This window comes from Scyliorhinus torazame, chromosome 13 (assembly GCF_047496885.1).
Source record: "Scyliorhinus torazame isolate Kashiwa2021f chromosome 13, sScyTor2.1, whole genome shotgun sequence".
Lineage (NCBI taxonomy): Eukaryota > Metazoa > Chordata > Chondrichthyes > Carcharhiniformes > Scyliorhinidae > Scyliorhinus > Scyliorhinus torazame.
This window is the reverse complement of record NC_092719.1, coordinates 195,107,621-195,236,701: the sequence shown is the minus strand read 5'-3', so window position 1 is coordinate 195,236,701 and position 129,081 is coordinate 195,107,621. Positions and strand designations below refer to the sequence as shown.

General features: G+C 47.4%; 2 protein-coding genes across 6 annotated transcripts; both read left to right on the top strand.

Annotated features, from left to right (window-relative positions):
• The first annotated feature begins 8,992 nt into the window (after positions 1-8,992).
• Positions 8,993-29,527, top strand: surf6 (surfeit 6). Its single transcript, XM_072472755.1, has 5 exons — positions 8,993-9,073; positions 9,255-9,400; positions 25,343-25,510; positions 26,459-26,544; positions 28,093-29,527. The coding sequence occupies exons 2-5, from the start codon at positions 9,301-9,303 to the stop codon at positions 28,777-28,779; spliced, it is 1,041 nt and encodes a 346-aa protein (XP_072328856.1). The 5' UTR covers positions 8,993-9,073; positions 9,255-9,300; the 3' UTR covers positions 28,780-29,527.
• A 33,189-nt stretch (positions 29,528-62,716) lies between these two features.
• On the top strand, positions 62,717-128,717 carry LOC140388482 (inter-alpha-trypsin inhibitor heavy chain H3-like). Of its 5 annotated transcripts, none has more exons than XM_072472751.1 (22): positions 62,717-62,854; positions 68,992-69,021; positions 72,557-72,723; positions 81,435-81,539; positions 81,814-81,976; positions 82,081-82,191; positions 82,277-82,405; positions 82,488-82,604; positions 90,529-90,697; positions 92,716-92,841; positions 93,382-93,563; positions 98,281-98,466; positions 106,423-106,562; positions 109,152-109,306; positions 112,450-112,602; positions 112,969-113,121; positions 118,278-118,298; positions 119,718-119,831; positions 123,244-123,445; positions 124,791-124,963; positions 128,327-128,438; positions 128,535-128,717. In XM_072472751.1, exons 1-22 carry the CDS (start codon positions 62,765-62,767, stop codon positions 128,671-128,673), a joined length of 2,937 nt encoding a protein of 978 aa, XP_072328852.1. In that variant the 5' UTR covers positions 62,717-62,764; the 3' UTR covers positions 128,674-128,717. The 5 variants fall into 5 exon arrangements, with proteins under 5 accessions (XP_072328852.1, XP_072328851.1, XP_072328855.1 ...); XM_072472750.1 differs by having other exon boundaries at positions 118,275-118,298; XM_072472754.1 differs by lacking the exon at positions 112,969-113,121.
• Positions 128,718-129,081: the final 364 nt, after the last annotated feature.

Below are 129,081 nucleotides of genomic sequence, written 5' to 3'. Positions count from 1 at the left end.
TTATCCAGGTCTCCACCCCCGGGTGCTTGGCTTCTTTCCACATTAGCAATATCCTGCCCCGGGCTACTAGGGACGCAAAGGCCAAAACATCGGCCTCTCTCGCCTCCTGCACTCCCGGCTCTTGTGCAACCCCGAATATAGCCAACCCCCAGCTTGGTTCGACCCGGACCCCCACTACTTTTGAAAGCACCTTTGTCACCCCCATCCCAAACCCCTGTAGTGCCGGGCACGACCAAAACATATGGGTATGATTCGCTGGGCTTCTCGAGCACCTCGCACACCTATCCTCCACCCCAACAAATTTACTGAGCCGTGCTCCAGTCATATGCGCCCTGTGTAATACCTTAAACTGAATCAGGCTTAGCCTGGCACACGAGGACGACGAGTTTACCCTGCTTAGGGCATCTGCCCACAGCCCCTCCTCGATCTCCTCCCCCAGCTCTTCTTGCCATTTCCCTTTTAGTTCATCTACCATAGTCTCCCCTTTGTCCCTCATTTCCCTATATATATCTGACACCTTACCATCCCCCACCCATGTCTTTGAGATCACTCTGTCCTGCACCTCTTGTGTCGGGAGCTGCGGGAATTCCCTCACCTGTTGCCTCGCAAAAGCCCTCAGTTGCATATACCTGAATGCATTCCCTTGGGGCAACCCATATTTCTCGGTCAGCGCTCCCAGACCCGCGAACTTCCCATCCACAAACAGATCTTTCAGTTGCGTTATTCCTGCTCTTTGTCACATTCCATATCCCCCATCCATTCCCCCCGGGGCAAACCTATGGTTGTTTCTTATCGGGGACCCCCCCAAGGCTCCAGTCTTTCCCCTATGCCGCCTCCACTGTCCCCAAATCTTCAGTGTAGCCACCACCACCGGGCTTGTGGTGTAGTTCCTTGGTGAGAACGGCAATGGGGCTGTCACCATAGCCTGTAGGCCAGTCCCCCTACAGGAAGCCCTCTCTAATCTCTTCCACGCCGCTCCCTCCTCCTCTCCCATCCACTTACTCACCATTGAAATATTAGCGGCCCAATAATACTCACTTAGGCTCGGTAGTGCCAGCCCCCCCCTATCCCTGCTACGCTGTAAGAATCCCTTCCTCACTCTCGGGGTCTTCCCGGCCCACACAAAACCCATGATGCTCTTTTCAATCCTTTTTAAAAAAGCCTTCGTGATCACCACCGGGAGGCACTGAAACACAAAGAGGAATCTCGGGAGGACCACCATCTTAACCGCCTGCACCCTCCCTGCCAGTGACAGGGATACCGTATCCCATCTCTTGAAATCCTCCTCCATTTGTTCCACCAACCGCGTTAAATTTAACCTATGCAATGTGCCCCAATTCTTGGCTATCTGGATCCCCAGGTAACGAAAGTCCCTTGTTACCTTCCTCAATGGTAGGTCCTCTATCTCTCTGCTCTGCTCCCCTGGATGCACCACAAACAACTCACTTTTCCCCATGTTCAATTTATACCCTGAAAAATCCCCAAACTCCCCAAGTATCCGCATTATTTCTGGCATCCCCTCCGCCGGGTCTGCCACATATAGTAACAAATCGTCCGCACACAAAGATACCCGGTATTCTTCTCCTCCTTTAAGTACTCCCCTCCACTTCTTGGAACCCCTCAACGCTATCGCCAGGGGCTCAATCGCCAGTGCAAACAATAATGGGGACAGAGGGCATCCCTGCCTTGTCCCTCTATGGAGCCGAAAATATGCAGATCCCCGTCCATTCGTGACCACGCTCACCATCGGGGCCCTATACAACAGCTGCACCCATCTAACATACCCCTCTCCAAAACCAAATCTCCTCAACACCTCCCACAAATAATCCCACTCCACTCTTTTTTTTAAAAATATTTTATTGAAAATTTTTGGTCAACCATCACAGTACATTGTGTATCCTTCACACAATAATATAACAGTATAAATAACAATGACCTGTTTTATAAACAAAGAATAAATAATATATAACAAAAACTAAAACTAAAACTAAATGGCAACTGCCTTGTCTCAGATAAACACTCTCCAAAAATATGATTTAACAGTCCAATATACAATTATTTATAGCAACGACCTATACATATTATGCATATATATTAATAACCCTGAGACTCCTTCTGGTTCCTCCCCCCCCCCCCCCCCCCCCCGACGTGGGCTGCTGCTGCTGCCTTCTTCTTTTCCATTCCCTCTATCTTTCTGTGAGGTATTCGACGAACGGTTGCCACCGCCTGGTGAACCCTTGAGCCGATCCCCTTAGGACGAACTTAATCCGTTCCAGCTTTATAAACCCTGCCATGTCATTTATCCAGGTCTCCACCCCCGGGGGCTTGGCTTCCTTCCACATCAACAGTATCCTGCGCCGGGCTACTAGGGACGCAAAGGCCAAAACATCGGCCTCTCTCGCCTCCTGCACCCCCGGCTCTTGTGCAACCCCAAATATAGCCAACCCCCCAGCTTGGTTCGACCTGGACCCCCACTACTTTTAAAAGCACCTTTGTCACCCCCACCCAGAACCCCTGTAGTGCCGGACATGACCAGAACATGTGGGTGTGATTCGCTGGGCTTCTCGAGCATCTCGCACACCTATCCTCTACCCCAAAGAATTTACTGAGCCGTGCTCCAGTCATATGCGCCCTGTGTAACACCTTAAATTGAATCAGGCTTAGCCTGGCACACGAGGACGATGAGTTTACCCGACTTAGGGCATCCGCCCACAGCCCCTCCTCAATCTCCTCCCCCAGCTCTTCTTCCCATTTCCCTTTCAGCTCATCTACCATAATCTCCCCCTCGTCCCTCATTTCCCTGTATATATCTGACACCTTACCGTCCCCCACCCATGTCTTTGAGATTACTCTGTCCTGCACTTCATGCGTCGGGAGCTGCGGGAATTCCCTCACCAGCTGCCTCGCAAAAGCCCTCAGTTGCATATATCGGAATGCATTCCCTTGGGGCAACCCATATTTCTCGGTCAGCGCTCCCAGACTTGCGAACTTCCCATCTACAAACAGATCTTGCAGTTGCGTTACTCCTGCTCTTTGCCATATTCCAAATCCCCCATCCATTCTCCCTGGGGCAAACCTGTGGTTATTTCTTATCGGGGACCCCACCAAGGCTCCCGTCTTTCCCCTATGCCATCTCCACTGTCCCCAAATTTTCAAAGTCGCCACCAACACCGGGCTTGTGGTGTATTTCTTCGGTGAGAACGGCAATGGGGCCGTCCACCATAGCTTGTAGGCTAGTCCCCTACAGGACGCCCTCTCCAATCTCTTCCACGCCGCTCCCTCCTCTTCTCCCATCCACTTACTCACCATTGAGATATTGGCGGCCCAGTAGTACTCACTTAGGCTCGGTAGTGCCAGCCCCCTCCTATCCCTACTACGCTGTAAGAATCCCTTCCTCACTCTCGGGGTCTTCCCGGCCCACACAAAACTCATGATACTCTTTTCGATCCTTTTGAAAAAAGCCTTCGTAATCACCACCGGGAGGCACTGAAACACAAAGAGGAAGCTCGGGAGGACTACCATTTTAACCGCCTGCACCCTCCCTGCCAGTGACAGGGATACCATGTCCCATCTCTTGAAGTCCTCCTCCATTTGTTCCACCAATCGCGTTAAATTTAACCTATGCAATGTACCCCAATTCTTAGCTATCTGGATCCCCAAGTAACGAAAGTCCCTTGTTACCTTCCTCAGCAGAAAGTCCTCTATTTCTCTGCTCTGCTTCCCTGGATGCACCACAAACAACTCACTTTTCCCCATGTTCAGTTTATATCCTGAGAATTCTCCAAACTCCCGAAGTGTCCGCATTATCTCTGGCATCCCCTCCGCCGGGTCCGCTACATATAACAACAAATCATCCGCATACAGAGATACCTGGTGTTCTTCTCCTCCTCTAAGTATTCCCCTCCACTTCTTGGAACCCCTCAATGCTATTGCCAGGGGCTCAATCGCCAGTGCAAACAGTAATGGGGACAGAGGACATCCCTGCCTTGTCCCTCTATGGAGCCGAAAGTATGCAGATCCCCGTCCATTCGTGACCACACTCGCCACTGGGGCCCTATACAACAGCTGCACCCATCCAACATACTCATCTCCAAAACCAAATCTCCTCAGCACCTCCCACAAATAATCCCACTCCACTCTATCAAATGCTTTCTCGGCATCCATCGCCACCACTATCTCCGCTTCCCCCTCTGGTGGGGGCATCATCATTACCCCTAGCAGCCTCCGTATATTCGTATTCAGCTGTCTCCCCTTCACAAACCCGGTTTGGTCCGCATGGACCACCCTCAGGACACAATCCTCTATCCTCATTGCCATTACCTTGGCCAGAATCTTAGCGTCTACATTTAGGAGGGAAATAGGTCTATAGGACCCGCATTGCAGCGGGTCCTTTTCCTTCTTTAGGAGAAGTGATATCGTTGCCTCAGAGATAGTCGGGGGCAGCTGTCCCCTTTCCTTTGCCTCATTAAAGGTCCTCATCAGTAGCGGGGCGAGCAAGTCCACATATTTCCTGTAAAATTCAACTGGGAATCCATCCGGTCCCGGAGCCTTCCCCGCCTGCATGCTCCTAATTCCTTTCACTACTTCCTCTATTTCAATCTGTGCTCCCAGTCCCACCCTTTCCTGCTCCTCCACCTTGGGAAATTCCAGCCGGTCCAGAAAGCCCATCATTCTCACTCCACTCTATCAAATGCTTTCTCGGCATCCATCGCCACTACTATCTCCGTTTCCCCCTTTGGTGGGGGTATCATCATTACCCCTAACAGCCTCCGTATATTCGTGTTCAGCTGTCTCCCCTTCACAAACCCAGTTTGGTCCTCGTGGACCACCCCCGGGACACATTCCTCTATTCTCATTGCCATTACCTTGGCCAGGATCTTGGCATCTACATTTAGGAGGGAAATAGGTCTATAGGACCCGCATTGCAGCGGGTCCTTTTCCTTCTTTAAGAGAAGCGATATCGTTGCTTCAGACATAGTCGGGGGCAGTTGTCCCCTTTCCTTTGCCTCATTAAAGGTCCTCGTCAATACCGGGGCGAGCAAGCCCACATATTTTCTATAGAATTCGACTGGGAATCCATCTGGTCCCGGGGCCTTTCCCGCCTGCATGCTCCTAATTCCTTTCACCACTTCTTCTACCTCGATCTGTGCTCCCAGTCCCACCCTTTCCTGCTCTTCCACCTTGGGAAATTCCAGCCGATCCAAAAAGCCCATCATTCTCTCCCTCCCATCCGGGGGTTGAGCTTCATATAATTTTTTATAAAATGTCTTGAACACTCCATTCACTCTCTCCGCTCCCCGCTCCATCTCTCCTTCCTCATCCCTCACTCCCCCTATTTCCCTCGCTGCTCCCCTTTTCCTCAATTGGTGTGCCAGCAACCTGCTCGCCTTCTCCCCATATTCGTACTGTACACCCTGTGCCTTCCTCCATTGTGCCTCTGCAGTGCCCGTAGTCAGCAAGTCAAATTCTACATGTAGCCTTTGCCTTTCCCTGTACAGTCCCTCCTCCGGTGCTTCCGCATATTGTCTGTCCACCCTCAAAAGTTCTTGCAGCAACTGCTCCCGTTCCTTACTCTCCTGCTTCCCTTTATGTGCCCTTATTGATATCAGCTCCCCTCTAACCACCGCCTTCAGCGCCTCTCAGACCACTCCCACCTGGACCTCCCCATTATCATTGAGTTCCAAGTACTTTTCAATGCACCCCCTCACCCTTAGACACACCCCCTCATCTGCCATTAGTCCCATGTCCATTCTCCAGGGTGAGCGCCCTCCTGTTTCCTCCCCTATCTCCAAGTCTACCCAGTGTGGAGCGTGATCCGAAATGGCTATAGCCGTATACTCCGTTCCCCTCACCTTCGGGATCAACGCCCTTCCCAGCACAAAAAAGTCTATTCGCGAGTAGACTTTATGGACATAGGAGAAAAACGAGAACTCCTTACTCCTAGGTCTGCTAAATCTCCACGGGTCTACACCTCCCATCTGCTCCATAAAATCTTTAAGTACCTTGGCTGCTGCCGGCCTCCTTCCAGTCCTGGACTTCGACCTATCCAGCCCTGGTTCCAACACCGTATTAAAATCTCCCCCCATTATCAGCTTTCCCATCTCTAGGTCCGGAATGCGTCCTAGCATCCGCCTCATAAAATTGGCATCATCCCAGTTCGGGGCATATACGTTTACCAAAACCACCGTCTCCCCCTGTAGTTTGCCACTCACCATCACGTATCTGCCCCCGTTATCCGCCACTATAGTCTTTGCCTCGAACATTACCCGCTTCCCCACGAATATAGCCACCCCCCTGTTTTTCGCATCTAGCCCCGAATGGAACACCTGCCCCACCCATCCTTTGCGTAGCCTAACCTGGTCTATCAGTTTCAGGTGCGTTTCCTGTAACATAACCACATCTGCCTTAAGTTTCTTAAGGTGTGCGAGTACCCGTGCCCTCTTTATCGGCCCGTTCAGCCCTCTCACGTTCCACGTGATCAGCCGGGTTGGGGGGCTTCCTACCCCCCCCCCCCCTTGTCGATTAGCCATCCCCTTTTTCCAGCTCCTCACCCGGTTCCCACGCAGCTGTAACTCCCCCAGGCGGTGCCCCCCCGCCCATCCCCTCCCATACCAGCTCCCCCCTCTCCCCAGCAGCAGCAATCCAGTAATTCCCCCCCCCCCCGCTAGATCCCCCGCGAGCGTAATTACTCCCCCCATGTTGCTCCCAGAAGTCAGCAAACTCTGGCCGACCTCGGCTTCACCCGTGACCTCGGCTCGCACCGTGCGACGCCCCCTCCTTCCTGCTTCTCTATTCCCGCCATGATTATCATAGCGCGGGAACCAAGCCCGCGCTTCTCCCTTGGCCCCGCCCCCAATGGCCAACGCCCCATCTCCTCCACCTCCCCTCCTCCCCCCATCACCACCTGTGGAAGAGAGAAAAGTTACCACATCGCAGGATTAGTGCATAAAACTCCTCTTTCCCCCCTTTTTAACCCCCCTGTTCGCCCCCCACATTCGCCCCACCACTTTGTTCAAACATTCTTTTTAATAACCCGCTCATTCCAGTTTTTCTTCCACAATAAAAGTCCACGCTTCATCCGCCGTCTCAAAGTAGTGGTGCCTCCCTCGATATGTGACCCACAGTCTTGCCGGTTGCAGCATTCCAAATTTTATCTTCTTTTTATGAAGCACCGCCTTGGCCCGATTAAAGCTCGCCCTCCTTCTCGCCACCTCCACACTCCAGTCTTGATAAACGCGGATCACCGCGTTCTCCCATTTACTGCTCCGGGTTTTCTTTGCCCATCTAAGGACCATTTCTCTATCCTTAAAACGGAGGAATCTCACCACTATGGCTCTGGGAATTTCTCCTGCTCTCGGTCCTCGCGCCATCACTCGGTATGCTCCCTCCACCTCTAACGGACCCGCCGGGGCCTCCGCTCCCATTAACGAGTGCAGCATCGTGCTCACATATGCCCCGACGTCCACTCCCTCCGCACCTTCAGGAAGACCAAGAATCCTCAGGTTGTTCCTTCTTGCGTTGTTCTCCAGTGCCTCCAACCTTTCCACACATCGTTTCTGATGTGCCTCATGCATCTCTGTCTTCACCACCAGGCCCTGTATGTCGTCCTCATTCTCGGCTGCCTTTGCCTTCACGACCCGAAGCTCCCGCTCCTGGGTCTTTTGTTCCTCCTTTAGCCCTTCGATCGCCTGAAGTATCGGGGCCAACAGCTCTTTCTTCATTTCCTTTTTGAGCTCTTCCACACAGCATTTCAAGAACTCTTGTTGTTCAGGGCCCCATGTTAAACTGCCACCTTCCGACGCCATCTTGGTTTTTGCTTGCCTTCCTTGCCGCTGTTCTAAAGGATCCACTGCAATCCGGCCACTTTCTCCTCCTTTTTTCATCCGTATCCAGGGGGGATTCCCTTCTGGTTTACCGCACAGTGTTTTTAGCCGTCAAAATTGCCGTTGGGGCTCCTATCAAGAGCCCAAAAGTCCGTTTCACCGGAAGCTGCCGAAACGTGCGACTCAGCTGGTCATCGCCGCACCCGGAAGTCCACGAAATCTTATTTTTAATAAGAAGGGACTACTTATTAAAAGAAACCATATTGTTAACTAAGCAGAAACAAAATGTACTGGAAACGCTCAGCATGTCCGTGGAGAGAATCAGAGTTAATGTGCCAGGTTGAGATGACTTGCTTTTTATTTCAGATTTCCAGTGTTGCAGCATATTTTGAACTATATGTTCTCCCTAATATGTGACATGCTTGTCTGTGTTGTAGGGTTAACAACTGTGATTAAATGTATTCCTGGAAGTTTCATCACATGACTTGCATGCTCCATTAGTCAGCCAACGCATCGATCCTTGTGACATAAGACATAGGAGCAAAATTAGGGCATTCAGCCCACCGAGTCTGCTCCACCATTCAATCATGGCTTTCTCATCCTCATTCTCCTGCCTTCTCCCCATAACCCCTGATCCCCTTGTTAATCAAGAACCTATCTCTGTCTTAAAGACAACCACACTGTCTTCCTACACCAATTGGGAAGCAAAAAGACTCATTATCCAATTGGGCAATATTTGACTGTCAGCCAACCAATTGCCGTTTTTGATAATTTTATAACTATTAAGGAGAAATTATCAAAAAATACAATTGCTTTTAATGTCACGAAGACTTTTCTTCAGGATTGCACACAGCAGTGTCCTGGAATCTTCATTCTTGGCGACGGGCCAATCGGGAGGGTTGACAACCCTACTGTGCTATGTATTTCAGGGCCAATCAACTTAATAGAACATAAATGAACTGAGGGGCAAATTAAAAGGCTGCCGCTCCGAGTAGGAGCACAGCCCAAAAATAACAAAGAGGAACGGAAACTTAAAAACAACTGATAATCAGTGGGCAACTTGTCGCTTGGAAGGAGAAGTGAAGAAAGCTTTTAATGAACAGTTGGCCCTGGCACCCTGCAGTACCTCAACTCGGCCACTTGGAAAAGGTTCTATTTGAGTTTGTGACGTCGTCTTAATGCGCCCGAGGAGAGAAGTTGGCAGCAGGGTGATGAGATCACGGCCGCTACACTGGGCGGGCGGCGTGGAGGTGAATATTCGTTCAGTGTGGAATTGAGTTAAATTTCAGTTTTAACCGCTTGGCTAATCCCGTCAAACACACTTTAAAAAAAAACACTGACCCCCCCCTCTAAAAGACTCGAGTTTCTCCAGCGCGGGATTTGCGGGCAGTTCTGTTAGCCGCGTGGTGACTGGTGTCCTCCCTCCCTTAGGAAACAGACCCACACTTGGATCGAATACAGTTGGTGTGAAATCAGAATGGCTGATCCCAGCCTAGCTGCAAAAGACAAGTATTTTCAGAGTCTGGGGAACAAAATCTGTGCGTCCCAGAATCAGGAGCAGCGCAAAAGAAAACTTGGTGAGGCATGTGTTGAGAAATTCACAACAAAATGCTGGAACTCAGCAGGTCTGGCAGCACATGTGTGGAGAGAGAGAGAAACACACAGAGTAAGATGAATTTTCTCTCTCCACAGATGCTGCCAGACCTGCTGAGTTTATCCAGCATTTTCTATTTTTGTTTCAGGTTCCTGGCATTTGCAGTATTTTGCTTTTATTTGCTGTGTTAGAAATTGTTCTGTTGAGAGGATCACCCCGGTCTCTTGGTATCCAACGATTAAGGGCATGGCAGCGTTGTTTAAATTAAACAAAACTAATATCCTGGACACTTAGGCTAAATCAAATTGATTTTGCTCACCTTCCTCTCCGACCTCCAATGTGCTGAACGTCAGGTTTGTAGCTTCTTGTGCCCCCCCCCCCAAAAGAAAAGTTGGGAACCATGCCTTCAGCCTTCTCTGCCCTAAGTCTTGAAATTTTCTCCTAAAATAACTTTCTTCTCCATTTCTGTCTCCTATAAAATGCTCCTTAAAACCTTTCTCTCTGATCAAGCTTTATCACCTGTCCTAAAGAGCAGATAGAAAAGAACAAAAAAAAACTGAACACGGGGATGAAAATTTTAAATTGGCGACATTAAAGGACTGGATGAAAGTAATCAAAGACAGAAATAAGTTGAACTTGATAATGGATAAGGACAACAACATTTTGTATGAGTTCAAATTTTGCAGGGTTTGGATGCTACCCTATTGGAATCATGGAGTCTGGAGGTAACAATGGCTTGGATAAAGATTTCAGCAACAGATGAATTGAAGCAAGGGGTGTTGGATTTTTGTAGGTGATTTTTGTGACGGAGAAGGTGTGGGGTTGAAATCTCCACTCTTGAATAAATTGAGAAGATTGTTTCAGCCTGTAACATGGTGCGCAAAATAGGATGGAATTGTTGGAAAGGTCCAATGTGTGTGAAGATAGCTGATGTGCTGATTGCTGTCTTCAAAACGTCTCTGGAATAAATTGCAGGTCATCGACGACTGAATGTTGGACAAATTGTTTGACAACACAGGAGGTAGAGAGGTACAGTTCGATGTGGTCAGTTTTCATGTAGAAACTGATTCAATGTCTGGAGAATCCTGCAAAGGGATAGTGTGCAAATGAGGAAAGTAGGGGGACCAAGAATAGACATTTGAGGGACATCAGAGGTAACGGGATGTGAAAGCTCATTGTTGGGTCTTTTGGTTAAAATTTGATACGTACCAGTGAATGTGAGGGCATTTGAACAGTAGAGGAGATGGCTAGTGTGGTAGGAATAATGAGCTTGCATAAAATGCAATGAAGTGTTAAATAAAAACACAATGTTGGAAATACTCAGCAGGTCAGGCTGCATCTGTGGAGAGAAACAAAGTTGAGAATGAAAATTGCGGAGGTGCTGGCCTTAATCCTCTGTCTTCTCTAGACTCTGGGGAAGTGCCGGAGGCCTGTGGAATTGCAAATGTTACACCTTTGTTCCAAAAAGGTCGTAAGGATAGCCCCAGCAATTATAGACCAGTCAATTTAACACGAGTGGTTGTCAAGCTTCTGGAAACAATTATTGCCGATAGAATTAGTAGTTACATTGAAAACTGTAGGTTGATTAGGAAGATCTTTCTAAAGGGGAAGTCATGTTTAACTTGCTGAAGTTTTCTGAAGAGGCAACAGAGAGTCAATGAGGTAATGCTGTTGATGTGGTGTACATGGACTTTCAAAAGGCATTCGATGCAGTGCCACACAGCAGACTTGATTAAAATTATTATAGCTCATGGAATAAAAGGGTAGTAACAACCTGGAAAAAAAAAATTGGCTGAACAATAAGAAACAGAAGAATGGTCAATGGATATTTCTCGGGCTTGAGGAAGGTTTGTAGTGGTGTTCTCAGGGGCCCATGCTTTTCCTGATCTATAATAATTATCTAGATCTTGATGTACAGAGAACAATTTCAAAGTTTGAGAATGATACAAAACTTGGAAGTATTGTAAATTGTGAGGAGGACAGTAGAAGCTCAAAAGGACATAGACAAGTTGGTGGAGTAGACAGGTAGGTAACAGATGAAGTTAAATGCAGAGAAGTGAGGTAATGCATTCTGTGAGGAGGAACATGGAGAGACAATATAAAATTCGTAAGGGGTTGCAGGAGCAGAGGGATGTGTGTATATCCAAAGAATCTACAGTGCAGGAGGAGACCATTCGACCTATCGGGTTTGCACCGACCCTCCGAAAGAGCAACCTACTTAGGCTCACTTCCCCATAATCCCACCTAACCACACCTGTGCATATATCATTGAAGGTGGCAGGATAGGTGAAGAGAGCCGTTATACTGGGCTTTACTAATGGCTAGTGTGGTAAGAATACCAAGATCGAGTCCATATTCACAACTTGCGCTCAGGACGCAGCTGCGGAACATCGCCAAACAGATGAGACAACGATACTATGCCACCTATAGCACACCAAGAACAGGAAGCTTGAGAAACTCTGCATCACCACCAGCTGAAACCAAGCCTCCCCGGTACCACCGTAGAAAACAATACAGGGAAATCTATTGTCAACTTGTCGGACTACACCCTTCAACCAGACAAAATCGAATTCCTCCGCAGAGGGCTCAATTTCTGCACCACCGCCAAAATGGACCCCATCACTCTCGTGGCAGACACTGGGGAATTCATCAGGCGAATGAGGCTCTGGGAGTTCTTCCACAGATCACAAGAGGCCGACAGCGAACCCAATGAGAGAACCAATGAACCGGAACAGCAGACTGAGAGATCTACGGTGCGGCAATCGAAGAGGAAAGAGTCGAATTGGACCCCTCCAGAAGGCCGCTGCCCTAGACTCGACATGTATGCTCAAGCTGTCAGGAGTCGCGCCAATGCCAGATTCATCAGTCGCATTCACAAGACAGCCCCGAACGTCACCCAAGCACAAGGTAACGCCATCCGCGCTCTCATGACCAACTGCAACATTGTCATCAAACCAGCAGACAAAGGAGGGGCCACCGTCATACTGAACAGAACTGACTACTACAAAGAAGTGTACCAACAACTCGGGAACACTACAGACAGTTACCTGCAGATCCAACCAAGGAACACACCCGTCAACTCAACAGACTGATCAAGACCTTGGATCCAGACCTTCAGAGCACCCTACGTGCTCTCATCCCAAGTAATCCCCGCGTTGGAGATCTCGACTGCCTCCCGAAAATACACAAGGCCAACGCCGTCCTATCGTATCAGGCAATGGGACCCTGTGTGAGAACCTCTCTGGCTACATCGAGGGCATCTTGAAACCCATCGTACAAGGAACGCCCAGCTTCTGTTGTGATACGACGGACTTCTTACAGAAACTCAGCACCCATGGACCAGTTGAACCAGGAACATTCCTCGTCACAATGGACGTCTCGGCACTCTACACCAGCATCCCCCATGACGTCATTGTTGCAACAGCCTCAGTACTCAACACCGACAACTGCCAATCTCCAGGCGCAATTCTACAACTTATCCGCATCATTCTGGATCACAACGTCTTCACCTTCGACAACAAGTTCTTCATCTAGACACACCGAACAGCCATAGGGACCAAATACGCACCTCAATATGCCAAGATCTTCTTACACAAGTTTGAACAAGACCTCCTCATCGCAAGGACCTTCAACCGACGTTATACACCAGATACATCAATGACATTTTTTCCTTTGGACCCACAGCGAAGAATCACTGAAACGACTACACAATGACATCAATAAGTTCCATCCCACCATCAGACTCACCATGGACTACTCTCCAAAATTGGTTGCTTCCTTGGACACCCTCCTCTCCATCAAGGACGCGCACTTCGCTTTACCGCAACCCCACGGATAACCTCACAATGCTCCACTTCAGGGGCTGGTTTGGCACAGGGCTAAATCGCTGGCTTTGAAAGCAGACCAAGACAGGCCAGAAGCACAGTTCAATTCCCGTACCAGCCTCCCCGAACAGGCGCCGGAATGTGGCGACTAGGGAGTTTTCACAATAACTTCATTTGAAGCCTACTTGTGATAATAAGCAATTTCTTCTCCTTCTCCTCTTCCTATTCTTTCAGTTATGAGGACAGATTGGAGATGTTGGGACTATTCTTCTTGGAGAGAAGAAGGCTATCAGAAGATTTGGTAGATAGGTTCAAAATGATGACAGGGCTGTACACTGTTCCCTATCATAAAGGATTGAGAATGAGAAGGCACAGATTTAAAGTGAATTGTAAAAAGAAAAATGTGATGTGAGAAAAGCTTTTTCACACGAGTGGTTCAGGTCTGGAATGCATTGTCTGGAGTGTGGTGGATATAGGTTCAATCGATACGTTCAAGAGGGCAATTGATGATTATTTGAATAGAAATGATGTTGAGAACCGCAAAGGCTGAAGGGAAATTCAGCCAACACAGGCGAAAACTAGCCGGCGCAAGCTACTGTGTATTAGGCTCTGCAAAAACCCCAGACAGCATCGATACAAGCAGCCATCTGCATAGTAATGTAGCAGCCATCTACATAGTAATGAGCAATCCCCGGGAACAATCAAAACATTTAAGGTAAACCAAGCCAAGCCAGACTCCTCGGCGCCAGCTGGAGCCAACACAAAAGAGGTTAACGGACACCTCAAGACCGCCCATCGATCAGAGAACCGCTCCAGTATTGGAGAAATCTAACCAAGCGATTGGAACGAAGTCCAATCACTTGAAACCAGGTACGGGGTCCGCCCCGAAGGGCAGGAAGCCCCTGGGGACTAGTAAAGCCCCCAAGTTCAAATCGTTCTTCTTGACAGGGTCACTCAGCAACGCGAAGCAACCCTTGACAGTGACCTGTCCAGCTGCCTCCAAAGAAGTAAGTCTCAAGTCAACAATCGCTACGAGATAGGCGCTCCTAGCTACCAGTCCTTACCAGCTTTTAAATCCCGCAGTTTCAGAACCCGAACAAAAGGCTATTTGTTCCCCTGACCTGGTGGGCCAGTCCAAAGCTAAGTAAAGGCCTGTTAGTTATAGAAATAGCCGAGAAAGTAGAATTTATGCATGAGTAGCGAATTTACTGTGTATAATAAATGTGTATTGATTTGAATCTTACTGATTGGTGTGTTGAGTTATTGATCATTACTTGAACTTGAACCTCGTGGCGGTATCATAAAGATACCTGGCGAATCTAGAGCAAAGGTTATAAAACAGCCAATTGAACCAACCAAAAGTTAGCAACAGGGGAATGTCACAAAGTCATAATGCTCATTCGGAGAACCAGTGCAGACACAATAAGCTGAAGGGCTCCATTCCGCGCCATAACATTTCTGTGAAGTTAATGTTTCAGATCAATGACTATGAAAGCTGGTAGACCTGAAAAGTTAACTATTTCTCTTTCCATGATCCTACCTGACCATACATCCAGAATCCAAGTATTTTGGATATTCATATTTTACAAATAACTAAAGGAAATTCAGGTTGCATAAATATGGCAGTAGTTAGAAGAATCATCTGTGTGTAACATCCACAAGATTCACTGCAGTAACCCTCCACGCTTCATTTGGCAGCTCCCTCCAGACCATGACCTCGCCAATCGTGGGGCAAGGGCAACAGATGCTTCGGATCATTGCCATCTGCACGTTTCCCACCAAGCCATACTCCATTGACTTATTCAAAAACTTGGAATTCCCTTCCTAACCGCACTGTGGGTGTACCTTGTTGCTGATTTTCTCCTTGGTTCAATTGCTCTCGAGTCGCCAGGTATCTTTATGATACCGCCATGAGGTTCAAGTCCGAGTAATGATCAATAACCCAATATACCGATTAGTAAGATTCAAAGCACATTTATGAGACACAGTAATCGCTACTCATGCACAAATTCTACGTCTCAGCTACTTCTACAACTAACAGGCCTATACTTAACTTAGGACTAGCCCACCAGGTCAGGGGAACAAATGGCCTTTCGTTCGGGTTCTGAGTCTGCGGGATTCGAAGTTGGTATGGATTGGTAGCTAGGAGCGCCTATCTCGTTGCGAGCGTTGAATTAAGACTTGCATTGTTCGGGGGTCACTGCACCTGTCACGGTCAATGTTGGTTTGTGTTGCTGGGTGACCCGGGCAGGACGCAGAGGTGAAGAGAGCGATTTTAACTTGGGGGCTCAACTCTTATAGTCCCCAGGGGCTTCCCGCCTTTTGGAGCGGACCCTGTACCTGGTCCCAAGTGATTGGACTTTGTCCCAATCGCTTGGTTTGATTTTCTCCAATGCTGGAGCGGTTCCCTGATCGATGGGCGGTCTTGAGGTGCTCGTTCACCTCCTTTGTGTTGGCTCCTGCTGGCGCCGAGGAGTCTGGCTTTGCTTTGTGTGTCCAAAATGTTACTTATTGTTCCTGGGGATTGCTCATCAGTATGCAGATGGCTGCTACTTTGTTATGCTGATGGTCGCTGGTATCGATGTTGGTTGGCCTTTTCAGAGGTAAATACACAGCAAACCTGCAGCTGCTGGTTTCTGTCTATGTTGGCTGACTTTCCCATCAGCCTTTGCCGTTCGCCATTTTAAATCGGGAGTTGGCCAATTTAGGTGGCTACACTCACTCCTTGTGATCCTAACGCGAAGCGTGAAGGATCACATAACTACGTTGCTTTCCATTCCCTGACCTGGGGAGCACTTCTTTCATGGCCTCTACATTGACCATAACTATGCAAAAACATTTTACCTGACAATTCTAAGGGGCACTATGTCAAACAGGGACATGCATTACAAAACAAAAAAATTGGCAACCTCTAACTATCCTTAATACCCTACTCTCACTTAAACATTTCATCACTCTAACTTCCTCAACCATACAAACAAAAGCATAGCAGTTTATACACCTGTTTCCTGGCTTGGCAGTCAAGCTCAGGATCGTACAATTGCTCATGAACATTTCTTTATTCACAATAAAACCGCAAATGAATGCTCTTTATTATAGATCGCGGGGGTCTGGTCGTATCCGAAAATAGGGGATCTGATCCTATATACCTGGGTGCGAGCGTGGTAGGCTCTCCTTCTCCATTTTCTTAGATGCATAGTCTGCACGATGCAGCAGAGTATCGCCAATACCGACAAGGATTCTATTACATAGGACAGGGAGTACCAGGTTATAACCTGTCACACCAAGATGGTGTGGTGTCGCTGGTGACTGGGCTCTAGGTACTGTGGGGAAGTGAAACATTAACGGCTGGGGGGGCTTGAGGTCATGTGGTTCGCGTTCACGCGCAACCAAATGTCCATTGTGGTGATGAACCATCCGAAGGAAGTCCTCCTGGTGCTTCTTCTTTCCCTTCTCTTCTCCGGTCCTGGAGCTTCTGGAGTTCTGTGGAATCAAGCATAGTGTCTGTTACTATATTGGTTTAACATCTCGTACGATAGTCTGTCTGTCCTTTAGTGCCAATTACTCCCTTTATAATTGGTCACTATGTGTGACTCCCTCAATTTTTTTTTCAAAAACGAATTTTAGGACAAGACACACTTACAAATAATGAACCAGTGCGAGCTGTCTCGCAGACTGTCCGGTTTACCATCCAAATGTTTCAGGATGTAAATAACATGTGGTTGACAACCTAAGGGTTACCTGAAACAAAACAGAACATTTTGAACTAAAATTTCCAAAATGAGGTGCGTATGGGCCCCGACAAGTAAGAGTTGGATGACGTCCCCGGGTAGGACGGCTACCAATGCCATGTCTTTCCTACCCGAGCGTAGTGACCAGAGGGGGGTTCCCAGGCAGGGCGGTTCCCAAGCCGTTTCTCCACTGCCTGAGCAACCGACAAGAACGGGCAAGAAATGTAGTCATCGTGGTGGGGCTGCCGTATTGGTTCCTTCCTTGAACCAGAAGAGCAGTTATGAACGGGGGTCTGTGGTATCTGTCGACAGACTAGTTCCGCTGAACTGGCGTCTGGGACCTTTACAAGTCTCTGTGGGCAAGTCCTCCGGTTTCGGCTGAAAAGGCATGGGGCTGTGAGAAAAAAATGTTGCAGTCTGACAAACAACATTTAACAAACTTACAAACAACATAAAACATGCGGCAGGTTCCATCGGAAAGGACACCACTTCTCCCAAGCGGTTCCTTTTAAAACATCATCTGGGCACCTCAGTTATCGGTTGCGAACAGGGTCGCAAAGGGGTTCTCGTTTTGGGAGTCAGAATCAAGGTCGTCATCTTCTCCCGGATGCCAAACTCTTGAATGTATTATGGTTGATAGGGTTGCATGGTGTGATTTGGGGTCGCTCTCGTCGTTTCGGACGAGTCTGTATGAGTTGTCTCTGTGCCAATAGGTGGTGTCTAGTTGTGTGGGAACGGAATCGGGGCCGTCATTGTGGGTTGGTGGTGGGGTTTGTTTAGGAAAGTAATCATGAAGGGATCTCTCGAATCGTAGTCGGATTCGCTGGGTGTTGGTCCTGTTGCATGGGGATAGTAGAGAGGCGTGCTGTGACTATCGTCTGAGTCACAGTCGCTGTCTCTGCTGCTGCAGTCGGTGGGCGTTCCGAGGCGGAGTGTATATTTCGGGGGTGGAGTCAAGGTCGAGTCTGTGGCTGGGCTGGACGTGTTGGGGGATGGTAGGGTTACGTTGGCTGTGGGCGGGGTGTGGTGTGCTGCGTCGAGCATGACGTGGTGTGAGTGGTTAGACTGTGTTCCATATGCCTTCAGCTGGTTGATATGGAACCACGCAGTCTTTCCGTTGAGATACTTTATCTTGTATACAGAAGGGCTTACTTTGTCCGCAATGGAGTACGGACCCGAGTACTTTGGTGACAGGAATGTGCTGGGGTTGTATACGGAGAGCATGACTTGCTGTCCTACACTGCACTCAGTCGCATGCACTGTCTTGTCGAAACAAGTCTTGCTCTGTTTCTTTCTGGTGCCCAATTTCACTGCGGCTGCTAGCTGAGCCGTTTTAACATTATTCACTAATTGCTCTACTGCTTTCTCGTGTGTGAGGGCCGTCACTTCGGGGCTGGTCAAGTCTAAACCTAATAAAAATTCTGTGCCTTTTCATGGGGCATCCGGTCATGAGAGTGTGTGGGGTGTAACCTGTGGAAGTTGAAATTGTATTACACAAAAACATCAGCGCAAAAGGGAGGACTGAGTCCCAAGTGGTGTTGTTTTGCTGGACCATTTTTCTGAGGGTGGATTTTAGGGTCCGATTCATGCGCTCCACAATACCACTCGACTGGGTGGTATGCTATGTGGAATTTTTAGGTGATGCCAAATATCGTGAGGACGTTCTGCATGACTCGTTCCGTAAAATGGGAACCTTGGTCGGATTCAATGCTGCGGGGGAGTCCCCATCTTGTAAAGATGTGGTGGGTCAAAATCTTGGCTGTGGTTTTTGCAGTGTTTGTTCTGGCTGGGAATGCTTCTACCCATTTCATAAACGTGTCTATCACCACGAGTACATATTTATAACCATTCCTGCAAGGGGGCAATGGTCCTATAAAATCAATCTGGAGGTTAGTCCAGGGGCCATTAACGGGTCGGGTGTGGCTAAGCTCAGCCTTTTTGGCATATCTGTCCGGATTATTCTGGGCGCAGATAAGACAATTCTTGATGTAGTGATTAACATTATCCTTTAAATTCGGCCACCAACAAAGCTGCTTGAGGTGGGCTGTAGTGGGATCGATTCTCTGATGTCCATGACCGTCATGGAACAAACAAATCAGTTGATTCCTGTCCTGTTCAGGAACCACATAAAGGGTGTCTTTTAACACCACACCGTCATGTGTGGTCAGTGCATTTTTAAACCTCTCGTAGGGAGCTGGATATTTTCCTTTTACAATCTCCCTGAGATTGCTGTCCTGCTTCTGGGCCTCCACTAGATCCTTGATCTTTGTCTGCGGCACCTGAACTGCATTCACTGGTGCGCTTTCGGGGGGTGTCCAAAAATATCCATGTCTGGAACCTGCTTTAGCCAGTGCGTCGGCTTTCACATTTCCAGGGGGGGAGGAACGATGGTGACTTCGAAATTTGACTATCCCAAAAGTCCTGTTCTGTGCTCTCTCTAAAATGTGACGGAGCAATGGGGAGGGGTTTCCCGTCTGCGGAAACAAATCCTCTTGCTTTCCACAGGGGCAGGAATTCCGTGAGGCTGTTGCAGACATAGAGGCTGTCCGAGTATATGTCTGCTGGGCTGGGGAAGGAATCTGGGTGTTCCACTAGATATGCGATGGCCGCAAGCTCTGCTGCCTGCGCGCCTAAGTGGCCTGGCAGTTTTATTGCTATTTCTTCTAGGGCGCGTCCCTGCGCGTCCTCGACATATATACCGCAACCTGTTATGCGCGTCCCATCCAAGACTGGAAGATCCATCCACATAGATCTTTATGGGCTCACACGTGTCTGTGTGCTGGGGGCTCTGGGTTGAACTACCTATCTTTCTGGGGGGTGTTTTTGCAATAAAGGGGCCTGTGTTGTGGTGTGGAGAGATAATTTCACATTCGTGGGGGGTTCCGGGGTACTGTAAGTTGTCGGCTAAAAAGGTGTGCGACATCTTTGTCCGTTTAACAGTGTTGGACCCTTCTTTTGCAGGGACGGGACATCTAGCTGCTCTAATCTGGCTTACTGTACCGTCCTTGAGTCGTCCGTCCAGTAAAAGTTGGGTGGGGGTGTGTTCGGTGAGAATTGTGATGGGGTTCAGTCCGGTCATGAACGAAAAATACTGAACTGCCCAAAATACTGCGAGCAGGTGCCTCTCACAGGCTGAAAATCCCTGCTCCACAGCATCTAAAGTTCTGGAGACGTAAGCTACGGGCCTTAACTGGTCGTGCCGTTCCTGGAGGAGCACGGCCGAAAGGGTGCAGTCTGTGGTTGCTACCTCCCTATAGCGTAAGGGGACAGCGGGTCTGGAACTTGTAGTGTGGGGGCTGCTAGGAGTGCCTGTTTTAAAGAGTCCACAGCATCCGTATGCTGCGGAAGCTATTCCCAGGGGGCTCCCTTCTTTAGCAGGTCTGAGAGGGGTGCTGCCTTGCTGGCGAAACCGTCAATGTGGTTTCGGCAGTAGCCAACCAGTCCTAAAAACGACCGGAGGGCTGAAACGTTCTGGGGAAGCGGCAATTTAGCAATCGTGTCAATCCTTTTATGCTCGATCTCGCGTTTACCGTGCGTGATAATTGTTCCCAAATATATCACCTTATCTTCCGAAATCTGGGCCTTTTTGGGGTTTACTTTACAGCCAATGGAATGTAACCATTCCAGGAGTTCGGACAGAAGCTCAATGTGCTCTTCCTTGGTGTCTGTCTGCAGTAGTAGGTCGTCTACATACTGAACCAGACATTCGGGGTGAGAGAATTTGGCTAAACCATTTGCCAGCTGTCGGTGGAAAATGGAGGGGGAGTTGTGGAATCCTTGTGGCAGGCAGGTCCACGTGTACTGCTGATTTTTGAAAGTGAAGGCAAATTTGTACTGGCACGCCTTTGCCAATGGAATGGGCCAGAATCCATTACTGACATCCAAAACCGTGAAGTATCGGGAATTGAGTCCCTGCTTGAGCATGGTCTCAGGACTTGTTGCTACTGTGGGGGCTGCTGCGGAGGTGATTTTGTTGAGTTCCTGGTAATCGATGGTCAGTCGCCATAATCAATCGTGCTTTCTCACTGGCCAAAACGGGGTATTATTAGTGGAGGCTACTGATCCAAGTACGCCCTGCTCTAATAAGCTTTCTATTACCGTTGAGATTTCTCCCTCTGCCTCTTGGGGAAATCCATATTGTTTTGGGGGTCTAGGGTCAGGTCCTGTTATTTGTATGGAGCCAGTCATCCGTCCACAGTCGTGCTTATGGGTCGCGAATGCTGCCCTGTTCTTTTGCAGAACTGCCCTAACCTGCTTGTCCGTACTAAGCGTGGTCGGGTTGAACCAAAATTTGCCTACGCCGCTAATTTTGTTCGCATGTTCTCCTATGTTGAGCGTTGCGGAGGCTCTTGCAGACTTTGCCATTTTCCAGACACACTGGTTGACTGGATCAAATGAAAGATTGTGGGAATTCATGAAATCGATTCTCAGAATGTTCTGCTGTGTTGGGCAGGTGAACTAAAACTACGGGGTGCTTGGTGGTAATGTTACCGATTTGAATGGGTACAGGGACTGTGATGTATCCCTGCTGTGAATGGCCTGTAAAACCGCTGAGGGTGATGGTGGCTGTAGTGGGCCACGTGTCCTTTAGGAACATGGTGGAGGAATTTATTGTGGTGCAGGACCCTCCTGTGTCCCAGAGAAATTCGATGGGCTGTCCCCAAATTTTTGCTGCAACTACCGGTCATCCGGACCTATCCCAAAGGGTGTCGCAGACCCAACTGGGGGAGCCCGAACACCGTCAGTCCGTTCCGGTCAGGTCCATCTGATTTGAACGGGCGCTAACACTATGAATGGGCTCTGTCTTCTTCTTACTCAGTGCCTGTCTGCTGGGCTCCGTGTGGCTTTCTAGGGGCATTGCACTCTCTTGCAAAATGTCCCAATTGTCCACAGTTGTAACACTCCTGTGACTTGGGTGGGAGGCTGTTCTTTCCTTCATTCACCCATGCGGGGTTCTGGTGTGTTGTAACTGCCTGTATATCTGCGTCGGCCTGCTTTTCCTCGGGATTCTTGGCTGTGGGTTTGCTTTGTATAGATTGCTCCCAAGCGCGGGACAATCTTTTCACTACCCACTTCTCGTTATGGGCCTCCCCTGAGGGATCATAATTCACGCAAGCTTTCTGTCCTGTTTCTGTGGCAGGGGAGATAAGGGTGCGGGTCCATTTGACCATGTTGTCTGGGGACAAATGGGTCTAAGTCTCCAAAGACTGCTGCAAAGTGGATCCACAGGCGTCCAGCAAACGCTGTGGGGTGCTCGCATTTCTTTTGCCTGCATTTGTTGAGGCCATCTACGGGGTCACCCCGGTTATACCCGATCGCATCCAGGATCGTGGTATGCATTTCTGCAAGGGTGCCTCCTCCTACATTCTGTGGGTCAGGAAGGGCTGCTGCTACTGAAGGGTCTAAACTTAAAACTGTGAGCTTTACATGCTCTCGCTCATCCAGGCCGTACATGGTCGCCTGATGCTTTACTGTGGCAAAGAAATGGTGGGGTCTGAGGTGGGGAGGAACGGTGTGATCTTATCGCACGCGTCCCGTAATTGGGTCACTGTTAAGGGGGTGTAGTATAGAAATTCCATATCGTCCACTATGGCTATGCGGCGGGTGGTGACTGGGTTCATTGGAGCCTGAACTATCTGCTCTGTGGGGGGTTGGGGCGCTTTCCTCTTTTGTGGCTTTCCCTGCGCACATGATCCCTGAACATATCTCTGCGCTGTTTCATTCAATTCTTCCCAATCAGGGCCGTCTTCCTGATCTAATTTCGCTCCAAAGGTTTCGTGGAAGCCTTTCTGAACTGAAAGCAGCGATTGCAGCTCTGCAATCTGCTTCCAGCACTTTGTGTGATCTCGCGTGCTTTGTCTTTGTTCTGTGGTGTCAGCATGGAGTGCTCTTAATGCTGCCTTTAGGTCGCTGCACTGTTTCTGCAATGCTTCTACCTGCTTTTCTGTTTCTTCACGTACCAGGAAGGCACGTTGCGTGTCCTGATAGGCCTTTTCATATTGAGACTGGAAGCTGCTTAAGTGCGCCAGACAAGACTCGTGTGCCCTTTTGGCATCCTCCACCTCTCCATCTTTTGCTGCCAATTTCCTTCTCAATTCTAAATGCTCCTTTTCTACCTTGCTTATATCGACCTTACTCATTCGATGTATGCCCTCTACTTCTTTCAGGAGCGTCCTAACGACCTCCTCTGTGCCTCGCAGGACACGATTGCCATCGGCTTGCGAGCTTTCCCTAAGCTCTTTTTGTGGATCTCGCTCAGGTTCTCCCACCAAGTATATCCTATACTCCCGGGGCCTGATTCCTCATTGTCACAGAATTCATTCCAAAGGGGCCATCCTTTCCCTTTGAGATATTTCCTGATCTCTTCCTCCCAAATGGGACATTGTCCCACTCTATTGCTGCTGGTAGCTGGGTTCATGAGGCGTTGCATTGCCTGCATTGCCATCTTTCCTATCCGAATGTGCTCTTCAATTTTGGGACAGGGGTATTAAGGCGGTGCTGTAAATACGGGTACGGCTTTCGCTACTTTCCGAAATACAAACTCCCGACAGTTTTGTCGCAACAAAAAATCTATCAGTTTTACCTTATCGCCCTGTTAGTTACGCATGCATACACACACCTCCGAATTATGAGTATTGATCAGAACTGCTTGAACGCTTGTGGTTTTCTGTTTCCAATTGGATCTCTAATTCAAATTCTTGGGTTCTCCCGGAGTGGTTTTACCACTTCTAGATCGGGTCCCGTCAGATGTCGCCAAATAATGTTGCTGATTTTCTCCTTGGTTCAATTGCTCTGTTTTATTACCTTTGCTCTCGAGTCTAGAGGCATCTTTATGATACCGCCACGAGGTTCAAGTCCGAGTAATGATCAATAACCCAATATACCGATTAGTAAGATTCAAATCGAAGCAAATTTATTATACACAGTAATCGCTACTCATGCACAAATTCTACGTCTCAGCTACTTCTACAACTAACAGGCCTATACTTAACTTCGGACTGGCCCACCAGGTCAGGGGAACAAATGGCCTTTCGTTCTGGTTCTGAGTCTGCGGGATTCGAAGTTGGTACGGATTGGTAGCTAGGAGCGCCTATCTCGTAGCGAGCGTTGAATTAAGACTTGCGTTGTTCGGGGGTCACTGCACCGGTCACGGTCAATGTTGGTTTGTGTTGCTGGGTGACCCGGGCAGGACGCAGAGGTGAAGAGAGCGATTTTAACTTGGGGCTCAACTCTTATAATCCCCAGGGGCTTCCCACCTTTTGGAGCGGACCCTGTACCTGGTCCCAAGTGATTGGACTTTGTCCCAATCGCTTGGTTCGATTTTCTCCAATACTGGGGCGGTTCCCTGATCGATGGGCGGTCTTGAGGTGCTCGTTCACCTCCTTTGTGTTGGCTCCTGCTGGCGGCGAGGAGACTGGCTTTGCTTTGTGTGTCCAAAATGTTACTTATTGTTCCCGGGGATTGCTCATCAGTATGCAGATGGCTGCTACTTTGTTATGCTGATGGTCGCTGGTATCGATGTTGTCTGGCCTTTTCAGAGGTAAATACACAGCAAACCTGCAGCTGCTGGTTTCTGTCTATGTTGGCTGACTTTCCCATCAGCCTTTGCCGTTCGTCATTTTAAATCGGGAGTTGGCCAATTTAGGTGGCTACAACCTACACCACATGGACTGCAGTGGTTCAAGGAGGTAGCTAACCACCACCTTTTCAAAGGCAATTAGGGATGGGAAACAAATGCTGGCCTATCCAGCGATGCTAAAATCCCATGAAAAAATAAAATCATCCATCGTGATTATAACCAGGATGAGAGGTTACAGTATGAGTATGGTATGAGGAAAGTTAAGTTGTGAGCTATCGTGCTGGGAGCAAGTTGACTTGTAGAGTCAGCTTGTAGTATTCACAAACCGAACATTAGTTTGAGATGGTTGTGTGGAGGAAGTGAATTCAGAAGCTGTTTGAAGGACAGAGTATTGGTGGGTGCAGTGCTGGAGGCTATCCAATGAAAACAGTCAAGGTGAGAAGAGCAGTCACCAATTTTGTGGGTTTATTACTCACATTGATCAGTATTGACCATTTAGGAATTCCGAAATAAAAACTCAGATGCGGAAATATAAAGCTGGAAAAACAAATCTAAATTAGCGTTTTCTGTTGAGACCCAGATGCATTGTCTTCCTGAAACAGCAGTTCCTTTATTCGGATACTGATGCGAATGCTGTTTGTTTAATGTAAACCACATTATTCATAAATAAAGTTACTGCTTGGGGACTAACTTGTAGGAATGCTCAGATGATGTGGTTAATGACAAAATGTTTTGAATTCAATAAAGTTTTCATCCTGTTTGGGTTATGTCTGGTTATGTTTGTTCTTCAGTTTCTCGAAGTGAAGGCTCAGAAGACACAGCCCTACCTAAAAAGAAGAGGAAGAAAAGAAAAAAGAAAACTAATAAGCAGCTGAAAAATGTTCAAGCAGTGAATGGGGATCGGCCTAAAACTGTTCAAGGTGGAATGAAAGAGAACCATGTCCAGCAATGTCCCACAGGTGTGTAAACCACGTCTTATAATGAGTAATAGTTCCCTAATCTTCATTGGGATAGTGAAATTTATCTTGTTTCACAAATGAGGTACTTGGGTTCAACACTTTACATCTTTTATTATTATTCATTTAGCTCTAGACTCAACTATTCCAATGCATTCCTCGCTGGTCTCCCACATTCTCCTCTTCCTCCACGTACCATGCCCTAAGAGGGTGTTGGTGATCATGAACTACCATAGGATTGATCCATGAGTATGCTTGGCAAAGTACTGCAGTGGTTTGCCGTGGCCTTCTGCAGTATGGCTGGTCAAGAGACGCTCCTACTCTTACTGACTGCCATCATACTTATTGAAAAGATTTAAATGTTGATAATCATCCTATTTTACCATATTATGAATGCATCTTCCATGATCATCAAGTATTGAAGTAGGACTTGAATCCAGAGTTTCTAGCCCAGACTATGCCACAAAATCTCCAGCTCCCACATTCTATCTTGTGTAAGCTCAAGGTCATCCAAAATCTGCCTTCAGTTGCCGAGGCACCAAGTCTGGAATTCCCTCCCTACACCTCTCGGCCTCTGTACCTCGCTTTCCTCCTTCAAGACTATAACTCTTTGACCAAGTTTGTGTTTGTTTGACCGTTATCTCCTCGAGTGTCTCAGTGTCATAATTTATGACTCACCTGTGAAGCTCTTAGGGACGTTTCGTAATATGAATTAAATTTTTTCTTTATTTCCTTTCTTCACTCCGAACTCCGAGCCTACTCACGTTTTCACTACGACATTAAATAAAATCGTGAAGAAGCATCTCAAAATTATGAAGATTCTCAAAATTATATTTTGTAAAAAAAAAAGTATTTTGAAATGATATTGTTTAAAGCTCTATCTTTCACATAGGTAATGTAAACTCAGGGTGCAGATGATTAGAAATAATAACTCCTGATTTGCTTTCCCAGTCAGCAAAGTGGGACCAAGCTCATTTTCAACAGTAAATATTCTGCGTCAGAGACTGCATGAGAAAATTCAAGAAAGTCGTGAGCAGGTAGGATATTTTGAAATGCCGTGAATATTAACGTGTGGGGCATCCTTGGAATTGAGTTTAAAGACAGCTGGTTAGTCGGTCAATTCTGGAGTGCAACTCGAGAAGCTCACCTCGGGCAGGAAAAAGGAATGGAAATCGTAGAATCATAGAATTTACAGTGCAGAAGGAGGCCATTCAGCCCATCGAGTCTGCACTGGATCTTGGAAAGAGCACCCTACTTAAGCTCACACCTCCACCCTATCCCAGTAACCCCACCTAACCTTTTTGGACACCAAGGGCAATTTAGCATGGCCAGTCCACCTAACCTACACATCTTTGGACTGTGGGAGGAACCGGGAGAACATGCAGACTCCGCACAGACAGTGACCCAAGCCGGGAATCTAATCTGGGACCCTGGCGCTGGGAAGCAACAATGCTAACCACTGTGCTACTGTGCCGCCCAAAAAAAACAGTATTCCGATGCAATGAAAGATCTACATGGCTTGGAATAAGATATTGATGATTAGAGTATAACATTTTGCCCGTTTTTGAAGTTTAATGATTACATTAGTGATTTAATAACCAAGCCTTTTAAATTTCAAAGTATATAGACAAAACATTTAATTTTCTATGCTACCTCGTATAACACAAGGGATTGGGTGGGGTGGCATGCCATTATAGAGTAAAACCGCTGCTGCACTTACATTGTGAGTAATTGTCGGCTTTTGTGCACTGCTGTCTGAGCAAATTTATATGGAATTTCTCTGTGCCGGTGTAGTGAGTACTCTGATGCTCACAGAGGAGCACTCACAAAATAAACCATTGATCTCGACCAACCTTTGAGGCAAGGCTGCTCACCGAAGATAGGCTGACCTCTTTTTCATTCGCCTCGGGTCAGCCATGTAAAAATCCACTAGATGGGAATAGTCTTTGCACAAATCATTTGCTGGTAGACCTCTAACAGTTTGGTCGATCATAGAATTTACAGTGCAGAAGGGGGCCATTCGGCCCACAGAGTCTGCACCTGCCCTTGGAAAGAGTACCCCACCCAAGCCCACACCTCCACCCTATCCCCATAACCCAACCTAACTTTTTTGAACACTTCAGGGCAATTTAGCATGGCCAATCCACCTAACCTGCACATCTATGTACTGTGGGAGGAAACCGGAGCACCCGGAGGAAACCCATGCAGACACAGGGAGAACGTGCAGACTCCGCACAGACAGTGACCCAAACCGGGAATCAAACCTGGGACCCTGGAGCTGTGAAGCAACTGTGATAACCACTGTGCCAACCACGGCACCCTGCTTATGGTAATTCTCTACTCGAGGAAAGTACTTGTGTAGGAATAATTTGGTGGCAAGGAAATTGAAACTTTGCTGATTGAAAACCTTTGTTTCTACATTGAGCCATACCCATCCTGTATAATTTAAGGATCAAAAAGATAAATGTATTCAAATTTTAAGGTCAAGTTTATACAATTTGCCAGTTTGTCACTACAAAGATTTCCATTTACTGCCTTTTCATTGCTCGATCATTAATTGTGCTCTTTCTTGCACCTTTTATCAGGGCAATCCAAAAGGCTTGCTGCCTGAAGAATTGGAGAAGAAACGCCTGCGCAGAAAGCAGGAACGGGCAAGGAAAAAACAAAAACGAAAAGCGATACGAATGAAGAAAGAACAGAAGACTGTCCAAGAGGATAGCGCTGCTTCAAAGACTGAAGATACAGAGAAAAAGGACACGACGAAGAAAATGGAAGAGCAATTACTTTTCAATATAGTGGACATGCCATCCGAAGTAGTTAAAGACAAAAAGCTGAAGAAAAAGGAGAAACGGCAGAGCGTTAAAGGTGGCATCACACCCCTGATTGGCAAAAACTACAAGCAGCTCTTATCTAGGTTGGAAGCGCAAAAGAATAAGATTGAAGAGTTGAAAAGCAAAGATGAAAGTAAGGCAAAGAAAGTCGCAGCAAAGGTGAAGTGGACCAACCTTCTTTACAAAGCTGAAGGCCTGAAAATCAAAGACAACGAGGAAATGCTGAAAGCATCATTAAAGAGAAAGGAAAAGCACAAATCTCAGCGGCAGAAGAAGTGGGAAAAGCGAACGGAGCATGTTGTCGAAAGGATGGAACGCCGTCAAAATAAGAGGACAAGAAATATACTGAAAAAGAAACAAGCCGTGGTCGAACGGAAGAAAGACAAAGCAAGAAAGAAGGGACGTATTCTACCTGAAGATTTGAAAAAAGCAAAACTTTGAGGAAAGGGTTAAATTTTTCATGTGCCCATAGAAGACACGCTGTGTTATGTCCAATCCCATGGTGCATCCAATTTTGTGTAATGCCTTCAGTGATGCTGTGTTGCTCATATTAATGGTTTTCTTAACTGTACTATGTTGAGCAAAGGACCCTGGAGATGTTGATATCTGAACTGATTTTCTGATGACATTGAAAAATGTGCGTTTTAACCCTTTGTCTTATCAGATTTATAGTCCCAGCAATATTTTCAGCAAGCGGATTTGGTTCCTCTAGCAAATTCAAATTCTGCACCGGCCACTCGCTGTTAAAAGGATAAAAGTAATGGCCTCTGGGTGACTGACATTGGATTGGATTTGTTTATTGTCACGTGTACCGAGGTACAGTGAAAAGTATTCTTCTGCGAGCAGCTCAAGAGATCATTAAATACATGGGAAGACATCAATACAATGGTCCTCCAAAAAAAGGCAACCCATCTGCATGCTGAGAGTGCAGATTATAAATAATGTCCACTCTCCAAAATGAGAAACTGACATTCTTCCAAATCGTTCATCAAACAACCAATGAACCCATGGGCACTTTGGAAAGTACATCTGATGATAGGCAAACTCGAACTTGTCAAAACACACAATAATCCTAAATTGCATTATTGTGAATTCCTTCTGCATTTTAACGTGCAATACCATGTAACCTATAACCATGAGGCATTGCGAACATCAATACAAAATAAAACATTTGTACTATTACTACTAATCTGACTCTTCACAGTTTCTAATTCAGTGGATATTCACATTCAAGTGTATCAAAGCTTTGAGATTTTTCCTTTTGTGTTTTTTCAGATTAGATGTTAATATGTTTTGACAAAAAACAACTTTACCTCACAAAATAAATCTTCATTTATGTCCCATGGCATGTAACTTTCAGACCTGCCTGTGTACTGAGACATACAAAGCAAAATCACCTGATAGACTGAGGTGAGCTGATGTAGAAAATCCATTTTCAGATTGCAGTGGTGACTAGAAGAGTGCTCTTGTGAATATCAAATAATAGGTACACGTAATGCAACCCCACTCGTGCTCTCAGTTGATGAAAAGAACACAACTCTTTGGATTATTTTCAGCTGTCATCCTCTGATATTCCTCATCTTTTATTACTCTTGTCTGAAGCAGTCATATTCAAGTGCAGGTTTTGCCTATGTAAGGTGGGTATTGTGATCCTTTCAGCCTTGAAGCATCTAGTCAATTAAAAGCCAAATCTTCAAAATTTGGGGTTTAAAAATCCATTGCATTTGGTCTGACTTGAACTGGAATTCTCATAACTCTATGTATTATTTCACTGTATATTATTTCACTGTACGGTATTGCTTCTGTAAGTACTGGCAGGGTTAGTTCAACTGAGAAACTAGTTACCTGTGTGAACGTACTGGCAGCGGGAGGTGATTCCAATTGAATGTTATGAAGGTGTTACTTGTATTTGAATCACCAGTTTTGTAAAATCTCAAGAAGGATTTATCTTTTGGAGGGAGTGCATCATAAATTTACCTGATCGATACTTGGACTCCCAAGAGGAGAGGTTATATAAACTGGGGTTGTATTCCTTGGAACTTAGAAGGTTGAGGAGTGACTTAATTGACATTTTCAAGGTATTAATAGGAACAGATGGGTAAATAGAAAGTATTTTGTTTTGTGGGGAGGATTTTTTAAAAAGAAATATTTTTATTCAAATTTTTACATATTTTCAAACCCCCCCCCCCCCCCACACAACACAGAAAAAAGAAAAACAATAACACATAAATAAATATCTTACAACTACATCACGAATTCCCCCAATATACAAACCCCCCATTAAGCAATAATAAACACAGTAGAAAACACAAAGAACCCCTTCTGGGTTGCTGCTGCTGACCACCTCCTAACGCTCCACTAGAAAGTCTAGGAACGGTTGCCACCGCCTGAAGAACCCTTGCACAGACACTCTCAAGGCAAATTTTACCCCCTCCAATTTAATGAACCCGTACCAGCTTCCCCGAACAGGCACCGGAATGTGGCGACTAGGAGCTTTTCAGAGTAACTTCATTGAAGCCTACTTGTGACAATAAGCAATTTTAATTCATGTCGCTGATCCAGGCTTCCACACTTGGGGGCCTCGCATCTTTCCACTGTAGTAGAATCCTCCGCCGGGCTACCAGGGACGCGAAGGCCAGAATACCGGCCTCTTTCGCCTCCTGCACTCCCAGCTCGTCCGATATCCCAAATAGTGCTAACCCCCAGCTCGGCTTAACCCGGGTGTTCACCACCTTAGACACCGTCCTCGCAATACCCCTTCAGAACCTATCCAGCGCCGGGCACGCCCAGAACATGTGGGTGTGATTTGCTGGGCTCCCCGAGCACCTCCCACACCTGTCTTCCACCCCAAAGAACGTGCTCAGTCTTGCCCCTGTCATATGCTCTCTGTGAAGAACCTTAAATTGTATCAGGCTAAGCCTGGCGCAAGAGGAAGAATTAACCCTACCCAGGGCGTCCGCCAACGCACCCTCGTCTATCTCCTCCCCAAGCTCCTCCTCCCATTTACCCTTTAGCTACTCCACTGAGGTCGTCTCCTCCTGCATCTGGTAGATCGCCGAGACCCTGCCCTCTCTGAGAGCACCCTATCCTTGATCCTGAGTGCTGGAAGCAGCGGGAACTCCCTCACCTGTCGTTTTACAAAAGCCCTTATCTGAAGGCATCTCTGGGGGGAAGCCCAAAGTTTTCCTCCAGCGCCCCAAGGCTCGCAACCGTCCCATCGAAAAACAGGTCTCCTATCCTAATTCCTGCCCTGTGCCAGCTCAGCAACCATCCATTCTCCCCGGGACGAACCGATGGTTCTCCCGGATCGGGGACCAAACCGAAGCTTCTACCTGACCCCTGTGGCGTCTCCACTGCCCCCAAATTTTCAAAGTCGCCTCCACCACCGGACTTGTGGTGTACCTAGTCGGTGGCAGCGGTGCTGTCACCAGCACTCCCAGACTCGTGCCCACACAGGATGCCATCTCTAGCCTCTTCCATGCCTCCCCCTCTCCCTCCATTACACGCTTGCGTATCATCGCCACATTGGCAGCCCAGTAATACCCACACAGATTAGGTAACGCTAACCCTCCTCTGTCCCTACTCTGCTCCAGAAACACCCTTGGGGTCTTTTTCGTCCACACGAATCCCATGATGCTCCTACTGACCTGCTTAAAAAAGGCCTTGGGGATCAGGATGGGGAGGCACTGGAATATAAAAAGGAACCTCGGGAGCACCGTCATCTTCACCGACTATACCCTACCCGCCGGGGAGAGTGGCAGCATATCCCACCTTTTAAACCCCTCCATCTGCTCCACCAGCCTCGTCAAGTTGAGCTTGTGTAGGGCCCCCCAGCTCCTGGCCACCTGGATCCCTAGGTACCGAAAACTCCTTTCCGCTCTCTTCAGTGGAAGCTCGTCTATCCCCCTTCCCTGGTCCCCTGGCTGTAGCACGAAGAGCTCACTCTTCCCCACGTTGAGCTTATACCCAGAAAAGTCCCAAAACTCACTGAGGATCCGCATCACCTCCGGCATCCCCCCACGGGTCCGCCACATACAGTAACAGGTCATCGGCATATAACGATACCCGGTGTTTCTCTTCCCCCCCCCCCCCCCCCCCCGCCCCCCCGGACCAGCCCCCTCCAGTTCTTGGACTCCCTTAGAGCCATAGCCAAAGGCTCAATTGCCAATGCAAATGGCAAGGGGGATAGGGGGCACCCCTGCCTCGCCCCCCGGTACAGCCGAAAATTTTCCGACCTCCTCCGATTCGTGGCCACACTCGCCACCGGGGCTTCGTAAAGTAGCCTAACCCAACTAATGAACCCCTCCCCGAACCCAAACCTCCTCAACACTTCCCAAAGGTACCCCCACTCCACCCTATCGAAGGCCTCCGCGTCCATCGCCGCCACTATCTCCGCTTCCCCCTCCACTGCAGGCATCATGATTACGTTAAGGAGCCTCCGCACATTGGTATTCATCTGCCTTCCCTTAACAAAACCCGTCTGGTCCTTGTGAATCACCCCCGGGACACAGTCCTCAATTCTGGTAGCCAACACCTTCGCTAACAGCTTTGCGTCCACGTTGAGGAGAGAGATTGGCCTATACGACCCACACTGTAATGGGTCCTTGTCCTGCTTCAAGATCAGCGAGATCAGCGCTCTGGACATCGTCGGGGGTATGGCCCCCCCTCCCTTGCCTCATTGAAAGTCCTCACTAATAGAGGGCCCAGCAGGTCCACGTACTTCCAGTAAAATTCCACCGGGAACCCACCTGGCCCCGGTGCCTTCCCCACCTGCATACTCCCCAGCCCCTTAGCTCCTCCAGCCCTACCGGTGCCCCAAGCCCCGCCACCTGCTCCTCCTCCACCCTCGGGAACCTCAGCCCATCCAAAAATCGACGCATCCCTCCCTCCTCTGTCGGGGGCTCAGACCTATACAGCCCCTCATAAAAGTCTCTAAATACACCATTTATTCCCACCGCACTCCGCACCGTGTTCCCCCCCTTTATCCCCCAATCTCTCTCGCTGCCTCCCGCTTCTGAAGCTGGTGTGCCAGCATCCGGCTAGCCTTCTCCCCGTACTCATACACCGCCCCTTGTGCCTTCCTCCACTGCACCTCCGCCTTCTTGGTGGTCAACAGGTCGAACTCTGCCTGGACGCTTCGTCGCTCCTTGAGTAGTCCCTCCTCGGGGACCTCTGCATACCTCCTATCCACCCTTAAAATCTCCCCCACCAATCTCTCCCTCTCTCTCCTCTCCTTCTCCTTGTGGGCCCTAGTGGAGATTAGCTCTCCCCTAATCACCACCTTCAGCGCCTCCGAGACCACCCCCACCTGCACCTCCCCATTATCGTTAGCCTCTAGATAGCTTTCAATGCACCCCCGGATCCGCCTGATCACCTCCTCATCTGCCAGCAAGCCCACATCCAGGCGCCACAGCGGGCGCTGGTCCCTCTCCTTCCCTAGCTCCAGCTCCACCCAATGCGGGGCATGGTCTGAGATGGCTATGGCTGAATACTCCGTGTCCTCCACCCTCGGGATTAGTGCCCTGCTCATAACGAAGAAGTCTATCTGGGAGTAGGCTTGATGGACGTGGGAAAAAAAAGAAAATTCCCTGGCCCCCGGCCTGACAAACCTCCATGGGTCCACTCCTCCCATTTGGTCCATAAACCCCCTCAGCACCTTGGCCGCCGCTGGCCTCTTACCCGTCCTGGACCTGGAGCGGACCAATGCTGGATCCGGTACCATGTTGAAGTCCTTCCCCACCCCCCCCCGCAATCATCAAGCTGCCCCCACCCCCCCCACCCACCCATTATCAAGCTCCCTGACTCCAGGTCCGGAATCCGGCCCAATGTTCGCCGCATAAATCCGGCATCGTCCCAATTCGGGGCATATACATTCACTAATACCACCCGCACCCCCTGCAGCTTACCACTCACCATCACATACCCACCTCCATTGTCTGCCACGATGTTCAGCGCCTCAAACAACACCCGCTTCCCCACCAAAATCGTCACCCCTCGATTCTTTGCGTCCAACCCCGAGTGGAAAATCTGCCCTACCCACCCATTACTCAGCCGAACCTGATCTGCCACCCTCAAATGCGTCTCCTGGAGCATAACCACATCTGCCTTCAGTCCCTTCAGGTGCACCAACACACGGGCCCTCTTGACCGGCCCGTTCAGGCCTCTCACATTCCAAGTTATCAGCTGGATCAGGGGGCTTCCCGCCCGCCCCCCCCCCCCCCCCCCCCTGCCGATTAGCCATCCCCTTTTCTAGGCCAGCCACATGCCCGCGCCTCCCACACTCTCCATTCCCCCCAGCGGCAGACTCCCGCCCCGACTCTCTCCGAGCTCCAGCTCCCCTTTGGCCAATGCAGCAGCAACCCAGTCCCCCCCCCCCCAAGCTAGGTACCCCCCTAGCTGCATTGAAATGAAATGAAAATCGCTTATTGTCACAAGTAGGCTTCAATTAAGTTACTGTGAAAAGCCCCTAGTCGCCACATTCCGGTGCCTGTTCGGGGAGGCTGGTACGGGAATTGTTCCCCCCATAGCACTCCCGTAAGTCAGCTGACTCCTGCTGACCCCGGCCACTCCCGCCACTCCATCGAACCCCCCCAGTGTGGTAGTCTCCCCCCCCTCCTGTCCATCAGCAGGCACTCCTCTCCAAAACCGCCCTTCCCCCAGCCCCGCCCCCTTCCTTCCCTAGCGCGGGAAAAAGCCCGCGCTTTCCATCAAACCGGCCCTGCTCTCTCTGGCGCAGCTCCCTTTTGCGGCCTAATCCCAGCTCTCCCACCTCAGGCCTCCCCCAACGGAGCCCGTCCTTCCAATCACCGACGCCCACACTCTCACAAAACCCCCACTTCGAACCATTTCACGCTATCCCACCAAGCACCCAAGGAAACAATACAGAACAGAACAGAACATCCCCCAACATACCCCAAAGTACAGTAACCACAGTAGCCCCCCGCGACCTCCCCTCACAACCGACCCTCAGTCCGTGTTCAACTTTTCGGCCTGAATAAAGGTATAGGCGTCTCAAAGTAATGGTGCCGGTCCTTAAACGTGACCCACAGTCGCGCCGGCTGCAGCATCCCGAATTTCACCCCCTTCCGATGCAAAACTGCCTTAGCCCGATTGTACCTGGCCCTCTTCTTGGCCACCTCCGCACTCCAGTCCTGGCATATACGGACCTCTGCATTTTCCCACCTGCTGCTCTGCTCCTTTTTTGCCCATCTTAGGACACACTCCCTGTCCACCAAGTGGTGGAACCACACCAATACCGCCCGCGGCGGCTCGTTAGACTTGGGCCTCCTCGCCAGGACTCGGTGGGCCCCATCCAGCTCCAGGGTCCTCGGGAAGGCACCCGTGCCCATCAACGTGTTCAACATCGTGACTCCTCCACTCCCTCTGGGAGACCCAGAATTTACAGGTTCTTCCTCCTCGACCGATTCTCCATGTCCTCGAACTTCTCCTGCCATTTCTTATGCAGCGCCTCATGCGCCTCCACCGCCAGGCCCAATATCTCATCCTCATTCTCTGAGGCCTTCTGCCGCACCTCCCGGATCGCCGCCCCTTGGGCCTTCTGGGTCTCGACCAGCTTGTCGATCGAAGCCTTCATCGGCTCCAGCAGCTCTGCTTTCAGTTCCGTGAAGCAACGCTTGAGAAACTCCTGCTGCTCTTGTGACCACTGCGCCCACGCTGCCTGGTCTCCACCTGCCGCCATCTTGGCTTTCCTCGCTCGCACTTTTCGCTGCACCAGAATTACTTTTTTCACCGCTCCACTCCTGGTCCAATCCATACAGTGCTGGGGAAATTGTACTGTCACCTTCCCACACTGGGAACCGTCGAACAAATGCCACTGGGGCCCTTAAAAAGAGCCCAAAAGTCAGTTTCTGGTGGGAGCTGCCGAACGTGCAACTTAGCTCAGCATAGCCGCAATGGGAAGTCCGGTTATATGAGGAGTTGAGGACTAGGGTATGTAGCCTAAAAATTATAACCTGGGCTGAATTTTACATGCACCCATTGGGCATGTTTTCAGCGGGGGCATGGAAAATAGGTTGGGAAGCTTGCCCACCCCAGAGCTCACCTCCATAATATGCTAGGTGGGTAGATGCTGAAATCAGCAACATGTAAGTAAATAATTAATGGTCATTTAAGCTTGTTAGCGCCCATTGATCTGAATAAAGAAATTGCTCATGCCATAACATTTGCCATGGGCAATCATGCTGGAGTGGGCAGGCCATCTTTAAATGCCTGAATAAGAAATGACAGAAAGGAAGCGGGTCAGAACATTTCACGGGGGTGCCTTGCATGCATCGGGGTAGGGGGGCACTGAAATGTCACCATCTCCTTCCGCAGTCCAACTTCCTCATAAGGGAGCCTCCTTAAAATACAACCTCCAAACTTTTCAAGAATGAGGTGAGGAAATACTTTTCCATGCAATGGGTGGTAGAATTTTGGAACTCCTTTGTTACATCTGGCAATTGATGCTAGATAATTAGTTAATTTTAAATCAGATAGCAGTAAATGGAGGTATTAAGGAACATGAGGCAAAGCTGAGTAAATGCGGTTAAGTCGCATATCAGCCATTATTGGCAGTTGCATTAATGGCAGAACAGGCTTGAGAAACTTAATAGCTTTCTGTTTCTATGTTCCTGTCATTTGTTGGGCTGCAGTATGTTCATGTAAATAAGCTGTGTGTTAGAAATAAAGCTGGGCAATCCTGGCATGAATTATAATGGAGCAATGTAACGTTTGGCAATAACTCGCTAACGAGTATGATTGTCCACCGAAGAAACTCCATGCTACTGGCCATGGGTTCTGTCGGTTCTTGCATAGCTGATGAGCCCGATCCTGGAGCTGAATCCTTGACTGCACACCTGGCAGGTGTTTCCAGGAGGAGGATTGGCCCTTGGACTAGATCACTGTTATTCCTTTCTCCGGCTCCTTTTCCGAGCCTCCTCTTGCTGACGAGTGTTTTTGCTAATGTTTGGTTGGCTCTTAATTTGGCTCTGTTTAATTATGTTTGCTCAAGAGTCGCCAGGTATCTTTCGACACCGCCACAAGGTTCAGAACCGAATACTGATCAATGACTCGATACACCAGTTAGTAAGTTCAAAAGCAATGCTCATTTACTTACACACAGTCAAATCTACTCATGCATAAACTCTACAAACTAAACTACCACTATTACTAAAGCCTATACTTAGCTTCGGGTGCCCACTCAGTCAGAGGAACAATGGCCGTTGCTCGGTTCTGAGGCTGCTGGGTTGAGCTATTTACAGGGTAGCAACTAGGAGCGTCTATCTCGTAGCGTGCGTTGACTTGGAACTTACTTGGTCTGCTGTAACTGCTAGGCTGGTCTCTCACTTCGATGAGAGCCAAAGCCAAAGGAGGAAGATTCTCCCTTGGGGAATATCTTTTATACTAGAAAGGGCTTCGCGTGCTTTTGGGCGGGCCTTGAACTTGGCCTCAACTAATTGGGTCTTTCTCAATCAGTCTTATCGATTTTCCTCCAATAGAGGGGTGGTTCCCTGATCGCTGGGCGTGTCCTGGTCACTGTTAGTCTGCTTTGTCTTAGCCTCTACTGGCGCCGGGGAGTCTGCCTTAACATTGTGTTTCCCTTTTGTTCCCGGAGATGGCTCATTAGTATGTAGATTGCTTGGTAGTTTCTGTCCTGTCTGAGAGTTTAAGGTTCTAATCAACAGACAGAGCTTGCACCTGCTTGTTTCTTAGCATTGTCCAATTTTCCCTGCATTCTTTGCAAGTGTCCATTTTGTAATCGGGACGTGGCCATCCCAGATGGCTATACTCCCTCCTTGTGATCCTCAACGCGAAGCGTGAAGGATTACATTACTATATCGTCTTCATCCTCTGACCTCCGGGGCACCCACACTTAGGCTCTACACTGTCCTATCCTATGCAACACAATTTTACATAAACCATTTTAAATACATTCATTATCATAAAAACTCTTCGGGGCGCTATGACATTAGTAAATGCAATACAGAAAAATTAAAAAACTGGAACCTCTAACTATTCTCAATAAGCTATCCTCATTCAAACAATCCAAAAATACAAACAATATAAAAATAATCTATACATCTTAAACTGTACAAAATAGCAGCACACAAATTTCTCTGGCCTGGCAGTCAGACACAGAGATTTGCATCTCTTTATTCCACAGAATACATTAAACAAAATGGATGCTCTTTAATCCGTTCCAATGGGTTTGGGGTTCTGGTGAAATCCAAAAATGGGGGACCTAAACCTGTACACCGGGGTGCGAGAGTGATCTGCTCTCTTTCGCCATTTCCTAACTCTAAACGTTTGCACGACACTGCAAAGTATCGCCAGCACTAAGAGTGCTTCGACTACATATGAGAGTGAGTACCAGGTGATAAACCTATCACACCAGGTCGGGGTATTGCTAGCTGTCTCTGGGCTAGTTATCTCGGGGTTCCGTGTACTGCAGGGGTGAGAATCATTTGCGGTTTGTGTGGTAGGGGTCAGTGGGGTAGCGTCCCCGTGCAACTGAAGGGATCCCGCTAAGCTCCATCTGAAGTCATCTTTGTCGGACTTCTTCTTTGTCTTCCTCTGGGGTTCCTGGGTTTTCGAGTTGTGTGAACACAAGCATAATTTCTGTTATTATCTTGATTAAGATCTCGTATGTCTGTCTGTCTGTCCTTTATTGCCAATTTCCCTTTATAATTGGTCACCATCTGTGACTCCCTCATTTTAATTTTTTTAAACCGAATATTTGGACTAGACATCTAAGAAAAGAAATACTGCCATACTGCGAGCCGTCTCGCAGCCTGTGTGATTTACCACCCCAGTGGTTGAATATGTAGATAGCAGAGGGAAGCAACCTAAGGGCTGCCAAAACCAAACAAAAGAATTTCGAACTTAACGAGCCAAAATGGGGTGCGTATGGGCCGCGGCGGGTAAGAAATGGGTGGAATCCCCGGGTAGGACGGTGATCAATGCCGTATGTGTCTACCCGAACGTAGCTGACCAGAGGGGGGGTCCTCAGGCAGGGCGGGGACCAATGCCGTTTCTCAGAACGGGTCAGAATGAGGTCGTCGTGGGGGGCTGCCTCTCGAATTAGGAGAGCAACTATGAGTCATGTTCTGTCGACAAACTAGTTCCTCTGAACTATTGTTTGGGGACAAACTTGTACCTTTAACAAGTTTCTGGGGACAAACTAGTTCCTCTGAACCATTGCTGGGGACAAACTTGTTCCAATAACAGCCGGGGGGCGTTAAAGGAGTGGTGACGTGGGGCCGTGAAAAAGTTTCGAGTTTACAAACACCACTTAACGTTAACACCAACGAACAAACATTCAACAAACATGGTGCAGGTTCCATCATAAAGGACACCGTACCTCTCCATCGGTTCCTTTTATCTCCATCATCTGGACACCTCACTGCTCAATAGCGAACAGCGTCGTAAAGGGATTCATTTGGAGGGAGTCAGACGCTAAGTCATCATCTTCTCCCGGCTGCCAAACTCTTGTCTGTAGTAACCGTGCTAAAGCTGCTTGGGGCGAATTGGGGGCCCTCTCATCATTCCGGAAGAGCCTGAACTAATTGTCTCAGTGCCAGAATTGTGTGTCGAGGTTGGAGCTACTATGCTTCAATCCGTAATTGTCGGGCGGTGGGTCTGGGTCAGGGGCTCTGATATAAGTGATCTCAAATGGGTCAGTAGAATCATGCTCGGATTCGCTGGGAGTGGGGCCTGGTGCAGGGGTGTAGTCGTAACGTGGTGTGCTCTGGCTGTCGTCATTGTGATCGCTATCACTGTCGCTGTCGCTGCTGGTTGAGGGAAGGGAGAGGCGGAGTTGTGCCTCTGGGGGCGGAGTTGAAGTCGTGTCTGAGGGCGGGCTGGAGTGGTTGGGGGAGGGTAGGAATACGTCATCTGTGGGCGGGGCGCGATCGTCTGCTGCTGCGAGCAGGATGTGGTGTGTATGGTTATTCTGCGAGCCGTAAGCCTTGAGCTGGTTTATATGAAACCACGCAGACTTACCATTGGGATAGGTTATTTTGTATACTGAGGGGCTGACGTTGTCCGAAATGGAGTACGGTCCTGAAAATTTTGGGGATAGGAATGAACTGTGGTTGTAAAGGGAAACCATAACTTGTTCCCCTACTGTAAACTCAGTGGCGTGTACTGTTTTGTCGAAACAAGCCTTGCTCTGTTTCTTCCTGGTTCCAAGTCTCACTGCTGCTGCGAGTTGGGCTGCCTTTATGTTCTGTACCAGTTGTTTAACTGTGTTTTCATGCGTGAGGGCTGTGACTGCGTGGCTGGCCAAATCCAGTCCTAATAAATACTCAGTGCCTTTCATGGGGTGTCCGGTCATGAGGGTATGGGGGGGTGTATCCTATGGACGTGGATACCGTGTTTCTTAAAACCATTAAAGCAAATGGGAGTACTGAATCCCAGGCGCTGTTATTCTGCTGTACCATTTTCCTGAGGGTGGCTTTCAATGTCCTATTCATTCGTGCTACAATACCACTTGACTGGGGGTGGTATGCGATATAGAACTTTTGGCTAATGCCAAAAATTGTGAGGACGTTTTTCATTACATGGCCGGTGAAATGGGAGCCTTGATCGGACTCTATACTGCGTGGGAGGCCCCATCTTGTAAAGTTGTGGTGTGTTAATAATTTAGCTGCTGTCTTGGCCGTATTAGTTTGTGATGGAAATGCTGCCACCCATTTTGTGAAGGTGTCTATGACCACCAACACATACTTGTAACCATTTCTGCACGGGGGTAGGGGTCCTATATAGTCTATCTGGAGATTTGTCCAGGGTCCATTAACGGGGCGGGTATGACTAAGTTGAGCCTTTTTAGCATATCTGTCCGGATTGTTCTGGGCACAGATTAAGCAATTCTCAATGTAGCGTGTTACATCGATTTTTAAATCAGGCCATCAGCAGAGCGGTCTGAGGTGGGCTAGGGTGGGTTCAATTCCTTGGTGTCCATGATTGTCATGGAACTGTCCTGGCTGGGAACTATATAAATGTCATCCTTTAAAATCACACCGTCATGTGTGGTGATTGTGTTTCTGTATTTATCATACGGGGCTGGGAAATTTCCCTGAGTTTCTCGTCCTCTTTCTGGGCCTTTGCTAAATCCTGAATGTTGGTCTGTGAGACCTGAACTGCGTGTACTGGGGTGCTTTCGGGGGGGGGGGGGGGGGGGGGGGGGGTTCCAAAAATAACCATGCCTGGAGCCTGCCTTCGCTCGGGCGTCTGCTTTAACGGTACCAGGGGGGGGGGAAGAATGGTGATGACTGCGAACCTTAATTATGCCGTATTTCCTATCCTTCGCTGTCTCTAAGATATGGCGGAGTAATGGGGCTGAGGGTAGGGGTTTACCGTCTGCGGAAACAAATCCTCTTGTTTCCCAGAGTGGTAGGAATTCTGTCAAACTATTACAGACATACAAGCTGTCTGAGTAGATGTCTGCTGGGGTCAGGAACGAGTCTGGGTGGTCTACAATATATGCAGTCGCTGCCAGCTCTGCTGCCTGCGAGCCTAAGTGTCATGGCAACTTTAAGGAAATTTCATTTAGGGCGCGTCCATGCGCGTCCTCTACATATATACCGCAACTGGTAATTCTCTCTCCGTTTAACACTGTAGATGAGCCATCCACATAAAGCCTCAGGGGTGCGCACGTGTCTGTGGGCTGGGGTCTCTGGGGTGTACTATCTGTGTTCCTGGGGGGTGTTTTGGGAATGAATGGGCCTGTGTTCTGTTTCGTGGTGATGATCTCACATTCATGAGGGGTGCCTGCATACTGCAAATTATCGGCAAGGAATGTGTGGGTTTTGGTTCTCTTAACCGTGATGTCCTGTCCCTGCAAAAGAAGGGTCCAACGGGCTGCGCGGATTTGGCTGACTGTGCCATCTTTAAGTCGGCCGTCTAACAATAGCTGTGTCGGGGTGTGTTCGGTGAGGATGGTGATGGGGTTGAGTCCTGTAATGTAGGCGAAGTATTGGACTGCCCAAAAAACTGCGAGCAGGTGCCTTTCACAGGCAGAAAATCCTTGCTCTATGGGGTCTAACATGCGTGAGATGTATGCTACGGGGCGTAATTGGTCATGGCGTTCCTGGAGGAGCACGGGCGAAAGGGTTCGGTCGGTGCTTGTTACTTCGATAGCGTATGGGGAATGAGGATCTGGGACCTGTAGTGCAGGGGTTGTGCTGAGTGCTCTTTTTAAAGCGTCCACGGCATCTGTATGCTGTGGAAGCCATTCCCAAGGTGCCTGCTTCTTGAGAAGGTTGGAAAGGGGCGCTGCTTTAGTGGCGAAACCGTCAATATGGTTTCGGCAGTAACCAACAGTCCTAAAAATGACCAGAGGGCTGAGACATTGTGGGGAAGGGGCAATTTGACGATCGAGTCAATTCTCCTGTGCTCGATCTCACGTTTACCATGAGTGATCACTGTTCCTAAGTAAATCACTTTTTCTTTCAGAATCTGGGCCTTCTTGGGGTTGACTTTACAACCAATTTCTTTAAGGAGTGCTAGGAGCTCGGCGAGAAGCGAAATGTGCTCTCCCTTTGTGTCTGTCTGTAGTAACAAGTCGTCTACATACTGGACCAGACAATCGGGGCGGGGAAATTTTGCTAAACCATTTGCCGGCTGTCGGTGGAAAATGGAGGAAGAGATGTGGAAGCCTTGTGGAAGGCACGTCCACGTGTATTGTTGCCCTTGGAATGTAAAGGCAAATTTGTACTGGCACGTTTTAGCCAAAGGAATGTACCAAAAGCCATTGCTAATGTCCAAAACCGAACCTTTTTTTGACTGGAGTCCCTGTTTGAGCATGGTCTCGGGACTCGTGGCTATGGTGGGGTCTGCTGCTGGGGTTACTTTGTTCAGTTCCCAGTAATCAATGGTCAGTCGCCATGATCCATCCGGTTTCCTGACAGGCCAAATTGGTGCGTTGTTTGTGGAGGCTACTGATCTGAGTACGCCTTGATCCAACAAACTCTCTATGACTTTGGAGATTTCTCCCTCTGCTTCCTGGGGAAATCCGTACTGCTTCTGGAGTTTAGGGTCGGGATCTGTATTGTTCACAAAGCCAGCCAAATTGCCACAGTCGTGCTTGTGCTGTGCAAATGCTGCTTTATGTTCCTGCATAGAACATAGAACATTACAGCGCAGTACAGGCCCTTCGGCCCTCGATGTTGCGCCGACCTGTGAAACCACTCTAAAGCCTATCTACACTATTCCCTTATCGTCCATATGTCTATCCAATGACCATTTGAATGCCCTTAGTGTTGGCAAGTCCACTACTGTTGCAGGCAGGACATTCCACGCCCTTACTACTCTCTGAATAAAGAACCTACCTCTGACATCTGTCCTATATCTATCTCCCCTCAATTTAAAGCTATGTCCCCTCGTGCTAGACATCACCATCCGAAGAAAAAGGCTCTCACTGTCCACCCTATCCAATCCTCTGATCATCTTGTATGCCTCAATTAAGTCACCTCTTAACCTTCTTCTCTCTAACAAAAACAGCCTCAAGTCCCTCAGCCTTCCCTCATAAGATCTTCCCCCCATACCAGGCAACATTCTGGTAAATCTCCTCTGCACCCTTTCCAATGCTTCCACATCCTTCCTATAATGCGGCGACCAGAATTGCATGCAATACTCCAAATGCAGCCGCACCAGAGTTTTGTACAGCTGCAACATGACCTCATGACTCCAAAACGCAATCCCTCTACAGGACTGCCCTAACTTGTTTGTCTGCACTAATGGCTCGAGGGTCGAACCAGAAGTCTCCTACTGAGCTAATCCTATTTACGTATTCTCCTACTGTGAGCGTGGCGGGGGCTCGTGCTGCCTTTGCCATTTTCCAGACACACTTGTTAACTGGATCAAAAGAAAGGTTATGGGAGCTCATGAAATCGATCCCAAGGATATGTTCTGCTGTCTGGGGCAGATCAACTAAAACTACGGGGTGCTTAGTTGTGATGTTCCCTATCTGTATTGCTATAGGGGCTGTGATGTGTCCCTGTTGTAAATGGTCTGTAAAACCGCTGAATGTGATGGTGTCTGTTGTGGGCCACGTGTCTCGCTGGAACATCGTGGAGGAATTAAGTGTGGTGCGGGACCCTCCTGTGTCTCAAAAAAATTCTACGGGTTGTCCCCGGACTTTGCCTGCTACTACCGGTCTACCGGACTTGACCCAAAGGGTGTCGCAGACCCAAATTGGGGAGCCCAACACTGTCATTCGGTGCCGTTCATGTCTGAATTCTCTGAACGGGCGCTAACGCTATGGATCGGCTTTGCCCTATTCCTGTTTAGGGTGCCTGTCTGTTGGTTTCTCTGCTGCTTCTGGGGTGCATTGCACTCTCGTGCAAAGTGTCCTAGCTGTCCACAATTATTACATTCTTGAGGTTTTGGCTGGGGTTGGCTTTTCCTGCCCTCATTTACCCATGCGGGGTGCAGGTGTGCTTTAACTGTGTTAATTTCTGCCTGCTCTTCATCAGGTGTTATAAATGCGGTTTTGGCTGCAATTGATTGCTCCCAAGCGCGGGACAATCCCTTCAAAACCAATTTTTCATTGTGGCCTCATCTGAGGGGTCATAATTTGTGCAAGCTTTTCGTCCTGCGTCTGTGGCATGGGAGATTCGAATTCGGGTCCATTTGGCCATATTATCTGGGGACAAATGGGCGCGGGCTAACTCTCCAAAAACTGCGGTGAAGTGAATCCACAAACGTCCAGAAAACGCTGTGGGGTGCTCTGTCTTCTTTTGTCAACATTTATTTAGGCCTTCTACGGGGTCTCCTCTGTTAATGCCGATCGCATCAAGGATCGCTGTGTGCATCTCAAGGATCGCTGTGTGCATCTCTTGGAGTGTGCCTCCTCTTACATTCTGTGGGCCGGGAAGGGCTGCTACGACTGAAGGGTCAAGGCTTAAAACTGTGAGCTTCACTTGCTCCTTTTCGTCCAGGCCGTACATGGTTGCCTGTTGTTTGACTTTCGCGAATAATTGGTGGGGGTCTGTTTTTGAAAACTCACCACTATTCTTAGAAGTCCCTCCTATACCAAAAAGGACCGACATTCTAAATGATGAGCAGGGATTCTCACTCCCTGACTCCGATGCAGGCTTCGGTGGGTGCTATTCAGGTCAAATTATATTTTCAAGTTATCCCCCCGGTATAACCCATACCTTCACCGAAGATTTCATCTACTTACCACTTAGTAGCATCGATCCTGGGTCCCGCACTGCTAAGTAAGTAAAGTAGACTTTGGAATAACCACTATTTCAGGTTAAATTAAGTTATTTTATTATTATATTATTATTATATTTTTTCTTTTAAAAGCTGCAGTTACTGTCTTTACAGAAAAGTAAAAAGATCTTGCTTCTGGATCCTTCTGGTTGGTTGAAGGGACCTTCAGGCCCAACTTGACAATCTTCTTTTTAAAAATCTGGTCTTCTTTAGATGTATTTGCTGGTTAGCTCGGTTGCTATGTCCTATCTTTCCCATATACTGAGCTGTGATAGCTGGCTCTGCTGGCTGTCTCTGAGCTGACTCTGAGCTGACTCTGCCTACTCTTTAAATTGTAGTCTTCCTTAGATGTATTAGCTGTTTTAGCTCGGCTGCTTTGCCCTGTCTCTTTCCCATGGCCAAGCTGACTGTAATCTGACTCTGAGCTGCTTGTTTCTTCTCTGCTTCTCTCTCGCTCTCTCTGAGTTCTGGTTCTGGTTCTGCCTGTGTCCCCTTTCTTCGGGTTTATATATTTTTCTAACAGTTATCTAGTTTTTATGACTTTATTGTAAAGTAACTCTTATTTAACTTTGATTGTAAAAAGTATCTTTGATCTAAACTTTCCAATCCAACTAAGTATTCATTTTGACATAACCTCATCTCATAGATCTGATTACATTGTTTTCTTTGTGATGTTCAAAATACTTTGACTTCAAGAGGTGTTACTTTTAATTCCTATCATTTCTATAGTTTTATTTTCCAATTGTATCCCCAGCTCATAATTTTGACTTTGATTTTGGCTTTGAATTATGTTTCTCGTAGTCTGATAGTCTCCAGTTTTCTTTAATTTACCTGGTATTAGCAAAATTTCGCACCTAGAATTGTCATCAAATTCAACTGGGCCTCATCCTTTCTTTTCCAGATGCTTACTAAGATAGTGGGCGCGATTCTCCACTCCCACGCCGGTTGGGAGAATCGCCTGGGGCTGCCAACATTTCCGGGGATGCCGGTCCGACGCCCTCCCGCGATTCTCCCAAGTGGCGGGGAGCAGCCCGGTCGAGTTCCGCGGGCCGCAGGCCGGAGAATCGCTGGAGACACCGAAAATGGCGATTCTCCGGCACCCCCGCTATTCTGAAGCCCGGATGGGCCGAGCGGCCAGGCCAAAACGGCGGGTTCCCCCCCGGCGCCGTCCACACCTGGTCGCTACAGTCGTGGGCGGTGCGTGAACGCTGGGGGGGGGGCGGCCTGTGGGTGGGCGAGGGGGGATCCTGCACCGGGGGGTACCTTAAATGTGGGATGGCCCGCGATCGGTGCCCACCGATCGTCCGGCCGTCCACTCTGAAGGAGGACCTCCTTCCTTCCGCCGCGCCCCGCAAGATCCGTCCCCCATCTTCTTGCGGGGCGGATTTGGACAGGACGGCAACCACGCATGCGCGGGTTGGTGCCGGCCAACCTGCGCATGCGCGGATGACGTCCGTTATGCGGCCGCCGGCCGCGTCATCTAATCGGCGCCGCTTTTACGCGGGCGACAAGGCCTGGCGCGGGTAGATGACGCGGCCCCCGATACTGGGCCCATTGTCAGGGCCTGAATCAGTCGCAACCGGGGCCGTTCCGCACCGTTGTGAACGTCGATGGCGTTCACGACGGCGCGGCCACTTCGGCGTGGGAGTGGAGAATCGCGCCCAGTTACTTTCAATTAAGGTATGAGCCATTGTTTTTGGCTTCAAACAAAAATCCTGTTTGTCTTATTTGCTGAGCCTGCTTGACCAAGGATATCTGCATTTTACAATCCTGCTCTTTGCAGCTGCAGTTAACCCTTTGTGGGATCTTTCCCTGTATCCTCTCATGTTTCTCTCAGACCAGATATTGCCAGACTTCCATGTTTCAAATGACAAATCTTTCCATATTTTCAATAACTGGTCGGATGTGGGAAGGAACGGTGTAATTTTTCCACACGCGTCCCGTAATTAGGTCACGGTTAACGGGGTTGTATAAAGGAAGTCTGCTTCTCTTTCTCCTGCGGCCCTGCGGTGTGTGGTTACATGATTCATGGGGGTGTGTTCTGCCTGTTCGGTTGGGGGTTGGGGCGCTTTCCTTTTCTGGGGTTTTTTCCTGCGTACATGTCCCATGTACATATCCATGGGCAGTCTCGTTCAATTCCTGCCAATCGGGGCCGTTTTCTTGATCTAATTGGGGTCCGAATGTACTTTGAAATCCATTTTGAATAGACAGCAGAGATGGCAATTCTGCAATTTGCTTCCGGCACTTTGCGTGGTCTATGGAACTCTGCCTTTGTTCCGTTGTGGAAGTATGGAGTGCTCGTAGGGCTGCTTTTAAATCATTGCATTGTTTCTTCAATTTCTCGACTTACTGTTCTGTCTCTTGTCTTACCAAGACTGCACGTTGCGTGTCCTGGTAGGCCTTATCATATTGCGTCTGAAAACTGTTCAAATGCACGAGACAAGACTGATGTGCCCACTTGGCATCATCCACCTCTCTGTCCATTGCTGCTAACTGCTCTTTTAAATCTCGATTCTCCTTCTCTACCTCACTCACGTCCACCTCACTGGTTCTGTCTCTCTCCTCTATCTCTCTACGGAGCATCCTAACAACCTCCTCTGTGCCTCGCAATTGTGCCAAACAGGACACAATTGCCATCGGCTTGTGAGCTTCCCTAAGTTCTTCTTGTGGATCTCTGACAGGTTCTCCCACCAAGTATGTCCTATACTCCCGGGTCCTGTTTCCTCATTATTGCAATATTCACTCCAAAGGGGCCATCCTTTCCCTTTGAGATATTTCCTGATCTCATCTTCCCAAACGGGACACTGTCCTACTCTACTGCTGGTCGCTGCGACCTCGAATTCCTGGGGGTTCATAAGGCGTTCCATTGCCTTCATTGCCATTTTCTCTATCTAGGTTCTCTACTGAATTTGGAACAGGGGGTGATAAAGTGATGATGTAAACATGGGTATGGCTTACGCTAATTTCCGGCCCACAAAACTCCTGACAGTTTTTCACAACAAAATCTCTCAGGTTTACCTCATATCCCTGTTAGTACGCATGCAATAACACACTTCCGAATCTCAGAGGCTTGATCAGTACTGTTCTTACGCTTGTGGTTTTTCTTTCTGTTCCCAATTGCATTCTCAATTCAAATTTTGGGTTCTCTCGGAGTGGTTAGCCCACTTCTAAGTCGAGTCCCACCAGAGTCGCCAGTAAATGTTGCTAATGTTTGGTTGGCTCTTAATTTGGCTCTGTTTAATTATGTTTGCTCAAGAGTCGCCAGGTATCTTTGGACACCGCCACAAGGTTCAGAACCGAATACTGATCAATGACTCGATTCACCAGTTAGTAAGTTCAAAAGCAATGCTCATTTAGTTACACACAGTCAAATCTACTCATGCATAAACTCTACAAACTAAATTACCACTATTACTAAAGCCTATACTTAGCTTTGGGTGCCCACTCAGTCAGAGGAACAATGGCCGTTGCTCGGTTCTGAGGCTGCTGGGTTGAGCTGTTTACAGGGTAGCAACTAGGAGCGCCTATCTCGTAGCGTGCGTTGACTTGGAACTTACTTGGTCTGCTGTAGCTGCTAGGCTGGTCTCTCACTTCGATGAGAGCCAAAGCCAAAGGAGGAAGATTCTCCCTTGGGGAATATCTTTTATACTAGAAAGGGCTTCGCGTGCTTTTGGGCGGGCCTTGAACTTGGGCTCAACTAATTGGGTCGTTCTCAATCAGTCTTATCGATTTTCCTCCAATAGAGGGGTGGTTCCCTGATCACTGGGCGTGTCCTGGTGACTGTTAGTCTGCTTTGTCTTAGCCTCTTCTGGCGCCGGGGAGTCTGCCTTAACATTGTAGATCTAAATGTTTCCCTTTTGTCCCCGGAGATGGCTCATTAGTATGTAGATTTCTTGGTAGTTTCTGTCCTGTCTGAGAGTTTAAGGTTCTAATCAACAGACAGACCTTGCACCTGCTTGTTTCTTAGCATTGTCCAATTTTCCCTGCATTCTTTGCACGTGTCCATTTTGTAATCGGGACGTGGCCATCCCAGATGGTTACAGTGTCCTCGAAGAATTGTGTCCCTTCAATCAGGGGTTCCTCCAAGTAGGCCTCTTATGAGCAAAGGTCTCCCAGGTGTTGGCTTCTGTGTTGCATTTTTTGAGGTAAGCCTTCAGGGTGTCTTTGAAGTGCTGAATTTGACCTCTTATTCAGAAGCCTTGCTTGAGTTGAGCAAAGAAGATTGATTTGGCAGTGGGGACTCTGGCATCCTAAGCACATGGCTGGTCCAGCGGAGTTGGTTTTGGATGATTATGGCCTCAATGCTGGTGCTCTTGGCTCCTTCAAGGACACTGACACCTCCCAGCTGATGCGGAGAATCCATTTCGGACAGCAATGATAGAACATCTTCAGAAAAATGGAGAGTACATAGTCCACGTTTCTGAGCCATAGATGCGTTGGGAGGATGACCCCCTTGTACTCTAGAATCTTGGTGTCAGTATGCATGTCAAGGTCATCAAAGACTCGTCTGAAGGAGGCGCTCACAGATTGGATACGATGTTGAATCTCCACACTCACAATGCTGAATCTCCACATTGATGGCAGCCTTAGAGGAGCGATGGTACGGGAAAGGTTCCAGTTTCTCCATTGATCCTGATGGAGGGAGAAACCGAATCTTGCCCTGGGGTGGGTTAGTAAAGGACGAGTTTTCTTGAGGCTGAGACTGATTCTTTGGCATGCTTCCACAAAGATGTCAAACATGACTTGGAAATGCTCTTCTGAGAGATGGAGATGGCAATGTCACCCGCAGGCTGGAAGTTCCATGATGATGTCAGTGCTATTTTCTTGGATTTTAACCGGTTGGGGTTGAAAGGTTTTCCGTTCATCCTGTGGATGATGCCCACTCCACTGGGAAGCTTGCTTTTGACAAGGTGAAGGATGATGGCAATGAAAATGGAGAAAAGGTGCAGGTGATGACACGTCCCTGCTTAATCCCAGCCTTGACTTTGAAGGGTTCTGTCATATTTCCATCGATACGACTTGCCGACATCTTGTGGAGGAGTTGGAGGATGTTGATGGATTTTCTCTGGAAACCAGCCTTTGACAAGACCTTCCCTTGATCAGGTCAATGGAAGGTCATGTAGAGTGGTTGCTGTTGCTCCTGACATTTCTCTTGTAGTTCCGAGCAGTGAAAATCATGTCCCTTGTTTCACGATTTGGTTGGAAGCCACGCTGACTTTCTGGAAGGATTTCTTGGGCGAAGATGACTAGCGAAGATTTGGGGGATGATGTTCCTGACGCTGGAGAGTAGGGAGATTCCTCGGTTGTTCCCACAGTCTGCTTTATTTCCTTTCTTGAGGATGATGGTGATGACGGCATCCCTGAGATCGGAAGGAATTTCTTCCCTGTCCCAGATTTTCAGCAACAGTTGATGGTGCTCTCTGCTCCATGTTTGAAAAATCTTCCCTGGGATCCTGTCCACTCCTGCGGATTTTCCATTCTTCATGGCGGCTTTGACTTCGTACACACTTGGTGGGAGTCCAAGATAATCTTTGATGGGGAATTGGATGCTTCCTCAAACACGTCCTTATCTCTGGTTGTATCATGGCTTTTGTTCTCTCCATCGAAGGACAATGTTTTCTCTGTCTCTCAAATTCTGCCCTTGCTCTGCACTGGTTTGAGGTTTAGGGTATTGGATCCACATATTATCTTGTGGCACTGAAGAAGCCCGAGGAGTTATGCTTGGCAGCCGTTTCGTTTTCTCAGCACACCAGTGATTCTTGATTTCCCTAGTTCTTCTTTGTACCTCTGCTTTGTCTAATTGATGAGCTCTCCTCTTTGCCTTGCTGGTTCTGTTATTTTGCCTGGAACGGAAAGCTTTCCTCTTCTTGCCTATGAGGTCTTGGATGGTATGGTCATTCTCATTGAACCAATCTTGGTGTTTCCTGGTATTGCAGCCGATGGTTTCCTCACAGCTTGAGATAATAGCTGTCTACAGCTCTTTCCAGTTTTCCTCCACTCCATTAGAATGGAGATTTTGGAGAAGATATCGGTGAAAGTTCATCATCATGCTTGGCTTTTCACTCAACGTTGATATATTTTTCTGAGCGGTTTCTTCATTTTCTGCTACTTCTGATGGAGTTTGATGGACATAGAGGAGCAGATGAACTGGTGGTCTATCCAACAGTCATCTGCACTAGTTATTGGTTTCGTAATGAGGTTTGTTTGGATTGGACTGTAATGGATTGGATGATGACAAATCGATCATGTGCCAGTGCTTTGATTTTGGATGTCTCCAGGAAGTCTTGAAGTTGTCTTTTTGGTGGAACACCATGATAAGCTGGTGGGCCATGCGTTTGGTGAATAGGGGAATCCCATTGGAGTTCCCAACACCTTTTCAATGGTTCCTTTCCAGATTTGGGAGTCCTTTGCAACCCTCACATTGACGACCCCACGGAGGATGATCTTATCTTTCTTGGGAGTATTGGAGAGTATGGTGTCCAGGGTGAAGAAGCCATCATTGGACTCCTCATTGTCATCAAGGATTGGAGCGTAGGCACTCACGACCGTTGCCTGCTGGTTCTTGGCAAGTTGTCAATGGAGTGTCATGAGGCGCTTGTTGATGCAGACAGGGAGATCTGAGTCGGTTGACGAGTTTGTTCTTGATGGTGAAACCAATTCCATGCATCCTGAGCTGATCCTCAGGTTTTGCTCTCCAGTAGAAGGTGTAACCACTGCCATCTTCCATCAACTTCACTTCACCTGCTCTTCCGTGTCTCTTGCAGGGCAGCAATGTCATTGTTGAAGTGCCTGAGTTTAGCAGCAACAAGGGCTGTTCTCCGTTCCGCTCAATTGTTTTGCTCGTTATCCATACATTCCATGTTCTGAAATTCAGTTGAACTTTGATTTGTTGACCACAGGTAGACGATCCTGCTGGATCCGGTTTTCCATCCATGTTGGGGATGGAACAGACTATTTTTAGGACACCTTTTCTAACCCTTTCTCCATGCGGGGTGAGCAAAGTGGATCCTGACTAGGGCTGCTCAGTCATGAAGAAAGCTCTGGAACATTCTCCAGTTCCTATTCCAAGAGCTAAACTACTGAATCAAATTCGTAGAATCATAAAATCCCTAGAGTGCAGAAGGAGGCCATGTCGGCCCATCGAGTCTGCACCAGCTCTCTGAAACAGCATCCTACCTAGGCACAAACCCCCCTCCAGCCTCGTAACATAGTCAATGTAGCATAGTCAATCCACCTGACCTGCATATCTTTAGACTGGGAGGAAACTGGAGCATCCAGAGGAAACCCACGCAGACAAGGGGAGAAAGCGAAAAATCCACACACAGTCACCCGAGGTCGGAATCAAACCCAGGTCCTGGGCGCTGTGAGGCAGCAGTGCTAACCACTGATCCAGCGTATTGCTCACGTGCTGGTCCGAAGCGACGGACTTCCACATCTCACAGTCTTGTCACCGCCACCTCTCACTGAATGCCGCAGGGCTGGTCTGTGTGGGGGTTATGCTGGTTTCTTCTAGAGGCACCTGGTGGAGGTCATAACGTGGGTATGCCGTTTTGCACACCTGCAGACACACAGTCCTTGTCAGAGGGTAGGTCCAGTTCCAATGGAAAGGGAACCTTGACAACTGAGGATCTCCTCATTCTGCAGTCTTCATCCGCCATTGCAGCAGTTGATACCCATACGAGTATCTTTCGCTTGATCCACTGTTGAGGACTTGTTTTGGATTGCGCTTTATCAAGTTCCTCCCCTCCGACCTTACCATCATGGGCGATTCTGACAGAATCTTAAGACTCCCAAAAGCATTGCTCTCGTGATCAATGGAACGTTCAAGCCTCTCCACTACGGCAAGGTGGCAGTCCAAAGGAGAAATATAATATAGCATAGATGAAAATTATTTAAAGGATTTATAGATGGAGTCTGCATTGAAGTCTGCAAAAGAAAGAATCTGGGGGGTGGAGTACATTAGGCTAGTACATAATGGAAAAGAAATTGAGGCACAATCTAGAGATTTGCAGTGATAACCAATTTGCAACTGTGGGGAATTGCAGCTGAGCTAGGGTAGAATGGTTAAAGCAAAATGGGGTGGCATTCTGAGAAAGTATCCAGGATAGTTTCTGGAATTTCATATGAGCAGACATTAAGCATTTTTCTGCCAATTGTTAACACAGTTAATGAATTTATTAAAATAGTGCACAGTGGCAAATGCCCAAATGTGGTGACTCCTTTCATCCACTAGATGGCAGTATCATGTAGCTACTTAATGCATCTTAAGGAAGAGGGGTATTTATAATAATAATCTTTATTATTGTCACAAGTAGGCTTACATTAATACTGTAATGAAGTTACTGTGAAAATCCCCAAGCCGCCACACTCCGGCGCCTGTTTGGGTTCAGAATTCAGAATGTCCAATTCGTATAACGTAGAGTCACAGAATCATTTATGGTCCAGCAGGAGGCCATTCAGCCAATTAAACCCATGCCGGCTCCCTGCAAAATAATCCAGGCAGCCCCAAACCCCACTCAATCCCCATAGCTCTGAAAGTTATTTTCTTCATGTCTGCATTGGTCAACCTGTCTGAGCCGTTGGTTTTGTTGAACAGCAAGAATCCAGTTTTGGAACTAGCTTTTCAGAGGCAAGAGATAAGTTACTTGGAGGCAAGCAGAAAAATGAGTGGAGCTTTTAAAATGGTTGTAAAGCTTTTATCGAGTCCAAGGTTGGAAAGAAACATTGCATGAGCTCTCAAATTCTCTTATTAAAACAATTATCTGTATTTTTTTAAAAAAAATTACATTTGTTTAAAGCAGCGGTGGGCAACCTGCGGTCCGGGGGCCCAGCTGGGTTCTGAGCATGGTCCACGAGACAGTTCATTGACCGTTGCCTAATTCATGGGGTCATGATTTGTGAACAAGTCCAATTTCAATCTTGTGGCCCACTGAGATGAAGGATGGTCACTCATGTGGCCCAGTCACTCACCTGGGTTTGCCCATCACTGGTTTAAAGTCTATTGCTGCAATTTACCCCAATCTGAATTTTTTTCCTCTGTGCCAGTGACCCTTTCCCCAGCTGTCAAATGAAAATTCTGGCAGGAAGCCAGGTCCAGCAAGCCGCTACATTTTCCCATTTCTCTGCTGACCCAAAGAAGTTTCCGGGAGAAGGGTGTTAGTAATCACTGGTAGCATCCAGTAATCATTGGATGAAGAGAGCGAGGGACATGTTGTGCATACCCCTTCCTCTATATAGATCTAACAATAAAATCGTGAAGGCCTTGGAGTCAGCTCTCATCTAGACTTCCTCCCCTAAATCTCTTCCCACTCTTCAGGTGCTGTAGTAAAATTCCAGTTGCAATACGACTATTATCAGATCATTCTATTGCGATGGAGGTGGGATGTGGGATAGATGTCTCTTGTTTAATTTATCGAGGTGTTTTCTGACAAAAGCAGCTTTTCTGCATCTCGAGTGGTGGAGAGCACCCAGAAGAAATAGTCCATTGGGCCTTTCTGCACTACAGGAACAGAAAGTACAAACTCCATTGATCACCACTCAGAATGTAGGTGGAGCTCAATCTCAGTTTTGATTTCATGGAGGAAAAGCAGTTGGAAGATTCACTCCATCTTGCAGCTCGTGGATGAAATCTGCAATGGTTTTCACAGAACGTTGTGGCAGAAATCAACCAAGGGAGTTAGCTTGGAAAGCTGTGGGACGACATTTGTTTTTTTAAATGCATTTTATTCAAACTTGTATCAAAGTAGGTTACAGCAAATAAACACCCCGGGAAACATTCTTCCTTTTGATTTGATTTCTTATTGTCACATGTATTAGTATACAGTGAAAAGTATTGTTTCTTGCTTGCTGTGCAAACAATGCATACCTGATGCGACCATCAATTCACTCGAAGACACGTGGAGAAGTAAACCGTGGTTTTAATCAGCTTAGAACTGAGCCTGCCTGTGACCGGTTCACCACTGAAGGCGGCCCCGCAGGTCAGCAGCTCTTATACTTCCTGTAAAGGGGGTGGAGCCATGGGCAGAGCCCATACATGCCCCAACATATCCCCTGCGGGTGAAGCCACACAATGGCCCATAGGTAGAGCCCACAGGGTTAATAACATAACACAGTGCACTGGTGAATTATCAGTAATTATACATTCACCCCTGTTTAAAAATGAAGTCCGGCGGGGGTGACGGGCTCATAGATTCTGTCGGTCCGGTGCCAGGATCGTACGTTGCGACCACCAAAGCACTGGTGTTGCAGCCACTTCGGGTGGCTGTGGAAGTGGGTCCGGAGCAGGCACAGGCGTGGACTCCGGGAGCGACTCTTCCGGAGCTTTATTCCTGTGGACCGGTGCGGCGGGTGGGAGGGAGTGCGGGAACCATATAGGGGTGGGGGCGCTGAACATGGGAGGTTGGACGGGACATAGTGTGGGGGATGCAGTAGTGGGAGTGGTGTTGGAGCCTGAGGGCGTCAGGTCCCGGAGGGAGACGGTATCTTGCCGGCCATCGGGGTGTTCGACGTACGCATAGTGTGGGTTGGAGTGCAGGAGCTGGACCCTCTCTACCAGGGGGTCAGTCATATGGCTCCGAACATGTTTTCGGAGGAGGACTGGACCCGGTGTCATCAGCCAGGGCGGAAGTGAGGCCCCTGAGGTAACTCCCCTAGGGAAAACAAACAAGCGGTCATGAGGAGTCTGGTTTGTGGCCGTGCAAAGGAGGGACCTAATAGAGTGGAGCGCATCGGGGAGGACCTCCTGCCAGTGAGAAACTGGGAGATTCCTGGACCGCAGGGTCAGTAGGACTCGGGGCTTTTCACAGTAATTTCATTCTTGTGACAATAAAAGATTATTATTATTATTACACATCAGTTTGTACAGATTTTTCTCCTTCTTCACCCCCCCCCCCCCACTTCACCCACAAACAGCTCCTCAAAACGGTCACAAACATCCCCCACCTTTTCTCAAACTCCCCTGATGAGCCCCTTAACTCATACTTTATCTTCTCTAACCGCAGGAAGTCATACAGGTCACCCAACCATGCTGCTACCCGGTGGCGATGCCTCCAGCAAAATTCGTCACAATGTAATCAGAGAGGTGGAGGCCAAGACATCGGCCTTCCTCCCCTCCATGAGCTCCGGCTTCTCTGAAACCCCAAATATCGCCACCAAAGGGTCCGGGTCCACTCCCTCCTCCACTATCCTGGCCACGAACACTCCCGCCCAGAACCTTCCCAATTTTTCACAACCCCAAAACATGTGCGCGTGATTCGCTGGCCCCCGCCCACACCTCTCACACTCATCTGCTACCCCCTGAAAGAACCCATCCATTCTCGCCCGAGTCATATGCACCCTGTGCACCACCTTGAACTGTATCATGCCTCACTCCATACTCACCAATTGATCTCCATTCCCAACTCCGCTTCCCATTTCTTCTTGATCTTCATCACCTGCTCGCCTCCCTGCTCCCCCAGCCACTTATATATATCCCCAATTCTTCCCTCCCCTTCCACATCCGGAAGCAGCAGTCGCTCCAGCAGGGTTTATCCTGGCAATCTAGGGAACCCCTTCCAGACCTTTCGTGCAAAGTCCCTAACCTGTAGATACCTGAACTCACTGCCTCGGCAGCTCTACCCTCTCCCTTAGCTCCTCCAGACTGGTGAACACTTCCTCCAAATACAAATCCCTCACCTTGATCAGCCCCACTTCCCTCCACCTCCTGTATACACTATCCATCCCCCCCCCGGGGCTCAAACCCATGATTCTCGCACAGCGGCGTTAGCACCGACATCCGTTCCACCCTAAAATGCCTCCTCAGCTGATTCCATATCTTCACCGTGGACTGCACTACTGGGCTCCGTGAATACCTACTCGGAGCCATTGGCAATGCTGCCGTCACCATAGCCCTCAAGCTAGACCCCTTACAAGATTCCTCCTCCATCCTAACCCATTCTACCCCTTCTCCTTCCCATCATCTCCTCATCTTGTCCACATTCGCCACCCAATAATAATGAAGCAAGTTTGGCAACGCCAACCCCCCCCTGCTGCCTCTGCCTCTGTAGCAGGGTCCTCCCCCCCCTTGGCACCTTCCCCGCCCATACAAAGTCAGAGATGATTGTGTCCACTTTCGGAAAAAAGGCCTTTGGTATAAAGATCGGGACAGCCTGAAAGATAAACAAGAACCTCAGCAGAATATTCATTTTCACCACTTAGTCCCTCCCCGCCAATGTAAAGTGCAGTGTATCCCACCTCTTAAGATCCTCCCTGGCCTCCTCCACCAGCTTCGTTAAGTTCCACTTATGGAGCCACGTCCATTTCCTCGCAACCTGAATCCCCAAGTACCTAAACCTTTCCCTCGCTACCGTAAATGGCATCCCCCCTAAATTAGCCCGCTGTGCCAGCTCATTCACCAGGAATACCTCACTTTTCCCGACATTCAGCTTGTATCTCGAGAACCCTCCAAATCTCCCCAGCAGGCCCATAATCCTTCCCCTACTCTTCAATGGATCCGAAACATACAGCAAGAGGTCATCGGCATAGAGCGACACCCGATGCTCCCTCTGTCCCCTCATTATCCCCAGCCACTCTGCCGACCCCCTGAGAGCCATCACCAATGGCTCTATGGCCAGCGCAAACAGCAGCGGCGGCAGCGACAGCGGCGACAGCTCGTACCCCAGTGTAAGTCAAAGCTTCGTGAGCCCATATCATTCATCCTCACCCTTGCTCTTGGCGCCACATACAGCAACCGCAGCCATGCCACAAATCTCGGCCCAAACCCAAACCTTCCCAAAACTTCGAACAAGTACCGCCACTCCACCCGATCAAATGCTTTCTCCGCGTCCATGGACACCACCACCTCCGGTACCAGAACTCTCGATGGATTCATCACCACATTCAACAGCCGACTTATATTACTCGCGAGCTGCCTGCCCTTCACGAAGCCTGTTTGATCTTCTGCAACCCAACCCTGGGACACAATCTTCTATCCTCCCCGCTAACAACTTAGCCAATACTTTCACATCCGTGTTCAATAGTGATATGGGACAATACGACCCACATTCCACCGGATCCTTCCCTTTTTTGGGGATTAGTGTGATTACTGACAGCTTCATCGCCTCCGGCAACTCCCCCTTCTCCAGTGCTTCATTAAACGCCCCCAACAGATGTGGTGTCAGGTCCGCCGCAAATTCCTTATAAAATTCTGCCGGGTACCCATCCGGCCCAGGGGCCTTCCCCGACTTCATACTCCTGATACTATCCAGCATCTCCCTCAGCCCCAGGGACTCCTCCAACGCCTTTCTCTTTGCTTCCTCCACCTGGGGAAATTCCAGCTCGTTCAAAAACCACCCCATGCCCCCCCGCCTCTCCTCCTGGGTCTGCCTCATATAGTCCCTGGTAATACTCTCTAAATGCCTCATTTATCTTTCCTGGCTCTGACACCCCAGCCCCAGATCGGATCTTTGATATTTCCCTGGACGCAACCTGTCTCCGCAGCTGGTGCGCCAGCATGCGGCTCTCCTTCTCCCCATACTCGTATTGCACCCCTCTTGCCCTATGCAATTGCCCTACCGCCCTCCCCGTTGTCAGCCTGTCAAATTGCCCCTGCAACGGTGGGCACCCTCGAATATACCCTGTCCACCTCCACTATCTCGCTTACTAGATGGTCATGTTCCGCCCTCCTTGGATTCGCACGAACCGTAAATGAGATAATTTCTCCCTGGACCACTGCCTTCAGTGCTTCCCAAAAAATGCCCACTGACACCTCCCCATTCTGATTGAACTCCACATAATCCCTAATCGCCAACCGCGCCTTATCACAAAAACCTCCATCCGCCAACAACCCCGAGTCAACCCTCCACCCCGGCCTCTGCTCTCGTCACGTACTGAACCGAATATCCAGCCAGTGGCGTGCATGGTCCGAGATAACTATCCCCGCATACTCTGCCCCCTCCACCCCAACCAAAACCTCCTGACTCACTACAAAGTAATCAATCCTCGAATACACCTTACAGACGTGTGAAAAGAAGGAATACTCCCTTCCCCCTGGGTTCTGAAAGCGCCATGGATCCACCATACCCATCCTCTCCATAACCCCCCCCCAGCCCCAGCTCCCTTGCCATTTGTACCCTACCCATCGACCTGGGGCTCGATCTATCCACCCTCGGCTCCAGGACACAGTTAAAATCTCCTCCCATGATCAACTGGTACGTGGCCAAATCCGGGATTGCTGTCAGCAACCCCCTCATAAAACCCACATCATCCCAATTTGGGGCACACACATTTACCAACACTACTGGTGCCCCTTCCAATACCCCATTCAATCACATATCTCCCACCTGGATCCCTCACCTCCTTCGCATTCACGAATCCCATTTTTTTCCTCATTAAAATCACCACACCCCTCGATTTCAAATCAAACCCCGAGTGAAAAACCTGCCCGACCCACCCCTTCCTTAACCTAACCTCGTCCTTCACACGGAGGTGTGTCTCCTGCAACAAGACCACCCTCGCTTTCAAGCTCCTGAGGTGCGCGAACACCCGCGACCTTTTAACCGGCCCATTCAATCCCCGGACGTTCCACGTTCCCAACCTTACCGGACGCTTGCGCCTCCAAACCAATCTACTGTCCGTCATCTTCCCCACTTAACTCCTGCCCCTTTAATTCCACTCTGTACCTAGCCCATCCCAGATGGCCCCTTTCTTCGCCCTTGACCATGTCATCTCTCACCCCCTGCCGCGTCGCAGAAACCACCCACCCCGCTTTTCCCCTTCCCCTTCTTCCCCCCCCACTTCCCCTTTCCCCCCTCCCCCCCCCCCCCCCCCCCCCGGCCACTCCTCTTGGCCTTCTCCCCCTCTTGCTGGCCTTACCCTCCCCCACCCAAACAAGGACTTCTCCTGAACTCCAGGTAGCCTTCTCCAAAAGCAAACAAACAGATGTTAAACACAAACAGTCCCATAAAACAGGAGGGGGGATGGGAACATCCATCCCCACATAAACTTTTCACCCCTACAACTCCTTACAATCTCAACATTGAACAGAAACTCCCCTCCCACAAAAAAAGGCGAAAATCCCCCAATCCCTACACCCACTTCAAACATGCTCCCGACCGTTACATAGTGCCAGCACCCTGGTTCCCAAGCATTGTCCACTCAGTTCTATCCCCAATTTATGCTCCTTAATGAAGTCTTCGGCCGCTTCTGGGGTCTCGAAATAATACTCCCGGCCTCCGAACATCACCCATAATTTCGCCGGGTACAGCACCCCAGACCTGATCTGATGCCGGTACAGCACCACCTTGGCCTTGTTGAAACCTGCCCGCTGTTTTGCCAACTCAGCTCCAATGTCCTGATAAATCTGGACATTATTTCCCTCCCAGTCACAGCTACACTTCTCCCTGGCCCACCGTAGAATTTTCTCTTTCTCCACAAATTTATGGAGTCTCACGATCAGCTCCCGCGTCGGCTCCCTAGCTCTAGGCTTTTGCCTCAGAGACCTATGCACTCGGTCCACTTCAGGTGCCTTATCCAGCACCCCTTCTGCCACCAGTCCCGCCAGCATCCTCAAGACGTACCTCGTGGCACTCACACCTTCCACTCCTTCAGGCAGGCCCACTATTCACAGGTTCTGTCTTCTCGAGTATTCTCCTGCTCCTCAACCTTTGTCCTCAGCATTTTACAAAGGTCTCCTTGGAGCCCCACCTCCGCCTCCAGAACCATTCCAGGGGTAAACTACTCCTCTAACATTCACCTACGCCTTTTCATAAAAGTTCCACCTGGATCTGGGTAAAAAGAGCCCTTTTCTGTGACTTTGAACAGGAACAGCCCTTTATGTGACCAATCACTCCATGGTCACAAGCGGAAGTCGTGGGATGACATTTGTGTGTCTGATGGTAACTCAAACTTGGAGCTAAGGCATCTACAATTCTGAAGTTGCTAAGGAAAAGGTGCAGGATCACATGACCTAAAAACTAATGGAAGGATCCCCATCGAATTTTACCTCAGAGGATAGTTGAGTGAATTAAAATTAATTCTGGAGAGCTGTGGCATATTTTTGGATGGAATCAAGGAAGAATGAATGAATGTTCAAGATTTTGTAAGAAAACATGTGGGTGGTTAAAAAGTAGAACTGAGTTTATAGCATAAGTCTTTATAAGCTATAATGTTAGGTTAGTGGTGTGTGCTCTGTTTAATTTCTCTTTATATAATTGCTTCATTCAAAAATGTGAAATCTTATGGGGAGTTCTGTTGGTAATTGCTAGGTGTTCATATTTATTCTTTAAATGTTAAGGGTCCTGAAAAGGATTGTAATAGTCCATGTCCGCAACAAAAAATTGCAGATTTCATGCTGTTAGATGTGGGGTTGTACACTCCAGTTGGATGTATTTCTGTAGGATTTATTACAAGGCTTCCCACTTTCAACAGGCTTATATTGCCAAAATGCCAATTTTCCTACTTCCAATATTTTGATAATTAATAAACAAATATATTCAAAGGATGTGATCAACACAATTCATTTTCCCTTGGGCTGCTTATAAGTGTGTCCAAGAAATTAATCCTCAGTTGCTGTTGACTCCAGACGAATCTAGGCAGTCCTAGTTAATTGAAGAAGCAAATGTCTTTGCCTATTGCAATGTTTGTGACAAATCTCTCCACAACACCACAACGTGTAGCTTAAAGCACTTGCCATTATATTTTATTTGTTTCATATATTTATTCTCCCCTCTCCATATTCTGTGCTTACAGAATTATTTTCTTGCTTTAGAAAATATTCAAATATTTTCCTACACAAGTCCTACTATATAAATAAAAGTTATTGTTGTCAATTATTAGGAAACTTCTTTGGAGTTACTTTGATCACTGTGTATTAACAGTTAAACAAACTTTTCAACCCACCGCCGCACATTGCTAACTCACACAGTTCTCTTTGATAAGTGAAGTTTCATATTGCATCATAATTATTTTTAGTATGCATGAACATGTACGCATAGATTTTTCAAAAGAGCCTCTGTGCTACTTTTTAAATACATTCTCCAGTTAGCCTAATGAACCACAAAAATGAATATGAACGAAAAAAACAAGGATCGTCAATCGCTGGGTCAATATGAAAAACATGTTGTTTGTCTTTAAATCTGTGGAGTTTGTTTTGATGGTCAATATGTACCATTATTAACAGAGGTTTAAATAAAGCAATTCGCCTGTGGGGACAGATCAACTCTTTTTCAAAATGAGACCAATGTTAGTCCACCTTTTGCTACTTTCTCTGCCGACATTGATATCAGCTGATTTCATAATCGCAGAATCAGAGGACCATGGGGTAATGTACAACACATGTTCAAAATATAGTTATTTTGGATATATTTTTAAAATTATGATTAACGTTTTTTTTGTTTATTAATTAACATGGTAAGTTGCATTTGAAAGCCATTCATTAAACTGTCAACCATTAAAAATGGTATGTTTAAATCATTGAAAACAAATCCCCTCTGGATTTCTTTGAATTTAGTAATTTAATCCTACAAATCCTTAAATGTTGTCTGATTCATAAAACATGCTATGGGCGTGATTCTCCGTTTCTGAGACTAAGTGTTGACGTCAACACAGAATTTGTGGACTTTCACGCAGGAAAACAGGCGCCACACCTGGACCGATTGTGCTCCTGTTGAGGGGCTAGCACTGGCGCCACGTGGAACACAATCAATTCTAATGAGAAAGGGTGCCGGATTTGCCGCTTTTGCGATTCACACTCAAAGGCTGTCAAGCTGCAGCCACATATACACACTTAACTCCCCACACACGCCATCCCAGCCAACAAGATGGCAGCAGGGAGAGCAGCCCCGAGGTTTACCGATGCCGAACACAAGACCCTCTTGTACACAGTGAAGAAGTGGCAGATGACCTTGTACCCCGGCCCAGGAAATGGCTGCCAATTGCCGCCGTTCACTGTGCCTGGGCGCAGGTGGCAGAGGCCGTGAGCACCGTGGGCAACGTCGTCCGGACTGGCCAACGTTGCCGGAACAAACTGCACAACCTCCTCAAGGCGACCAGGGTGAGTAGGCAGCACTGTGCCCCTAGCAGTAACCATCATCCCACACAGCTGTAAACCTACCCCCTACCTGGAGGATGGCCAAACCCCCACCCTGCCACACGGACCGGTACCCTACCCTGGCCACTACGGCCACCAGCTACCCAACCCCTGAGCTGCATGCGACAGACTGTCTGGTGGTTTTCTGATCCCCCCCCACCCCCCACCCCGGAGAAGGCCGCGCACAACTGCCGGGAGAAGGAGGAGACAGGAAGGGGACCGCCGAACCTGCGGCCCCTCACCATGGCCGAGCAGAAGGCCCTGGACATGGTCGGTGGCCCGGAGGAACGAGAGGGCGCTGAGGTGGAGCTCGTCCACGGGCGAGGAAGTGAGACTCGGCTTAGTTATCGTTCTCCGTGACACGTGCGCAAACCCTCCACCACCCACATCTGCATACCACCCTCACCCCCATACCACTCTCACGCCAACACCACTACCCCTCACCTCCATCCACATACCCACCCTCACTCCCACCAGCCTGCAGTCTAATCATGCGTCTTGTCTTGTGTCTTGCAAGACCTGCTGGTGATGGGGCAGGTCCATCCGGCATTCCCCGCCCCAGCCAGTGCCACAGCTGGGGCCTCCTCATGAGCCGAGCACTGACACTGATAGCAACTTGGATATCAGCTCTCCATCCAGTTTCAGAAGACCCCGGAGCTCGGCTGGGTGGATGACACAGATTTCCCATCCAACACCCTCCACCATCCCAGAGACACTCACTTCAGATGAGCATGTTAGTGAAGAGGCTCCTGGGACACTATCTGCTGCAGACCGCACAGTTGACATGGCACAGCAGTGGAGGGAGGAGCACCCGACGGAGCAGACGGTCGGAGGGCAGGCTGACCCCAGGGATTAGCTGCCGTCTAGATTGTCTCTCGAGCTTCTGCAACAAACAGTCCCATCCATAGTGGCGATGCAGTCGCAGAGCCAGGGACGACGTGAGGGGTTGTTGACGAGCATCCAGTCCCTGCAGATGTAGTTTGGAGGAATCCATCCGCTTGCAGGAGCAGGAAGTAGTGCTGACAATGCGTGCCATTCCGGCCAACACCGCACGGCGGAGGTTTTGGGGGCGACGGTTTCGGCTATGGATCAGCATATCCAAGGCCTGGGGAATCCTGTGCGGGTGCTGGCCGAGGCCCAGGACAGGGTTGCCCCATCACAGGCGACCATGCCCCAGAGCCACATGGAAATTGCAGCGGCGCTCCTGAGCGTGTCCCAGTCAGCAGGCCATGGCCGGGAATGTCGGCGGCATTGCCCAGGCGCTGGACACCATGGCACAGACACAGAGGGATGTGGCCCAGTCCCAGGGGGAGATGGCGCTGTCCCTGGCTGATGTGACACAAACCCCGAAGGTGGTGGCACAGTCACAGGAGATATGACACAATCCCAGGCGGAGATGGTCCACTCGCTGTGCTCCATGACCGCGAGCATGCGGATCCTGGTCAAGATCAGAGCGGGCCTCCAGGATTGGCAGCGCCAGGTGGCGAGGGAGCCTCAGGGGAAATCTCCCCTCACACCCCTGATCCATGGAGTAGCCCAGGGTCATCTGGTATCCCGAGGGAGGAAGAGGTGATGGGGCCCGTGCCGGTGACTCCCGCAGGGGAGGTGCTGGAACACTGCAGCACCTTGGACTCACCCCCCCCCCCCCACCCCCCCCACCCGCCCTCCTATCCCTGGCACATCTGGTGGGCAGCGGGTAGAACGGGGCAGCACCACACCACCCGGGACACCCGAGCAGCAGTCGGGTCCGGTCGCCCCAGAAGACACCCGCCAACGGGGACCCGGGTCGCATGGCGGGAATCACAGCAGGCCACCTCCACTCCTGCTGTGCCATCTGGAGAGCCACCTAGGCGTAGCATTATGGCCCGTAAGGCCAGGAAGTTAGACACCAGTTAAGTTGACACGGATGCAGGGCACAGTCTAGTAATCGGGGCTCGGGCCCAAATCAAAAATCTGTATATATTCATTCACATTAAACACCTGTTGCCATCGTTACAACCTGCTTTGTCAGATGGGTATGAGGGATGGGCTGGTCTGGGCTGGCCGGGAGGGGAAGGGGCGGTGGAGGGGGGGGGGGGGAGGTGACGTTGGGGGGAGGGGGGGAATGGGTGGACCCTGTGGGTGGCCCGGGCTCCCCCGCCCCCCACAACCCCACTGACCGTCCCTACCACTGCCACCCCAGGGATCCGATTGGACTGTGTGATGGAATGGCCAGCTCGCATGCAGGGGTCACCCAGGTGGACGGTGGTCAGTGTTACCGTGGGCAGGAGTCAGATGTTGTCAAGCGATGTGGAGCATCAGAGCTCTTTGCAAAGCGGGTTGTCATCGTCCTCCATCCCATGGACCACAACCGCTGTTACTGCCAACCCAGGGCTCCCACTCCGTACTGCGGCAGGTATGTACAGTGGTTAGCATTGTCGCTTCACAGCTCCAGGGTCCCAGGTCCGAATCCCGGCTTGGGTCACTGTCTGTGCGGAGTCTGCACGTTCTCTCCGTGTGTGCGTGGGTTTCCTCCGGGTGCTCCGGTTTTATCCCACAGTCCAAAGATGTGCAGGTTAGGTGGATTGGCCATGATAAATTGTCCTTAGTGTCCAAAGGGGTTGGGTGGGGTTGCTGGGTTACGGGTATGGGGCAGAGTTGTGGGCTTAAGTGGGGTGCTCTTTCCAAGGGCCGGTGCAGGCTCGATGGGCCGAATGGCCTCCTTCTGCACTGTAAATTCTATGTTCTATCACGGAGGGAGTTGCAGGAGTTGGGTGGCCGGGGGGGTGGAGTGAGTGTGGGCTTGGGATGCGGTGTCCGTGCCCTTGGCTAGTTCCCACCCCCCCACCCCTGGAGGAGGTGATCAGAGCGTCCTGTGCACGTTGGCCCTGGTGCACACGTTGTCCGGCCTCTCATGCCTGCTTGGGCCCAATGTCCTGCCCATCTTTGCCCTCCCCCACATCCTCCTCGTCGGACGAGGCCTGGCGTTCCTCCTCCTCCAGCACACCGCCCCTCTGCTGTGCAATGTTGTGGAGGATGCAACAGGCAGCCACGATACGTGTGACCGTTTCATCATACTGGAGGGCCCCTCCAGAGCAGTCCAGGCACCTGAAGCGCATCTTCAGGACACTGAAGCATCGCTCGATCCTGCCCCTGGTCGCTGCATGGGCTTTGTTGTAGTGGGTCTCCACGTCAGTCTGTGGCCTCCTGATAGGCGTCCTCAGCCACAACCGCAGTGGATAACCCCTGTCACCCAAGAACCAACTCCCCAGCCACGGGGTGGGGGGGGGGGGGATGGGGGGCATCTCGAATATGTCAGGAATCGTCGAGTGTGCCAGGATGAAGGCGTTGTGCACACTGCCTGGGTATCGGGCGCAGACGTGCAAGATGCGCAGCTGATGGTCACATATCAGCTGCACGTTCATTGAGTGGTTCCCCCTTTCGGTTTGTATAGAGCGGCCTGTCATCCGCAGATGCTCGTAGGGGGACATGCATCCCTTCGATCACCCCCTGGACCCCGGGCATCCCGTCGATGCCGGCGAATCCCTCTGCCTGGGCATTCTGGTGGGCTCAGTCTACAATGAAATGGATGTATTGAGGCGCCTCAGCATATAGGGCCGCCGTGATGGCGTGGATGCACCCGTGCACCGAGGTCTGTGAGATCCCGGACAGGTCCACATTCATCGCCTGGAAAGACCCCGTCACGCAAAAGTTCAGGGCGACCATCACCTTGACAGGAGCGGATGTCCTCCCCCTTAGTCCCACAGTGCCAGGTGTGCCATCACCTGGCAGATATGTCACACTGTCTCTCTGCTCAGCCGGAGTCTTCGACGGCATGCCTGGTCCAACAGGTCATCGAATGACAGCCGCTGCCGGTGCACACCAGGCCTCAAGTGGCGCCTCCTTTGCACCTCTGCCTCCTCGGCCTGTTGAGCAGCCGGCTCTCCAAACTGGGCGACTGCCACCTGCCCCTCTGGTGCCTGCTCCGCTGCTACCCGCTCTGCTGCTGCAGCTTCCTCCTCCTCGAGCAGCTCCAGCTCGTACAGCCGCAGTGCTTCCCCCTGGGCTGTAGCGACTAGCAGGAAGGCCACCATTGCTGGTTGAATTCCAATATCCATTGTCTGCAGGGGGTGAAAGGCCAACATGTTAGCATGGTGCATACCCTTGTGCCCAACCAGGTCAATCAGGCTAAATGGTGGCTCTGGTTGGCACTGTGGGCTCTGCCCCGCATGTCCCTCCCCATCCCTGCTCTCCTGGCCCCATCGGTGGCAGGCACAGTGGGGGCCTCTGATGCCAGGGGTACCGTTGGCTGGCACTGCCCCTGCAGTGGGGCAGCACTGGGTGGGCTGCCGGCGGGTGTGGTGGTTGTGGTGGTGGTGGTGTTTTCGGGGGGGGGGGGGGGCTGGCGGGCGCACATACGGTCGGTGTCACTCTGCAGAACCAGGGGCCAGGGTGGGTGGTTAGTGGGGTGCGCAGCAAGATGACTGCATTGCAGGCCGAGTAATGGCGGTCCGTGCCTGGACACCGACCCAGTCCAATGGGGGGGTCACCCCGGCCACTCGGCCTGTTCCTCTCATCCCCCCCCCTCCCCAGGCCCTGACTGCCCCCCTAGCCCAGCCAGCCCGGCCAGTGTCCGGCCTAGCAGCCCGCAGTCATTCCTCTCTGTGCCCTACCTCCTCTCTCCCTCAGCAGCCATGTAGCTGGTTTCACGATTGTTAAAAGCACACGTGAACCGCATCGTCAGGAACTCGACCCATCGGAGATGGAGAATCACAGAGAATAAAGTGTTGGGCCCGCTAATGGTATGCAAACGGTGTCTCCTGTATGTGCGTTCAGGGACGCATTGATGCCGCTGTCGAAGTGACGGAGAATTGCGATTTGGCATCAAATCTGCACCCTCCGCAACTTCTGGCATCGAACCTGTTCTCCGCCTAATCGCCTTTCCCAATTTCGCCGTTGGCCGACAGAGAATCCCGCCCATGGTATCTAGCTATTACAATCTCAGTGTCACAAACACCTCATCGTTAGAAACCCTTTTCTCCATTGACTGGTGAAGCCCCATTCCTGGAACACCAATACTTAAATATTGATGAAAACAAACTGCCTTGTTGATCCCATTGTGTTTGTTGTAATCAGGGTTGACCATGTTCATTCCTTTTATTATTTGGGAGTAACTTCAGATGTTGTTTATTGAGGCTGATCACAGAATCATATCTGAATCATTAATTCGCTATGTCTTTAGCTGAGTTACTAAATGGCTTTTCTCATGTTTTACATTCAACTGCTATCTCCTTGTTAGGTGACACACTTACCAAAAATGTTTTTCCTCTCAAAAGCCAATGTACTTATACATTCACTAAAAATCATGTTCTTTTTATTTTTGATAATAGAAAAGAATCACAAGGGGGCTGAAATACAAAGTAGGTATTGTTTACCAGGTCTTTTAAACTGGCAATATAATTTGTGCTACAAGAAGTTAGTTTGGTTTGGCCCTGGAATACCTAGGAACCTCCAGCTTCTTTTTTCTGCAAAATGTCTTATTAAATCCTTTTTCCCTGTCTCTTCCAGCCTCACCTCCAACAGCAAGTGTGAAGAGCTCATGAACTTTGATATCACTAACATAAACACCATGCGATCATCTACCCCTCTCCCCCCTTCCCTCACACACCCCTCTACCACTGGGTCAAACTTCCTCTCTAAGGTTCCCCTCGGCCCTATTCCTGAACTCAAATTTCCTTTCTTTGTCCTCTCATGCCCTCACCAAGATTATCTTGTCCATGAGACCCACCTCCTGCTCGATCAACTCTTTTGCCAATAAAACGCTGACCACCCAATTTCCCATTCTTGCTCCCATGTTCGCGAATATTTTTATGGGTTCTTTCCCTTCATGTTCTGTCCCTGCCTCCTCCAAGTCCAATCATCCCTCTCAAAAAACCTTGAACTCTACATCCCTGAAAACTATTGCCCCCTATCTCATCTCCCTTTCCTCTCCACAGCCCTCCCAAATCTTTACCCATCTTTCCCACAACTCCAAGTTTGAATCTCTCCATCAGTTTCTGTCTCTACCACAATACCAAAATGGCACTCAAAGTCAGCAATTATATCTTAAGTTACTGTGAGAAAGGTAAGCTATCCCTCCTCTTTGACAACCTGTCTGCAATCTTTGACATGGTTGACTACACCGTCCTCCAACGCCTCTCCACCCTTATTTATCCCTCCATTCACATCATCTGGACCTGTAAAGACTTAATTACCTGCAAAGACTCACATTCAATCTATCATCTTGCATTATTGCCTTTGTCTATATATTCTGTTTGTGTAACCTACCTATTCACTCATCTGATGAAGGAGCTACGCTCAGAAAGCTCGTGATTCCAAATAAACCTGTTGGATTTTAACCTGGTTTTGTAAGACTTCTTACTTATCCAGCTGGATGGTGCTGCTCTCTCTTGGTGCTGTTCTTATCTGTCAAATTGTAGACAGAGAATCAAGTGCAATGGTTTCTCTTCCTCCTTCCTACTCCCTCACTGTTACTCTTCTTACTCTCAAGTATCTATGCTTGCCATGTTCTATTTCTACATGCAGCCTCTCAAAAACATCATCTAAAGCACAGTGTCTATTTCTACATATATGCTGACGGCATGTAGCTCTACCTCACTGCCTCTCCTCATGATTCCTCCACTGTCCCTAAATTGTCAGGTTGCTTCTCCACCATTAAGTTATGGAGGAACAGAAATCTCTTCCAACTACATACCGGGAACGGAAAAGCCAATATCATTGGTCCGCACCAGACATTCTGTTCCCCATCCACTGATGTTATCCTTCTCCCTGGCTATGGCCTGAGGCTGAACTGGACTTTTCACAATCTTGGTGTCACATTTGACCCAGAAATAAGCTTTCCAATGTATAGTTGCGTCAACACTAAGATCACCTTTTACCACCTCTGTAACATCACCTGACCCTGCCACTATCTCAGATTATCTTCCAATGGAACCCTCATCCAGTGCTTTGTTATTTCTAGATTTGACCATTCCAATGCTCTTCTGGCTGGCTTCCCGTGTTCTCCCCTCCATAAACTTGAGGTCACCTGAAACTGCTGTCTGCATCCTTACATCAAGTCCTGTTCACCCATTACCCCTGTGCTTGCTTGCATAGCTTCCTGGTTAAGCAGGTCTCAATTTTGAAATGATAATTTCATAGAATGTACAGTGCAGAAGGAGGCTATTCGTCCCACCGGCCCTTACAAAGAGCACCCTACTCAAGCCCACGTATCTACCCTATCCCCAAAACCCAGTAACCCCCACTTAACCTTTTGGGACACTAAGGGCAATTTAGCATGGCCAATCCACCTAACCCGCACATATTTGGACTGGGGGAGGAAACCGGAGCACCCGGAGGAAACCCACGCAGACACGGGGAGAACGTGCAGACTCCGCACAGTGACCCAAGCTGGGAATCGAACTTGGGACCCTGGAGGTGTGAAGCAACTGTGCTAACCACTATGCTACTGTGCTGCCCATTGTTGTTATCATCCTTGTTAATAAATCCCTTCATGGCCTCGCCCTCCCCAGCTCTGTAATTCCTCCCACCCCACAATTTACTGAGATATCTGCGCTCTATAAATTCAGGCCTTTTGAGTACCGTGATTTTAATCTCTCTGTCACTTAACTTCAGCTGTCAAGGCTCTTAACTTTGGAATGCTCTCCCTGAACCTCTCCACTTCTCTATCTTTCTTTTCTCCTTTAAGACGCTCCTTAAAACCATCTACTTTGATCAAGCTTTTGGTCATCTGCCTTAATATCGTCCTGTGTAGCTATGTACTAAACGCTTGCTTTATAACATTCTTGCAGTGAAGCACATTTCATTGTGTTAAAGATATTTTACTGTGTTAAATACAAGTTGCTCTTGTTTGTTTCTAAAAAAGCTCCATTCTTCCAAAGAAAAGCACATAGATGTGCAAAGGGCCAATTTCGTGTTTGTATCTTTTTGATAATGTCAATGCTATCTCTTCACAGTAAACACTTGTGGACTGGTACTGGTAACTGATAGAGAGCAGCAGGGCAGACTGGAAGGGGGTGGGGGTGTCATTTCTGTAATTCTTTGAGTTACACCATGATCGTGATTGTTGCGAATTGTTCAGTTTTCGTAGTGGGTGTGAGACAGTGTTGATTGTAAGGCAGCTGGTAATTTCATCAGGAAGGGAAATCTGCCAGATAGTGACGGAGATGTCAGTATTTCTGACATTTGTTGGATTTTCAGTTCATTTCAATTAGACCTTGGATGATCTGAAGCCAAGTATAAATTTTAATTAATTGTGAAATGAGGAAATTGTGTACAGTATGAAATTTTCAACATCAGGGGATTTTAAACAATTTTCATTAAATTATGAGATTGCAAAATTGGCAGTGTGTCTTGGATCTTCTACTTATTGAGGCCCAGTAGCAAATCCAGCCTAAATTGATCAGACAAAATTATCTGTGGGGTCCTAAGCAAAATGGATTTGCATAATCTGCATCCAAATACTACTTGGCATATAAACCTTGATCTTAATTTGTTACCATTGGTAACAAATTAATCTATTTTTATTATTCTGGGACTTCCTCGTCCAAGGATTTTCTGTCAAGTTATTAGTCATAATAGTTTGTGGTACTGTAGCATCTGAAACAAACTGATGCAATGTTAGGTGAGTGGGTTTGATTGGGTAGGGCAGGGCTCTTTATGCGGTCATTGTTCCGCGAAGGGAAACCTTTCAGACATTTTCTTTAAGGCAGGTGGCTAGAAAGAGCCCTCTGCCTCCCATAGTTCCGTTGGTTATCCTTGGACTGGTAAGCATGTTTTTCTAACAAGACACACGCTGTGACAGCCAGCCCAATATCAAAGCAGCTTTACTTTGTTCACAATACAGTGATTCATTATAATTCTTCACCAGTTAAAACAATTTTCTAATTTCTTCAGGATCGGGAAAAGATTGAAGTCTACAGCTTGAAGATCGATTCCAAAATTACATCTCGATTCGCTCACAATGTGATAACAAGTCGAGTGGTAAACAGGGCAACTCAGTCCAGGGAAGCCCTCTTTGAAATTGAACTGCCCAAAACAGCATTCATTACCAATTTTACCATGTATGTATCTGCCACAATTACCTGACAAACTACTAAATTAGGGATAAATGTGGACGCATCCCCATACCTCATTTTTGTATTATATTATTAGTGGTTTATATTAATTCTCTTTCTTCTAGTTACTTATTGATCCCTGACCATTTTTTAATAACGTATGATGGCAGACTCTTGCCATCTCTCACAAATCTTAATGACTTTGTTAAATACCATATACTTTTGGCTGTAGTCTCCACCACGCATCATCACGCGTTTTTGCTCACACATATTGCCTGTTATTTGTGATCCAAGGTAAAACCACCAGAATGAATCAGTTTGAATTCCCCACTTTCTGATTGCATTGTGTAGCTATTAACAAGGTAAACAACTGATTGAAGCTGTCTGGAATTTCCATCAGCGGTTCACACTATTAATAATTACAAGAGTCGGTCAGAAAGTGGAGACTTGAAGCATCTTGAAGACCTAACTTTACCTGAAATCAGGGAGCTGAATACTTTTGAATACAGAAGTAGGGAGGTTCAGTTATCCATGGCATAGGTGGGACCACATCTGGAATACTGGGCACAACAGTGGTCCCCTTATTTCAGGAAGGATGTAAGTGCGTTGGAAGCAGGTCAGAGAAGCTTTATAGACGAATACCTGGAATGGGTGGGTTGTCTTATGAGGAAAGCTTGGACAAGCTGGGCTTGTATCTGCTGGAGTTTAGAGGAGTAAGAGGTAACTTGATTGAAACATTTAAAATCCTGAGGGGACTTGACAGGGTGAATGTGGAAAGGATGTTTCCTCTTGTGGAAGAACCTAGTTCCAGGGACCACTGTTTAAAAATAAGGGATCGTAGATCATAGAATTTACAGTGTAGAAAGAGGCCAATCGGCCCATCGAGTCTGCACCAGCCCTTCCACAGACTTAACCCCAGACTTCCACCCTATCCCTGTAACCCAGTAATCCCACCTAACGCTTTTGTACACTGAGGGCAATTTAGCATGGCCAATCCAGCTAACCTGCACATCTTTGGACTGTGGGAGGAAACCGGAGCACCCGGAGGAAACCCACGCAGACACGGGGAGAACGTGCAGACTCCGCACAGACAGTAACCCAGCCGGGAATCGAACCTGGGACCCTGGAGCTGTGAAGCAACTGTGCTAACCACTGTGCTACCATGCTGTCCACTGTGCTACCGGGTCACCCATTTCCAAGAGAGATGAGGAGAATTTCTTTCTCTCAGAGGATTGTCAGCCTTTGGAACTCTCTTCCGCAAAAGGCAGAGGAAGCAGAGTCCTTGAATATGTTTAAGGCAGTGGTAGATGCATCCGTAACAAGCAAAGGGGTGAAAGGTTATTAGGGGTAGGCAAGACTGAGGAGGTAAGGTTATAATCAGGTTAGCCATGGTCGTACTGAATGGTGGAGCAGGCTTGAAGGGTCGCGTGCTCCTAATTCATATGTTCTTTTAAATTGCTAAGTACTGAACTACACAAAATAATAGCGAGACTGGACAGTGCATAGGCTGGGAAGCATGTGCACTTTTGCGATTTCTAATTTTGTTTTTTGGAATTGTAGAAGAATGCAACCAGCTTTTGCAATTAGTAGTATGATGCACTCTGTTTGTTTTCAGTTGGCAGTTTTAGAAACAAGATACAACCCAAACTGATGATTAATGTGATCTTAAACAAGAGCTGTTTCACTTTCAGCTTGTAAATTGAAAATTAAAGTAGAGATTTCTTTATTAATTTTTAAGCTTGCAAGGCGATTTGTGCTTGAATTTAGAGTTAGACTGGAGGCAGAGGCAGATTGTGCTTAACGGTTATAACTAATCTTTATATGTAAGCAATACAATCTTACGAATTGTGAAGCTAATATTTTTCTCTCTGTGACTACCTTGATATGCTCAAGTGACCCCTGCCACATATCTGTGAATCATTTGGTAGGCTATTTACATATTGGGCTGGATTCTCCGGTCCCCCAGCCGCGGATTTCCCAGCGCAAGCCATTCTTTGGCGGTGGGATTCTCTCTCATCCCACCGCTTGTTAACGGAATTTCCCATTGAAACCACACATGCCACTGGGAAACCCGTGGGCTGGGGTGTACTGCCGGCGGGAAAAGTGAATCGCAACTGTCCATCTGTGCATGATCTGACCTCTATTTTGCATTCTTGGATGATCGCACTGAGGATGTAGGTGAGAACATCTGGAGATGTGAGTTCAAATCCAACTCAGAAATTGGGGAATTTATTTTCCATTGTTAATTAAATAAATCTGGAATAAAAAGTGAGGGCTGGATTTTTGATCCATCTGGGGCCAGGGTTGGAGTTGAACAGGGCCATAAATTAGCCCTAACAGCTGGCATGCTGGTTCCATGGCTCCATCCTGCTTCTGGGTCATGGGAGGGGGGAGAGCAGATTCGGCTCATTGGTCTAATTGAGGCCGATTAAAGGAAGCCAACCAGTATTTTCCAGTCGTCCTTGTAGTTTAAGGCTTTGACACACAAAGGGTGAATGTGGTACTGAGTATAATACCACCCACAGCATCATGGAAAAGAAGAAGGGCAGCACGGTGGCATAGTGGTTAGCACAGTTGCTTCACACCTCCAGGGTCCCAGGTTCGATTCTCGACTGGGTCACTGTCTGTGCGGAGTCTGCACGTTCTCCCCGTGCCTGCGTGGGTTTCCCCTGGGTGCTGCGCTCTCCTCCCACAGTCCAAAGATGTGCGGGTTAGGTGGATTGGCCATGCTAAATTGCCCTTAGTGTCCAAAAAGGTTAAGTGGTGTTTGCTGGGTTACGGGAAGAGTAGATACATGGGCTTGAGTAGGGTGCTATTTGTAAGGGGCAGTGCAGACTCGCTGGGCCAAATGGCCTCCTTCTGCACTGTAAATTCTATGGACGGGATTCTCCGACCCCCCCCCGCCGGTCGGAGAATCGCCGGGGGGCGGCGCGAATCCCGCCCCCGCTGGCCACCAAATTCTCCGGCACTGAAAATTTGTCAGGGGCGGGAATCGCGCCGTGCCGGTCAGCGGGCCCCCCCCCCCAGCGATTCTCCGGCCCGCGATGGGCCGAAGTCCTGCTGCTGTCATGCCAGTCCCACTGGCGTGAATCAAACCACCTACCTTACCGGCGGGACTGGCGGCACGGGCGGGCTCCGGGGTCCTGGGGGGGTGATCTGGCCCCGGGGGGTGCCCCCACGGTGGGCTGGCCCGCGATCGGGGCCCACCGATCCGCGGGCGGGCCTGTGCTGTGGGGGCACTCTTTTCCTTCCGCTTCGGCCACAGCCTCCGCGATGGCTGATGCGGAAGTGACACCCCCCCTGCACATGCGGTTCCCGCCACTCCATCCCGCCGGGACCCCCCGCCCTGCCGGGTAGGGGAGAATCCCGGCCTATGATTCTGTGAACACAAGATCCACTCCTTTGGGTCAGTGTGGTTTTGGACCACGTACATACCTAAGTATGGAGACAGCTCCTAGCTTGTACCCTTCACTGTATATTTTTAACAAGTTTGGATAAACCATAAAAACTTTCAATTAGTCTCTGTATGAATACGAAGATTTCCTCAGGCCAACCAAACTAACCAACACCCCACAACAGTCCTCCAGCTTCCCGCAGCCCATGAGGGCCAGTTTAAGTTCTTGCAGAAGGCCCAAAGGCCCTTTTTGCCGGAATGGGTGCAGGACCGTCCTGTAGGTCCCCTCTCCCCTCCAACAGTGGTTACCTGGCTACTGAATCTTTTTTTAATTAAATATTTTTAAAATGCTGGCGAAAGGAGCCTCTTACTTCCCTTCCATTGAAACCTGCTTTTCCTCTCAAGCTACAAAGCCTCTGATTGGCCCTTCAGCTTCAAGAGTCCACCTACCATCGCAGGGAAAATCACAGGTGAATGACTATTTGCTCTGAGAATGAGTTTGGGTCTCGAAACAATCCCAACCTCTGTTTCACACCCCCAGAGGGAAATTCCACCCGCTAGCCTCAGCAATGGTGGCTATGAAACCACCAAATTGACATAAAAACCCATCTACTTCACCGATTTTCTTTAAGGAAGGAAATCTGCTGCCCTTCTCTGGTCTGGCCTTCTTGTGACCCCAAGCCCATGGCAAGGGTGTCTCTGAACTGCTCTCTGAAATGGATTAACCAATCAGTTGCACCAACTGCTACAGAAAATAAAATTTAAATAAAACTGAATGGACATTCTGACACTGGTAAATGCGCACCCTGCCCAGTCAACTCCTCACTAACATCTGAGGACTTGTGCCAAAATTGGGAGAGCTGTCCCACAGACCAGTCACACTCTCAGAATCATGCCTTTCAGTGCCCCAGACTCCTCCTGAGCTGCCCCACCAGATCCAGACAGCACAGATTCACCAGAGGTGGCAGCTTAGCACAATGGTCTTCAATCAGGAGAAAGTGACCCTGAGAGTCCTCAGCATTGACTCCAGACCCCATAATGTCTCATAGCACCAGGTCAAACATGAAAAAGAAATTGATTCAGAACAGATTTCTCAGCTCAAACCAGACATTTACGAGGCAATGTGTGGTTTAATGCAAATCTGTTTCTGCTAATTGCCGCATCTGTAATCGCATGACCCTTACTCTACCCTTATCACTAAGCCAAGGGACCACCCTGAGTTCAATGGGGAATAAAGGAAAACATGCCTGGTGCTACATTATTCATACCTGTGAAAGAAATGCCAACCTGGTAAAGCTACAATGCAGGATTTCATGCATGCTATACAGCAGAAGTTTGCTTAGAGAAGTTAGCAATCCCTCAACATATGGATCAGATCAGAGTGCTGCAGACTTGCCACATCGAGTCATGGATGGAGATGGACAATAAAACAAATAATGAAAGTATCATACCGAGCACAAAGGAAGATAGTTGTGGTTGTTGGCGGCCAATCATCTCAGCCCTAGGACATCACAGGAGGTGTTCCTCAGGACAATAGCCTAGGCTGAACCATCTTCAGCTGCTTCATCAATTACTTTTCCTCCACCATAAGGGCAGAATTGGGAATGTTTGCTCATCGTTGCACACTGTTCAGTTCCATTTGCAACTCCGCAGATACTGAAGAATCTCTGCCCACATGCAGGGAGACCTGAAGAACATTCAAACTTGCGCTAAGTGATAAGTAACATTTGCGCCTGGCAATGATCATCCCCACCAAGAAAGAATCTCATTATCGTCCCAGACATTCCACTGCATTACCACCCTGAATAATGCAACATCCTGGGGATCACCATTGACCAGAAACCTAACTAGATCAGCTGCATAAATACTGTGGCTACAAGAGCAGATTGGCAGCTGGGAATTCTGCAGCGAGTAACTCACCTCCTGACCCTCCAAAAGCTGTCCACTATCTACAATGTACAAGTCAGGAGTGTGATGCAGTACACTTGCCTGGTTGAGTGCAGCTCAAACAACACTCAAGAAGCTCAACACTATTCAAGACAAAGAATTGCTGCCCCATCTACCACCTTTAACATTTACTCCATCCATCACCAATGCACTGTGGTTAGCAGTGTGTCCCATCTCTACGATTCACTACAGTAGCTCGCCAAGGTTCCTTTGACATTCCCTTCCAAACCTGCAACCAGCAGCAGGTACATGGGAACACCAGTTCTTGCATGCTGTCCTCCAAGACGCACACCATCAAATATATTCTCCATCGGCGGGATCCTCTGCTTTGCCAGCAGCGCACTCACATCCGCGGGTTTCCCGACGGTGTGGGGTGGCAATGGGAAATCCCATTGGCTGGCTGCGGGAACAGAGAATCCTGCTGCCGGTGGGAGCGGCCACGCCGGAAAACGGGACTGGTGGGACGGAGAATCCCGACCATTGTCATTCCTTTATTGTTGCTGGGTCAAAATCCTGGAGCTCCCTTGTACCTGTATAACATGGACATCAGCAGTTCAAGTAGACCACTCACCACCACCTTCTCAAGGGCATTTCGGGATGAGCAATAAATACTCTCTTGCCAGCTATACTGACATGCCATGAACAATGATAAGAAACAGGGGGCCAAGGATAGGGGGCCAGAGGTAAGACGGGGGGAGTGGGAGAAGAAGCCATTGAAGACAATTCTCTGGCTATGATTTGATAAATAAGAATGGAACCAATCTAGGATAGTTCCACCATGTTGAGAAAGAGCATGAACCCAAGACGTTCCAAGTTTGGTTGTTATACTGGACTAATAATTTGGAGATGTGAGTTCAGATACCCCGATGGAAGTTTTTGAATTTGAATGAAGCTAGGTCCATTGATGGTGACCATGAATCTACTGGGGCAGCACGGTAACATAGTGGTTAGCACAGTTGCTTCATAGCTCCAGGGTCCCAGGTTCGATTCCCGGCTTGGGTCACTGTCTGTGCGGAGTCTGCACGTTCTCCCCGTGTCTGCGCAGGGTTTCCTCCGGGTGCTCCGGTTTCCTCCCACAGTCCAGAGATGTGCGGGGTTATGTGGATTGGCCATGATAAATTGCCCTTCGGTTCGGTGGGGTTACTGGGTTACGGGGATAGGGTGGAGGTGTGGGCTTAAGTGGGGTGCTCTTTCCAAGAGCTGGTGCAGACTTGATAGGCCGAATGGCCTCCTTTTGCACTGTAAATTCATTGATCTACTGGGTTGTTGCAAAAATCCATCTGCTTCACTAATGTCTTTTAGGGAAGGCAATCTGCCATTGTTCCGGCATGCTTGCGTTACCAATAATGCACAAATATTATGAATGAATAAAGAAAAATAGAGCTGGAAATTAATGAGGTACCTCAGACATTCAGCTTCAGAGGCTGTTATGCGATTTGTTTTCCTCCCCCAAGTACATCCTGAGACTGCATCCTGCAACTTGTGCTGCTGCTGAGAGCAGGACAAGAGACAGTTTTAAATACCGATAACTAGCCCTCTTTCTGCTGCTGCCTCTCTTAGTTCTGTGCATCATCAGAATATGCATTGGACGATGCATAATCAGAATATATGAAGCCAGCAATTTTAAATAATAAATTTCTAACACATCTGACTATTTGCCAACTTTCCACTAAATTGATAATGCAAAATTCATGGACATATTGGGAAGCCAGGTAATGCATTGCTACTTAGAGAGTTGAATGAAACATTGTATAAGATTGTGCTTCTGCACCACTTTGGTTCGCCTATTAAGTGAAGGCACTTTGGTACAATTATTGTTGTACCACACAAATTCGTTTTTAAAGAGATTAAAATGACTGCACAAATTAATTTCTGAGCTATTTATCCATAATTATTAACATTTTTCAGTGTATTTGTAATCTAAGTGAATGTTTTGACCCCTCTTAGCTTGGATTACTGAAGAAACGATTTGGTTAATAATTCTAGCGCACACATTCCCAAACTAACTTTACATATCGGCCTCACATGAATATGATTATGGATTAAGTCCTCCGAAGGCTATTTAATGCTGACAACCATTCTAGAGAAACATAACTGAACATCATGGTATTTGTGATAACCCTCACAGGAATCACTCATTGATCTCCCTGTAGAATCTTTATTCCACGAGCCCCACAGGGAGGTCAGTGAGTGATCTCTTGTGGCCCTCGTGAGGATTAAGACCATAAAACATAGGAGCAGAATTAGGCCACTCGGCCCATCGAGTCTGCCTCTCATTCAATCATGGCTGATATTTCTCTCATCCCCATTCTCCTGCCTTCTTCCCATAACCCCTGATCCCCTTATTAATCAAGAACCTATCTATCTCTGTCTTAAAGACACTCAGTGACTTGGCCTCCATAGTCTTCTGCGGCAAAGTGTTCCACAGATTCACCACCCTCTGGCTGAGGAAATTCCTCCTCATCTCTGTTTTAAAAGATGGTCCCTTTAGTCTATGTCCTCTAGTTCCAGTTTTTCCTACGAGTGGAAACATCCTCTCCACGTCCACTCTATCCAGACCTCACAGTGTCCTATAAGTTTCAATAAGATTTCCCACACCCTTCTAAACTCCAACGTGTACAGACCCAGAGTCCTCAACGGTTCCTCATACGACAAGCTCTTCATTCCAGGGATCATTCTTGTGAACCTCCACTGAACCCTTTCAAGGCCAGCACATCTTTCCTTAGATTATCACAGTATTTTTAAAAAAAGATTTGATTCTAATTACTGTAAATTATTGAGATTGAATTTTCAGTTCTTTGTATTGTGTCACTTCAAGCATTGTGGTTAAGTATGCAGAAAATACCCAGCCTGAAAACATGATTTGTTCTTGTAATGGCCCAGTTTATTCACAGAAAAACAATTATGGAAAATTAACTTTAATCCCACTTGCCCAAGCAATGAGTGTAGCTAATCATGGTTTAAACGTTTATTTGTCTGTGGGATGTGTGGGCATTGATGGCTGGGCCAGCATTTATTGCATTTCCCTGAGGGCATTTAAGAGTCAACCACTTTGCTGGTGGGTCTGGAGTCACATGATGGCCAGACCAGATAAGGGTGACAGATTTCCTTCCCAAAAGGGTATTAGTGAACCAGATAGGTTTTTACAACAATTGACAATGGTTTCATGGTCACCATTAGATTTTTAATTCCAGATTTTTATTGAATTCAAATTCCACCATTTGCCCTGGTGGGATTCAAACCCAGGTCTCCAGAGCAATATCCTGGGGTCGCTGAATTCCTAGTCCAGTGACAATACCACTACGCCATTGCCTCCCCTAATAGTGAGTGTCTTTCTAAATTTGCTAATTCATTCTTCTGTTTCCATCCTCTGTAGGACTATAGATGGAGTAAAGTACTCGGGAGATGTGAAGGAAAAGGAAGCTGCTCGGCAACAGTACAATGCAGCAGTTTCCAGGGGACAGACTGCCGGTTTGGTAAAGTAAGTTATACTCATATTATTGCAGAATAATTGGCAGAGAATGGTGAGAGATATGGAGGTGGTGGTTGGGGGGGGGGGGGGGGGGGGGGGGGTGCAGGGTGGCTTAGTAGTTGGCAGGTGCTGTGGAAACTTGATTCACAACCCTACCCCGGAGAGTTCAGGAGTTACAAACTTTCCAGGTTGAATTATTTTCATGCTCTGCTCTCAAAGTGAAGGCAACCACTTTGTGATGACTCACATTGTTTAACTTTTACTTGTTTCCTGGTGTACAAAGAGCATCTGGAAGAAAAATGGAGATGTTTAAAGTGTCAGTAAATGTTGCACCAGCCAAAAAAGTTACTTTTGAAGTAACTTATGAAGAATTATTAAAACGCAAATTGGGGAAATATGAGATGATCCTCAGAGTAAAACCTATGCAGCTTGTCAGTCACTTCCAGGTAAAGTGGTTAATTGACATTCCATAACTAAAACATTTTAAGCATCGTTTGACATGCAATGAAATTATAAGTAAATTTCTTAATATTGGCGTTAATGTTTTCAGATTGATGTCCATATTTTTGAACCGGAGGGCATTGCCTTTCTCAATGTTCATGGAACGTTTTTAACGGATGACCTGGAACAAGCTCTGGTGAAGAATAGAACTGGAACAAAGGTATGCATTTCCGAACTTGATGGAGGCATCTTTAACCTTTCCTTCAGAATGGAATAATTGAAATCTAAAATCAAACTCAATTCAGGCTCATATTTCCTTTAAACCAACCCTGGAGCAACAGCGGAAATGTCAAGATTGCAGCGAAACACTGTTGGATGGAGACTTTGTCATACGGTATGATGTCAATAGAGCTCTGTCTAGTGGCGGCATACAGGTGATTAGATGACAATTCAAAATAGTTTCTATTTGTTCACGTGTGTAACATTTCACCAATTGCCTCACAAATGTTATTTCAGATTGTGAATGGCTACTTTGTCCACCATTTTGCACCTGCAAATCTGCCCAAAGTGCCTAAGAATGTCATCTTTGTGATAGACCGGAGCTTTTCTATGCGTGGCCTCAAATTCAAACAGGTAATATAATTCATCCAACCCATCTAGTGATGAAAGAATAAAAGTTCCATTGATTTTAAAGATTTTACTGAAAAATATTTGGCAAACCCTTCATGAGAATGTTGGCCTCATAGCGCAGCTTCAGTCCGGGGCATGGTTGTTTTAAAAGTTAAATAGGGAAATCTTTCTCCAGTTTAAAGTATAAATTGACCATGTTGATTAGCCATTTGTTTATTGTTAAACTTTCTTTACTGTTATGTTTGTCTGTAAGGGGTAAAAATTTTGATCGAAAAAATTTCAATAAAACATTTAAAAAAAAAAGTATAAATTGCCTTTTGAGATAATGGCCTGAAGCTTGAGCTAACGGGTGCACCTGCTCGACACAAAATGCACTTGTTTTAATTCCACGATCGGTCCCTGAGCACGATTTCAAGCTGGCTGGTCAATTAACGGACCGTCAGCGTGACACACGCAGTGAGAGCAGCTTGGCGTTGCCAGAGTGGTGGGAAAGAGATCGTACACACAGAAAAGTGAGAGTATGGGCTGGAGCTTCTTTTTAAAACAAAATATTTTTATTCGGTTTTTTCAATTTTTATAATAATAACAATGACCGAAACATGGCACAATAAACATTTTCACCCCCATTACAATCTTCACACCCCCAACAATAAAACAACCGTCTGGCCCTCCCCCCCCCCCCCCCCCCACTTTTTGAATTCTGCTTCTGCAAGCATTTTAATTTTCGCCGAGAAAGTCGACGAACGGCTGCCACCTCTGGGAGAACCCTAGCATTGACCCTCTTAAGGCGAACTTTATTTTCTCAAGACTGAGAAACCCAGCCATGTCACTAACCCCGGTCTCTACACTCAAGGGCTTCGAGTCCCTCCACATTGATAAGATTTGTCTCCGGGCTACTAGGGAGGCAAAGGCCAAGGCGTCAGCCTCTTTCGCCCCCTGAACTCCCGGCTCTTCCGATACTCCAAAGATCGCCACCTCTGGACTCGGCACCACCCGTGTTTTGAGTACCATGGACATTACCTTAGCGAAACCCTGCCAAAACACTCTAAGCTTCGGGCATGCCCAAAACATGTGGACATTCATTTCATTTTCATTTCACATGATTTGTTGGACTTCCCGTGCACCTCGCACACCTGTCCTCAACCCCGGAAAACTTGCTCATCCAGGCCACCGTCATGTGAGCCCGGTGGACTACCTTGAATTGTATCAGGCTAAGCCTGGCACATGATGAGGATGTATTAATCCTGCTTAGGGCATCGCCCCAGACCCACCTCTATCTCTCCCCCCAGCTCGTCTTCTCACTTGCCCTTTAGCTCCTCCACCAGAGTTTCCTCCGATTCCATTAGTTCTTGGTTGATGTCCGATACCTTCCCCTCTCCCACCCAAGTACTGGAGACTACTCTGTCCTGTATCCCCCTGGCAGCAGTAGCAGGAAGGCCAGAACCTGCTTTCTCAAAAAGTCTCATATCTGCAGATACCTAAACCCATTCCCGACTGGCAATTCAAATTTATCCTCCAAGGCTTTCAAACTGGGGAAGCTCCCATCTATAAATAGATCCCCCGTACTCCTAATTCCTGCCCTCTGCCATCTCGGGAACCCACCATCCAGCCTACCCGGTACAAACCCATGGTTATTATAAATCGGGGTCCAAACCGATGCTCCCTCTTCTCTCTTATATCTCCTCCACTGCCCCCAGATTCTCAGAGCCGCCACTACCACCGGAATTGTGGAGTATCGGGCCGGCGAGAATGGGAGAAGTGCCATTGTCAGTGCTCCCAGACTTGTGTCTTTACATGACGCCGCCTCCATTCGCTCCCAAACCGCCCCACCCCCACCCCCCCACTACCCACTTCCTAATCATGGCTATATTTGCCGCCCAGTAGTAATTACAAAAGTTCGGCAGCGCCAACCCACCCTCCCCCCCGACTGTGCTCCAGCAACACTTTATTCACTCGCGGGGTTTTACCCGCCCACACAAAGCCCGAAATAACCTTATTCACCCGTTGAAAAAAGGTCCTCGGGATGAAGATGGAGAGGCATTGAAAGACAAACAGAAATCTGGGCAGGACCGTCATTTTCACGGTCTGTACCCTCCGTGCCAGTGATAGCGGGAGCATGTCCCATCTCTTAAAGTCCTCTTTCATTTGTTCTACGAGCCAGGATAGGTTTAACTTGTGCAGTGCCTCCCATTCCTGAGCCACCTGGATCCCCAAATTTCAAAAGCTCCTTCCTACCATTATTTTATTTCCTCTAAAATTTAGAGTACCCAATTATTATTATTTTTCCAATTAAGGGGCAATTTAGATGGCCAATCCACCTAACCTGCACATCTTTGGGTTGTGGGGGCAAAACCCATGCAGACATGGGGAGAATGTGCAAACTCCACAGGAACAGTGACCCAGGGCCAGGATTCGAACCCAGCTCCTGAGCGCCGCAGTCCCAGTGTTATCCACTACGCCACCGTGCTGCCCTCTTCCTGCCATTCTAAACGGCAGCTCTCCCAGTCTCTTCTCCTGCCCTCCCGCCTGGATCACGAACATCTCGGCTTTCCCCATGTTCAATTTATACCCCAAAAGATTGCCAAATTCCCCTAAGATCCGCATAACTTCTCCCATCCCATCCAACGGGTCTGAGATGTACAAGAGCAAGTCATCTGCGTAAGGCAAAACCCAGTGCTCCACCCCCCCTCACCGCACCCCCCCACCCCCCCCCCCCCACCCCGAACCAGCCCTTTCCAGTACCTAAAGGTTCATAACGGCATGGCCAGTGGCTCTATAGCCAGAGCAAACAGTAACGGGGAGACGGGGCACCCTTGCCTCGTCCCTTGGTGTAGTTTAAAATGTCCCGACCTCAACCAGTTCGTACGCATACTATCTACTGATGCCTGATAAAGCAACTGCACCCAGTCTATGAAGCCCTCACCAAACCCAAACCTTCCCAGCATCTCCCACAGGTAATCCCATTCCACCCAATCAAAAGCCTTCTCCGCATCCATCGCGACCACCACCTCCATCTCTCCTCCTTCTGAGGGCATCAGAATAACATTTAAGAGCCTTCGAGCATTGGCCATGAGTTGCCTGCCCTTTACAAATCCTGTCTGGTCTTCCCCTATCACCTCCGGGACACAGTCCGCTATCCTTGTGGCCAATATCTTAGCCAGCAGTTTGGCGTCCACATTCAGTCAAGAAATTGGCCTGTATGACCACCATTGCTCCGAATCCGACTCCTGTTTCAGAATCAATGAAATCGAGGCCTGCAACATTGTTGGGGGGGTGGACTCCCTTCTCTCTTGCTTCATTAAATGCGCTCACCAGCAGTGGGCTCCATGGGCGCGATTCTCCACCCCCACGCCGAAGTGGCCGCGCCGCCGTGAACGCCGTCGAGGTTCACGACAGCGCAGAACGGCCCCGGTCCCGACCGATTCAGGCCCTGACAATGGGCCAGTATCGGGGCTGCGTCATCTACCCGCGCCAGGCCTTGCCGCCTGCGTAAAAGCGGCGCCGCATAGATGACGTGGCCGGCGCCGCATAACGCACGTCATCCGCGCATGCGCGAGTTGGCCGGCGCCAACCCGCGCATGCGTGGTTGCCGTCCTCTCTAAGTCCACCCCGCAAGAAGATGGCGGACGGATCTTGCGGGGCCGCGGAAGGAAGGAGGTCCTCCTTCAGAGAGGACGGCCCGACGACCAGTGGGCACCGATCGCGGGCCACCCCACATCTGAGGTATGCCCCGGTGCAGGATCCCCCCTCGCCCCCCCCACAGGCCGCCCCCCCCAGCGTTCACGCACCGCCCATGACTGCAGCGACCAGGTGTGGACGGCGCCGGGGGGAACCTGCAGTTTTGGCCTGGCCGCTCGGCCATCCGGGCTTCAGAATAGCGGGGGTGCCGGAGAATCGCCATTTTGGGTGTCTACGGCGATTCTCCGGCCTGCGGCCCGCGAAACCCGACCGGGCCGTTCCCGCCTCTTGGGAGAATTGCGGGAGGGCGTCGGACCGGCGTCCCCAGAAATTTTGGCGGCCCAGGCGATTCTCCCAACCAGCGTGGGAGTGGAGAATCACGCCCAGGATCTCTGAAAACTTCTTATAGAATTCCACCGGGTAGCTGTCCGGTCCCGGGGCCTTACCAGATTGCATGCCCTCCAAACCCTCCATTATTTCTTCAATTTCAATTGGGGCTCCCAGCTCTTCCACCAGATCCTCATCCACTCTCGGGAACCTCAACTGACCCAAGAACTGCCTCGTCCCCTCCACCCCAGCCGGGGGTTCTGACTCATATCATTTGCTGTAAATGTCCTTAAACACCTCATTCACCCCCACTGGGTCCAGGACCATAATCCCACCTCTACTCTTTACTCTCCCTATCTCCCTGGCCGCCTCCCTTTTTCTGAGCTGGTGCGCTAACATTCTGCTTGCCTTTTCCCCATACTCATAGATCGCCCCCCCTTGCCTTCCTCAGCTGTTCCACCACCTTCCCTGTAGTCAACAACCCAAATTCCACCTGTATCCTCCGCCTCTCCTTCAGTAACCCCTCGCCTGAGGCTTCCGAGTATCTCCTGTCTACCTGGGGTATCCCTCTCAGCTCGTTCCACCTTTTCTCTGTGGGCCCGTATCGAGATGAATTCCCCTCTGACCACTGCCTTCAAAGCCTCCCAACCCGTTGCTGCAGAGACCTCCCCCGTATCATTTGTTTCCAGGTAGTTCTGGATGGTCTTGTTCACCTGCCCACAGATCGCTTCATCTGCTAACAACCCAACATCCAGCCTCCATAGCGGGCATTATCCACTCTCCAAACTAACCCGTAGATCCACCCAATGTGGGGCATGATCCGATACTGCAATTACTAAGTACTCAGTGTCCGCCACCCCCAGTAGTAGGGCCCTGCTCAGAAGAAAAAAAGTTGATCCACGAGTATACCTTGTGGACAGGGGAGAAAAAAGAAAATGCCCTTGCTCTTGGCCGTCCAAACCTCCATGGGTCTAATCCCCCCATCTGTTCCATAAACCCCTTCAATTCCTTTGCCGCAGCTGGCACCCTCCCTGTCCTGGATTTTGACCGGTCCAATTCCAGATCAATGACTGTGTTAAAATCTCCCCCCATGATCAAGTTATGTGACTCTAAGTCTGGGATCTTACCTAACACCCACCTCATAAATTCCACATCGTCCCAGTTCAGAGCATTCACGATTCTCCCTCCCTCAAATGCCACCCGTTTATTAATCAGAATCGCTAACCCCCTGGTCTTTGAGTCCAGCCCTGAGTGAAATACCTGGCCAACCCACCCCTTCCTCAATCTAGTCTGCTCTGTAACCTTTAGGTGTGTCTCTTGTAACATTGCCACGTCTGCCTTCAGCACCCTCAGATGCGGAACACGCGAGCCCTCTTGACTGGCTCATTCAGCCCTCTAACATTCCATGTAATCAGCTTGGTCAGGGTACTCGACGCCCTCCCCCCCTACCAACTAGCCATCACCCTTTTTAGGCCAGCCTCCAGCTCGTGTCCCCGGCCTCCTCGGGCCCGCCCTCGGGCATCAGCCGTCCCCGACCTCCCATTTGTCCCCTAGTAGCAGTTCCTCCCCTGTCAGCAAAGCAGCTCTTCCCCCCCTCCCTCCCCCTGGTAACAGCACCAGAAACCCAAACTCCCATATCAAGCTCAAACTTGTCACCTGCTTGCCCCCCCACTGTGCTTCCATGAGCCCACTGACCTAGCTGACCTGATAGCTCCCACCCATGGCAGCAAACTGACTGTCTTCCCATTGTTCTCTCTCCTCCCCCCACCCTTGAACATACATATTCAAAGCATCACATTCCCCAATAAACAAACAGTAGAAAAAACAGTGGAAAAACAACCACAGAAATGCCCCCCCCCTCCCTTCACACAGCTCCTAGTAAAACAAAGTTAACTTTAGACCTCAAAACAGCCCCATATTGCACATAACACTACTTATTCAAACCAGCACAAAAGTGATTATCAACAAATTGCCATTGTAATACTTCCCCCAAGGTTCCAGTGCCTTTAGTTCACATCCAGTCTTTTTTCCTTGACGAAAGTCAATGCATTGTCTGGTGTTTCAAAGTAGAATTCCCGGTTCTCATATGTGACCCACAGACCCGCTGGGTACAGCATCCCGAACTTCACCCCCTTCTTAAAGAGGGACGATTTTGCCCGATTAAACCCGACTCGCCTCTTGGCCAAATCCGCGTCCAGGTCTTGATAAATGCGCAGCTCACAATTCTCCCACCTGTTGTTCCGTTCTTTCTTGGCCCACCGCAGAATATGTTCCGTGTCTAGGAACCGGTGCATACATACCACCATTGCTCTCGGCGCCTAATTCACTCGGGGCTTCTTCGTGAGGGCTCTATGCGCTCTATCCACTTCCAGATGCCGAGGGAATGCCTCAGCCCCCATCAAATTCTCCAACATGTTGGTCACATAGGCCCTGGCATCCGATTCCTCACTGCCCTCAGGGAAGCTGACGATACTCAGGTTCTGCCTCCTGGACATATTCTCCAAGTCTTCCAGCTTCTCCTGCATTCTTTTCTGGCGGTCATTCATCATCTCCACCTTGGTCTCCAACACGGTTATGTATTCCTCGTGCTCGGACACCTTTTTCTCCACCTCCTGGATCGCACATCCATGGATCTCTTGATTTTGCACCACCTGACCAATCGAAGCCTTGATCGGGTCCAGTGCGTCCTACTTAAGCTTGGCGAAGCATTTCTCAAAAAACTTCACCAGCTGCTCTGTCGATCACTGTGCCATCTCCCCGCGGCCCTGCTTCTCCGCTATGTCTTCCCACATTGCCGGCTCTGCTCCCGTCTTTCTTGTAAAACTTTGTCTTCTCACACGGCCAATTCTGGTCCAATTCTTCATGCACTGGAGGGGGACTTCTCCTCACCGTCTCACGCTCCACCAATTCATCCAATAAAATCCAGAAAAAACCTGGAGAAAAAGGTCCAAAAGTCCGTCACAGGCGGGAGCTATCAAATGTGCGACCTACACCTCCATGGCCGCCACCGGAAGTCCCATGGGCGGGCGTTTCTAACGAGCACCCTGGAGGCAGACAGCTGCAGCAAATTGCCTATGCAGCATATTCAAGCACCGGATAGCAAAACTTAAAAAGCATCAGCCCCCAAACATCTTTCTTTAAATTATATTTCACCTCAGATATTTAATCCCTCCCTGGATCGAGGCTGTGCAAAAAATGAAGGTTGCCTGGCCGATTTACCTGCCCATCAACTGTAAGAGTAGACGGGCCACATAAAATCGCTTTCAAGCAATTCCTTAATGGGCTTATTTGCCGGCTTCATTGTTGGTGGGTGCACTTCCGACTGCTGGGTACGACTGCTGAGCAAAATATTGCACGAGTGCACAATGCCAGGTTTGGAGTGTGCCTGCACAAACAATGTAAAACGCTGGCCAGTAAATGTTGTTTTTAACTTGTTTGTTACAGTAAAAGTCTTAAAGGTTATAGTAAAAATCTTGTGGCATTATCCTTCTCTAGTCAGAAATTGAAAATTCAAAAATCTTCTAAAATGTTTTCAATCTCTATGGGTATCATAATGCACACAGTAATAGTGAATGCTGAATATGTTATCATTATTGACATGGCAAAATCCAGGCCCAAATTTAAATTGAGCCATATAAATTTCTGATACCGGGTCACGCAGCTGAGAACTGAAGTTGCCTAGCTTCAGCGCAAATATTGATCTTCAGCAGTGTGGCTTTCAAATTCTTCTCTCCTACTCCTAGCCTCTTTGCAACAGAACAGAGGGAGGAAAGTTGGATGATGAAACCTCTTGAGCTGCATTGGTCAGGTTTGCCTCTGCCGCTTCACATGTGGAATGTTGTCCGACATTGGGTAACACAAGTGGAGAGAGGAGCATCCTTAACCTGAGGCAGTAACAAAAGTATTATTTTCTCATTTACAGACAAAGTTAGCTATTCTTAGAATCTTAGGCGATATGAACGTAAAGGATCATTTTACAATTATCAGTTTTGATTCCACCGTTGAAAAGTGGAGGGATTCATTAGTTCAGGCAACTCCAGAAAATGTATTGCAATCAAAAAGATATATCATCTACTTACAACTGGGAGCAGGTAAGGAGATCCTTTGTACTCATAGCAATCAGCAAATAGAGATGTAAGTAAGAATAAGCCACGGTTAGTGCAGGTAAAATGAGTTCCTAATGTTGTCATAAATTTCAAATGGAAGTACTTTCCAATGTAGGGCGTAATTCAGCGGCCTCATGGTGCCAGGCTTGGTGTCGGGACGAGGCCGCTGAATCTCGCGACAGGCCTCTTGCGAGGTTTGCTACGCTCGAAATGTCTCGCGAGATTCAACAGAATCTCTCAAGTCATCACGATCTTGACCTCGCCCATGCTGGGTGAGATCCAGATCTGAATATTTAAATAAGAATAATTGTTTGCTTAAATACCTGGACGCGGATTCACCAGGCGCCTGGTACTCAACGGCCACGCCTGGGAGGCCTCGCCAGGGCGCCATTTAGTACTGGTCCACACAAACGTGGACCAGTTCGTAACACACCTGCGTCCCTCAGCCAGGCCATCAGAGACCCCCAGGTGGTTGGGGACAGGGCAGGGTGGCACTCCCACTGGGGAGACCTGAAAGAAAGGGTGAGGGGAAAAATCCGGGCAGCCTTCCAAAATGGCACCCCGATCTGCGAAGAGCCTTTCCAGCTGGCAAGCCCTCTTAATTGTGGCCTTGGAGGAGAGAATCTCCTGGAGGCCAAACAAAACGGCGTTGAATAGCGGGCTGTTTCTCAGCGCTGCAGGCTTCAACTCAAGTCCATTGAATCGTGCCAGTAATGTTTTTGACAGATTAATGAGATTTTAAACAGTGATGCGTTCTGACTGCTTGGGTGAATGTAAAAGACTTCATGATACTATTAACAAAATAGCAGGGATTTGCACAAGTGTCCAGACCAAGAAATTGACCTTAAAAACACTAGAAACAGATTAGTTGACCATTCATTTGCTGTTTGCCACACTCTGATGTACAATAAGCTACATTTACCAGCATAACAACAATGACGGCACTGCAAAAGTAATCCAATGTCTGTAAAGTGCTTTGGATTAATGCAGGACATGTTGAGGTGTTAAATAAATGTGGGTTTTTTCTTTATCAAGTCCTGTGCAGCTAAACCTTAAAGATTATCTTCCCAAAAATGCTTGACTTTCTGCAGACTGATTGTGGATGGGATCAGGATGGTGAAGGGAATGCTATCAGTTTTATTTTATTAGTACCACACTTAATCACCGATGAATATAATTGAAAACAATTTACAAAAAGCAGAGTTATTACTGTGAATGGGTTGACTCAGAGCTCAGACTGATTATACTTCACATGCTAAGTGAGAAAAGCATGAATAATTGAAAATGACATTGTGTTTGGGTCAATGTTATGCATTTTCATGTTATGTTTCCTCAATTAGATATAATGTTAACAAATGCAGGGCAGTTTTGTGTATTTGAAATTTTGTGCAGGAATCAGAATTCATCGACCTTCTCAAGGGCAATTAAAGGTACACAATAATTGCTGGCCCACATCCTGTTAATGAATGAATGAATACATTCTAATGAGTTCAGTTCTCTGTTGTTAAGTCGTATTTACATTTTGAGTCAGTTATTCTCAAATATTGATCAGAATGAAATTAGAAAAAGGCTAAGACATTTCCTCTCTCACTCTTGCAATAGTAGGACTGAAAACATAGCGAACAAAGACAGTCATTTCAGCCAGGAAGAAGTATCAGTAATGTTTAAGTTATCTTGCCAGAAAAAATGTAAAAGTAAGTCAGGGTAATGACCTGGTGTTTAAATGGCAATTAATTGCTGACCTTATCCAATGTTTACTTAAGAACAGTCAGGCTTTCTGGCCTTGAAGAGATGTAAATCACTTTAGCAGTAGAATAATACATGCTACATTTTGCATTACAATGCATGGCCCTCATAAATGTCTTAGAATTCCACTCACAAACAGTAATTCTGTGGAGGATCATGAGAATATATATATATCACAGAGGAAAATATACCTTGTATAAGGTATGCATTTCTAAATGCATAAAAGCTTATAACACTAATCCTTCCTTTCATTCCAGAAACCAATATAAATGATTCTCTGCTGCTAGCTGTAAGTCTTCTGGACACAGCTCACAAACAAAAGCAACTGCCTGAGAGAAGTGCCTCCATGATAATCCTCTTAACCGATGGTGATCCAAACGTGGGTTAGTTAAAAAAAATTCTCATTAGAAAACTGTTCAAATAACTAAAATTGTCAAATATTATAAAGTCTTTACGCTTATAACGTGCATTTTTAAAATAGGAAAATGGAACTATATACTGACCATAAATTTGGAATTTATCTTATAAAAGATGAATAACATTTTTATTTGAGGAAAGGTGAATGTGAACCAGTAGTTGCCTAATTATAATAATTAGAACTATATCAGTATTGATTTGGTGATAATCACATTCAGTATTAGGATGGAGCGTTGCACCAGGTGATATGAGTTTCTGTTCTTGGACATTGGTTGCTTCCCCAAAAATAGTGAAGGAAATGTGGAAGATGACTTACATTAACCCACAGTATTATCCTCTTGCAAATGGTAACATAATGGAGTTAATAAAAGAGAGTTGACAAAAGAAAGTTATCTAACCTTTCTCCCTGAATGAAACGGTACATTGCTAATGAAGAGCTAAAACCTGGAAGAAAACTCATTATAAGGGGTTGCCAAATAGAATAAGTTTATTCATTTATGTCACAGGAGAGAAAGACCCAGCAAAAATCCAGATCAACGTTAAAAGTGCCATCCGGGCAAGGTACAACTTGTACTGCCTTGGTTTTGGTTTTGATGTTGATTACAGTTTCCTGGAAAAAATGGCACTTGATAATGGTGGTGTGGCTCGACTTATTTATGATGATTCTGATGCAGCCTTGCAGCTCCAGGTAAGCAGATAATTCATTAAATAATAATCAATAAAGATTAATTCATTAATTCAGAACCGGGGCCGGGATTTTCCCCTACCCGGCGGGGCGGGGGATCCCGGCGGGATGGAGTGGCGGAAACCATTCCGGTGTCTGGCTGCCCGAAAGGTACGGATTTCTCCGCACCTTTAGGGGCCAAGCCCTCACCTTGAGGGGCTAGGACCGCGTCGGAATGGTTGGCGCGCCGCCAGCCGGCGGGAAAGGCATTTGGCGCCATGCCAGTCGGAGCCGAAAGGACTTCGCCAGCCGGTGGAAGTCCACACATGTGTGGGTGCGTCAGCGGCTGCTGATGTCATCCCCGCGCATGCGCAGGGGGGAGTCTCTTACGCGTCGGCCATGGTGAAGGCTGTGGCCGAGGCGGAGGGAAAAGAGTGCCCCCACGGCACAGTCCCGTCCGCGGATCAGTGGGCCCCGAATGCGGGCCAGGCCACCGTGGGGGCACACCTCTGGGCCAGATCATCCCGCGCCCCCCCAGGACCCCGGAGCCCGCCCGCGCCGCCTAGTCCCGGCAGTAAGACAGGTGGTTTGATTCTCGCCGGCAGGGCTGGCATGACAGCAGCGGGACTTCGGCCCATCGCGGGCTGGAGAATCGCCGGGGGGGGGGGGGGTGACCGGCACTGCGCGATTCCCACCCCCGCCGAATATCCGGTGCCAGAGAATTCGGCAACCGGCGGGGGCGGGATTCACGCCAGACCCCGGCGATTCTCCGACCTGGCGGGGGGTCGGAGAATCACACGCCAGATTCCAGTACAACCACAGAATGACAGAATTGTTACGGTGCAGAAGGAGGCCGTTCGGCCCATCCTATCTGCACCGCCTCTCCAAACGACTATCATGACTTAATGTCATTCTCCTGCCTTATCCCCCTATCCTCGCACATTGTGTCTATTCACTAATCACCTAATGCCCTCATAAATGCTTCAATTAAATCTGCATCCACCACATCCTGGGCAATGCATTCCAGACCCGAACCACTCGCTATGTGAAAACGTTTTTTCTCACATCGCATTTGCAAATCACATAAAATCTGTGCCCTCTCGTTTGTGATCCTTTTACGAACGGAGTTTCTCCCCATCTACTTTTTCCAGCCACGTCATGAGTTGTAACATCTCTAATCAAATCTTCTCTTAGCTTGCATTTCTCTAAGGAGAACAGTCCTAACCTCTCCAATCTATCTTCATAACTGTAGTTTCTCATCCCTGGAACCCTCACTCATGGGGGAATAGCAAACGTTGGTGCCATTTGTGTCGTTTGCCTTTGCTATATTAGACTATAAGGAGGAGAGGTAGAATAAATGCTTGTTGGAAATAGAATATTGTGGAGAATTGGCAACATTTTGCCTGCTGTAGAGATTCACACTGAAAAAAATGAAAACACTGAAGTGATCAGAACCTACAAATATTTAATTGACCACATTAACTTCTGCAGAGTGGCAATCTCCCTGGGATTGCCACTCTCTCCAGACTTACCTGCGCTGTAATTCTCAAACCCCTGGCTCGACTAACATTCGACTAACAGGAGGAATGTGAGACAGAAGCAGTGAAGCGCTCCTCCGGCAGATCGCCGTGGACTAACTGGAAGCAGAGAGATGAGTCACTCCCCCTTTTTATGGCAGTAACTGCTGTAATGGAGAGGTTTGAATGGACAATTTACAGTGAGCAGCTAAGTTATAAAGTTTAGGGAATGAGTTGGGGGGGAGGTCAAACACAGGTCTGGGAGGGCGGTCTGTAGGGAGAGAGGGAGGGGGTTTAGTCTGGGAGGGAAGGGGGCCAATTGGGTGGGAGCGGGGTCAGTTCAGGAGGAAGGTCTGTTCGAGAGGGGGTTAGCTCGGGAGGTAGATCAGTCCAGGAGGGGGGGTCAGTCAGGGCGGAAGTGTTGACACCGGGTTGCACTGGGAGGGGGGGTCGGGATGGTGTGGTGTGGAGGGGTGATGAGCTGGGGAAGGGGGCGGTGTTAGGTCATGTTGGGGTGTGGTCAGGTCATGTTGCGGCAGGGGGTGGGGGTCAGGCCAGGGAGGTGTGGGGAGGGGTGTCAGGGGGTTGGGGGTGCGGGTCGGGCTGGGTGGGGTAGGATCAAGTTGGGAGAGGAGGGGTCAGGTTGGGGCGGTGGCTGGGGCTGGGGGGCGTTGTTGGGTGCAGGGGTGGTGGTGGGGCCCCTGGGTGTTGTGTTTATGCGGGATGTCCCGTGCGAGGCTGGGTTTGGGTTTTTAAATTGCTACTCTGGATTTAGAAGTCATTTTTTCCCCCTCTAACGTTCCCAGAGTAACTATCAGAGTGAAACTGGCAGAACCATTTGAAGTTAGCGATTTAAATCGCTTCGGTGTGATAGTTCCCAGCCCAGCGCAATTGTCCAAACAAAGTTAGCTCTTCTGGGCAATTGCCGGCTAAACCCTTCAATGGGAACTTCCTGGAGGGATTCCTAATGCATCATAGGGATACTCCCCAAAATGCGACACTGGGGAACCAAGAAGTTATGGGCCAGTGTTGTGTTGTCCAGCATCACTTCATTTAACTCCATTCCAGTTTATTACTGAAAGAGGATAGCATTGGGTTAGACTATAATTGCACCCGTGGTGTATAGACTGCTGCTACCTGTGGTCAAGGTTCACTTGCGACTAATGTGAAGTACCAAGCCGATAAATATCCATGACCTCAATTACCTACATAATGGCCTCAGGAAAGCAGAATTTAGAGATATCAGAAATAAAATTATCCTAGCATTCAATCTACGAGGCGTATTCTATCTTTTTAACTTTCAGTTGGCTATGGATTCTACATAGACCAAAAATGGTTGATTTTTACATACCATATATATGTACATTTAAGTGCAGAAATGTATGGCTTTCTTTGTGGTTAACAGAAGAAAGCCAACTTGTCTATGGACTCTCACCTTGGATAATTTCTGTCAGAATAAAGAATTTTTCCAAAGGTGCAGACGAACCAGTCTGAAATATAGTATGGCACATCGCCATCAGCATTTGCTTCAATCTTCCATGATATTTAAATAATATTTCAATACCAACTTTCACTCCTGAATCCAGGCTCCGACTGATCATTTAAAACTAGAGAGATCACAGGAGGCGGCGGATAGATGGAGGGAAACTAGACTGATGATGAGAAGAAGAATTTTGACACATAACAATGGATGGGTGGAGCAACATTCAATAGGAATTATACATATTTGCACCAGCTGAATATGAAGATGAGAATTTTGATAACTAGAAGTTCTGGAATGATCACCCTTGTCCAATATAAAGCCGATAGATTATTGAGTGAAAATGTGAGGGGGGTGGTTCAAATTTTGGGAAACCAACAAAGATTGTTTACTGCTAGATTGAATTCTTGACACAATTAATATTCTGTTGAAGTGCTCAATTATGTAAAGGAATGTTTGTGGGTTGGGAGGTGCATAACATAATAGACAACTTCAAATCACTATATGAATCCCATCCACTTTATCCATTTCAAAGCCTCTAAACCCCATCTGTGGCAAAGTCATTATCTTACAGTGGAGTCCTCTGGTTTGATTGCAAGGCAGATGCATAGCAAAATATTTTCTCAATTTTACATAACTCTTAAGGATCGCTGACAAAAGAGACACATCAAAGTTTTTTGTCGCACTCATTGCACTTTGCAAGAATACCGATATAAGGGGATAACAACACTTCATATTGTATGAGAAGAGAATGTTGATTGGTTGGCAACTGGACTCTGATTAGTTGAGGCATTACCCCTATAGATGCAAAGTTGAAAAGGTCTCAATGTGATAGTGGCCACCACCCCAAATTACCATCATGTTTCATACAAATTAAGATCAGGGCATCCGGCTCCTCTGTCATTCAATACTATCATGGCTGATTTGATTGTGGCCTCAACTCCATATTCTGCCTACTCCTGATAACCTTTGGAATCTCTTGTTCGTCGAGAATCCGTCTACCTCTGCTTTAAAAATATTCAATGACCTTGCCTCCAGTGCTCTCTGATGAAGAGAATTCCAAAGATTCATGACCAGCTGGGAGAAAAAAATTCTTCTCTTCTCGTCTTAAATGGAAGACCCCTTATTTTTAAACAGTGTCATCTAGGTCTAGTCTCTCCCACAAGGGAAAACATACTCTCAGCATCCATTCTGTCAAGTCCCCTCAGTATCTTATGTTTCAATAAGATCACCTCTCATTCTTCTAGGGGTACAGGCCCAGTCTCCCAATCTTTCCTTGTAAGATAACTCCTCTATTTAAGGTATCAGTCGAGCGACCCTTCTCTGAACTGCATCTATCGTATTGATATTATTTCTTAAATAAGAAGACCAATACTCTACCCAATACTCTTTTTGAGGCCTCACCAAGGCCTTGTACAAGAGTATCAAAGTATCCTTACTGTTATGTTCCATTCTCCTTTCAGTAAACGGCAACATTCCATTTGCCATATCGCTAGCATATAATAACCAATTAGAAACATATGAAATTTTTACATCTGTTTGCACATCAAGATTAATTGTGTAAGCAGACACTTTGCATGTAAGAGGGAAAAGTAACATTTGGCCAATGTATCTAATCGGCTGATCAGCATTGCCTGTTGGTATGTTAATGATTCATTTAATTAGCTTTTAATGAAATGGCTTTAAAAAAATGCTTGAAACCTTCAGTTTGTGTAAATGTCTGTAATTATTTGTTTTCCCACAGGGCTTTTATAATGAAGTGGCAAATCCCTTGCTTTTGGATGTTGAGCTGCAATATCAGAAAAATGCCATTTCAGAATTAACAGAGGTCAATTTTAGACAGTATTACGATGGATCTGAAATTGTGGTAGCTGGCAAGATATCGAACAACAGTCTAGATGTATTCATGGTAGAAATTAGAGCTCGCACTGTAAGTACCTAAATTCCTCACACGTGCTCTTTAACTCTGTAGCATAGCATCTGCACTTGGGGAAAAAAAGACAGCTTTAGAGCATACAGATCGAAATTGCTCCAGAATATTAGTTCCACTTAGAAAACACTTGTTTATACTTTACACAAGAGCTGCGCCAAGCTGGCCGGGAGCAAAGCTCAAACTTCATATGACAATTTATCAGTCTCTCAGAGCATCTCAAAGCATAATACAGTGACAATTACTCTCTTTGGGACTGCAGGAACCCATCTTACGTGGTAAATGTGGCAGCCCTCTTAGGCACAAGATTTAATGAACATAAATGTGAGGCATTATTCATGTCTGCTGTGGTTTTGGTTGGGTTGGGTTGAGGGTTGGTGGGGTGGTGTAGGACATACAGTTCCCAGCTCCTTCTTAAATAGTGCCATTAATAACAAAGTGCTTCCATCTCTGTAATACTTTTAACATAGAAAATGACTCACGGATTTCATTGAGGAGTCAAAATTAATATGATGCTTAAGCGGGCGGATTGGAAAAGGTGACGAAAAGCAGGTGAAGGGAATCAACTATTTTTAGATAGGTAAAAAGGCTATTTTAATGTAAATATTAAAGCCCAGTTTTAATACCCATTTTAAATAAGGATTTCAGTTAGACCATGACAAAACACATAACTTTAACAGAAGCACAAAAGCCTGACACATGCATAAACTAATTGGAGATAAAAACGTTTTCACTATGCAAGATGGAAAAGCTATTGTTCTGATGAACATACTTTCAAAGTCAGTTTGACTTTAAGAAATACGCTGTACCAGTAATCGAGATCAAGGCCAAGTAAGCACCATAGCAATATGAAGGCATTATTGTCCAGAATGTGGATAAAGCAAAGTCAGCAGAAAACCAGTAGAAACCAGTCTTGATAAAAGCACAGAATCATATTCCATAACATACACAAATATTCAAACATGAAACATTCAGAACTTATGTTGCACATTAGGGATTGAGAGTTAACCATCGAATCAAATGTATTTGATTCTCACCCAAACCAATTAGGACGACATAGAGGTGTAGACAGATGGCTTCAGACTGATAAAATTCTCTTTAAACGTGATGGTCCGCACGGCCATCTTTATTCCGGGATCATCCTATACTTTGACCTAACTATTCGCTATCTCTATTTTCATATTTTCACTTTTCCACTCCAACTCTTGAAGTAAATGCAAGCTGTTTTGCCGTAAGCAAGAAACCATTTCTGTATTATTTTGAAATTTAAATTGTTTATAAGTTACTTCTCTTTAAGTAATTTTGCTAGCCGGACTTTATTGAGAATAGACTTAAGTTTCTCCTAATTGTAATCAAATAGAGGCAATAAAAGATTTTTGCTTACATCCGAGAAGTTTAACTCAAATTTCTACTGAGTTTTAGTGTTGCAAGACTTCACTAAATCTGCATGGTAGATCTCTTCAGCAGGGTTGGATTTGGAAGCGTGTTTCATAGAATTTACAGTGCAGAAGGAGGCCATTCAGCCCATCGAGTCTGCACCTGCCATTAGAAAGCCCCACTTAAGCCCCACGGCCTCCACCCTATCCCCTTTATCCCCGTAACCCAGTCACCCCACCTAAGCTTTTTTGGACACTAAGGACAATTTAGAATGGCCAATCCACCTAACCTGCACATCTTTGGACTGTGGGAGGAAACCGGAGCACCCAGAGGAAACCCACGCACACAAGGGGAGAATGTGCAGACTCCACACAGACATTGACCCAAGCTGGGAATCGAACCTGGTACCCTGGAGCTGTGAAGCAACTGTCCTAACCACTGTGCTACCATGCTGGAAGTGACACAGAAGATTACAAAGAGGGTATCCTATGAATTAGAGCCTAGGCACCTGGCAGCTCTGCCCCAGATGATGGAAGGGAAAGAGGACGGAGCGTACATGCACAGAATTAAGTAAGTGTCGAGCCCAAGATAGGGTATAGCAATGGAGAATATCTTGGAGTCCCACTATCATCTTGAACCACTATCATCTAATTTACAGTCAAGTCTGCTGCCAACAAAGGAAAGGTGGGGCAGCACGGTGGCGTAGTGGGTTAGCCCCAGGTCCCAGGTTCGATCCCGGCTGTGGGTCACTGTCTGTGTGGAGTTTACACATTCTCCCCGTGTTTGCGTGGGTCTCGCCCCCACAGCCCAAAGATGTGCAGGTTAGGTAGACTGGCCACGCTAAATTGCCCCTTAATTGGAAAAAATTAATTGGGTACTCTAAATTGAAAAAAAAAACAAAGGCAAGGTGACAAACTTAAATGGGTTGAAATCTAGCGGGTGAACTTCATCACATCCTCTGCCATTCCTTCTTTATTCAGGCCCCTTTAATCACCAATGGCCATCTTTCCTACCCCTTCTTACCAAGTTCACATTGGGATCTAATCTTCATGTGCTGCGCCTTGGAGTGTCTTTCCACCTTGGCTTGCCATATAAATGTAAGTTCTTGTGACTTTTTCAGTTTTTATGACTTTTTCAGATTGAAAGAAAGCATTTTTATAGCAGCTTTTCAAGTTCTCGGAAGTGCTTTAGATAGAATGAAGAACTTTGAAAAGCAATGTCAGAACAAAAAGTGTTGAAATAAACTCGACAGGTCCGGTAGCATCTGCGGAGAGAAACAGAGGGCGGATTTAAAAGCCTTGTTGCGCCCAACTTGGTGTTGGGACGAGGCCATTGAATCCCGTGAGAGGCCTCGCGAGATTTGACAAAATTTCACGAGACGTTGTGAACTCAATGCCGCCCTCACTGGGCATGATCCAGAACTGCATATTTTTAAATATGCCAGGGTGGCAAGTGTCAGGGTGGCCAGATTGGCAGGTCCAGTGATTGCACCCAGGGGACCTTACCAGGTAGGTGGAGGACGAGAGGGTGTCCCTGGAGGCCTATCTGAAGTTGGATGAGGACGGAGGGGGGTCGAAAATTGGGGGATGAAAGCTCGGGGCAGCCTTCCAAATGGCGCCCTGTTCTGCGAGGAGCCTTTCCTCGGAAATTGCTCTAAGTGCGGCCTCGGCCAAGAGAATCTACCTAAGGCCATAAAAACGGCAAAGTGGCGTAGAATAGTGGGGTGCTTCTCGGTGCTGCAGCTGCTGAGATACACCCCACTAAACACACCCAGAGTTAACAGCACAGAAGAGTAATATTGGACTCAATACATTAGCTTTGCTCCTCTCTCCACAGATACTGCAGGACAAGCTGAGATTTCCCAGCACTTCCTGTTTTTATTTCAGATCTCAGCATCTCCAGTATTCTGCTTTTATTTGCGGCCGGGATTCTCCGAGCCCGCGCTGGCTCGAAGAAGCGGAGTTGACGCCGAGAAGGCCCACGACGCCGGTCCGATGCCAGGACATGATTCTCCGGTGACTGGAGAATCTCCTCCAGCTGCGCGCGTGGTCGACGCGTCACCGGTCGGGGGCCGTTGAAAGAGGACCCGCTGGCGATTCTCCGTAGTCGACCAGCTGAGTTCCCACTGGTATGGTTCTAACATGGTTCCACCCGGCGGAGCTTGGACCCGCGGCTGCGGTGGCCATCCTGGTGAGATCAGACTCCTGGTGGGCGTCCTGTAGGGATCAGACCTGTGGGGGATCAGAAACTCGGGGGGGGGGGGGGCGGGCGGCTCCACGACGGCCAGGAAACACTCCGGTGTTTACGCCGGCGCCAACGCTTAGCCGCGATTTTAGAGAATCCCGGCCGTAGTGTCTGTGTTTTGGGCTAGATAAATGCACCGATATCTTGCACACGTGACGTCATTTCCTTGTGTCTATTTGAATATGTATTTGGTCCCTGCTCCAGTCCTATTGTTTATTTTTTACCTCAATTTCTTTAACTTCTGTTCTCTTTACCCCTCCAAACCCATATCTCCTTTTGTCAAACCTCTTTATTTCTCTCCCCTCATATAGCCTGCCCTCACACATCCCAATTCCAACCTTTCAGTGACACTTCATCTTCCTGCTTTCCTGCCACATCCTCAAGCTTGACTCTTTCTTAGATCAATTTACATTTCTTTCTCTGCTTATGTTGGTATCCTTTTGAAAGGCCCACTGAGGTACTCAGTGCTGCTTCATTACGAGCAGCAATGCCAACTGCTCCATCCTACTTTCTCATCAATTTTCCCACCCAATGCGCGCACTGGGGGATAATCTTTCCAAATGCTACTTTCCCAATTCACCCCTTCTTTGCTGACCCCATGGGCTTTTCCAGCAAATTAGCTATTACTGTGGCACACTGTATCTCCCTCCAGATTGCCCATTCACTTGTGAACAAGGCACTTGCCATCAATGGAGCTTGTCATGAATAATTGCATTGGCACTGTGGCCTTAATGGAAACCTGGATGTGGGGTGATGATACTTCCCCTTAAATAAAGCCCCCTGCCTGGCTATACCGTCCATGACTTGTCTTAACAAGACCATGTCTGTCGTCATCAAATCACATCTTGGCCTGTCCCTTACTCCTCTAACACTATTCCACCTTTGAGCATCTTGCCTTGTTCCGCTGCTTTGCTTTGGCACTGAGCAACTTTGTATCCTTGGTGACAACCTCCATTACAGCTCACCATGCTGCCTCTCCTCTCAGTTCGCTGCCCTCCTTTCCTCCCTTGATCTCTCCCGCCATTTAAACTCTACAGCTTATCTTCACAGCCATCCCTTGACATCTCATGGGGTCTCAGTATTTCCAGTTAAGCCAAGGGGCGGGCTTCTCCCCTACCCATGCGCGAACCACTCTGGCGTCGGGCCGTCCCAAAGGTGCAGATTTCTCCGCACCTTTAGGGGCCAAGCCCTCACCGTGAGGGGCTAGGCCCGCCAGAGTGGTTGGCGTGCCATCGACCGGCGGGAAAGGCCTTTGGTGCCACGCCAGCCGGGGCCGAAAGGACTTCGCCAGGCGGCGGAAGTCCACGCATTCGCGGGGGCATCAGCGGCTGCTGACGTCATCCCCGCGCACGCGCAGGGGGGGGTCTCTTCCGCGTCGGCCATGGTGAAGACTGTGGCCGAGGCGGAGGGAAAAGAGTGCCCCCACGGCACAGGCCCACCCGTGGATCGGTGGGCCCCGATCGCGGGCCAGGCCATCGTGGGGGCACCCTCTGGGGCCAGATCGCCCCGCACCCCCCCCCCCCCCCAGGACCCCGGAGCCCGCCCGCGCCGCCTAGTCCCGCCAGGAAGAGAGGTGGTTTGATTCTCGCCGGCGGGACAGGCATTCCAGCAGCGGGACTTCAGCGCATCGCGGGCCGGAGAATCGCCGGGGGGGGGGAGGCTCGCCGACCAGCGCGGCGCGAATCCCGCCCCCGCAGAATATCCGGTGCCAGAGAATTCGGCAACCGGCGGGGGCAGGATTCATGCCAGCCCCCGCCTTTGCCCCTCCTGTCATCATAACATTTCAACAACGTCTCATTTTCTCAACCACGTTCTCACCTCCACCTTTAATGTCCTAGATCCCATGAAAGCCATTCTTCTCTCGCATTCCTACCATTCCCCTTGATAAAGTCTTCATCTCCGATCCCTAAAGTTCACGAGACTCAGACTTGAAAAAGCAGTGAACTGCTTTAGTCATTCACCACCAGGCCTGGCTGCAGCCACAAAGCACTGTCAGGTCCTGCTGTCATCTCCAAAAACTGTTCACACTTCCAGGAGTAAAAAATTAAACTCCTCTTTTCTCAGACTTTTTAAAACCCTCTCTCCTGTCTCCTCCATTCTTATCTCCAACAATTAGGGCACAGAGCCTATGGACTTCTTAACAAAGATTGAGACCATTTGATCAGCAATCTCTGCTACTTCCTTTCTTTCTCCTAGCCATTGACCAAACGTTCTTTAAAACAGACCCCGACTTATCCCAGCACTTGTATTATTCTCTATTTTTTCTCGTCTCTCCCTTGATGCCATTTCTGAACTCATCTTGTCCATCATACCCATCTCCTGCTCCCCTATCCCTATTCCCATAAAACCAGAAGACGTCAGAGCAGAAGTAGGCAACTCGGCCCATCGAGCCTGCTCCACCATTCAATGAGATCTGATCTGATATAATCCTCAACTCCACTTTCCTCCTTATCCCCATAACCCTAAATTTCCTGACTGATTAAAAATCTGTCTACCTCAGTCTTGAACATACTTAAAGACCCAGACTCTACAGGATTGCGGATGCTGGCAACACCGCCGCTACCATTCACCCAAGGGAAGTATTCGGGGAGTCCTGGTGGTAGCCACATTGAAGATTTGGAGGCAATAGCGGCAGCACTTTAAGTTGAGGGTAGGCTCAAGGGTGATGCCAATCAGAGGGAACCATGGGCATGGAGCAAGGGATGATGGATGCAAGGTTCCGGGGATGGGAGGAGAGAGGGGTGAAGGAGATGAAGGATTTGATTTTGGAGGAGCGGTTCGCAAGCTTGGAAGAGTTGGGGGTGAAGTTTGGGCTCCAGCGTGAGGAGGGCTATAGATACGTGTAGCTGCAGAACTTCGTAAGAAAGTCTTCTTTAAATTTCCGGTGGCACCGTCATCTTTGTTGCTGCAGGAGGTGTTGTCGGTGATGGAGCTGGAGGTTGGGGTCATTTTGGCGATTCACGGTTTGATCATGGAGGAGGGTACTGTGTCCATGGAAGGGATTAATGCCAATTGGGAGGAGAAGCTGGGGATGGTATTGGAGGAGGGATTATGGTGTGAATGTTGCACAGGGTTAATGCCTCAACCTCATGCGCGAGGCTGGGATTGATTCAACTAAAAGTGGTGCACAGGGCGCACTTAACGAAGGTGAGGATGAGCTGGCTGTTTGAGGGGGTGGAGGATAGCTGCGAGTGGTGTGGGAGGGCCCAGCCAATCATGTCCATATGCTCTGGTCCTACCTGAAGTTGGAGAAATTTTGGGGGTTGTCTTCTGTGTTGGCGATCCTGCACGTGGATTTGGAGTCTGGTCCTCTGGAGGCCATATTTGGTGTATCAGACCTGCCGGGGTTGCAGGCAGGTGTGGATGTCTTAGCCTTTACCTCGTTGAACTTTCACAGGCGGGTCCTGTTGGGGTGGAGGTCAGCTTCAACCCCCTGTACCTAGGCATGGCTGGGGTATCTAATGGAGTTCCTGCATTTGGAGAAGGTGAAATTAGCTCTAAGAGAGGCAAATGAGGAGGTTCCACAAGAGATCTTACACTTTGGGAATCTGGTTGCTGTCAAGGGGTGGGAGGGGGCGAAGTTTGGGGGGTTGCATTGTGGTTGGATGTGTGCTTATATTTTGTAAAAATGTTGAAAATTTGAATAAAAATATTTTGAGAAAAACATTGCCTTATGGGGCTTAATGATAAATCTTTGCTTTTTAACGCACATGTGAAGCACCTTAGGACACATGATTATGTTAAAGGAATATATAAAAGAAAGTTATTTTACTGAGGTAAGTGCACCCTTCTAGTATGCTTTCAATGGCTGAGGAGATCAGTTTACAATATTCTTTGGGGTACACCAATGCATCGGTCAAAATTATGGGCAGCACTGTGGCACGTGGTTAGCACTACTGCCTCACTGCGCCAGGGACCCGGGTTTGATTCTGACCTTGGGCGACTGTCTGCGTAGAGCTTTCACATTCTCCCCATGTCTGCGTGGGATTGGACCTAGGTAGGGTAGGCTTTAGTAGAGTCGGTGCAGATTCGATGGGCCGAATGGCCTGCTTCTGCACTGTAGAGATTCTATGATTCAAAACGCTCAGGTTCTGAAGTAGGGTTAGACCCTTGATTTTATGCTAGTGGCTATACCATGTTGGAAGCCAGTACATGAATAATATGATTTATTCTTATTATGAAGTTATCACGTTCAGTTTTCTTTTTCTCTTACAACGTGCCACAGTTGATTTTGTGTAAATTAAGTTGTCTTCCCGTGAACAGAATGATTTGTTTTTATGGAGTCAGATTGAAATCTTTAATGTCACCAGTTTTGATGCTGTAATTCCTTTGCAGGCCAACACTGATTTATCTCTTGAAGGTAAAGTCAACGTGTCAGAGGCAGGGAACATTCTTCAATATCAGCAATATATTTTTGGTGACTTTACTGAGAGACTGTGGGCATACTTGACTATTAAACAGCTGTTGAAACAAAGGTAAAGTTTGGATTTCTTGCTTTCTCAAAATTGCGCCATTGATTTTTAAAACTCCATTTACGGGATGTGGGTGTCGCTGGTTAGACCAGCATTTATTGCCCATTCTTAGTAGCCCTTCGGAAGATGGTGGTGAGTTGCCTTCTTGAACCGCTGCAGTCCCCGAGCTGTAGGTACACCCACAGTGCTGTTAGGGAGGGAGTTCCAGGATTTTGACCCAGCAACAATGAAGGAGCGTCAATATGTTTCCAAGTCGGGGTGGTGAGTGACTTGGAGGGGGTCCTCCAGGTGGTGGTGTTCCTGAGTATCTGTTGCTCTTGTCCTTCTAGATGGAAGTGGCCATGGATTTGAAAGGTGCTGCCTAAGGAACCTTGGCCAGTTCCTGCAGTGCATCTTGTTGAGGAGTAGCAAGAAAAACAGGCTGAGTTCATATTTGAATAGATTTCTGAGTAGTTTTACATAAATAACGGCCGTGACTTTCCGTTTGAGAGTCTAAGTGCTCCCACCAGTGGTGAATCGGGACAAGTTTCCATTGGTGGTAGGAGCCCATTCTATGGCACGGGGAAACTTTATTTTTGCGTATCGGGTTTTCCACGCCATTCTGTGGCACACCAGGATCCGTGCTGCAACTTAGTGGGGCGGGACCTAATCTCTCAGACAGGTCCCAGCCCTCTGAGATGGAGCCTCCTTTTTAAAGGGTCCTACGATCTTCGTTAGCTGCTACAGCACTCACCCCCCCCCCCAGCCCCCCCAATATGGATTGCAGGCAGGGGCACCACCCCTCCCTAATCACTGGCAAGGCCCCCTCCCTCAGAACCACCCTTTTGCCTGCCCCCATTCAGCACCCCAAGCTCCCATTCAGTCCCTCCTCACCCACCCATTCCCCTTGCAGGCGACACCTCTTGGCAGTGCCAACCTGGCAACATTCATTCTGAAGGGTGGCAAGGTGGTAGGTACCTTCCCAACAATTGATGCCAGGATGCTGAGGGAGGTCCTTCATGGGCGGTGAGGGTCAAGGATCTTGGCTGGTCTGGAGGAACAGGCTGGGAATCTTTCCTGGTATGGGGCACTTTGGCTGCTCTCCCCATCTGCAGCCTTTAAAACCCACCAAACTGTCACTAAGTGTATAAAGTTTTCCCATAATAAAGTAAAAATGTGCTTATCTGTATCCTTATACCATTTAGACAGTCACGCATTATATAATACACACCTTTAATAAAATGAAAATGTTCTCATCTGCACCCCTAAATCCTTTAAAAACTCTGTCAGTACGCCAAGTTTAAAGGTCCTTGAGATGAGGATGAATGTTATGCCTTTAAAATGTTGGAAACTTTTGAAGTGGTTTTAACACAGTCAATTTCATTTCCATTTGAAGTATTGGTATGGCTAGGGGGCTGAATGCTTTGAATTGGATTGTTTACATTGACATTCTCACTCCATTACCTGCTAAAACTTTGCAATTGACAGCTCACTGGAAATTCAAATCAGATTGTTTATTTTTCTGGCTCTGCCGGTATCTGTTAGTTCAGGGTATTTCTCTAACCGTAATTTTTTTTTATGGAGGGGGGAACGGAGCATCCCATTTGTCTGGTGAATGGTGTGTCCTGCCCACCGATAACATGCAAAATAGCTCTCATGAGCTATTTGTATGGTCGCACTGTATCAGGGTGGAAGCCCGGTTGGGTGATCGGGAAACCTGGTAGGCAGGCGACGGAGCACCGCAACAGATCTGGCGACGATTCAGTTTATTGGAAAACGGGATATTCTCTGCCCAATCGGGAATCCAGATACCGGCGCCAGGCGATGGAGAATCCACTCCATCACAATACGCTTTCATCATAAAAGAAGAATGTAGTGAATTAGCCAATCTAAGTCAACAATTGGGAACCACAATTAGCCCCTCAGCATCTCTGTAGCTGGGAAGGTGACATGTCGGACAAATTGGCCTTCCTAAACATTATCAAAATTTCCTGCTATGGTACAGTGGCACAGTTATTATGTTAAGACCTGAATTAATGATTCAGAAGCTGACTTCTGACCTTTGCCACCTAGAAACACCACTGCCTCTAAGTTCCCCTCCAAGCACACACCATTCCCGTACCAGCCTCCCCGAACAGGCGCCGGAATGTGGCGACTAGGGGCTTTTCACAGTAACTTCATTGAAGCCTACTCGTGACAATAAGCGATTTTCATTTTCATTTCATTTTCCTGACTTGAAATTATATCGCTCTTCTTATATTGTCACGAGGTCAAAATCCTGGAAATCCTTTCCTAAGTGGACCTCTATTTCAGGGACTGCAAAAGTTCAGAAGGAAGCTCACTACCACCTTCTCAAGAACAATTAGGGAAGGGTAATAAATGCTGGAATGTAAGTGCCACTGGCATAGAGGCACCTACATTCCATGAATGAATGTTTAAAATGTACTTCTATTGCTTTCATCCCCTTGGAGACCATTAACTTTGAAAAAGATATTTGAATTCCCAGTGGCCAACTTGAAGGCACGGCATGACAAGATTTAAAATTTTAAGACTTTTGCTGCAACAAACAGATGAAAATAGTTCATAATCCATGCCACCTGTTCCACACTTCAGAATTTCAGCTACTGGAGGGGAAATGGAAAAACTAACAGACAGAGCCTTGGCACTTTCGCTAAAGTACAGTTTTGTAACGCCACTCACGTCAATGGTTGTGACTAAACCAGAAGAGGAGAAAATGGAGGTGATCATCTTGGCTGATAAACCCATTGGTAACCTTTTTACTTTGTTCCTTTGTTTAACTTACTTTTTGTGGATGTAATCTATATTGTGGTATAGTTTTTGCAGAGGAAATAGTCATTGTAGAATGTATTTTGAGAGTGATCCTCAAAATTACTTTTGGTGATTACCAGCCAGTGCTCTTAGAAGGCTCACATGGTATTCCTCATGCTATTTTAAAACTTCAATCATGAATAATTCAGTATTTGGTTTGTCGTGGTAATTTTTAAACTTGCATATTCTTGCAATATTTGCACTTCCCAGAAATGTAATAATTAACCGGAACAACAGTGCAGAGATCAGTATTTAAAGCAAATATGTTTGATCTTGGGTGGATAGAAAGTTAAAGTAGCATTTACTTGGGGGACAGATTCGATAAGAAATCAATTCCAAATGTATTTACCACCTGAATTGGCAGACAGCGGAGGATTTAGGATGTTTGCTAAACAACTGGGTTTAAGCTCCCACACTGGGCTTCGTCCTTAAGCAGAACTTTCATCCACCAATCTTCTGCTGAAGTGTGCAGCAGCAAGCTGGAGATGTGACACATAAATACGAAAAGGGACCCCTGAACAACCAAACTACACCGCTGTAAAGATGCACTTTCACAGACATCATTAATAAACACAAAAGGTAGTTATTAATAAGAATTGTACAGCATCCTCATTGCTGTAGCTAGCTCCCAAAATGTCCCCACCTAGGAGCCTCTCTTACCATGAGGTGGTTCCACACTCTGAGTCCCAATTGGTCATACAGGCCATGCGACCCTTAGTCTGATGTGTTGCTCTTAAAGGGACAATCACCACAACTGCTCGGGTCTCAGTACAAACCCCTTACCAACTTGTGGAAAGACACAAACAATGCTGCTTATTACCAAGGAGTAACTCCTCTACAGACTGAGTGGTGGACTTATCTCCTTACACTCAATAAATGAGGAGGCTATCACTTGGCTTTGGGGATTTGCTTTCACTAAATAAATAAATATACATGTATTTATATATAAATGTACATAAATATATATTTATATGTATCGAGGGCCGGGTTTAGCTCAGTTGGCTGGGAAGCTGGTTTGTGACGCAGAGCGAGGCCAACGGCGTGGGTTCAATTCCCGTACCAGCTGAGGTTATTCATAAAGGCCCTGCCTTCTCAACTTTGCCTTTCACCTGAGGTGTGGTGATCCTTGGGTTAAATCACCACCAGCCAGCTCTCTCCCTCAAAGGGAAAAACAGCCTATGGTCATGTGGGGCGATGGCGACTTTACTTTTAAATACATGGGAAAGTGCTTCCTCGGTAAGTTGACCAGGTCACTATCACGGATGGTTCATATATGATTTTGCACAACTTCTAAAGAATATTTTTCAATTGAAGGTGCTGACACAGGCACCCAAATAAGGGAGAAAGGCATTGCAAATAGGCTAAAACATTGAGCACACAACTTTAGTGTGACTAATGTATAATCCCTCCGGATATCATAGAATCTCTACAGTGTAGAAGGAGGCCATTCAGCTCATCGAGTCTGCACAACCCTCCGAAAGAGCACCCAACCATACCCACTCCCCCGCCTATCCCCGTAACCCCACCTAACCTTTGGACACTAAGGGCAATTTAGCATGACCAATCCATCTAACCTGCACGTCTTTGGACTGTGGGAGGAAACCGGAGCACCCGGAGGAAACCCGCGCAGACACGGGGAGAACAAAAGGAGAGTAAGGCTATTGGGTCTTCTTGGGAAGAGGCAGTAGTCATGAACTATGTGAAGGGAGGTGGCAGTAGCACTGTGTGTATTATCTCTCACGGTGGCACAGTGTTTAGCACTGCTGCCTCACAGTGCCAGGGACCCAGGTTTGATTCTGACCTTGGGTGACTGTCTTAAATTTGCACATTCTCCCCATGTCTGTGTGGGTTTCCTCCGTGAGAAAGAAACTCTGGCTCAATTTCCTGCACTGGCCAGAGACAGTTTTCATGCATACAAAAGTTCTGTGAAGGTGAAATTTAGCCCCATATATAATTCTGCTGAGGGTCAATCTGTCCTCTTCTGTATTTCGTGAACTAGATTAGGAGAGTTCTCATTGATGCCCTGTCAAATAATTATCCCTCAGCCAACATAAAATATAGATGATCTGGGCTTCATCCCGTTGCTATTTGTGGGGGCTTGCTGTGTGCAAATTGGCTGCCATATTTCCCTACATGACAACTGTGACTACACTTCAAGAAATGCTTCATTGACTGTGAAATGCTTTGCGACACCAGGCATCCAGGTATAAAGGTTGTTACATAAATTCAGGTTCTTCCCTTAATGAAATGGACTGAACGATACAAAATCTTCAACATATGGATTTGTAGGTTACATGTAATGTAACTTGCAATTTGATAGAACTGAAGAATACTTTTAAACTGCTAAATTCAATAAATCTTATTTTAAATTAAATTGGTTCGCTAATGGCGCTATGAAGAGTAATACAAATGAATCTAAGAAGTGTTATGTGAGAGTACCTTTAAGAAACGGGTGTTTAAGAAATGTACCTTTAAGAAATGGGTGTTTAAGAAATGTACCTTTAAGAAATGGGTGTTTATTAGTGATGTCAGAGTGTGGGTGGAGCTGGGCTGTCTGTCAGCACTTTACTTTCATTTTAGGCTGTTTGCTGCAGGGTGTGTTTTAGTTTTGTTTTCAGTGTTGGAGCTGAAGCCAGACCAAGCAGCTGTACTGCTGTTCTCTCTGCCATCAAAAGACTATCTCTTGATCATTTGGTGAATTCAGAATTATAAATGTTTCCAGTAGTGAATGTAAACCTGATGTGCTTCTGTTAAAAGGTGTTTCTTCTGTCTTATGGATGTTGTTTGGGAAGTTATTAAGGATTACTTAGTGTTGTATTCTTTGGGGGTTATATTTGAATTGATGGTTGCTAATATGTTCACTGTATGTTTCAAAAAGGTTAACCTGAGTTCATAGAATAAACATTGCTGTGCTTTAAAATTTACTTTTCCATTACTGCTGTACCACACCTGTAGAGTGGGCTGTGTGCTCCCCATACCACAATCTATTAAAAGTTGTGGGTCAGGTGAACTCCAAATACTCTTTGGGGTTCTCTAAACCCTGGCCCATGACAGAGGACTAACAAATGTTTTTCTGTTCCAGCCAAACCCCAGACAGAGCAGAGTGGAAGACATTCCCCTCGTTTACAAGGTTTTGCTCGATCAGAAAGTTCCCGCACGTTACAAGATTCCTCTACGTCACAAGGTCTCTCAAACGCACGAGAATTGAATCCTAGATTTAGTTTTATATCATCTGGTAAGAGTTAATTTTCAAATAAGAAATGCAGCCAAGCATGTAAATCTGTGAAAAGCAATATTAATTCTTTCAGAAATATAAAATACTGCAGATGCTGGCATCTGAAACAAAACAGAGAATGATGGAAGATTTCAGCAGAACTGACAGCATCTGTGGAGAGAGCAGAGCTAAGGTTTCGAGTCTGGATGATTCTTTGCCTTCCATGTTACTTTTCCATTACTGCTGTACCACACCTGTAGAGTGGGCTGTGTGCTCCCCATACCACAATCTATTAAAAGTTGTGGGTCAGGTGAACTCCAAATACTCTTTGGGGTTCTCTAAACCCTGGCCCATGACAGAGGACTAACAAATGTTTTTCTGTTCCAGCCAAACCCCAGACAGAGCAGAGTGGAAGACATTCCCCTCGTTTACAAGGTTTTGCTCGATCAGAAAGTTCCCGCACGTTACATGATTCCTCTACGTCACAACGTCTCTCAAACGCACGAGAATTGAATCCTAGATTTAGTTTTATATCATCTGGTAAGAGTTAATTTTCAAATAAGAAATGCAGCCAAGCATGTAAATCTGTGAAAAGCAATATTAATTCTTCCAGAAATATAAAATACTGCAGATGCTGGCATCTGAAACAAAACAGAGAATGATGGAAGATTTCAGCAGAACTGACAGCATCTGTGGAGAGAGCAGAGCTAAGGTTTCGAGTCTGGATGATTCTTTGCCTTCCATGTTACTTGAGCATTTAATTACAGAAATATTCAACCTAAACTTTCAATTTGAAGTATATAAAATGTTGTCTTTATTCCTCTGAAAATATTTATAATGTTCATTTATTTCCTAAATCCAGATTATGGCTGGAATTCCCCAGTCATTGAGATTCACTTTTCCTGCCGGCAGCCCAGCCCAGCCAACAGGTATTGTGGCGGCCTGTGGTGGTGGCAGACCAGAGTGTCCCGTCCCATATACGAAATTGAGTATTTTCACAATGTTGGTATATACTAATGTGAAAAAGATCAAAATTGAAAGTCATAAAACAAACAGACAAGGGCAGGTTTCTCCATTAGCCAATGCTGAAATCGGGGCGTGCGATTGGGCGGGACGAGCTCCCGACGCCGAAATTGCGGCAAGCACCGGTTTGCCACCGAATCACGATACTCTGCCTCCTTGAAAAAGGCATCAATGCGATGCAGGCCGTGGATAGTTGAAACACTGTTCGCATGTCACTAATGGGCCCAGCCGTGATTCTCCACCTCCGATGGGTCGAATTCCCGTGTGCTCTCACAAAGCGTGAACCTGGCATGATGGCTGCTGAGAGAGAGAGGGAGTGTACGGACAGTGTCCAGCACCGCCATACTTTGCCGAAAGCCGTGCCGCTGGCCGGGTGCTTCTGCCAGGGCTGGGTGGAGTAGTGAGGGATGTCCAGGAGGTGGGCTGTGGGGTTGGGTGGACAGGTACGCAACACCATTACCGCAGCCGGCAAGGCAGCCATGCAGTTGCGCCTGCCACTGACAGCCCGCTTTAAACCTGGTGCCCTGGGTCATATAGGTGACACCCCCCCCCGGGCACCCCCCGGGTGCCCTCGGCCCTCTGGCCCCAGCCAACCCATCAGCTGTATGTGCCCTCATTGAATGTGGACAGCTAATCATATTTAAATGAGCCATTAGGTACATCTAAATATGCACAGCCCATTTGGACCTGCATTCTCCTGGCGTCCGTGAGTCATCGGTCACACTGGCGAGGCCTCACTCAGGTGCAGATTAGAACTGGCCTCCATAAGCAGAAATCAGGCATGATGGCCACGCGGGGGGGCTCGGAGGCTATTGAGCCCCCCGGGTGGTCGTGGACAGGACAGAGCAGTGCCCTGGCAGTGTCCCTTGCACTTGGGCAGTGCCAACCTAGCACCCTGACAGTGCCAGGGTGACACTGCAGGGGTACCAGGTCAGCAGTGCCTGGATGCTATGTTGGTAGTGTTCGGGTTCCAGGGGCACTGCCAAGGAGCAGGGTCTGGGGGGCCATGCCAATGAAAGGAGGGGTGAAGGGGGTATGAAGGGTGAGGAGGTAAAGGAGAGCTTGAAAGGAGGGGACTAAAAGGGGGTGACCCTAAAGGTAGGGGGGGCTTGGAGGGGTGGGCAATGCCCCAGTGTCCTCAAGGATGTATGGATTTGCCTTGATGATGGGGGTGAGCCTCACTGTTAGTAATGGGGAGTGAAGTTATCCCTCGGGGGTCGGGAATTGGGGTGTTGCCCATGTCTGCGGGGGGTTGCAATGTCTGTGGGTAGGTGGGTGTGGGGACCCTCAACCTCACTTTGAGATTGGGGCATCCTTTAAAAAGAGTGCCCTTATCTCTGAGGAGCCAGCCTTGTCAGCATGTTTTGTTCCCCACCACAGAAAAAATTCCAAGCGTGGGATTTACCGGTTAGAAGTTTCTCGAGCTTCAAAAAAATGGTTACATGTGGGGGAATACCAGTCTGGATCACATCAAAAAAGCCGGCCAAAATGACACTTCTTCATTTTTGGGGTGAATTACGCCCCAGGTATTTACCTCTTTTGTTGCCATTAGTTCAGAATCACTACGTTTCACCTTTCAAACAGCTTTCTATATCTCAGATCAACATCACCATCTCTTAAAAAACCTCCAAGTTCAAACATCAGTTTGTACATGTAACATAGATCAAAGAAACATTTGTTCAGAACACCACGCAGAAAATATGGAATTAACTAAATTTTAATCATATCCCATTGTAATCATCTGCATGGAAATGCTATCAAAAGGATGGTCAGACATTCTACTTCAAAAATTAAATAAAAAGAGCTAGTCAGGAATTCATTTACATTTCTAACCGTTTGCGAGTTATTGCTGAGTAAGTGTTGCTTTATCGCACATCCCATTACTTTGTTGATGATTGAGAATAGATTTTTTTTTTAAATAAAAAATGTAGAGTACCCAATTTTTTTTTTCCCAATTAAGTGGCAATTTAGTGTGGCCAATCCACCTAATCAGCACATCTTTGGGTTGTGGGGGTGAAACCCACGCAGACACGGGGAGAATATGCAAACTCCACACGGACAGTGACCCAGGGCCAAGATTCGAACCCGGGTCTTCAGCGCCGTAGTCCCGGTGCTAACCACTGCGCCACCGTGCTGCCCTTGATTGAGAATAGATTGAAGGTGGTTGGCTGGATTGGATTTGTTACGACCCCTAAGTTTCAGATGCTACATTGTATCAGATTCCCCTCCTACACCTTTGAACACAAATTCCCCAGGTGATTAGGGGGTGGAGCTTCCTCCCAATTGGAGGAACCCCCCACAGGATATAAACCACGACCTGGGAGCAGGTAGGGGAAAAGGCGTGGAGTGGAGTGGAGTGGTACAAATAAAGTAGTTTAGCATTGAATCAGATATTGGACTATGTGACATCAGGATAGAGTGTAATCACAGCCTCCCAGCACATGCTTGGGTTCAGGTGGGGGTATCCTTCTCAAGAAGGCACACAGCGTGGCGTACAGCATTCCTTAGCTAATCAGCTGAGGGCACCCATAGCGTTGTTGGAGGGGACATGATGGTTGTCATAGATCTTCAGTTGAGCCATGGTGTATGTTGAGAACAATCAATCTTTCTGACTGATACAATCTCCATGCTCATCAATCAAGTAGACTTGTTTTTCGCACATTATTACACATCATTTCTTGTGCTTATTCCCTTTCACTCTGTAAATTCAAATATATTTGTTGGGTTTTGATGGTGATGTTGATTTTTCTTCCAAAGATCAAGTTTATCTTCAGTGAAACATTTTATTCATGTTTGTGCTTTGGAATTGCCCAACACTTTGTGTAGCCACTATTTAGGAAAAGTTGCTCGATGGCCTTCAGCATAGCTCTAGTTTGATTTGTTGACACACACTGATGCAACATTAACAAATATGTTGATGGATTAATGATTGAATTTGACCAGTTGCTAATCATTCTCCAAAACACAGTAACCCTGCTGATAAACAAACTTGCAGTTAGACACAATTTCTGTAAAATACAGCTTGAAGTTCTGGTCACAGATACTTGTCAGGTTGCATACAGAAATGGATGCTTGCAAAATGTTATAATATTTCTAAATGTAGAATTTAATTCTAATAGTTTTAATATGGGTAAATTGAATAACAACAGCTTGTTTTAATTGGAACATTACATAATCCATTTTAGGCATGTATTATACACTGACTTGCATAAAAATGTACTTAATTCCAGTATTTCCTCAGAGTGTCAACAGGCTTATTCATGAGACAAAATTTTGTTAACTGGCTTACAGCACTAAGCAGTTAGAAAATTATGTTCTAAGATCATACTTTATATTTGTAAATATGTTAATAGTTATAATGAATAGTCCCGTATGAACTCCTTGAAAAGTCTAATTGATTCGTGGCTCCAAATTAAGCATACACCCAATTGATAACTCATTATAACATTATGCCAGCACTAAGCGATTCTGAGATGCCCTAGAGTTGGTATTATACACAGTTAACAGTTGCAAGCAGAAACAAACTGTTGGCCTAAGTTGCCCTCCTATCCATGGTATTCCCATTATGCATTTCTAATAGATCTGGATTCCATTTGTTGGCAAATAAAGGGCTAGTTAATGGTTTACACCCTTGGCTAGTCTCAAAGTAACCATCTTTTACTTAATAGCTGAATGCCCGTTGTACTTCATTTGTGATATGGCACTGGAACTGAGAGGTGATAACTGACAGGAAAGACTGAAGAGGCTGGGCACACTTCTCTCAAAAAGGTACTGCGATGGTGACCCCCCAAAAATATTTACACAAATGAAAGCACATTTAACATTCTAACCACACCTTTGGTAAAGATGATTCTTCCTAATTCCCTAATGGATTTATTAGTGACTACCATACAGCCTCTATTTTTGGCCTTCCCCCACAAGAGGAAACATTTTGTCCATGTTTACCCTATCACACCCTTTCATTTGTGTAAATATTTTTTTTGGGTCACCATCTCGGCATTACCTTTTTGAGAGAAGTGTGTCCCAGCCTCTTCAGTCTTTCCTGTCAGTTATCACCTCTCAGTTCCAGTCCCATATCACAAATGAAGTACAACGGTGACACATTGCTGCCTCACGGCGCCGAGGTCCCAGGTTCGATCCCGGCTCTGGGTCACTGTCCATGTGGAGTTTACACATTCTCCCTGTGTTTGCGTGGGTTTCGCCCCCACAACCCAAAGATGTGCAGGGTAGGTGGATTGGCCACGCTAAATTGCCCCTTAATTGGAAAAAATGAATTGGGTACTCTAAATTGAAAAAAAATCAAATGAAGTACAACATTGGGGTTTTTATGTTAAGAAAATAATCTTTTAGGGTCCTAATGTCTCATGGCAGCCTTTAAAGAGTAACAAATCACAGCAACAGCGCTACATTAAGAAAATGATTTTGAAATAATGCTGCTACCTCATTACCATTACCACAAAATTGAAGCTTGATATTTTTTCTAAAATAGTACTTTCATTTAATGAGTTTAAGTAATCAACTTGAATGAAGAAAGTGAAATTTGAGTGATTATCTTTGCTATCTGAGTCTCATAATTAGATTTCTGCTTCATAATTCACTGAAAATGTGCAATACCTAATTCACTCAATGTAATTTTATTGAACAACATAAATTTTCTGTTTATTTCTAAGCAGCTGCCCGGAAAATAATTAGTGGTAAGTTGGTCATGTTTCTTTCTATCAAATAGATAATTAGACAGTGCACACCAAGTTATTTCCAAATTTATTTAAAAGCTTAATTTTTTGACGACATTCACATTTCTGACCACTTCTAATAATTCCCACTATGTCTTCCCTCCCCTTTATAAATTATGTTTGGGCTAGAGAAGGGTAGACATGTTACTTCGCTGTTCAGATATTCTGGACTGGATGTTAATTGAGAGATGGGGAGGGAGGAGTGGATTGCTTTGAGGTCTGGAATCCTGGAAGAGTGGGCGTCCTAAAGCTGGCAGGACATGATTAAAAATTAATATCTGTTTTGCAGGCGCAGCCTTCCAGATTGAGAGGTTGTCTGTCAAAAAGGGGATGTCTTTAGTGCCTGGCCAAAGACTGGATTGGAAGAGGAAGTGATTGGAAAGGTGGAGGGATGGATGCCAGGGGCAGAAGTTCGAAGGATAGATGTAAATGTAAAATAAATGTCCAGAAAGGCTTTGAGTAAGGTAGATCAGAGGCCAGAGTAGAGACGAGATTGGAGACCAGAAAGATGATCAATGGCCAGGGTTGGGTGGGGAATCTCAAAGGCCTTATGGAAAGGATCCAAAAAGTCCACGGAATTGGTGCAGAGATTTGAAGAGTACGGTGGCCTTGTGGAGGAGGTAGAGTAGAGGGTGGGTGCATCTGATCAAGGTGGGGATGGTCAGTAAAACAGGTAAACTGGATCTAGCAAGTAAAAAGAAAGGGCACTTATCGCCTAGATTCTGCAGTCCTCATCTCCCTTTGGCTGCCAGGTTTCCCAATGGCCAAAAAGCTCTGCCAACTGGGTTAAATTTAAAATTGTGATAAAGTATGAGGCAATCAGCCTCATTACAATGCTCACATTGACAACCCAGCAATCCACCATCCCATCTCCATTGAAACCAGAAGTTGTGGTCATGATTCAGATTTTTTACATTTTATCATTCCACTCACCCAAATATTTCCCCATCAAATGTTTTCAATCCTTCTCCCTTAAGCTGAAAATTCACCCTGCAGAGGATCATGTAGGATAAAATATATCTATATTCAGAATGGTTTGAATCTTTGTTTGGTGGCAAGGCCATTGACTGCAGACAGATTTAAAAATACTTGTGCGGTGACAGGAAATCAAATAGTATGCATTGAAAAATCCTTACGGGAATATTTAAAAATGAAAATTAGTTTGCGAACATCATTTAAATGTTTATGAGAAAAATGAACACGAAACAATGTTTTATGTAGTTAATGTAACAAATCGAATAAAGTTTACTACTTTTTCATTGCATGGTGTTTATTGATATCTGATATCAGCAAATGTAACACCTGTTCTTCTGTTAAAATATAAATATTATTCAATTATGACAATTACTCAAGATTTCTTAATTTTACATTTTTTCAAAGTTGATGGAGATCCACACTTTATTATCCAACTGCCAAGGCAATCTGATGCCATCTGTTTCAACATTGGTGGAAAACCAGGTTCGATAGTAAATCTTGTCTTAGATCCATACACAGGTAATATATTACTTCATATATCCATTATGGTGTTGTTTTTAAGTTGAGCACTAGAACAGGACACAACAATAAGATAGTATTGCATTTTTCATAATAATGAAAATAACTAGCGCACATTTATGTAGTGCCTTTTGCTAAGATTCCAGTAACTGGACTGGAAGATGCCAGAATGGAATCCTGGCTCAAGGGCCTGTAATTTTTCTGCTCCACTTTTCATAGTAAATCCAGTCTTGGATTTTACACCAACTCCTTTAGGATTTCTTTGTGTTGACTGCTGTGCAAACTGCTGACAATTGCTTTAACTGTCGATTTCCAAGATATATTAAAATGGCATCAGACATTTATTTTATCTTTGAAGGCCAATGTCCCACTTTAAATCTGGTTGCTACAATTGTCTCTTTAACTCAGAACGCTTTGTTTACTCTTATTTGAATTCCTCTGAAAAATACCTTGATCTCTGTTCACTTAACTCCAGACTTGTTAGGCAGTCTTTCTGTCCAAATTCCCTGGTTATCTGGACTGTATCTTGATTCTTAGGAAGCCTGCCTACTTTCAACTCCCTTGCCCTCTCCAGCTTCTCCTGGCATAATTGAGGGCTATTCACTCCTCAATGATCTCGCTGCAACTGCTCTCAAATTATCTAAATTCAAAATTAAATTTGTTTTATCTTGCTAGGGCCTCCAGCTGCTAAGCAATGGCCACATGCTTATGCTTTTGATTTATTTTTCACACCATAGCACTCTTTAAGCACAATAGAAACACAGCTGGAATCTAACTATAGGTTTTACCCTTGCAGGTACAGAAACATTAAAATCACTTACAACTATACCTTGGGCTTGATTCTCCAGTCCCGTAGCCATGTGTTTCTTGGCAGTGTGCCATTCACTGGTGGCGGGATTCTATACTCTCCCTGCTTGTCAATGGGATTTCCCATTGAAGCCGCCCCACACCGCTGGGAAACACTTGGGCAGGGGTGCGCTGCCGATGGAAAAAGAGAATCCCAAAGGCTGGAGAATTCTGACCTTCATTTCTAAAGTTTACCAATACAAACATAAATCTCTTAAAACTATCTTTATTTTCCTCATACTTTCGCATCCAATGATGTTGCAAAGTACATCATGGCAGTTATTTGATTTTTTGATGTAGTCACTAATTTAGGCAAATGATAAAAATGTTTATTGTCACAAGTAGGCTTACATTAACACTGCAATGAACTTACTGTGAAAAGCTCCTCGACACCACATTCCAGCGCCAGTCCAGGTACACTGAGGGAGAATTCAGAATGTCCAAATTACCTAACAGCACATCTTTCAGGATTTGTGGGAAGAAACCAGAGGACCCGGAGGAAACCCACACAGACACGAGGAGAACGTGCAGACTCAGCACAGACAGTGACCCACGCCTGGGACCCTGGTGCTATGAAGCAACAGTGCTAACCACTGTGCTACCGTGCTGCCCTAATATAGTAGCCTATTTCCACACAGCAATGTCCCACACGCAACAGTGAGAAAACCTTTAATGAAATGAGAGGTAAAAATAGCCAGGGCACCTGCAAAGATTCTTTGCTTTTGTTTGAAGACTGCCATGGAAGTTTTTTTGCTTCCACTTGAACAGTCAGACTTTCTGCCACATTTAATATGAACATCCTGGTATCACTGCAAAAATTTAAGTGAGACAATAGAAGTTTCTTCAAAGTTCTGTAAAACAAAATGAATCTTTATTATTCAGTAAAAATTGTGGAATTTTTTTTGTCCTTACTTATTGCACAAAAGCATGGCACTGTAAAATATTTTTCTTATCAAGTTCTCTTGTGCAACACAAAATCAAATTGTTTTGTAGCTAATATGTATTTATAGATGATCATCTATTTATCGTACAATTTAGCCACTGGTTTTTACATTCCATTATAATGATTCAGAAGCATCCTTTAGTGACATTACAGGTTGACTCAGAACTTATTCACAAAGAATTGGTGGCAATTAATTGCAGCACTACAAGTTGATCTCCCAGTTTTGCTGCTGGGAGTGAGAGAATTTCTGTTCTTTCGTATCTGTCTCTGTTGACTTCACATTGCTGTTTTATCCCCCTCTCTCTCCCTCTCTTTCCTTTTTCATTCTCTGTGTTTTTCTCTTCTTTTCAGCTTGTCTCACATCATCATCTGCATTTGTGTTTCCTCACTGTACTTTTGTTTTGGCTGGACAACACAAAGAAAGCCACCAATGAGCACATATCACATCACATGTGGGGAGGTGGTGGCGTAATGGTATTGTCACTGGACTAGTAATCCAGACACTCAGGGTAATGCTCCGGGGACCCAGTTTCGTATCCCGCCATGGCAGATGGTGGAATTTGAATTCAGTAAAATAATCTGGAATTAAAAGTCTAATGATGACCATGAAACGATTGTCATAAAAGCCCTTCTGCTTCACTAATGTCTTTTAGAGAAGGAAGTCTGTTGTCCTTACCTGGTGTGCCCTTCATGGGATTCGATTTATTTATTGTCATGTGTACCGAGGTGCAGTGAAAAGTATTTTTCTGCGAGCAGCTCAACAGGTCATTTAGTACATGAAAATAAAAGAAAATACATAATAGGGCAACACAAGGTCCACAATGTAAATCGGATGTAGTATTAATCAGGTCAGTCCATAAGAAGGTCGTTTAGGAGCCTGGTAACAGCGGGGAAGAAGCTATTTTTGAATCTGTTCGGACGTGTTCTCAGACTTTTGTCTCTCCTGCATGGTGGAAGAAGTTGGAAGAGTGAGTAAGCCTGGTGGGAGGGGTCTTTGATTCTGCTGCCCGCTTTCCCAAGGCAGCCGGAGGTGTAGATAGAGTCAATGGTTTGTGTGATGGACTGGGCTGTGTTCACGACTCTCTGAAGTTTTTTGCGGTCTAGGGCCGAGCAGTTGCCATGTCAGGCTGTGATGCAACCAGATAGGATGCTTTCTATGGTGCATCTGTAAAAGTTGGTAAGAGTCAATGAGGACATGCCGAATTTCCTTAGTTTCCTGAAGAAGTATCGGCGCTGTTGTGCTTTCTTGGTGGTAGCGTCGAAGTGGGTGGACCATGTGGGTACAGATCCACAGCAATGTGGTTGATTCTTAAAATGCCACTCAGTTCAAGGACAAATAGGGATGGGCAACAATTCCCATGCTTATCCTCCCAGCTTATTTCCCCATTTCCCACTTTATGCACTTATGCTTTGTATCTTTACTATTTTCCATACTGTTTCCATCCTGTTTCATTCCCCCATCTGACTTTTCCCCCTGTCATCGACTTGTCAGGCGATGCAGTCTAAATAATACCATAAATTTAGCCTATTAATAATTATTAATCATTCACCAAATGTTTTATCTGTACTTGTGGTTTTATTGTTTTTAAGTCATTTTCAATGTATTTTGTTCAAAAACAATAGGCATAAAAGTAAATGGACAATTAATAGGAGACAAGAAAACAGAAAACAACCAGAAATTAAATACGTATTTTGGAAAGTTTGGGCTTGAAAACAGGAAAACAAACATGAAAATAACAGTGACAACTGAAATGATCACCATTTATTACAGTGAAGAAAACATTATTCTCCCCTGGTCAACCACAGCAACATTAACATATGAGAGGTATCGGCTGCAATAATAAACTTCCAGTTGTTTGCATTTCAGAATAAATAGCAGGAGAAACTCAAAACGGTCTTCGAGCTGGTGCAAAGCACGCGCGGGTCACCCTACCCATGGCGCCCGGCGCGATCTGGATCACACCCTTGTTGGGCATGATCCAGATAATCATGCTTAAATGAGCCAATAGACTCATCTAATTATGCGTGGCCTATTTGAGGTCGCATTCTCCTTGCGCCGGGGAGTTACCGGCAACACTGGCGAGGCCTCACCTGGGCAGACATTAGTGCTGGTCTTCACAAGCGGATAACCGGAGCGAAGACCACTCTGGGGGCACAAAGACCATTGGAGCCCCCTGGATGGTCACGGGCAGGACAGGGTGCCAGGTTGGCACTGGCAGAATGTAGGGCTGTGCTAGGGTGCCAGGTTGGCACTGCCGAGGTCAGGTAGTGCCAAGGGGTGGGGCCTGAGGATCATGTCCATGAAAGAGGGGTGAAGGGTGGGTATGACGGGTGGGGTAGGGGGATAAAGGAGGATCCTGAAAGGGGTGGCACTGAAAATGGGTGCCCTAAAGATGGGGGGCCCTCAGTGACCCCATAGCGATGTAGGCTCACTTGAGGGGTGGGGAGGGGGGTGTTGCCCTGATGCCCACAAGGATGGGTGGGTGTGGGGCACGGCCACCCTAATGCCTGGGTGGTGGAGGGTGGGGCTCTCGCTAGCTTTTACTGATGGGGGAAGGTTGCCCCTCGGGCTTCGAGGGTTGGGGGTGTTGCCCATGTCGGGGGGGGGGGGGGGCTGTCACATTGTCTATGGCTAGGGAGTGTGGGGTGCCCTCAAGCTCTCTTTGAGATTGGAGCACCCTTTCAAAATGGCACCCTGATCTCTGAAGAGCTGGTCTGGTGGTGAGTTTAGTTCCCCATTGCAGTGTGGGGTTGACCGGTGAGAAACTCCAATCCAAAAAAAATGACTAAGTGTGAGTCTGCATTGCACCAGGACTTGCTCGCACCAAAAAAGCCATAAAGGCCAGTGGGAAACACTACGCCAACCCACTTAAAATGGCACTTTGTCATTTTTTTGGGTGAATTGGGAGATTGAATTCCTGTCGTCTTAAAGTGACGACATCATGAGTTTATATTTCAGCGGCAATGACCTCAAATGGTCCAGTACTAGCGAGAGCGAAATGCAGCACATGTATCGGAAAATAACACCATCATAATTTCAATATACGTAATTTCATCTAAAACCTCTGATGACAAACTGCTCGAGATTATATTCTTGTAATCATTCATTTTTACTTTGCTTTTATAAAGAGTTGATTAGAATTGAACACGTAAAAATAATCTCTACCTAGCTTCTCAGTCTCCATGATGCAAGAAAAAAACCTCACAGTAACGATGGGCGATGGTGCGACGTTTGTTATTGTATTGCATCGGGTCTGGAAACATCACCCTCTGCACAGAGACTTTCTGGGATTTTATACACTCGACAGCCACAGGCTCTCAAATAGGACCCATGGACTACTTGGTATGTAGAGTATTCATTTTATTACCTACACTGGTTTTGCATTTATGCAGCATCGCAGGATGCCCAAAGCACTTCATAACCAATTAACTACTTTTGAAACCTAGTCATTGTTGTAATACAGGGAAAGGTCGTAGAGATATGCACAGAGCAACATCCCACAAATGGAAATTACATAAATGGCTGTTTTATTGATATTTATTGTGGATAAATATTATACAGGACACTGGGTGGACTTGCCCTGTTCTTCTTTGAATAGTGCCATCTAATAAATGGCAAGCGACATTCACACCACACAGGTTTCTGGAGGCGACCATTACAGACCATTAATCCTCTCCCCCTGATTTAAAATAGCATCACCATCGCTGAATCCCCCACTGTCCATATCCTGGGTGCTACCATTGTCCAGAAAATTAACTGAACCAGCCATATAAATACTGACGCTAGATGAATTGATCAGAGGCTGGGGGATGTCAGAGGTAGGTTCTTTACCCAGAGAGTAGTGGGGGCATGGAATGCACTACCTGTGGAAGTAGTTGAGTCGGAAACATTAGGGACCTTCAAGCAGCTATTGGATAGGTACATGGATTACGGTAAAATTATATAGTGTAGATTTATTTGTTCTTAAGGGCAGCACGGTAGCATTGTGGATAGCACAATTGCTTCACAGCTCCAGGGTCCCAGGTTTGATTCCGGCTTGGGTCACTGTCTGTGTGGAGTCTGCACATTCTCCCCGTGTCTGCGTGGGTTTCCTCCGGGTGCTCTGGTTTCCTCCCACAGTCCAAAGATGTGCAGGTTAGATGGATTGGCCATGATAAATTGCCCTTAGTGTCCAAAATTGCCCTTAGTGTTGGGTGGAGGTGTTGACTATGGGTAGGGTGCTCTTTCCAAGAGCCGGTGCAGACTCAATGGGCCGAATGGCCTCCTTCTGCACTGTAAATTCAATAATAATCTATGATTAATCTAGGACAAAGGTTCGGCACAACATCGTGGGCCGAAGGGCCTGTTCTGTGCTGTATTTTTCTATGTTCTATGTTATGCAGTGAGTAACTTGCCATCATTCCCACCATCTACAAAGCACAAGTTAGGAGTGTGAAGGAATATTCCTCACCTGGATGACTGCAGCTCCAACAACACTCCAGAAGCTTGATACCATCCAGGACAAAGCAGCCCGCTTGATTGACAGCCCTTCTACCACCTTAAACATTCATGCTCTCCATCATTGGCTCACAGTGACAGCAGCATGTACCAAAGACACGATGCATTGTTGCAACTCGACAAGACTCATTCAACAGCAACCCGAGGCCTCTATCACCTAGAAGACCAAAGGCAGCAGATGCCAGAGATCATCAGCACCTGCAAGATCCCGATCCAAGCCACACACCATTCTGACTTGGGACTGTATCACCCCTCCTTTGCCATTGCTGTCAAAATCCAGGATCTTCCTTCCTTACAACACTGTGGGTGTTTTTCTACACCATATAAACTGTAGCAATTCAAGGAGGTGGCTCATCACTACCTTCTCAAGAGCAATTAGGGTTGGGAAACAAATGCTGACTTGTCAGCAATGCCCATGTTCCATGAACAAATAGAAATGAGCATATGATCTCAGTTTAACATATAATCTAAAAGGATGGCATTTCCCCTGCAGTGGGTTTACTGGTGGGTGCAGGAGACAATGTGGCAGGAGCTCAAAAATAAGGTTTCACCCTGTCAGAAAATGATGGCAGGAACATCCGCTCCCTTCTGCCATGGCAGGCTGCAATTCCTGCTAGAGGCTGGCGTGAAACCAATTTGCATCCCACTAATGGGATGACGATGAAGGCCCAACTGGAATCGCCCCCCCCCCCCCCCCACACACACACACACTGTGTCGCCAACAGAAAATCAGACCGGTCCAATACACTATTGGACCAAAGTGGCATGTACATATTAGTACTTACCTGAAGAAGGCCTGGTGATGCTTCCGGAGGTCGGGATGGAAGCCTCCAGTGACCGTGGACCCTGAAATGTATAGCAGTTGGTGAGGGGGCTATCTGTCAGCTATATCTTCCAGCTTCAGGATGTTCCTGGAGGTCCACCTTCTTTCTTCAGGAGGTCCATCTTCTATCTTCAACGGTGGATCAGTGATGTCTGGACGCCTTTTAGAAATGGTGCTTGGATATGATGGCAAGGCAAACCCCGCCAATGTGAAATGTTGCAAAAACCCCCCCCAAATGCATATTTCATGACGCTGGGTCATGCTATATGGCACAAATTCCCACTGGCCTCCATGGTGGTAAATAGATTCCATCCCTGCCTCATGTGGGATTTAGTCCTGGAAAGGAAAATTCTGTCCCTCACTTTATCAGTGCAGCTCTCGCAATACTGCACTGAAATGTCCATCAAGATTACATGCTCAGATCTCAGGATTGGGTCTTGAACCCATGACCTTCTTATTCAGAGATAATTGCTAATACTTAACAAAGATTTATACCAGCTGGAACTCAGTTTGCATTTTGTAGTGCGTGTATTTCACATTTCTTATTGTACTGTGAGACAGAATATTACCTTCTTTCCACGGGCGTGTTAGTAGGTGGGGTGACTGTAAAATGTAGTGGATGGCCTTCCCACTGGGCACATTGTAACCATGCCACACTTTACCCTTGCACAGGCAAAATCTAGATAGGCCTGCCCACCCTTACCCCAGTTGAGGCCCTAAATGGCCAATTATTGAACACTCATAAGGATCCTTTCTCACCCAGCCTCAATTTTGAGGCTGGCAGGAGGAGTTCAGGGACAGGAGGGAAGCCCAAAATGAACCATGTTCAGGTCTTGGGCAAGAAGTGGTGGGGGAGCCTCCAGCAGCAACCACCTTTTAACATTGGGTTTCCCCCCACCCCCAAGGTGCAGTGCCTGTGGTCCTCTTACCCCCCCCATCCCCACTCTAGCCTCTCCACCAATACCTCCTGCTCTCCTCTGACCACTCCCCTGGGCCTCACTTCTCCTCCTTACCCTGAGACCCCTACATTTACCTCTTCCTGTACTGTTAGGATTTAAACCCTGGGACCGCTTGCAATCCCAGTTCTGATTACTGCAGCTTCTGGCACTGCAGGGATGAGCGAGATTATAGTCCAACTAGATTGGCTGTTAGCTCTCTGAGGTGGGGCTTCCTCCCGGTGAGGGGTGGAAGGCCCACTTCCAACCAATTAAAGCTTGTTCGAGGGTTAAATAGCTGCAAGGCTGGAGGTAACAGTGGGGAAATCTTCTTCACCCACTCTTCAGAAGGTGGGAAGGGAAACCCTACCATTCTAAAAATCCTGGCCGTGATGTATTTGTGAAATTCAAATTTTTAGCAGGAGCTGATTTTATTTGATATTCACACAGGTCAATTTTACCATGATCTTGATTATAAGGTCTATAACATTCGCCCTGGATCAGACCCAGAAAAAACAGATGCTACAATGGTTGTAAAGGGTCGCAATCTCATAGTAACAAGGTAAAGGTTTCAATTATGGGTAAACCTACATATCTCAGAATATTTTAAATGATATTTTTAGAAATGATAATGTTTTACTTGTATTTTTCTTATTAGAGGATGGCAGAAAGATTATCGACTGGATCCGAAGCAGGTGTCCAATATTTCATGTTGGTTTGTTCACAACAATGGAAAAGGATTTATTGATGGAACTTACACTGACTACGTTGTTTCCTCTTTATTTGACTCAACATAGCCACAACATTTGGCCAGTTTAATAAAGACAGTGAAACTCTGGAATTGCAGTTTTTATGTTATTCATACATTTTCATACAGATCGCATCAAAACATTGTCAAGGGCTTCACAGAACAATTTAAGTTTGAAGTCCAGTGACTGATGTTATGTAAGAAAGCAAAAGCCACTGCTTTTCAATTACACTGTGCAATCCTGAACAGCCACCTGAATAGAAAGATGCGACCTTGAAACATACAAACATATGGAAAAGCCCGAATGGAAAAGATGGTTTGTTTATCTAACCTATCACTATTAATCATTTCCTATCCATGTATTCTGGGTCCATGTTGTCACTTGCGAGAGGCATTAAAAAACCCCAGATAAATCCGAGCAATTGTCGCGACAATATATCTGGACGGTTTTTCTCTG

Bases quoted from the DNA above. Each gene is read 5' to 3' on its own strand.
- surf6 (XM_072472755.1), top strand. From the start codon at position 9,301: ATGGCTGATCCCAGCCTAGCTGCAAAAGACAAGTATTTTCAGAGTCTG. The intron at 9,401-25,342 runs GTGAGGCATGTG...TTTGTTCTTCAG, and splicing joins GCAGCGCAAAAGAAAACTTG to TTTCTCGAAGTGAAGGCTCA. The intron at 26,545-28,092 runs GTAGGATATTTT...ACCTTTTATCAG, and splicing joins TTCAAGAAAGTCGTGAGCAG to GGCAATCCAAAAGGCTTGCT.
- LOC140388482 (XM_072472750.1), top strand. From the start codon at position 62,765: ATGAGACCAATGTTAGTCCACCTTTTGCTACTTTCTCTGCCGACATTG. The intron at 72,724-81,434 runs GTATGTATCTGC...CATCCTCTGTAG, and splicing joins TTCATTACCAATTTTACCAT to GACTATAGATGGAGTAAAGT. The intron at 128,439-128,534 runs GTAAAGGTTTCA...TTTTCTTATTAG, and splicing joins CGCAATCTCATAGTAACAAG to AGGATGGCAGAAAGATTATC.